The sequence below is a fragment of the Myxocyprinus asiaticus genome, chromosome 42 (genome assembly GCF_019703515.2).
Source record: "Myxocyprinus asiaticus isolate MX2 ecotype Aquarium Trade chromosome 42, UBuf_Myxa_2, whole genome shotgun sequence".
NCBI classification, from domain to species: Eukaryota; Metazoa; Chordata; class Actinopteri; order Cypriniformes; family Catostomidae; genus Myxocyprinus; species Myxocyprinus asiaticus.
Genome location: NC_059385.1, coordinates 27148104 through 27271371, shown reverse-complemented (window position 1 = coordinate 27271371; position 123268 = coordinate 27148104). Strand labels below are relative to the sequence as shown.

The 123268-nt window shown below is 36.8% G+C and overlaps 2 protein-coding genes across 5 annotated transcripts; one reads left to right on the top strand and one right to left on the bottom strand.

Annotated features, from left to right (window-relative positions):
• Positions 1–3430: 3430 nt before the first annotated feature.
• On the bottom strand, positions 3431–16515 carry LOC127432929 (hydroxysteroid dehydrogenase-like protein 2). The gene is made up of 11 exons (XM_051684455.1): positions 16329–16515; positions 15352–15515; positions 15165–15263; positions 14010–14124; positions 12068–12171; positions 11827–11925; positions 11308–11502; positions 10133–10204; positions 9393–9539; positions 6182–6310; positions 3431–3651 (listed from the first exon to the last, which is right to left on the bottom strand). The coding sequence occupies exons 1-11, from the start codon at positions 16343–16345 to the stop codon at positions 3539–3541; spliced, it is 1254 nt and encodes a 417-aa protein (XP_051540415.1). The 5' UTR covers positions 16346–16515; the 3' UTR covers positions 3431–3538.
• A 2836-nt stretch (positions 16516–19351) lies between these two features.
• Positions 19352–113100, top strand: ptbp3 (polypyrimidine tract binding protein 3). Of its 4 annotated transcripts, none has more exons than XM_051683507.1 (14): positions 19352–19502; positions 65797–65872; positions 80126–80295; positions 84307–84453; positions 86160–86327; positions 86662–86772; positions 92328–92502; positions 94657–94731; positions 96734–96873; positions 98896–98929; positions 99339–99431; positions 101774–101990; positions 102274–102351; positions 104345–113100. In XM_051683507.1, the coding sequence occupies exons 2-14, from the start codon at positions 65848–65850 to the stop codon at positions 104475–104477; spliced, it is 1566 nt and encodes a 521-aa protein (XP_051539467.1). In that variant the 5' UTR covers positions 19352–19502; positions 65797–65847; the 3' UTR covers positions 104478–113100. The 4 variants fall into 4 exon arrangements, with proteins under 4 accessions (XP_051539467.1, XP_051539466.1, XP_051539468.1 ...); XM_051683506.1 differs by having other exon boundaries at positions 19352–19506; XM_051683508.1 differs by lacking the exon at positions 65797–65872.
• The last annotated feature ends 10168 nt before the right edge of the window (positions 113101–123268 follow it).

Below are 123268 nucleotides of genomic sequence, written 5' to 3'. Positions count from 1 at the left end.
GAACTATAATTTTATATAGCCCTATGTGTTCATTTATGACCATATATCCCATTCTTGCATTGGAGAGAACACCTTTTAATTGTTAATGGGTCCTATGCAGGACAAATGAGTAGTATTACATTAACACTTTAGTCACCACTATTAACCAACATGGAAACACAATTAACTAATAATTCATAGCAAAATAAAGTTCACTATTAGCTATTCAATACATACTCCAGTATGTTTGCCTCATTGAGAACTATTAAGTAAATATGGCTAAATTAACATAACTGCTAATTACACATCACAATATTAAATATAAAAAATCTCTCCTCATTTACTCACCCTCATTTCATCCCAGATGTGTATGACTTTCTTTCTTCTGCAGAACACAAATGAAGATTTTTAGAAGAATCTTTCAGCTCTGTAGGTCCATACAATGCAAGTGACTGGTGAACATATGGTCCAAAAAGCACAAAAAGTCAGCATAAAATTAATCCATTCGACTCCCATGGTTAAATCCATATGTTCTCAAGTGATATGATAGGTCTGGATGAGAAACCGATCAATATTTAAGTCCTTTTTTTACACTTTCACTTTCACTTTCACATTCTTCTGTTTTTTGCAATTCGCATTCTTTGTGCATATCACCACCTACTGTGCAGGGGGGAGAATTTAGAGTAAAAAAGGACTAAAATAATGATCATATCGCTTCAGAAGACATAGATTAATCCACTGGTGTCGTATGGTTTACTTTTATGCTGACCTTATGTGCTTTTTGAAGCTTCAAAGTTCTCATCACCTTTCACTTGCGTTGTATGAACTACAGAGCTGAAATATTCTTTTAAAAATCTTTGTTTGTGTTCTGCAGAAGAAAGTCATACACATCTGTGATGGCATGAGTAAAATTATGAGATTTTTCATTTTTGTATGAACTTTTCCTTCAACTCCTCAAAATCTTGCAAGCCCTCTAAGCCATCGTTACACTGCAAAGGTGGCACAGAAGCTGCATCTGAAGTGGCATCCATACCAAGAAAGGTATATTTACACACAATATATTTACACAGACTGCTTAATGCTGCTCAGAGGTTACATAAATGCATTTACACAGCAATTACAGTCGCATAAATAAAGTTCCGAGTTCATTGTTTTAAATATAAAATTATGAATATAGAAATGTGAAATGAATGAAAATATATACAATAGGACTCCACTTCTCTTTTTGCTGATTGTCAGAAATCTACTGACCAGTTTTTATTTTTATGGAAAAATAAGAAATGAACTTATGAACTCGTAACACTCTAAATGGATTACACAGCACTTCCCTCCTCTTTGACCAAATTTTATTTTTATTATTAGGAGGTCTATTTTATTATTATTATTATTATTATTATTATTATTTTGCAACTACAACCATGACAAAATACTAGCCATGCTATCCTCTTTTCATAAATAATGTCTTCTAACCTGGTCTTAATTTACAAACATAATTTCTCCCCACATAGTAATAGTTTGTCACAACACAGATTGCACAACATGCTCTATAAAAAATATATTATTTATTTTGGAAATTGGGTTAAGGATAATATTAGGGGGGCCTGGGTAGCTCAGCGAGTATTGACGCTGACTATCACCCCTGGAGTCACGAGCTCGAATCCAGTGCATGCTGAGTGACTCCAGCCAGGTCTCCTAAGCAACCAAATTGGCCCGGTTGCTAGGGAGGGTAGAGTGACATGGGGTAACCTCCTCGTGGTCGCGATTAAGTGGTTCTCGCTCTCAATAGGGTGCGTGGTAAGTTGTGCATGGATCGCGGAGAGTAGCATGAGCCTCCACATGCTGTGAGTCTCTACGGTGTCATGCACAGCGAGCCACATGATAAGATGTGCAGACTGACTGTCTCAGAAGCGGAGGCAACTGAGATTTGTCCTCCGCCACCCGGATTGAGGTGAGTAACCGCGCCACCACGAGGACCTAGTAAGTAGTGGGAATTGGGCATTCCAAATTGGGGAGAAAAAGGGGATTAAAAAAAAAAAGAATAATATTATTTTGACATGTCAATAATTCAATTATTTTTGTCACATTATGGTATCCCAGTCACAGTCTTGTAAATTGATAAATCAGTTACAAGAATGATTATATAATTTAGATTATAACACAGAAGAGTCATACGTTTTTTATTTGATTATTCTTGTTTCACTTTTGCCTAAACATTTTATGCGTAAGTGTAAATTTAATAAGAGCAAGCTTTTTTTTTCTTTTTTTTTTTTTTACCTTTTTAACAAAGATGTCACATTTTACATAAATTTGATATCTTCTTCAAACAAACGATCATTTTATATGTTCTATAATAAGTGAGTGGATTTTACATTGAATTTCTCTGTCACACAACCCATGCATGAAAATACAAAAGATTTCTGTCAAATAAATGCATTTATATTTAGGTCATACTCATGGTGGATAATACGTTGCACGGCATGTCTTAATGCTAACATAACATCTAAGCCTTAAATGCATACCTCGGGTCTTTAGAGACCTGGGAACTCATTGTAACAGTAACAGTGTCAGGTTTTTTTCAAACTTCCATAAATTATATTTTTTATGATTATGTAATATTTAAGTTTACTATAACAGGATATCTATTTTTTTGTTTATTACAAGAGAAATGAGGGCAATATTCATACAAATAAATACTGTATCACGTTGACTTTCTGTGGAACAATGAATTATCAACAATGGTGAATTATCAGTATACCATATGCGTATACACATACAGTACATATTATACATGCTATTTCTTACTCAAGGTGGCGGTAATCCTTCAGTTATTGACATTGCTAGCTGATCTAGAAACAACACTGAAGTAAACTATAGCAAGTGTAACACATCAACAGTATGATATGACTGTTGTCATTTGGGTGTACTACTGAAATTGTGTAAGCTGTGTGTCTATTTAGTCTCAATAAGTGCCCGAGAAAATACATATGTGTAACGTATAGTATGTGTAGCTTATGTGTTATGTGTAGCTCAATATGTGTTTGACACCCAGTTGCACCTCATGAAATTTCAGTGTGAAAATATTGAATCCTGTTCTAGATTTATCTTGATTTGTTGCATTATCTCTTTGATTTATGAAAAAAAAAAAAAAACATCAAAATATTTTATTTTATTATTTTTTAAGTGCAGGGTCTCTAAAAACCCAAATATGTTAGAGCGTTTGGGAAAATTACTGTGCAGTAAATGGTTACACATAAAAGTGCACGTTCAAAACTCTTAAAGAACTAACAATAACTGTAGCAGCTTTGGTATTTTGGTGGAAACTATATGGTCACCATGGTCAATTTTGTCAAAGTACTTGTATTGCTACTTTTTATCTTTACCATTAAACTGGCAGTTGTAATAAAATGGTGTTAAATAGCATGACGTGATAATACAATTAATGAGAAATGAGTAACAGCTGAACGGATGGTTTATTGAAAACAGAGATATAGAAAAAGAGCAAACTGACACACTTGTTGAACCATGTACATAAAGTAAGGCAGGAGACAGAGCTATCATATCACAGTTTAGACTTCATCATGGCCATCATTTTCTCCATTTTGATGGCCAGACCCATGTCGCCCTTAATCTTCAGCTTCCCAGACATGAAGGCCATGGTCGGCTTTAATTTCCCTGTTGATAAAGACACTAGTTTTAATCAATGCTTCAAAGAGTAAAATATGAAGTTTCAGAAACACCACTTGCTGATCTAATGAGCAGGATTATACACTAATCTGAGGATGAATTATGTAAGTAGATCAAGGGTCAGCAATTTATGGGTAATCACTGACACGCCAGCAATGGCGAGAGAGTAGAATATTTTATTTATATAAATTCCACACCTGCTTTCCATTCTGCATCTTGATGTAATCCTTCCTCATGATCAAGCAGTGTGTTTTCATGAGCTTAATGGGAGACTAAACAAAAGTTAAAATGTGACAAGACTGCAGTATACCCAACAGACTCGTGTAGCACGTGCAAACCATTCACGCATCACGAGCCGGCAGCGCTTCGCTTCGCTTTCAATTAATCGCGCGAGTAAATGTGCCCGCTTTGCTTGGGTCAGGCTGCATGGATGACAGCATTTGTTTCTTTTTGCTTTCAGAACAACACGTGATGTAATAAGGAAAACACCACTATTAATCCTTGAGATTTCGCATACAGGTACACCCTCCTTAAACCATGGCCACACTCAAAATTGCACTCAAGGATTAAAAGAAAAAACACAAACCCACAACATAGGAGTCTATTCAAAATATAAATTAAACCTGAAAATAAAGTCCAGGTGCGATTCACCGAAAAGGGCTAAACAGCTGATCGGCCTGTGATGCGCGAATGGCTTGCAGGTGCAGCGTGAGTCTCGTCACACATTAATAGTGTTTAGTCTCCCATTCAGCTGATGAAAACATGCTGCGTGATCATGAGGAAGGATTACATCAAGATGTAGATTGGAATGCAGGTGCGAAAAACATCATACACTGGTGGCCAAAAGTTTGGAATAATGTAGAGATTTTGCTCTTATGGAAAGAAATTGGTACTTTTATTCACCAAAGTGCCATTCAACTGATCACAATGTAAAGTCTGGACATTAATAACATGAAAAATTACTATTACAATTTGAAAACAACGTTCAGAACTTCTTAAACTAGTTCAAATAGTTCTCATCAAAAAATGCAGCAATGACAGCTTTGCAGATCCTTGGCGTTCTAGCTGTCAGTTTGTCCAGATACTCAGGTGACATTTCACCCCACACTTCCTGTAGCACTTGCCATAGATGTGGCTGTCTTGTCGGGCACTTCTCACGCACCTTAAAGTCTAGCGGATCCCACAAAAGCTCAATGGGATTAAGATCCATAACACTCTTTTCCAATTATCTGTTGTCTATTGTCTGTTTCTTTGCCCACTCTTACCTTTTCTTTTTGATCTTCTGTTTCAAAAGTGGCTTTTTCTTTGCAATTCTTCCCATAAGGCCTGCACCCCTGAGTCTTCTCTTTACTGTTGTACATGAAACTGGTGTTGAGTGGGTAGAATTCAATGAAGCTGTCAGCTGAGGACATGTGAGGTGTCTATTTCTCAAACTAGAGACTCTGATGAACTGAACCTCTTGTTTAGTTGCACATCTGTCCTTCCACATCTCTTTCTGTCCTTGTTAGAGCCAGTTGTCCTTTGTCTTTGAAGACTGTAGTGTACACCTTTGTATGAAATCTTCAGTTTTTTTTTGGCAATTTCAAGCATTGTATAGCCTTCATTCCTCAAAACAATGATTGACTGATGAGTTTCTAGAGAAAGCTGTTTCTTTTTTGCCATTTTTGACCTAATATTGACCTTAAGACATGCCAGTCTATTGCTATACTGTGGCAACACAAAGACAATATTAAGCTTCAACTGTGTTTGATATAATGGCAAGTGATTTTCTAGTACCAAATTAGCAATTTAGCATGATTACTCAAGGATAAGGTGTTGGAGTGATGGCTGTTGGAAATAGGGCCTGTCTAGATTTGATCAAAAATGACTTTTTTCAAATAGTGATGGTTTTTTACATCATTAATGTCCTGACTATACTTTGTGATCAGTTGAATGCCCCTTTGGTGAATTAAATTACAATTTCCTTATGAAACAGCAAAATCTGTACATTTTTGCAAACATTTGGCCACCAGTGTATAAATGAAATAGCCTGCTTCTTGATTACAAGATGATTACAATGACATAATAAGAAATATTAAAGATTCCACACTATTTCGTGATCAGTAATAAAATAAGCAAATTTGTGACATTAACTGTGTTAACTCATTTTGCAGAAAAAGGACAGGTTTTCTTTCATTAAAGCACTTTCACAAGATGCTCTGTGAAAATTCACATGCACGATCATGATTATATCATATAATTGGGCTTTGCACAAATTTTTCACTCAAACTGTTATGCTGATAATATAATTTGTAATGAAAAATAAACAATTAAATTAGAAAAATGCAAAATAGAAATATTTTCACAAGTGGACTCAAACTTCAGAAAATCACATAAATGACCATGGTTTTTTTGGGGGGGGGGGGCACAGCCATAGACCAGGAAAATAAAAAATGGCAATACATGTCAAAAAGGTTGCCGACCCCCGCAGTAGAGTGTGATGCGCATTATTCAGCTGATGATGACAGTGCTTTTATACCTGAAAACATCTTGATGAAATCAGCACTGTCCATCGTCATGACGACATCGGCTTTGGCAGGTGGTTCCCCACTGCCGGCACTTCCTGCGTCATTCTTCAGGTCAAGGTACCAGACTCCAGCGTGCTCACCTGTCAATCATACCAATGAACCTCAAAAACTTGATGTCAAATGCACTTGTAAATATAAGATGGATGTAATGTTAAAGACCCCATGAAATTGCTTGATGAGCGCAGTTTTATTTCCTGTGTTAAAACAGGACGTTGGGGTGGGACAAGGGCTGGGGGATATATCGAATATTAACGATATAATCGAGATAATTTTGCTGACAATGTAAAATTGACCAATATCGTGAATATCACGATTTTAATGTGCTTTCATTTGGCCATTAAGTTTCATAAAGAGCGCATCAGTAGACTAATTTCACGATCCTTCAGGGCTGCACAATTAAACAAAATAACATCAAAATGGCAAGTTGGTCATATGTAATTATTAATCCACAAAAGGCTGTGATTTAAAGACAGATAAACATGGTCTGTGTGTGATTCAGAACAAACCAGTGACATCAAAGTAATGCAGGTTCAAGCATTTGCGCACTTCCAAACATTAGTAACCGCTACAAGATATTATACAAATCTACAAACGCGGCACAGAATAACAGAAAAGGAGGAAATTACAGAGTTTCAGGAAATGTGGGACATTGTAAACTGTCAAATACACATTGCTTTTCTGTGTCAAAATAAAAGCTCCTTGTGAAATTGAAGTAAATACTGCAGCACTTTTGGTGTCAAAATAAAAGCCCCCAGGTGAAGATGAAGTAAACAGGACAGAAATATATTACTTTTGTATAACTAATAATCAGAATAATAATGATAATTTATCATTATATTATAATAATAAACGTGATGTGTCCCAGCTAATAATTTAGTATTATGCAATGTTCAACTGGGGTTTGCACAGTAAAAACATTTGAAGGTAAATAATGCTTTTTATTACGCTACTATGTATCATTGTATATGAAATATAAATATGAAGTGCATTACAATGAAAATTATTGAATTTCATTCTCCCTTGTGTTTATTTAATGAAAAACTAATTATAATATTTTAATTTAATGTCTTTAAAATATTGAATCTACTTGGCTACATTGGCTGTTTGGATGAAATGATGGTTCCTCTGATAAAAAAAAACAAAACAAAAAAACACGAGCAATTTTAGAGCAAATACATAATTATCGAGATATATATCGAATATCGTCAATAGGCTGAAAAATATCGAGATATTTATTTTTTTAAGATATGTCGACCAGCCATAGGTGGTATATTTTTTTCTTTAAATAAGCCATAGTTTGAACCTTATATTGTTATTTGCTATTGCTAGACAGAGGCAGGTGGTATTAGGAGGAACGCCTTTCTGATTCTAGAGAGCATTTTATTAGACAAAACATTTCATACACCCACTATAAGTCATCATTATTTATCCATTTCCTGGAAGAGATAGACTGTAAATTTTAAATGAGTATATCTGCTGCAAGTTAAATTTGATAATATTTAGGAGTAAACTAGTATATTGATTAGCGGTAGACCGATATATCGGTTATCTGCAAAAATCTATGCCGATAGTTGCAGATAGTTTTTTATCCCTTCATGCTATATATATATATATATATACACACACACAGTATTGTGCAAAAGTTTTAGGCACTTGTGAAAAATGCTGCATAGTGAGGTTGTCTTCAAAAATAATGTCATAAATAGTTTTCATTAATCAATTAACATGATACAAAGCCCAGTAAAGTCCAGTAAATATATAAAAATGAGCTAAATCAATATTTGGTGTGACAACCCTTGCCTTCAAAACAGCATCAATTCTCCTAAGTACACCTGGACACAGTTCGTCTTGGTTGTTTGACAGATAGGATGTTCCAAGCTTCTTGGAGAACTTGCCATAGTTCTTCTATCGATTTAGGCTGTTGCTTCTGCCTCTTCATGTAATCCCAGACTGAATCAATTAGGTTGAGATCCGGGCTCTGTGGGGGCCATGACATCTGTTGAAGGGCTCCTTGTTCTTCTTCTATTCAATTATAATATATATATATATATATATATATATATACACACACACACACACTACCGGTCAAAAGTTTTGAAACACTTACTCATTCTTTATTATAATTTTTTTTTCACATTTTAGAATAATAGTAAAGTCATCAAAACAATGGAATAACATAAATGGAACTATGGGAATTATGTTATCAAAACTGTGTTATATTTTAGCATCTTCAAAGTAAAGTAGTCACCCTTTGCCTAGAATTTGCGTACATGTACTCTTGACATTTTCTCAACCAACTTCTTGAGGAATCACACTGGGATGCTTTTTAAACAGTATTGAATGAGTTCCCATCTATGTTGGGCACTTATTGGCTGCTTTTCTTTATTATTTGGTCCAAATCATCAATTTCAAAAACTTTTTTTTTAATTACATTTTAGTTTTATAATGAAATAAATTAATATGGTGGCACAATTATATTTTTGTCTACAAAACTAATTGCAGACATTTAAGCTACGCCTTCAGATCAAAAGATTTTTAAGATCATGAGAAACATTTCAGTCAAGTGTTTCAAAATTTTTGACCGGTAATGTACATATACGTATGTATATACAGTTTATACACAAATATATACATATATACACATACACAAATCTTACATTTGGTGAATCTATAGGCTGTAAAAAAAAAAAAACTTAACTTGGTAAATACTTAAATATACAGCATTGTAATGGAATCAAGTCTCCATAATTTCGAAATAAGAGTGCTGAAATAAGTAAGTGTATTCCGGTCGTGTTTATAGTTAAAAGTCCCGTGTTATGCACCAATACTAATTTTTTTCTTGTTATTACTGGGATTTTGGTTGCACAATAAACTGCATCTGTGATTTTATTAATTTTGGACTCTTGTAGCCTCTGTGTCTGTACCTGTCATAGTAAGGAAAGCACTTTTTTTTTTTTTTATATTCTATAAATCTATTTTAAAATTATCGGCCAATTAATCGGTTATCAGCCATTTCCACCACTTTATCGGTATTGGCAAAAATCCACTATTGGTCGACCTCTAATCTAATCTAAAAAACATGGACTAAAAGCCACTAAACTGCAGTTTTAACTTCATGGGGTCTTTAAAGGAATGGTTAAAATGCTATCTCATTGTAGCCACCTGATAAATCAAACCTGTACACTCCTTGTGTACTTTTCACAATTTCTGGATTGAGAATTCCTCTGATGATGTTGAATGTGTCAGCAATAGGTCCAGGTGTGGCTGAATCTGCACTGGTTTTTCCAGTCTTAAAAACTGGAGTAGCACCTGAAGAGAGAATTAAAAACATTTGTATGATTTCACGATTCCATTTATGAGAATGGAAGTCCAACACTATGGGGCCGTTCACAACGAACATGTTTTTGTCTCCGTTACTTTTTAATAGTTTTTTTTTTAAATATATAAACATGCACTAGATGGACGTCTTTGACCGCTGCACCACGTTACTGTTTTTATTTTAGTGTCTCGTGATTGAGCACCACGTTTTTAAGACACAGTGTCAAGTTAAAAGAACTTAAGCTTTTAAAAATGTTTCTTGAGACACCTGCGTTCTGCTCCATTCCACACAGGTTTCTCTTTCTTCGTCTGGGTACTTCTGGGTCTGAACCAGTTTTACAATTTATTCAGAAACAAGCAGCTATGAAAAAGCATTATACTATAATATGTGTTACTGGGAATTAAATTATACATCCTCATTAGCAGCTCACTTAAGCAAGTTAGGAGGGATTGCTTTCATACGAAATATGAACTGTACCCCAGACCACCTTTTCAAGGGGACTCGGGTGCAAACACAAAGCTCTAGTGTGAAAGCACCCCAAGAAGAACAAAAGGATGTGTTGGCTATGCCTCGTATAGCTTACCATGCTCCTCCATTTGCTTGACTAGCTCCTCTGGCTGTTCATCCAAGAAAAAGTCAGGAAGCAACGGATGACCTACAGAAAGAATCAAAGATTCCATTTTCTACTTTATTCAAAATAACTGAATAGTAAGACGTTAAAGGTGCACTCAGTAATTTTTTATGCATGTCGTCTTGAACCTCCTCTAACCCCTAGTGGCATCATTCAAACGCAATAGTTTTCAGTGAGCAATATCATTGTAGATATCCACTATTCGCAGTCAGCCATGATTCATTTAATCCATTAGTGAAAGTGTCCAATAACAGGGCGGTTACTGAGATTAAGGGAGTAGTATACAGCCGGTCATGTGACTGACTGCAACATGGCCACCCCCCCATGAGGAGACCCTCTCCTTGTAGAATAAAACAGCTTTTGTAAGGTTACTCATATGACTAGAGTCCTCTTATCATGTGAGTGCTCATGATTTTATACATGAGAAACAGATCAATATTTAAGTCCTTTTTTACTTTCTATTCTCCTCCCTGCCCAGTATGTGCCACTATGTACGAATAATGCGAAACGGCAAAAAACAAAAGAAGAAGAATGTGGAAGTGAAAGTGGAGATTTATAGTAAAAGGACTTAAATATTGATCTGTTTCTCACCCACAATTATCATATCACTTCAGAAGATATGGATTTAACCACTGGAGTCATATGGATTACTTTTATGCTGCCTTTATACGCTTTTTGGAGCTTCAAAGTTCTGGCCACCATTCACTTGCATTAAATGAACCAACAGAGCTGAAATATTCATCTAAAATCTTAGTTTGTGTTCTGCAGAAGAAAGAAAATCATACACATCTGGGATGGCATGAGGGTGAGTAAATGAGGAGAGTATTTTTTTCTTTTTGGGTGAATTATCCCTTTAAAGATTGCCAAATTTGTTTCCAAAATAGTAAGAAATGGTGTCAGTGAGCGGTGACCATTCTGTGTGAATTGTGAGGCCCAAAAAGTATATTTAATTTTTTATTTATTTGTTGCTCTGATATAGTTCAGAGTGTCAGTTGCTGTGATGTGCAATTTGCCCATATTTAGTGGGAACTTTTTATTTTATTTATTTAGTTTAGCATTTTTGCAAACAGGGGTTCCTTAGGGTTAAAAATATTTGAACATGAAATATGAAATAGCACAGCGCCAACCTGGTTCAACAGCATACACATCAAAGTCTTGAATGCCCTCCTTTTTGAGAATGTCCTCATCAATGGCAAACTGTCCAGTAAAGCTGGTGGGTTTGTTGAAGATGGCATACGCTGCATCAGCCATGATCTCCACCTTCCTGCACTGTTTACCCACTCCGGCTCCACCCAACATGTCCATGGCAGCTGTCTGGATGGCTAAAAGAAGATGATGAGTAAAGAATGCTTAGGCTCACATTTTTGTTTTTAATTAAATAAATTTTTCCCACACTGGTCTGTTACTGTGGTATCAACTATTTCAGATTCATCCACCCCTAAACATCGTGTTAAAACAAAATAAACTATGGCTGGCCGTTTTACATGTCAGTCAAACAGTCTTTTCCTATCTAAGTGGGTGGTTCTTGGACAGAATAAGCTGCGAACTGGAACAGACTTTATTGCTATTGTCAAACATCTGGCTATGTGAGACTAAAGATGCCCTAATTTATTTATTTAACTGAGTTATGCAACTGGTACTATTACCTGTCCTGGGCCACAAGGCATTAACTGCAATAGATCCCTTGAACTCTTCGGCCATTCCCAGTACACACATGGACATGCCGTACTTTGCTATAGTGTACGCTAGATGGACGTGGAAAAGAGAAAGTGATGAGTGTTATCATTTGTCACCAATAACAATTGTTCAGTGGTATTGTTAAACTGAAGGTCTTGAGCACTGAATGAGCACATGCCTGCCATTCAGCCCATTAATTGTTCTTCTCACCTGTGTGGTTTTTGAACCAGATGGGGTTAAGGTTGAGAGGTGGACTGAGGTTGAGAATGTGAGGGTTCTTGCTCTTCAGAAGATGTGGGATGCACAATCTAGACCTGTATTGAAAACAGTGAACAACGTACATGACAACATGTGCTTTAACCAGGCAGAATCACCTATTTGACTGAACAAAATTCAAATGAAATCCACTTGAAAATGCATGGAAATTTGCATTTGTTGTGGTTGGCCTAAGTGCTGGGCAATATTGCCAAACAAAGTTGCATCTTGAATTTTTCACATTTTTATGATTTATCTCTCAATATTTATGCATCTGCTCAGAAATGGCTTACTACTGTGCTTTTTTTTTTAATCAGATTTTTGACCAATTTTGACCAATTGTTGCCAGGCAGATTCAAAACGTTTAAAGTAAGAACCAAAACTCAGTGAAAATCTAGTAAAAATATAATTAAGGCAAGTTTTCCACATAATTTTTTGCTAAATCAACACAAGTTTTTGTGTTAAATTATTAGTTTTTCATCATTTGGTCACATTTTAGCTTTGTAAAAATGATGTTTTTAGAATGTTTTAGCACTTCGCTAAGCGTTTTTAGCATGATGCTAGAATGTTTCTAGCATGTTTTAGCATTTTGCTAGGTGATGCTAACATGTTAGCATGATGCTATAATGTTTTAGAATGTTTTAGCATGTTTTAGCACTTAACGCTAGGTGTTGCTAGCATGAGACTGAGTCAAACATGCCAAACAGGAAGTTTCTACAATGTTCTGGTGCAGAGATATGTATTTTGCTACTTGGTTGCTGGGGTAAGCCCATGTGGTTGCTAGGCAGTTGCCACTGTGTTATCAAGAAGGCTACTTGCTGTTCTGAGTCATACAAGCCAACAGTGTAGTCTCTACGACATTCTGATCCTGAGATACCCATCTAAGCAATTTTAAATGGAAGTCAATGGGGTTTGGTTGCTAGGGTGCTCTAAATGGTTGCTAGGGCGTGGCTAAGTAGTTTCCATGATGATACATGATGATTTAATCAATAAATATGACATTATATTGCATTTATTATATTTTGTTAATTTTGTATTGTTTAATTTCATAATTTGTACTATTTACAGATATTTACATTGATTTGTTGAACACGTGCTAAAAACCGGTACTGTCTCTTTAAGGGAATACTGCATTTCTGTAAACAGCACCTTTAAATGAGCACATGTTAACGAGAGAGACTCGAATGGCTTTAACTCATCTGTGCTATGCCTGATTAGAATTTCTTTTTTTGTTGTTTATGATCAAAAACTGACTGTAAAGAACAGAACGAGTATTAAGAGACATTATTCAGTGACAAATGGGTCGTGTGGATCTCGACTTTGGACAAAAATTAAACGGATTCAGCTTTTACACTCAATCTCGTTGCTGAATATTCCACCACTATGCTACACAATTCATTCACTGGTAATTGAAATCTGAACATTTATAAGCCAGTTGCCAAACATCTACATTTTTAGTCGCATAGCGCAAAATTTGGTTGCAAATGCGAGTGATTTCCTCTCATTCTAGTGGAGAGCTGCGCATAGAGTAAAAGATTGATCTTGGGATTTAAGAATCGATATTGAGATTGTTCAAATGAAGATCTTTACCCACCCCTCTTTGGTTGGTCAATGGTTGGCAGAGGGGGGTTGGGGGGACACGAGCGGGGTCCGACTTGGGGTGGCAAAGCTCATTTTTAGGGTGGCAGCTGCCACCCCGTGCCACCCTTCTGGCCCCACCCCTGAGTAAGAGTAATGACTTTTCTTTTTGTGTGATATACACCAAACAAAAAATACATTCAAATCTAAATTATATTTACAATATTGCTTAATTTTATATAGCTAGAAAAATGATCATGAATATATTCATGAATATTCAAAATATCGCCAAGTCTCAAGATTTAATATTTCTACTCACGTCAGGTATGTTCCCCTGAGATTGATGCCCAGCATAAGGTCCACTTTCTTCATTGGAGTATCCACAGTTCCTGTCAAATTGATGGCACTGGCATTGTTCACCAAGATGTCAATCCCTGCCATCAGAACATGTGAAATTAATTAACTCTTAAATGCATGCGTTTAACCAAACATTATTACATGCTCGGGTATTTGGCGACCCGGCACTTATAACAATCACAAATGGATCTACAAAAAAAAGTGTAAAACTTTCAAAGCATTTTCAAGACAATTAGAAAATAATAGAAAAATATATATTCTGATATATTTTGGCATTTTATTTTTCATATATCAAAGAGATGATGCAACAAATGATAGAACAGGATTCATCACTTCCACACTGTAATTTTATGAGACTCAACTAGCTGTCAAACACATATTGAGCTACACATGAGATACACATAAGCTACACAAATGTATTTTCTCAGGCACTTAGTGAGTCTAAATAGATGCACAACTTACAGAATTTCAGTAGTACACCCAAATGGCAATAGCCAAATAATACTGTTCATGTGTTACACTTGCTATAGTTTACTTCCACGCTGCTGCTTAGACAAATAGCAATGTCAAATGTAAATCAAATAAATCACTGAAACATCAATGCCACCTTGACTAACACATAACATGTATAATATGTAAGAGTAAACACATATGGGATACTGATAATTCACCATTTTCACACAGAAAATGTACATGATAATAGCTATTTGTACGAATGTTGTACTCATTTGTCTTGTAATAAACAAAGAAATAATATCCTGTGATAGTAATCTTATATAGATATGAAATAATCATAAAAATATGATTTATGGAAGTGAAAAAAGCTAAACTATTACATATCTTCGGGTCTTTAATGACCCTATACACTTTTGGAAACTAATATATATATATATATATATATATATATATATATATATATATATATATATATATATATATATATATATATATATTATTTATTTTTTTTTTTTTCACCATTCAGAAGAGAAAGTTTGAGGAATACTAAAGATGTGTGGGCACAACTCCATAAAAATGGATGAGGTTCAGTCTCTTTGTTTGAGCGCTGGAAAATATGCACCATCTAGAAAAAACAGACATTTCAGATGCCATGACCCACCTCCAAATTTCTCAACGGCCTGTTCCACAGCATCACTGATCTGCTTCTCGTCACGGACGTCTACGATACAGGGCAATGCTCTTCCTCCCGCAGCTTCAACTACCAAACAGACATCATCCTGTCATGGTCTCATCACACAAAATACTCTCCATGTACAAGTGTGTCAAGAGAAGCTTGTGTGTCTCACTTTCTGCTGCGGCTGTGTAGATGGTGCCAGGCAGTTTGGGGTGAGGATCGGCAGTTTTGGCCGCAATGACCACATTGGCACCGTCCCTCGCGGCTTTGAGAGCAATGGCCTTGCCAATACCCCGACTTGCCCCAGTGATGAAGAGCGTACATCCCGCAAGCTTCCTAAAATTGATGGGTAATTATACAATCATCTGATCATTTCACAATCAATGCACACTATACAAACACCAATATGTAACATAATTATATATACATAACACTTTTTAATGAATTCGTTTTTATTATGATTATTAAAAAAAACTTTTTGTTAAATAAAAATCATGCATGCATTTGAATTTCTTTACAAAACTAAATATATATCTTTTTATTTATTTATTTTTTTGCAAAAACAGATTTCATTCGCCTGCTAAAGACTACTTCAATAAAGCTAAACATAAGATAAGAGCTAAAGGCTCTTATATTATTATTATTATTATTATTATTATATTCATAAAATAGTACTATTAAACAGTAAGTTGGTAAGATAAAATAATATTTTTTCAAAACTAAGGTTGCTACTGTTTATAGTCTTATCAAGTGACGCACCTGCGCAACACGAATGTAGGGTAAAGGTCATCATATATATATATATATATATATATATATATATATATATATATATAAAATCATCATATTCCACTTAAGAAAACTTACTTAAATATGAAGGGGTAAAGAGGAAATAAGTTTATTTGCAATATGCTGCAATGCCAAATCAACTGATCTGATTAATTTACTTCCGATAGATTGATGTGAACTTTGCTGCAAAGTTTTGACAATCCAGTCCAACCCACTCATGTCATTCCCAACTAAGTTAAAGTCTAAAACAAGCAAATTAATGAATGAGAAACATTGCTATATGCACCCGCTAAATAAAACCAACTGATCTTCAGTTATCCAGCATGATTTGAGTTTGTCTGTGTGTCTGATCGGACTCACCCGGTATTCTGCAGCATTCTGCGGCGTGACGGTGATCTGTGATGGAAAGCGAAAGAAGGACGAACAGCTACTATGAGTGTAACATTAAATTCCTCCTCGACACTGTTGTGTATTTGCCCTTTACTCCAGTAACAGGTTTTCAATGCGAGATCATTCGTTCTGATTACTTCCGGTACAGATTCGTAGCAGGACTTTTATTTGAAAAGGAAACTTACTTTATGAAATATGAATATAAGATATATTAAGCAAATAACAAAAAGAAAGCAAAAGATTTCGAGCATTAATAAATAAATCGCATAAATACTATAAATTCACAAATACTGACATCGTTGTTTTATTCAAAGAGACTTTTACAGTTAATTTACTAAATTAAAAAGTATATAAAACTCAAATAAATTAATTAAATAGCTCATTTTTAGTTGTGACTATTAAATTAAATATTTATGAAAATTAATATTATAGGAAGGGAAGCGCTTCTAATGTAAACCTGTTTTATTCCAATATAATATTCTTTAAATATAATTTGTATATGATCGATAAATAATAAAATATCAAAGCAAATAAATAAATTAGCATATGTACAGTTGGAAATATGACATTTAATATTTGTGAAAGTTAATATTTTAGTACAGGAAGCGCTTCTAATGTGAACCAAAGCACCGGAATTATGGGTTATCTAAAGTGATACTGATATTTTAAAAAAATGTTTAGTTTGTTTGTTTGTTTTTTCATAAAAAAATATGTGGCGATAAAGAAGGAAACACAAACTAAAATGAAAGTTTTATGGGTTTGCCTCTATTTTTACGGAAAAGAATCATTATTATACAATATAAGGTCATTAATACAATATTTAGATTATTAAGAACTTAAATTAAGAAATACAAAAATTGAGATCATTATAAAATATAAGATCTAATAGCAAAACGAAAGAGAATAAAATAAAAAGACTAAAGAAAACTAAAAGATAGATACAAATATATACAGACTATAAACAATACATTTGCATATGTACAGCTGTGAATATTAAATCTTGTTAAGATTACAGTAAGGGACTTCAAATGTTAACCAAAGCATAACGTTATGAGCAGACATTTCAACAATGGGCTATTTAAAGTGATATTGATATTTACAAGTATTTATAAAGTAAAGCTTATATTTATGTCTTTAATGGTTCGTATAAATATGTTAGCGATATACAAACAGTAGGAAGTACAAACGGAGATCTCCATCTGCTTCTCTGCAACTGTAACTTTACTCGCGATATGCTACAGCGCCCTCTACTGTGTTGGAGAACTGTTGAGCGACGCTACGCGTTGCTTGTTGCAATATATGTTTAAGCATTTTTGTGAATTATTTATGTACCTTATGTATGTTTCTTTTCCTCTTTTTTTAAATTCAGTTGGATTGTTTTTTTCTTGTTCCATTTTTATCATGTTGTATATGTTATTTTTCTCTGAATAAAAAAGTACTTTTGCAAAAATTTTAACAAGACGACACGCGTAGCGTTTGTTTCAAGATTCACAAGACTTACACGGTCTCTCAAGAACATACACCAAGTTAAACGGACTAAAGAGACATTTTTAATGCTGATTCAGATTGAATGTGCGGTTACACAACACTTTGTTGTGACATTCACGATTCATGCAAGCACAAGACTGCAGTTTAGCCGGTCCAACAAGTGTTTCAAGTTCTTACATGCCTCAGGATACTGCAGCCAGGATAACATCTTTGCCATCTTGAAATTACAAATATAGTCAGTCACCATTGAAACACAAACACTAGATATGAATTGGCGAAACGAGGAACATTATTCGTTTATTCATAATTAATTGCATCAAGACAGGTCCGTAAGGCTGAATGTTTAATATCCAGGAAGTGTCTGACTTTATTCTAATAAATAAGATGCGATTAATGTGTCAACAGTGTGTTTATTGGAAGGGGCTGGTTCTTTAAAAGCTTTTTCCCCAAGGCCCATTACCTTATTTAAATATATCCCTGGAACAAGATTATCCTGAGCTGCTGATCCCATCAGGGATAGTTCACCCCAAAATAAAAATTCTCATTATTTACTCACCCTCATGCCATCCCAGATGTGTGACTATCTTTCTTCTGCTGAACACAAATTAAGATTTTAGAAGAATATTTCAGCTCTGTAGGTCCATACAATGCAAGTGAATGAATGGTGACCAAAACTTTGAAGCCCCAAAAAGCACATAATAGCAGCATAAAAGTAATCCAAACAACTCCAGTGGTTTAATCCATGTCTTCAGAAGCAATCCAGTCGGTTTTAGATGAGAACAAACCTAAATAGAACTTCTTTTTCGCTATACATCTTGCCATTGCAAGTGCAGGCACTATCATGATTTCATTAAACTTTCTAGTGCTTGACGCATGCACAGAGCGCTAGATGGCGCTTGGTCGTGTAATCGAGCTTGAAATCGCCAAGGAGACCGCTGATGTCAAGATTTATAGTGAAAAGGATTTATATTCTGGCTTGTTCCCACCCAAAATCAATTACGTCACCTCAGAAGGCATGGATTAAACCTCTGGAGATCTATGGATTACTTATATGCTGCTTTTATGTGCTTTTTGGAGCTTCAAAGTTTTGTTCACTATTTACTTGCATTGTATGGACCTACAGAGCTGAAATGTTCTTCCAAAAATCTTCCTTTGTGTTCAGCAGAAGAAAGAAAGCCACACACATCTGGGAAGACATGACGGTGAGTAAATGATGAGAGAATTTTCATTTTTGAGTGAACTATTTCTTTAAATTATACCAAACCCCGTGCTGGCAAACAAGGCTTGAAAATAGTGTATGCGCAGAACTTATAGTTGTCCACCTATGTTGCGCGTAATAACGAACTCTATAATAGTGCTTTAAACAAAGCGTCCAGCAATAAAATATCACGCGTTTTGCCATTCCTCAAAGGTGTGTCTGCTAAAAGGGGAGGCCATTTTGTACAGAGAAGCGTCTGTACATGCCCCTTTGTGTGTATGTGTGTGTGTGTGTGTTCACGTCAGGAGCAGGAAGTGTGTGCGCGCGCCTTTGTGCTTAAGAGAGTGAAATTGTGTCGGGGAGTCGAACTGTAGTAACAGCAGCACCCGTGTCTTCATTTTCCTCTGAGTGCATTGTTATTTCACCTCGCCTCTCGTTTCCCTGTGTGCAATGGATGGGTATGTGAGTTTCCGGTGTTTTATTTACCTATCACGCGCTTGTTGAGTTGTTTACGTGTTGCTGTGTTTCCAATATTGTATGTAATTTTTGATATTTAACAATAATGGCACGTCAGAAAATGGCATGGGAGGGTATAAACGTGCGGTCTGATGGAGATGAGACCCTGGGGTGCTTGTTTTTAATGCAAATGCAATGAAAACGTCATGTGTCACACTGTACTTTGCCTTTACTGGGTTGCAAAAATATTAGAATTCCCAGTTGCTTTTGGGTCCTCGCTGATAATCGCGTCTTGTGTTGAAATGCAAATGACAATGGGCGTATGACAATGTAGCAGTACACATTTAAAGTTAGATTCAAGGAAGTGTGCTTGTTTACAATTAAATGGCGTAACAAAATGGTAGTTTACAGATTTTGTTGTACATTAATCACTTGTTTGCTTTCAAATCTAGATATTATATGTGTACGGTGTGAAGCTGTGGTGAAATATACTTCTGAAGTGGTAAGAATTAAGGAAATAAGCGCTCATGTGTTGCTGCTGCCATTTTAAAGCAATGAAGGGGCGTTTCTGATACAGCGATTCTGCCTAGAAAACAGTTTCCTGGCACGAAACACTCTAGCGACGCGCAAAAGTGGATTTTATAGGAGTACCGTAAAAGAATAGTGCGATTTGTATTTTTATATCGGGATATCACGCGACGTGAGTTTAACAAGCCACCTACAGTGCGAGCGCGTGATTCTACAAAATAGAACGCTCCTGTAATCAGCGATTTCACGCAAAACAGTAAGAGACGCGTTCTGTTTGCGTTCTATTCGCGTCGCGTCAGGTTTTTGTTTTGTGTGTGCCGTGAATATGGGATGTAATATGCCTAAACTGTATCTTTTAACTGTATTGTTTACACTCGTGTGCGTGGGCAGATCGGTGGGCGGGGGGCTGCGTGGCGCACAGATTATATTTTAACTCGCTTATTGTTTCGTTGCGTGCCCTTCAAAAGCGTTTCTTGAACTCAAAGGATTGTTTTTTAATTATCATGTGCAGTAAGTTTCAGCTAAGATGGGCGAAAATGAAATATTGATATAGAAAACAGCATTGTTCCACTTTTTTTCTTATTCTTTTTTTTTCTTTCTTATTCTTTACTGTAATAAGGAAACGCTGCTCGTAAAATATGCATTAATCAAAAGGGTGATTCCGTACATTGAAGTTGGTTATGGCTTCATTTGGTTAATATTGAGGTTTGTGACTCGTTTTCTTGGCTCCTGAAATCCTAGACTTCTGTCACGTTGTCTACAGAACAAAGAACAGCAGCAGTTTCCCATTATAACATGTTACACCTCCATCCCTGTGGAAGATCTTGGCTATCTTTCCCACATTCATTATCAGCTTTTCAGTTGATTTATTAATACAGTATATTTACTAATGCATAGGTGCAGGACTGCAGAATGGAAAGCATTAGATAATTGTGCATTTCACACACTCCCAGGGGATTTCCACCATTAAACAACTCCCACTATTTCCCACTGTGGGCATTACAGTCTGCTTCTGAAAGACTGAGCACAAATGTTTCGCTGTATCGATGAGAAATATCCCAAAATAATATTTTCATTCACCTCTGTGTGTATGTACAGTGGCCCTAGAGTATTTGGATACTTAAGCCACACTTAAACTGCATGAATTACATTGCAGAAATATCAAATATCAAACCAAGGGGCATATGTAAACATGATGTTTGAGCTTTTCTTTGAACAACTCTTTCGTTTTTTTTAAATTACTTTTAAGGGGATAGTTCACCCAAAAATTACAATTCTCTCATCATTTATTCACTCCCATGCCATGTGAATGACTTTCTGTGAACACAAATGTAGATTTTTAGAAGAATATCTCCGCTCTGTAGGTCCATAAAATTGAATGGTGGCCAGAACATTGAAGCTCCAAAAGGCAGCATAAAAGTTATTCATATTACTTCAGTTGTTAAAAGCATGTCTTCTAAAGAGATATGATAAATGTGGGTGAGAAACAGATCAATATTTAAGTCATTTTTCCCCTATCAATCTCCACTTTCACATTCACATTTTTACACTGTTCTTTTGGCAATTTGCATTCTTCGTGCACATCGTCTCCTACTGGCCAGGGAGGAGAATGTATAGTAAAAAAGAACTTCTGAAGCAATCTAATTGATTTTGGGGGAGAACAGACCAAAATATAACTCCTTTTTCACTGTTCATCTTGTCATTGTGGTCTCTAGGCATGATCATGATTTCAAGCTCGATTACACTTCCTAGTGCTTGAGCACTAGATGGTGCTATAAAAAGTGTGATCTAGCTTTAAATAACAATCCCCAAGGAGACTGCAGTGCTGATGTCACGATTTATAGTAAAAAAGGTCTGTTCTCACCCAAAACCGTTTGGATCCCTTCAGAAGACGTTGATTTAACCACTGGAGTCGTATGGATTACATTTCTGCTGCCTTTAGTGATTTTTGGAGCTTCAAAGTTTTGGTCACCATTCACTTGCATTGTATGGACCTGCAGAGCTGAAAAATTCTACTAAAAATCTTAATTTGTGTTCTGTTGAAGAAAGTAAAACACATCTGGGATGGCATGAGGATGAGTAAAGGATGAGAGAATTTACATTTTTGGGTGAACTATCCCTTTAAGCCACACTTAAAATGCATGAAAGCATCTGTAAACAAATGATGGTAGAGTTTTTTGCAGAACAACACTTTTATGAGCTATTTTTAAAATTACTTTTAACCAACCGGTCCCAAGGTGATTTTTGGTGATTTTTATGAAGCCAGTTCCCCTCAAATTTAGAGAGGTTTTATTTTGAACAGTATTTCCAGGGCCAGTACTAGGATGCAATCTATGTTTAGGGGGGAGTAACATTGATCGTTTCACCTTCACTCCAGGCATCAGAAGTTTCTGGGGGGGATCGAGGCAAATCTTGGGGGGCAATGACCCCCCCACCCACCCACCCACCAGACTCGGCCATGAGTGTATCTTGTGCTCATATTACCTTTCTTTTAAATAAACGCCATTTGCTGTAATATTTTGATTAATTAAATGACATTCATACATTTTAAAGTGTTTCTCAAGTGTCCGAATACATTTTGGGTCCTCTGTCTGAAGTCTCTCATTGGCTTTTAATATATGTGAAAGCTGGAGATTACCACCTGGAGGGGTTTGGTTTGTGTTATTTTATATCTTACCATGGGTTTGCAGATGCTTTTGGTAACACTGAGTACTGATATCCACTTTATACAGTGTAACAGTGGGAAAAAAGGAAGTTGCTAAAATTCTGCTTTCGACACTGATTGGTGCTAAAAAGTAAAAACATTAGGTTAAGTGTCACCTTTAAGCTTTGACCTTGTTGAAATGATGTCTGAAGTGTACTTGGGAGATGTTGTCCTCTGGGCTGTAAACAGGCCCAACCGGTCCTCAGCAGAACCAATGCCTTTAGATCAAATGAAGGTGAAGATTATACTTGCTGTGCCACAAACAAATGAATATTTGTTGACTGAGCATGGAAATTTGTTACAGAGAAACTGCATGATAATGACTCTGGCATGCAGGATCACTTATTGTATTAAGTGTTATAAACTACTTACAATAAATGTGAATCTCACAGTGAAATATACAGGTCTCATTTCACATCATAATCACAATATGAAATTCTGTGTTGCATAAATAAAAATGTCAGGTATGCACATTTCTCCCCTATAATTTACATCACTGTATTATAGTAATAAAAAACATATTTTCCTGACACATTGTTTTTTTTTAAATAAAAATTTGCATACATTTCATTCAGTACAACAAAAATACCCTGACGTAGTACTTTACAAATATACAAAAATACACTGATATTATTTTTATGACAATTATGTGCATTTCGCCTCAATATTGTCAATACAATATAAATAAATGTATATACCCAATACTGTATTATAGTAATAAAAACCATATTGACACGTTTTTTTATAAATAAAATCTGCATAAATGTAATTCAGTACGACAATTCAAATACTACCATGATGTATTGTTACAATTGTACTTTACAACTGTACCATATAATATAAATAATACATTTTATATTATTATTTATTAGATTATGAGATTTTGTTTGTATTACAGTAAGCTACTGAGAATATGGGGTGGGGGCGGGACATCCATAATCGTCATTAAATAAAACATAATGCACAAAATCATATTAGTCTTAAAAAAGGCTTCATTTTCTTAATGAAAAAATTGAATTTCTTGATTTTGAGGTGAAATATGGACATTAAACTCGGACATAAATACAGTCCTGACATTTTTTATTAGATTCACCCAAACAGTGCACCAACATTTTTTACCATTGCACAAAAATGATGGTCCATGGGCGTTTGGTGCCTCATGTGCTCACACAGATCATTATAATGCATTGTAACCCAATAACAACAGCTCCAAAATGGAAACTGTGTGATGGGCACTTTGCTGCCTCGTGGGTGATTCATTTAAGAGATTTCACTCTTAGACCAATGCTGTCTTTAAGAGGAAATGTTTCCTCCTGACAGTATCCTCCAGATAAGTCTCAACCATGATAGTTAGGCAGAGTGTGGGTTGGCAGGATAGCTGGCAGCCTGATAGCGAGACTTCCCACTAAACCTGTTCGAGATGTTCAGGAACTTCCCCTATGGAGCTCCCTGCTAGATTTGGCTGGATTACATCATGAGCTTTATTCACACACTTCCTGCATTGTGAGGGTTGGAAACACCCTTTCACCAGTGTATATCTTTCACTCTGTTACTTGAGTGATTTCATTTCAATTGATTAATTTTGAATCTCACTCTTAGGTGAGCTTCTGGTTTAAAATGTCAAGAGTGTCACACCTTCCGATTTAGTAATATAATAGAAAAATGTCATGTGACTATCCTGTTTACAAAACAAGAGGTTTGTTCATGAAGAAAACATAGCTGAGGATGTCAGCTGTGGCACTTCACCACGAAAAGATTAAAAAGAAAAATATTTAATTGGAGGGAATTTCGGGCGAGAATTTTGCAAACTAACAAGATATTTATTTACTGTGTCAAGACAAAGGCCTATGTGATTGCCAATGTTGGGTGTAACATGATTACAAAGTTATGTTACTGTAATCTAATTACTTTCAAGTAAAAAAAGTAGTTTAATATAATATATTAGAATATATTTAAATTCTAGTAATTAGATTACAGTTGCGCACTTTCAGTTAATTACTTTTAAGTATAGCCGCCGACATTACTTAGGTTGCACATTTCTAAAAAAGTATTATTTCCATAGAATTAAAAACATAAATTATGTTCGTAAGTACGTATATTTATGTTTTTCTGACAGCTGAAGGGAGAAATGAGTAGTGCTGAGCATATACTGTAACTTGCATGAGACAATGAACAAGGATGAAATATAGACATTATTTTGAATTCGTTGAGCAAAAAAGTGTTTTAAAAAGTAATTAAATCGTAAAGTAATTACTAATGTGATTACTGTTTCGGTTAAGTAATCATTTGTAATTGCACAATACAAACAATTGTGTCCATATCAATTGGTTTGGTATAGTTGTGCTTTAATTTTTAGAGTATACCCCTTTACAGTAATCAATCACTGAAAAAAAATGCTTGATGCAATGTTGCCTGTGCAAAAGTTGCCACCACATTGCTAGAATGTTGTGTGTTGGTATTGCTTAGAGTTATTAGGGTGTTCTGATTGGATTTTAGCAGGTTGCTATAAGGTGGTTTCTTATTGGCTCAAGTCAAAAGAGCACACCCGTGAGGCTGTACATTTTAAAATCCAACATAATCACAAGAGAAATCGGCATGTTGCTTCCGAAAGTTCAAGTACCCTGAAATCAACCCCATTCAGCCAAATTACTAGCAAGCGGCAGCCCCCATCAGACATTTTTGCAACAATTAAAGCTTGTTTATCGTTCCCTCTAGTGCTACAGTACTGATAGCACGTTGCACGAATAGCCTCAGAGACACGGGTTCTGATCCTGTGGGAACCAGTAAGTAATCGCGTTCACAAAAACAGTAGTTAGCATGATTTGGAGGTTTCATATTCGCTCTAAAATTGCATTTTCACTCCACTGACTTAGAGCTGGGGTTAGGGGTAGAGTTAAAAAAAAAAAATAAGCAGCCTGGTCTCATGAACATAACATGACCGTGGCCAGAGACTATTTAGCAGAGATGGGCCACTTCTATTAAAATGAATGGGAGAAATTAGAACACCCAACCAAGGAGCTCGAGGTCAACGGGTGTAGAAAGGAAGTCCCGCCTTACAGGTAAAAGAGCAATTACCTTTTATATACAGACATCCCCTGTTAATTAACTCGAGAATGTGCATTAGCGTATATGGAATATGATACCAGTGTTGTTTAATTTTACTGCTGATTTGAAATATGTAATTTAAGCATTCAAGTAAATAGGAGCTGCACTGTCATGACTCGCTCTCCTGCTGATCAGCTGATTCAGCGGCAGTCATGCTCCGTCACGGCCCGGCCACGCCCTCCTCCTCCTCACATTCCTCCCCCGCCACGCTGCCCTTGGGGCAGTGGTGGCTCAGCAGTTAAGGCTCTGGGTTACTGATCAGAAGGTTGGGGGTTCAAGCCCCAGCACTGCCAAGATGCCACTGTTGGGCCCTTGAGCAAGGCCCTTGACCCTATCTGCTCCAGGGGTGCCGTATCATGGCTGACCCTGCACTCTGACCCCAGCTTAGCTGGGATATGTGGAAAAAAAAGAATTTCACTGTATATGTGCAAATGTATAACATGTGATAAATAAATACAATTATTTATTATTATTATATTCCGGCTGTTCTGTCAGCCGGTGGTCCATTCCACCTCCTGCGAACCTGGAGGAAAGATGAGGAGAGGCATGGGGAGACACATAGAGAGAGGAGAGAGTGAGAAAGAGAGAGAAGTTGTTCCTTGCCAGCTCCTGGATGCGCTGTCGCCCGGAGAAGTTGTTGCTTGCCGGCTCCTCTGTCCTCTGGCGAACGCCAGCTCGCTCCTCCCCTTCTCAGCAGATGGCCGGCAGCATCCCCTCCGTCCCCAGGCAGACAGCCGCGGCTGCTCCGCTGGCGGATGGCAGCGGCGAGGACTCCGCGACAGCACATCCCTCCTCCCTCCCGGGCTTCGGCACCAGTGTAATGCAGTTCAGGATGGCAAGGAGGCAGGAACCGTCTGAACAGTTGATGTAAAGTTGAATGATATAAATGAACTTAAAACAACATAAAACATAAGGACACACAGATACACATGCAGCGCAGCCGCTTGCGTCTCTCTCTCTCGAAACGGCGTCTCCGGCTGCCCCTTATCTCGCTCTCCCACTGATCAGCTGATCAGCTGACCATGCCCTCCTCCTCGTCACAGTGAGCTACCACAAAAGCTAATCATGATGGAACAAGTGTTAATGTAGGTGAGTCTGTTAAAATTAACAATTTTTCAAATGATGTGTTAGAGTGAAAGTGTTTTGATATCGTAACAAAGCAGTGTGTGAATAATAGAGTGAAAAATAAGTGTTTAAGTCACAATCCATTGCACTTCCAGCTTCGGCCACTGGGGGCAGTGATTTAAATTTTTGTAAGCACAGACCCATTTCAGAAGGCAAAACTTTCGACCTACTGTTGGTGAATTCACAGCACGATCAGTCTGCAAAATGTGTAAGTCTGATTGCTTAGTAAAAGGAATAGTACTGGCTCCTTGATACACTAAGCTGAACATTGAGGTATCATTCAAATCTGTAGCACAGTTTAAGATTTAGGGTTAGGGGTTTGTTTAAATACTTAACCCTAAATGTGAGCAATAGTAAGAGTGATGTTTGCCTCAGCAAATAATATTAATCAGAACTCACATCCATGTGTGTATATTCTGTACAATGACAAATAAGGTCATTCAAAACAGCATCTACACCTGTGAGTCAAAGGCTACAGCACATACAAAGCATGTCAGGAAATGAGTGCTTATCAAGGATCAGCCCTCCCTCGTCAATGTAATCAAACTCTTTTGGACATAGAAGCCACAAACTGATCCTAGATCAGTACTTTTATTCCTAGGATGCTTATATACAGTATGTCAAATGGAAAGAAGTGTTGCTATAGATGTAGGGCAAAAGTATAGAAGGTTAGTGGTGGAGTGTACTGCCAGATCTAAAAAATAATAATGCTCTTTTCTCTACTCAAGTCTTATTTTATTAAGGCCCTGGGCACAACAGAGGAAAACGTGGTCATGTGATGACTGGCCTCATGTGCTGAAAGACCTTTTGAAGATTTATTTGAAAGCAGCTGGGCTATTTTTATTGTAGCAGGCATGATGATGATTGTGTGGGTTTGTGATAGCACTTTTTAGAAGCGTAGTGTAAAATGCACATACTCAAGCTGACCTGTGTTTTTGAATTGTGTTTTTAGTGGTACTTGTTAAGGCAAGCATCACTATTACTCATACTTGGGGTTAGAGATTTGAACAAACCACTTACCCTAAGCATTAAACTTAAGGGCATAACTTCTGTTTGTGCAAATGAACGATACCTCAAATTAGGTGGATTATTGAGCAGTGGTGTGCTATAATTTTTTTTTTTTTTTTTAAATGATCTGACTTCCGATTTTCATCTGGTCGACAATAAAATGCATGAACAAATCACTTAGACTTATATTAAATAAATTACAGATATTTAGAGACCAAAATATCATAGAGACTTGGTCGTGCGGCTCTTTTTGCAACCATCTAGCAACTACAGCATTTGTGGCATAATGTTGATTACCACAAAAAATTATTTTGTGTCATCCCTCATTTATTTAAAAAGAAAAGCAAAAATCATTGTTACAGTGTGGCATTTACAATGGAAGTGAATGGGGCCAGTCCTTAAACATTCAAATACACAATGTTTCATAAGTATAGCCACAAGACGTAAACAGTTTACATATTAAAATGATTATAGTGTAATAAAATCTCTTACTAACCCTATCTGTGTAAAGTTATAGCCAATATTAAAATTTTGTTGCCATGACAATGTACCACTTTAAACCTTTTAATCTGGTAAACGCTGTAAAGCAGGTAAATTCTTGATTTTATTGCACTAAAATCATGTTAACATGCATAATGCTTATGTCTTGTACTATACTTTTGAAACTGTGTATTTTAACCTTTATCGACTGGCCCCATTTTGATTTATCTTAATGTGTATTGAACCTGGAATGTTCCTTTTAAACCTCAGTCATGTTTTCCAGTTTCTTTATAATTTGACAGTAATTATAAGTTTAGGCTTTGGCTTTAAAAAATCTGTTGCAGCTGTTAAATACTAAATGTCATTTATAATTGCCTCCTAATTGTTGCAAAGGGCTACAGTGAATGTTCATTTAAACTTTCACAGATATATTAATAAACAGATAGAAAGAAGGGATGTTTGGTACTTCCAACCTGTTTAGATTCACTTGTACAGTAATAAAGCATCTGCACAGCTGTGCAGAAATGTAAAAATATTCTCGTTTGCTGCATTTCTGCTGGAAGGCTACATGTTTCGCCCACTCGCATGTCTGCCATATGGACACTGTCCTCGACTCAAGACGTGCATGGCTCTTTTCCTTTAAATGGCACTGTTTGATCAGTTAATGTATAAAGCTTATTAGCTGTTATCATCAAGCATTTCAGCAGTAGTTCTTTTCTAATGTTCAGGTAATTATCAGGATTTGATCAAATCCTTTTGAGCTTGTACGTGATAGTGTTTCTAAGAAGTCAGTAGAGTATTTTATGTTTAGCTTGGAAAATTGTAAGGACTGCAATCTTGGCAAAGAGCTTTGAGATTTGAATTTTATGAGGTCTGCAGTCATCAATTTAGAGTTTTGTGCTTGATGCAGGTCTTAAAACCAAGAGGAAACCTAGCAGCATGTTTTCAAGGTTTAATGATAATTAGTTAAGGCAAGCAGCACTATTACTATTGCTCATACTCCAACATTATCACATGGGAAGTCTGTATGTTGTTTCCGAGAGTTCCGGTACCCTTTGATCGACCACATTATGCTGACTCACCGACAAGCGGCATCTCCTATCAGGCATTTGTGCATCGGCTCCAGCATGTTTAACCTTCCCCTGTGGCACAACCGGAACTGAGTTGTGTTAGCAGTGGGGAAGACCCAGGTTCAAATCCTGTGTTGAAACTAGGAAGAAATCGCGTTTGCGTAATCGGTGACTAGTGTGATTCGAAGGTTGCATTTTTCCCTCTCACATTTCATTTTTACTCCACTGATGGTTAGGTTTGGGGTTTGGGTTGGGGAATACAGCTTCTAAAATATGCATTTCTCTTCATTGTATTACAGCCTGTACAGCTGCAACAACTCTCTTCACAACTCGCTTTTTGCACCCCTCTGTGGACATTACACCCACACACCCAATAGAACTCACCTCTTTAGCCACTGGAGGCAGTGTTTTAAATATCAGTAATCACAGACCGATTTTAGCTAAAGAAATGTCAACCTACTGTTCCCAAAATCACTGTGAGAACAGTCTGCATTCTCAGGATAAAGCATTTGAACAAACCTGAATCAATGACACCTCAAATCATGTGGCATGTTTGAGTAGTGGTGTGCTATTACTTTTCTTAAGTGATTTGGTTTGGTAGACAATAAAACAGGTCAAATATGTTTTAGGAGGGTCGAGAGTCATATCTAGGGACCAGAATATCATTGAGACTTGGGGCTGGTCCCTTTTGACTTGGGCCCATTAGTAACCACTCGGAACACCCTAGCAATCGCATTGCAACACCTTTGCAACCACCCACAAAAAACCAGCATTGTGGGTTTAGCACAGCAATCACCACTCGCACAGTAAATATCTTGTCTTTAATATTCCTTCTGATGAGGACCTGCTTCACAGCCAGGTTGAGCAGTCACAGGAAACGGTTGACTACTTCCTTGTTTTCATAAACTGCACTTCCTGCTTTACACTGCAATATCAGGAAAGAAAATGTGAAATGTGTCCAAACAGCAAGCGAGTCATTCTCTGCTTTTAGGGTTTGGGTTTGGGTTAGGAGTATATTAATGGAATTACTGCTCAAAAGTTACTTCTACATCTCATCTTGGTATCAATTAGAGGTCGACTGATAGTGGATTTTGCAGATACTGATAACTAAGGTGGTGGAAAAGGCTTATAACCAATTAATCGGCAGATAGTTTTTAAAAATGAATTTATAGAATGTTAAAAAACTCTTTTAGCCTTTACTTATTAAGACAGACACAGAGGCCACAAGAGTCAAAAATGAATAAAATCCCAGAAGCAGTGCAAACAAAATTCAAAAAATAACCAGAAAAAAATTCAAATTTGGAGCATAACGCAGGACTATGAACAAGCCCAAAATACACTTACTTATTTCAGGGCTCTTATTTTGAAATGTCGGAGACTTGGCCCCATTACAATGCACTATTTTTAAGTAGTTACCAAATTAATCTTTTTATATCCTATATATTCACCAGATTAAGGCTTATTTCACCAGTGGTTTTTTTTTTTTTTTTGCACAAGATATGAAGTTGGAGACACGATGTACAGTTGAAGTCAGAAGTTTACATACACTTAGATTGAAGTAATTAAAAATAATTTTTTTAACCACTCCACAGATTTCATATTAGTAAACTATAGTTTTGGCAAGTCGTTTAGGACAACACAAGTAATTTTTCTAACAGTTGTGTACAGGCAGATTGTTTCACTTTTAATTGACTATATCACAATTCCAGTGGGTCAGAAGTTGATGTCACAATGATATCAAGCCTTTAGACAATTAGCTTCGAATTGGAGGTGTACCTGTGGATGTATTTTAAGGCCTACCTTCAAACTCAGTGCCTCTTTGCTTGACTTCATGGGAAAATCAAAAGAAATCAGCCAAGACCTCGGAAAAAAATTGTGGACCTCCACAAGTCTGGTTCATCCTTGGGAGTAATTTCCAAATGCCTGAAGGTACCACGTTCATCTGTAAAAACAATAGTATGCAAGTATAAACACCATGGGACCATGCAGCCATCATACCGCTTAGGAAGGAGATGCATTTTGTCTCCTAGAGATGAACATAGTTTGGTGCAAAAAGTGCAAATCATCCCAGAACAACAGCAAAGGACCTTGTGAAGATGCTGGAGGAAACAGGTAGACAAGTATCTATATCCACAGTAAAACGAGTCCTATATCGACATAACCTGAAAGGCTGCTCAGCAAGGAAGAAGCCACTGCTCCAAAACTGCCATAAAAAAGCCAGACTACAGTTTGCAAGTGCACATGTGGACAAAGATCTTACTTTTTGGAGAAATTTCTTCTGGTCTAATGAAACAAAAATTGAACTGTTTGGCCATAATGACCATCATTATGTTTCGAGGAAAAAGGGTGAGGCTTGCAAGCCGAAGAACAACATCCCAACCGTGAAGCATGGGGGTGGCAGCATCATGTTGTGGGGGTGCTTCACAAAATAGATGGCATCATGAGGAAGGAAAATTATGTGGATATATTGAAGCAACATCTCAAGACATCAGCCAGGAAGTTAAAGCTCGGTCACAAATTGGTCTTCCAAATGGACAGTGACCCCAAGCATACCTCTAACGTTGTGGCAAAATGGCTGAAGGACAACAAAGTCAAGGTATTGGAGTGGCCATTACAAAGCCTTGACCTCAATCCAATAGAACATTTGTGGGCAGAACTGAAAAAGCATGTGCGAGCAAGGAAGCCTACAAACCTGACTCAGCTACACCAGTTCTGTCTGGAGGAATGGGCTAAAATTCCAGTAACTTACTGTGAGAAGCTTGTGGAAGGCTACCCAAAACATTTGACCCAAGATAAACAATTTAAAGGCAATGCTACCAAATACTAACATGTAAACTTCTTACCCACTGGGAATGTGATGAAAGAAATAAAAGCTGAAATAAATCATTCTCTATTATTCTGACATTTCACATTCTTAAAATAGTGATTCTTACTGACCAAAGACAGGGAATTTTTTTCTATGGTTAAATGTCAGGAATTGTGAGAAACTGAGTTTAAATGTATTTGGCGTATGTAAACTTTTGACTTACACTGACAGGACACATTTCTGTATAGTCAAAAAAAAAAAAAAATTCATGCCCTCACTTAAATTTAAAACACTTCATTTATCTAATCAAAATAACAAAATTTGCATTGAAGTGGGGATAAAACTATGGATTAATATTGTCTGTAAATTATTGTTTTTATTTAATCTCTGGAGGTTGCTGTTGTACTGTAGAACCAAGCTGTTCTAAGATTTTTACGGATAATCGAAAGTTTCAAAAGCAATGTCGCCACAGATTGGGTTAATCGGTAAAAACCGATATATCGGTTTACCTCTAGTATCATTCTCAAAAGATTGCACTCAAAGATTAATGAAGAAAAATAAAAGTGTATGTGATTGTCTGATATTTCAGTCAGGCCAATTTCTTGGATGATATTTTGTTATTTTGAGATTATCGGTGGAGTATCGGTGTTCACTTGGCCGATTAACAGAAGTTTTAGTTTCCCCTTCTGTCAGTTCCAAAATCCAAACACATTGCTGTTATTGGATAATAAACAAAGTTTTTGATTTAAGTTCGAGTAAATTTAGTGTAAAACAAGTGTTCATTGCATTTCAGCAATTTTATGCACATGCCATTTGCAGTCTTTATATTTTGTATGTATATGCGATATATCTGCAATCCAACCCTGCTTTCTAGGTATCGGTATTGCATCGGCTTTTGAAAAACCCATATTGGTAAACCATTATAAAGTGTAGAGTATAAACATTGGCTGTTGTCAGAGAGTTCCTTATGTCGTCACCAGGGGGAAAGACAGCATGCAAAACCTGCCTGTGTGCTTCAGTGTGTTGACATTACAATGCAGTAAACAGACTTTAATTGAATGTGTTTAACATGCTCTTGTAGTGCTTACTTTGTAACTTGGTAATGGTTAACATGCATTTTAAGAAGGTTCTAGTCTTGTCATCACTGTTAGACCATCACATCATGTTTCCTTAGATTGTTATTCAGACTCTGCTCAGGTGAGATGCTAAACCGTATGAGTCAAACCACCAGCCCGTAATGGAAAGTCTTGCTTTCCATAAATCTAGAGGATTAGAGCAAGAGATGCTGTTGAAGTTTAGCAAAATCCCCAGCTTTTGTCATATGTCGTGCAAACGCACACAGTGGGAAATTATTTTTTGTATTTTTTTTTTTTTTTTTGCCCACCAGTTGGCATTACAAGCTTTTTTCAATTTCATTTTATAAAAGCACTCACTATATGTGAAACTGAATGATTTGAGGTGTTAGACTTGCCATGGTATCATAATTTTCACACCGACTTCACATTCAAACCGACTAACACCGGTGTTACCGCTGGTTGGACGCTAGGTGATACTATTGGGTCATTTTCGTTAAGCAATAGTCTACACAATAACGCAAGGCAGCTTGATTTCAAACTTTGAACTTTATTTATTTTAACTAAAATTTCAAATTAAACTTTGTTAAAAAAACTGAAGTGCAATTAAAATGTGTGTTGTTCAACTTTTTGAAAGATGACTTTTCAACAGTTGTGAAGGGCAACATCTCTTTGGCAACAAACCAACTTCATCCGTGCATTCTCTCCATCATGGGCTACCAGTCGGGTATTTCATTGTCCAGGCAAATACATAACTTATTGTGGGTTGTTGTGGGTTTAATGTTGGTGTTTTATTACCTTTCATCCCAGGAACCAGTTTAGCTGCTCGGAAGAGTAATGACTTTTTGAATGTGTGAATAAATTCATTTTGTTCCCTCCTAGGGCTGGGCGATATGCAAGAAATATGTTCACAATATTTTTATTCCAAAAAATAAATATATCACAATTTCTAATTACATCGTCAACCCCAATTGCAAAAGAAAAAGCAATTAAAATAACAAAGTGGTAAAAAAAAACACACACACACACACACACACAAACATATATATATATATATATAACCACCTTTCCATTTACTGTCAGTCAAGTATCCATCTGTGACAACGGTGGAAAATTACTAATACATATTAAGATCTAAAAACAATTCTAAATGTAAACATAATTACAATGATGATAATAATCACTGAAATATAAATCATGGTTCGAGGTGAACGTGTTTTAGTATTATTTTATGATTTAATCACAGATGTATAGGCTATATATAAAGTGACCCTGCAGAGCTGCGCTCACAATGAACTGCTCTGTGGAAAAGCTAACTAAACTCAAAGCATCTCCTGAGCTGAGATGGTCTGAGGTCATTTGCAGTGTTCTCACAGACGATACTATTCTTGCAAAAATTTTCAGGAGACTGAAACAAAGAGAGTGAGAACCCTTTACATAAGTGTGTTCCACGAGACTGCACGCCTCCGAACAAACAGTGTGTCATACATGCACATACTGTAGACGGCTTTCCTGTCATCTGTTCTTAAAAATATAATAAAGTGTGTTTCTTTAAACACGTGTCTGTGTATCTAACAGCATTACTTGTGTCATTCAGAATCCGAGACGTCTTACAGTTATCCACCATGCTCATTATATTCGCTACCCACAATTAAACATCTTATGTCAGTGTGTGTACTTTGCTGCCTGTGTAATTTGATACGTTGGTAAAGAACATCTGGCTTTCAATGCATTATTTAGGTTCATTTATCATGGGTCACAAACTTTTCATTAGGCAACTATTCTTTATTTAAAGGAATAGTTCACCCAAAAATGAAAATTTGCTGATAATTTACTCACCCTCAGGCCATCCAAGATGTATTAAGAGTTTCTTTCTTCATCAAAACAGAATTTAAGACTTTTAGGATTTCATTTCAGGCCGCCTCCTTTAAACAATGCAAGTGAATGTCCTCCATTTTTTTGACAGTCCAAAATGCATATTTAGGGTGCATCAAAATAATCCACAAGACTCCAGTCGACAAATAAAGTTCTTCTGAATGCAAACGATTGATTACTTTTAGAAACAAAACAATACTTTTTAACTACAAATGTTCGCTTCAGTACATCTCTGGGATGTACATCACGCATCACGTGAAGGAGGAGTCAGGAAGCACGTCACTGTTTACATCGCTTTTTTTTTTAATTATTATTATTTGGGAATTATTGTTTTTTTTTTTTATTATTGTTTTGAAATTGTTTTAGACTGTTTTGGTTTGTGAACAGCACAAGTTTCTCTTGTAAACAATGACGCGCTTCCTGACTCCTCCTTCACGTGATGCGTGACCTTACCAACGAGCTTACGTCATCCCTCTCATGAGGGCACGTCCCAGAGATGTACTGAAGCGAACATTTGTAATTAAAAAGTATTGTTTTGTTTCTAAAAATAATCAGTCATAATCAGTGCATTCAGAAGAACTTTATTTGTCGAATGGAGTCGTGTGGATTATTTTGATGCACCCTAAATATGCATTTTAGACCGTCAAATAATGGAGGATATTCACTTGCATTGTTTTGAGAAGGAGGTCTGAAATGAAATCCAAAAAGTCTTAAATTCTGTTTTGATGAAGAAAGAAACTCTTAATACATCTTGGATGGCCTGAGGGTGAGTAAATTATCAGCAAATTTTCATTTTTGGGTGAACTATTCCTTTAAGGCTATTCTTTTCATTAGGCTATTGTATTGATATTGGAAGTTCCATTCATAATGTTTCCACCGGTATAAAATGTCACACCGGTGTTGTCCCTTGTTCCGAGTAAAACCGGTAACACCGTACACCGTGTGGCAACCCTATGAGGTATACAGATGATACTTCTGCCCATTTAAGTGCGTTAATCCTTTTTGTTTAGGAAATTCAACAGCAATCAGGTGACTACGCATTCAGTGCTTGCAGAATCTGGTGAAAGTTGAACCCTTTACATTATCTGAACAGCTGATGTATGTGGATGAGTGTGTTGCCTTTATGAAGCTCAGCTGGCCTGTTTAATATATTATGAGTCAAGTAAATAGCCGTGGAAAGTGCAGGCTCTGTTTTCATTCAGTGTTGGGGTTGAGAACTCATAAAATTAATGTGTTTTCACCTAGTCTAGACTCTAGAGGTCTAGCACTAGTCTTTAAGGCATAGGCCCTCTCTACAGTCTTGAACAGGTTTCCCTCTGTTTTCGGATAACTTGAGAGAAAGGCTATGTTCACAATGGAATACTTGCTTACAATGTATACAGTCAACTATTTTAATGGCGACGCATTTAATTTCAACAATTTCCATTCAACCAATGGGAAATGTATCTCAGACGACAAAATCGCATGGCTGGGTCGAAAGGGGCGGGGGGCATTGCCCCCAAGATGTTCCTCGTGCCAATCACCCACTATCCCCCACCCCCTGGCCCCCCCTTGGACCAATGGCTCAACGATCAAGGAAGACCTACACCCCGGACTAACAGTGATACAATCAATGCTGCAGGCACTAAAATCACAATGCCCCCCCAAACTTTGCATTCTTGTACCAGCCCTGCCAAATGCGACCGAAATCGCACCGTGTGATCCCAGCTTAAAATGAGTTGCAAACGTCATTCATGTTAACTTTAACTTTGGCATCCCAATCAAATAATGAGTCTAGCCAAAGATGAACGAAATAGTACAAGTAGTATGCAAGTATGCTATTCTAAATAACAGCCAAAGCCATCTTTTCTAATGGCAGGAATGCTTGGGAATGCAGCAGGAGTAAAATGTGGTAAACACAAGCTTGGAGTAAATTACAGGCACTGGATTTAGAGGGTCCAACCACGCCTGACACACCCCCTAACCCCCCACCCCCATCTCCCCCTTCACAAATCCCTGTGAGCCTGCCTGACTCGGGTAGAACAGATGACGTTTGGTTAACCAAAGCATCATGTATGAAGCCTCAAACAGATTCACCCAATACACCAAGTTTTCTAAATCATATGTCTCTGCTTTCTCTTATTATGTCAACCTACAATTACTCATGAACCTAATGAAATCTATGAAAAACAAAAGTATGCAATGTATAGTCAAAACATGACTCAGTCTATTTAAAAAAGGAATAGCAGAATGTGACATTGAATGATGGTGGGAAAAATTCCAAACACCTAGTTGTTTCTCCATCTTTGGCAGCACTTTAGAGCAACTGCCCGTTTTTTGTTCTAGCCAAGAGTGAGTGCCATTAAATGCAAGTGATGCTGTCACTGGGAAGTCTTTCAAATCTACGTCCAAAAACACTTTGCTGACATCATTGAATTTTCTTTAAAAGTACAGCAAAGCAATTGACAACAGTGCTGGGTACTTTCCTGAGTGAAAGGGCCTGTATAATGTCAATAATTTTTTTTCACAATCTGAACACTTATTTAGATGCTGTCTCTCATTAGTGGTGTTTGCTAAGTCAAGCATTTCTATACTTTTTCGGATGTCTTGGTTCCGGAACGGTTTATTCCCATTCATTTTTTCCAATGGAATTCATAAAGTTCTTCCTAAAAGAGTTCTAAGCCATGAACCAATCCAACCAGCTTCAAGTTGAATCACACTGCAGACATTGAATTGGAGCAAAACAGTATTTGAAAATCGGACAAAAAGACAGTAGTACAAGACTTTGCGAATGGCGAAATAGAATTAAAATGGTAGAAATTCAAAGCTGTTGATTATGAGTACAGAAATAATATATATAAAGATTATTGCAAAATATTCAGATATATGCAAATATATAAGTCATTTAAGAGTGTTGGAAGACCGACGCATTTACATCATTCACAGTGCGTAATGGAAGTGGACGGTCACTACTGAGCTCTTTTGGCATGCTTTGCCGCAGTTCTCTGATTGGTAGATCTCTCTTCAGGATCATGGGTAGTGTAGTTCTTCACCAGTAATTCTGCAATTAAACACAATTCTGTTTTTAAATGGAGCGTAAATAACATAGACTGATGGCTTTAACAGAATATACAGTACCATCTTATACTATAATATGGTATATATATCATCATACATATACCCCCCCACCCCCATGGAGCCAATAAATGAGCTTCTTACCGGATTGCTATTGCTCATGCATATTTTGAACAAATCCTTAAGTGTTAAACTTTCGTACAATATTTGTATTTTTCTTAGCGATCTGTCCTCTGACCTGTTGAACGTGTCAAAAAACATGTTAAAAATACTAGAGACTTGCTTTGAATGAGGGACCTGAGCCATATCTCGGGACCAGGATATTATAGACACTTGGGTTGGTCTCTTTTGACTTGGGCCAGCAAGAAACCACTAAGCAACCACACAGAACACCATAGCAACCACACAGCAATGCCCTGCCAACCACCCACAACATCCTAGCATCCTTTTTGCATGTGCAAGCACCGCTCGCATTTTCCTTTGAAAATGTAAACATTTTGTTACGTCTCCCAAATGCCACCACACCACCCTCTCCCCTTCTGTCACCCGTTTCTCGTGACCATTTCATTTTGCACTGAGTTAATTCTGTGAAGAATGCCCCAATCATCTGACTATGAAATCCTGTTATTTCTTTTATGCTTCAAGCTCTGTCATAGCTCATAGCAAGTGGGACAAAAGTTGTTTTTTTTACTCTCCAAAAATTTTTCATCGCCTGAGTCCCTCTGTTTGTTTCTTTTGTAAAGCGCTTCATGCATGCATGCCATGCAGACTCAGACTTTGAAGTTATTATGAGCTAATCCTCACTACTACTTCATAATTGATCCTGTTGGGTAAATTTGCCCGCATAAGAGATTCGTTTTTGTCATTTCAGCAGAATGTCATTCTAGATCAGCAGATTTGAGTGCAACAGTAGATTAGCCTTCTGCTGGCCCAGTTATGGATTTCAAAAACAACTTGATTTTTCACATTTTCTGTACAATGTAAGTGGTACTTGCTCAAGGAAAACAGTGCCATGATGCTTGGGTTTTGCAGGTGGTTGTCTGGGCGTTGCTATGTTGCTTGCTGTCCCAAGTTAAAAAGAGATCATCCCCAAGTCTTTATAGCCGCTTTTCCACCATCGGGCTGAATGGTTCTGAGCATGATAAGCAATGTTGGGGAAGCTACTTTGAAACTGTAGCTTCCCAAGCTACAAGCTAGTCATAACTTAAGTACTGAAAGTACTCTAAATGTATTTAAAAGTTACTCTTAAAAAAAGCAACTAGCTACAGCTCAAGATTCTAGCAAAAATTAGCTGACTACATTGAAGCCATTTAAAGAAGAAAATATTTTAGATATATAATAGTCAGATTATATTATTTCATATAAATATATATTAAATTAGAGTGACATTCCTGTATGAGAATTAGCCAAGGTTTTATTACAGTAACCATAGTTTAACCAAGGTATTTTTTTGTAAGACTATAAAAAGAAAAACACACACACACACACACACACAAAATTAACCATGATTACTACAGTTACAACAATATTAGTATAGTAAATCCATAGTTACAATATGGATACTACAACCATGATTAATTGTATCAAATCCAATCCAAAAAAAAGGTTACTACTGTTACTACAATATTACTACAGTAAAACCATGTTTAATTTTTTTAAGGGTTAAGCAAATAGGGTGACAAGAATAAATTGAACAAATTTATACTTAATTTACTAATAAACTAGAAAACACTATTTTATATAATTGAATCGAAATATAGTGATATACAGCAGTAATTAACTAAATATTTTGCTTCAAAAAAGAAGGCAAAGTTCCTTTGAGTCTGCGCATGGCTCAAGTGAATCAGTAAATCATTTATGTGAATTTACATGAACCATCCAAAAGAACTGACTCAATGAGTTCCCAATGTTAAATTGTATATTTAACCAGTTCATTGACATGAACTGACCGAAAGCACAAATTAGCAGTTGCAATTAGCAAATCATGGTTCATAGCTGTGACGTAACTAAAGCCTAGAGCCCTTTGATATTTCGCGCCACAACTTCCTGTTTTAATAGGAAACACTTCAACACAGGAAAGAAAACTGCACTTGTCAAGCCATTTTATGCATGGGGGCTTCAATACTTAGACTAGTACAAGTAATAGTAACAGCGATGCTTGCCATAGAAAACACTACTCATAAAAAGTGTCTCCATTTAATTCAGACACCACACACAACCTGAGATTTTTCCCTTACCCTTACTGAGTGTGTCCATCCATCATGTTGCTCAGTGTTACCGTGAAGCCTGCACTATTTTGACTGCAGAGCATTGTTAGCACTCTGTTGGCATTCTCGTCTCCACTGGCGGGCCGTATTTTGGCTAGCAGGGCCGGAAGACAGGCTGAGAGAACTATTGTTCTACTGTACTCCTGTATTTCACCCAAATATCTCCCCCTTCCTCACCTCACTTCTCATCTGTGAGGAATGAGAACTATGCGGTGGCCCGGATGGACCCGGCTCCCACATTGTTTTGCCCTGTGAGGGGACCACAATCCTTCTGACTTCCACTGTCTTGATTCAATGGAAATGTACTGTGTGATTTAAGGTTTGTACACTAGCACGTTTTGGAGCACTGCAGGTTTGTTTTGGGGTTTTTCTGATAAGTTTTGTTTATTTAGTTAGCAACTGGAAGGCGAAGTATCTTCACCTTTTTGGGGCTGCTCACATAGGATGAGTTATTGCGCTCCATTGCACTATTTGTTTATTGTTTGTCTACAATGATATTGCAATCAGATAAAAAAATTTAATGTAACTATGTAGATTTTTTAATGAAAATGTGAGTGGTGTTTGCCCATGAAATCTCGCCATGTTTTGGGTGGTTGCCAGGGTGGTTGCTACTAGGGTGTTGTGGGTGGTTGCTTACTGGACTGGTAAAAGAGCCCACCCCACTCAAAAAAAAGAAAAGAACTTTTACTTTCGTCAGTTTTACTCAATCCTCGCATGTTCATATATAATATGAACATTATGTGCCTAAGACTTTTGCACATTACTGTATATATATATATATACACACACACACAGTAATGTGCAAAAGTTTTAGGCACATAAGATGTTTCACAAAAACATTTGTCTTAAGATGGTTATTTATATCTTCAGCTTTAGTGTGTCAATAGGAAAAATACATTTTAGACTCCCAAACATTCCTTTTGCAAATAGAAAAGATTAGAATAGAAGAACAGGGAGCCCTGCAAGAGATGGCATTGACCCACAGAGCCCCCCACTGAACATCGTGTCAGTCTGAGATTACATAGAGACAGAAGCAATTGAGACAGCTTAAATAGATAGAAGAACTGTGGCAAATTCTCCAAGAAGCTTGGAACATCCTATCTGCTAACAACCAAGAAAAACTGTGTCCAGGTGTACCTAGGAGAATTGGTGCGGTTTTAAAGGCAAAAGTGGCCACACCAAATATTGATTTATCTTTTTTATATTTACTGGACTTTGTATGACATTAACTGATAAATGAAAACTATTTATGACATTTATTTTTGAAGACATCCTCACTATGCAGCATTTTTCCCAAGTACCTAAAACTTTTGCACAGTACTGTGTGTGTGTGTGTGTGTGTGTGTGTATACACTATATTGCCAAAAGTATTCGCTCACCCATCCAAATAATTGAATTCAGGTGTTCCAATCACTTCCATGGCCACAGGTGTATAAAATGAAGCACCTAGGCATGCAGACTGCTTCTACAAACATTTGTGAAAGAATGGGCCGCTCTCAGGAGCTCAGTGAATTCCAGCATGGTACTGTGATAGGATGCCACCTGTGCAACAAGTCCAGTCGTGAAATTTCCTCGCTACTAAATATTCCACAGTCAACTGTCAGTGGTATTATAACAAAGTGGAAGCGATTGGGAATGACAGCAACTCAGCCACGAAGTGGTAGGCCACGTAAAATGACAGAGCGGGGTCAGCGGATGCTGAGGCGCATAGTGCACAGAGGTCGCCAACTTTCTGCAGAGTCGATCGCTACAGACCTCCAAAGTTCATGTGGCCTTCAGATTAGCTCAAGAACAGTGAGTAGAGAGCTTCATGGAATGGGTTTCCATGGCCGAGCAGCTGCATCCAAGCCATACATCACTGCATCCGACGCTTTGCATTGCACTTGGTGGTGTAAAGCACGCCGCCACTGGACTCTAGAGCAGTGGAGACGCGTTCTCTGGAGTGACGAATCATGCTTCTCCATCTGGCAATCTGATGGACGAGTCTGGGTTTGGCGGTTGCCAGGAGAACGGTACTTGTCTGACTGCATTGTGCCAACTGTGAAGTTTGGTGGAGGGTTGTTTTTCAGGAGCTGGGCTTGGCCCCTTAGTTCCAGTGAAAGGAACTCTGAATGCTTCAGCATACCAAGAGATTTTGGACAATTCCATGCTCCCAACTTTGTGGGAACAGTTTGGGGATGGCCCCTTCCTGTTCCAACATGACTGCGCACCAGTGCACAAAGCAAGGTCCATAAAGACATGGATGAGAGAGTTTGGTGTGGAAGAACTTGACTGGCCTGCACAGAGTCCTGACCTCAACCCAACAGAGCACCTTTGGGATGAATTAGAGCGAAGACTGCGAGCCAGGCCTTCTCGTCCAACATCAGTGTCTGACCTCACAAATGCGCTTCTGGAAGAATGGTCAAAAATTCCCATAAACACACTCCTAAACCTTGTGGAAAGCCTTCCCAGAAGAGTTGAAGCTGTTATAGCTGCAAAGGGTGGGCCGACGTCATATTAAACCCTATGGATTAAGAATGGGATGTCACTTAAGTTCATATGCGTCTAAAGGCAGATGAGCGAATACTTTTGGCAATATAGTGTATATATTTATTGATTTATTTTTTTTTAAATCATGTAACCAAGGGAACTTAAAGGTGCACTCAGTAACTTTTGTCTTTGTGTCATCTTGGACTTACACAGACACCTAGTGGTGTGGATGCAGCATCATTTAAAATCAATAGTTTTCAGTGTCAGATGCCATTTGTAGAAATTTAGTATTCATAGTCAGCCATGATTACTTTAATCAGTGAGTGAAAGTTTCAAATAACAGTACGGTTACTGAGATAAAGCTAGTAGTATTTGACTGGTCATGTGATTCTAACATGGCAGCCCCCATGTCCAGACCCTCTCCATGTAGAATAAAACAGCTTTTATTAGGTTGCTGATATGGCTGGAGTCTTGATTCCAATGTGAGTGGTCGTGATTTCCTACATATAATGCAAAATTACAATTCATGTCTTTAGGAGTTAAACTTTTTTTAATGAGGAAAAAATGACTGAATGCACATTTAAATAAACCGAGTTGATTCAACAACATAAAAGTCTTGTCAGCTTTACTTAAACCATTTGTGTTGGGACAACATGAATATTTTTTGTTTGGTTAACTGAAACTGGGTAAAAGATTTGTACTTCCTAGGATGATTTGCATGGGACTCGACAGGGAGAGTAAATGTTAAAATTAAGTGTCATTTTATGTGTCTTTGTGAATATAAAAGGGGAGAATTGCTAGTGTTTAATGTTTTGTTATGTTGAGATTTAGAAGATTTTCTGTTCTGTTGTAGCTGATAAAGAATGGAAAATGAGCCTACGTTGAGGACAAATACATTTCAAGTATTTTACATGTTGCTTTGTCAATTGAGCAATTGCCGTCCTAACAATAGCTTAGTGACCATGTTGCACTCGGTAGTGCTTTCTACCAGCATGCATTTACTGTGTTATCATTTCCTGTCACTAGCTAGCATATCACTAAAATAGTTTCTATAGTTATTTTGACATGTAAAATTTTGCTGGGTTACTTGATTCCATTATGTTCCCTCTGCTTGAAGTGTTCGTTGAAATTAAATGTTAATTTTAATTTAGGAAAACTAATTTCAAACCTGTTGAACCACTGTCCATGACTGAATCAGGTTCAGCCAAAGAGTTATTTTTTTATATTGTTTTTCAGTGAGTGTACACTCACTTTTTTTAAATGTCTGTAATTTTAATGGTGAAAGAATGTAAAAATGCTACAGTAAAATTTGTTATAATTGATTAACGGGTAGTTACCTTAACATATAAAAAAATGGTAAAAAACGACAATACATTTAATCTTACTGTAAAATATTGTAAAATTCTTTGTTGCTGTTTTTTAATGTATTTATTTATTTGGTGTAAAAAGTATGGTTTTACCGTTTAATGGTAAAAATTTATATATGGTCACCGTATTTTTTAGGGTAATTTTCTGGCAACCTCAGCTGCCAGTATTCTACTGTAAATGTAAATTTATTTATTTATTTATTATTATTATTTTTTTTTTTCAAAATAAACCAACGGGATTTTTTCGCCTGTTTTATCATCTAAAAGGGGAAAATCGTATGTCGGATTACTTAGAAATGTAATAGCAATGAAAAATATTAGTGTTAAGAGTTCAAATCCTTAACCAGTAAGTATTAGTAATAGTCATACCTTAGCAAACACCACAAATTAAGTATTATAAGTGATCGTAGATTTAGTAGTTTAAACATCAAGAAGGTATAGCTATACTAAAGATCAAGGATATGGCAGCTTTAGATGTGTGCATTTTATCATCGTTTACTCAGCAGTATTAGAGGAAATGCAACTTTCAGTTCAGCATTACAGTGGGACAAGAGTTCTGTCCACATGTTGCAGATCTAGTGTGAGTGAATTCACATTGACATGTGCTCTAGCATCAGGGTCGCTGTATAAGGCAGGGCTGTCAGAACACTCTTCTGGTTTGTGCGTTCTCCATCGCAGACACTGCTGCTCAGGTGAAAGGCACACTCGGCTTGATGAGATCATATGGCCGCTTCTATCAGCTGGGCTGGTTTCAGTTCTCCCCTCTTTATTACCTCTCTACAATATTAAAGGGAAACAGACACCGCTCTGGCCCTCTCCACAGTAACATGAGTGTGCAGTTCCTCTTTCTTTTGTGTCATACTGTTATCCATTGTTTTGTGTTTGATAGGGAAAGCAAAGCTTTGTATGAGTGCAACTTTTACAGGTGGGATTTATTTTAGCTACTCATATGTGGGTGAATCTCCCGAAAATGTGTCCATGTCACATCTTGCTGCAAACTCAAAAGAAAGGAAAGAAAGCCTGTTTTTATGACCGTTAAAGGGATAGTTCACCCAAAAAAATTCTGTCATCTTTTACTCACTCTCATGCCATCCCAGATGTGTATGGCTTTCTTTCTTCAGCAGAACATACATGAAGATTTTTAGAAGAATATCTCAGCTCTGTAGGTCCATACAATGCAAGTGAATGGTGATCAAAACTTTTGAGGTCTTTCTGTGTAACAGATCCAACAGACCAAAAATATTGATGGATTATCGCACTCAGGGTATCTTGTATAAAAATGTTTTATAAAAATGCTCTCTAGAATTAGAATACCCCTCCCCCTTATACCACCTGACTACCAATAGCAAGTAGCAAATCATAGTTCAAAGCTGTGACGTTCAACATGATCACACAGGAAGTCGGCATGTTGTTTCCGAGAGTTCCGGTACCCTAGGATCTACCACGTTATGCGGATTTACTGACAAGCGGCATCGCCAGACATTTTTGTAACCGCTCAGGCATGTTTACCTTCCCCTGAAGCGTGTTGGGTCAGCAGTATGAGAAGTAATTACATTTGCATAATCAGTGTTGAGCGCGATTCAGCGGTTATATTTTCCCCTCTAACATTACTCCTTTGGTGGTTAGGTTTAAGTTTGGGGTTTCATTTTAGAAAAAAAATGCATTCCTCTTCACTGTATTACAGCCTGTACAGCTGAAAACAACTCGCGTATGGTGCCCCTCTGTGGACATTACACCCGAAAGCGAGCTCACACATGCCTATAAGCCCAACAACAATTTGGCCACTGGGGGCAGTGTTTTGAATTTCAGTAAGCACAGACCGATTTAACAAAAGAAAAGTAATCCTGCTGTTTCCAATTTCAATGTGAGATCAGTCTGGTTGGCTATCAAAATAAAAGAGCAAGCTCTTTGATTTGTCTCGCCCAACCTTCTTGTTTCAATAGGAATTACATCATCACAGGAAAGAAAAACTCAGTTTGTCAAATCATTTTATGTCTTCAATTGTCATAAATGCAAAATATCTAAATGGTCCTAAAAATAGACTTCTTCTTGGTGAGATTTTGTCGTAAACTGCAAAAATATGAAGAACTGTTGTCTCTGTGCCAATCCACTGAGGTGTGAATATAGACTTGACTGATAACTATCCACACAACAGACAAAACATATCAAGTAGTCTGAATCTCAGGACTCTTTCTTGGTGCGTTACAGCTGTCAACCTGTTTGTGATGTTTGTGTGTGATGAATATAAACACTGGAGCCAGGTCCCTCACTTCCCTGGAAGGTCTTCCACTGCCCCCCTGAGGGCAGCAGCGGGCAGATTTTGGGAGGTGGTGTTTGTGTGGTGTGGTGTTACCAGTGCTTTGGTTAAAAAAAATTCTACAGAAGGTGACATCTGTTGTTTTTGTTATTTTATCTGTTATCTGTTGATTTTTATAATGTAACTACCAGTGTTCAGTGAATTTATTTCAATTAGGCCTAATTGAGATTCAGTTGAAATATATATATATGGACAACATATGTGCATTTATGGTAATTTAGGAGAAAATGCCCTATTAAATGGTAAAAAAATAAAAATAAAATACCCCTGACAAATTAATTCCAGGGGTATATTGCCCCATAATAAAAAAAAGTTAAAGTTTTGCTCATTTCAGACCCTGTAACCAACCTGGTCTCATAGAATCACATTTCTATATCTACATTTTTGCAAAATGATTTTGACGTGGCTTATTGTATGTATCCTGGAGAAATGAACACTAGAGGTCCTACAACAATTAATTTTAATCTCTTTCATACAAATCAAGAGTAAAACGGCAGACTATCAGGTCATAAATGCTTCCCTTTCACTCTTTTCGTCTCACACAATGCTATGTTATGACATCAAAACACTTATAATGCATGACATGTATGGCGATACAATTGAATGCAATTGCGATTTACCGTTTGCAATACTTAACCAGCTACATTCAGAAGCTTGTTTGAAGGTGATCAAATTGTGCGGCAGCTCAACTAATAGAGCATTTGCAAAGGACCAGGGTACGAGTCCTGGAGAGCATGCATGTCGACACGTGACCCAAAAGTGTCATAGAAGCACCATAAATTAACGTGGTTGCATCAGATATTTTTTTTTTATCTCACATTTGCTTTTTCTGACACTATCGGTTAGGTTTAGGGTAGGGTGATTAAAATCTCATATGTTTGGGAGAACATTTAACTTGCTTTTAGTGCCACCCAGTGGACATTTCACCTCGGAATTGCCACAATACATGTAATGAACCATGTAATATCATTTTGCAAAAATGTTGCCACAGTCAAGTTAGGTTGCTGTAACAGCGCTGTTTACGAAGCACCAAAACAAGCCAATCTCACCTGCGTCCTTGAAATACAGAGCAGGCAATGCCTGTGTCAACTTGATTTCTTTTTTTTTTTTTTTGGGGGTGTGGTTTGACAGTAATCAGACAGCAGGCCAGCTGCCTTGCTGCATTTCAGACAGAGAAACTCATGAGCAAAAGAAATGTATTAATGGAATAATTTTGGATGTGGGTGGATTGTCTTAAGAATGTGAAAATTGGCTGTGAGATTATTTTCAACACTAGATATGTTGGACCCAACATGTTGTGGCAAATGCTGACATGTTAGACCTAAATATCTCTGCTGATGTTATTTTTTCTTCTTTTAATTGAGGAAAAACGCTTATCGGCTAATAGTACCTGACCCCTTACAAGAAATGACCATGGTAAAAATAATGTCCGCCTATTACCATAGATATAGTACTGAAAAACCATAATAATACCAGTTACCACAGTTTTACTGTAGTATTTTACAGTATTATGGTGTAGTATTAAATTGGTAACTGTTGTAACCTAGGTACATTAAAGAGATGTCACCTTTGCTTTTCACACTTGGCTATCTTTTGAGTCCATTATTTAATTGAAATAGTTAAAAACACACTAAACTAAGGGTCCCCTTTCTGCAGTCTGTTATAGCTACATGTTATAAACTGCTATACATGTTACCTATTGTAAAACCCTCTTCTTCTTTCATCTACTTTCCCCTATTTATTATGTGTTATTTGTATTATTGTCACAATAATTGAGTGCTGGTGGCTCTGTCAGCAGTGCTAGTTAATTGGAATGTTCTGTTTGCAATGTTTGTCCAGTTGTATCCAGTTACTGATGAGGGGGGCCTCAATAATAGATATCATAGACAATGGAGCTGACGCACACACACACACACACTTCCCCGCCCTTCATCTCACAACCCATATACACCACTAGCAGCGCGACGCAACAAAACAAACTAACGTGTACGCTGCAAGTGACACAACAAACTAGAACCCTTCCAAGTGTAGATGGCCAAAAACATATTCTACAAAAGTTTGCAAATGCAAACATGAATGTTTAGTCAATACATTGACAGCTTTTGGACACATTGTACAATGCCCACAAGCGTTCTTGCGTTGCTGTGATGGTAACAAAACTCAGTCCTCAAGGGGGGCGATAGAGTTACCTTAATAAATCTGCGCCATTAAGCCGGATATGTTATTACTCCGGTGGCTAGCTCTGAACTTTGAAAGATCTTACTTGCGCTGCAAGATTCTTTTTAGAATTTAGCTCTTTCATTTGATTAGAAAGAATAAACTGACAGTAGAAGTATAAGGTGCCATTCAGACCGAGCATTTCCTTGTGTTAAAGCTAGACGTGGTGCAACGAATGGAACGGAATGCAGTTGTCTTGAGAAACATTTTAAAAATGTACGTAAAAACGCTCTTGGTGTGAATGGCCTCTAACACTCATGTAATGAACTGCCCTAAAATATTTCGGAAATGCATTGGGCAACGTTGACCCAAATCATGTGAAAGGGCCTTAAAGTTAACGTGAAAAGCATTTTGCAACCCATTTTACTTCTGTAATGTGACATTTCTGAGTGAAGCTGTTTCAACGTGAAAAAAAGGGCAGGACTTTTCCCAGGATTTTACCCATGAGGCATTGTTTGAATTGTGAAAAGTTGGTCTCCCATATAAGAATATACGGCCTTCCAGTGAAGTCGGAAATATCGTAACTATGAGTTCTAAGCACATGAATGATCAAGCAAAGTCATATGGTGCGTTCAAGTCATGTTTGCATTATCTTATTTACAAGTTAAACACACATAAATGGCACCGCAAAATCGAAATTACGAGTGGGAAACTCAGGATTTTCTTCAAGCCACAACTTTCCTCACCGGGGCGTGTCATTTTAAGAATCATTCCGGAAGCAATTTGTTATTGCTAATAATTCAATTTAACTTAAGGATTTTGACTGTACAGTTTAGTTTGAATGCATTTTTGTACCATGATGAATAATGATAAAACTTGCCAGAAAATAATACATCACATCACATCGTATTTCTGCTTTCAACCATGTAAACACGAACTTCCTAGAAGGACTTGAATGCACCAGTATTTACAAGTGGGAAACTTGGAACATTACGTGACTGTGGCAGCATTTTTGCTAAACGAAATTACGTGCTTCATTACACGTTTCGCTGCAGTTTCAGAGTTAAATGTCCATTCGCTGATGACGAAATTTGCGTCATGCATACTGTGCGCGGAGCGATCAGGAACGCGGACAACTGAAGTATAGGGTTGCTCTGATACCAAAATTTTGGCTTCAGTATGATACCAGCCCTGGTACCTCGGTATCGATACTATAATCAACAAATAAAAAGCCTCAGATTTTTGATGAAATTACACAGATATTGACGATTAAAAGAACTGCATAAAGTCTTACAGATACAAATTATGCGTTTTCCGTTTTAATTTTTCTGGATTCATTTTAATTAAATGATATGATCAAATGGTGTTTAATCAAATTGATACACACAGTTTTAATCAACTATAAATATGATAATATTTTTTACAAACAATTTCAATTTTATTTTTGGTCAAATAAAATGCTGCACAACAGAGCTTCACAGTATTAATGAAAAACTTAATGAAAAAAAATCTTTCTACCTATGGCACAAGGCTGCTTGCGTTTGTGATATTATTTACAGATAATAATAGTAATAATAATACAACCATTTAATATTACATAATTGTTATTATGAGTATAATTGCTACTTTTTGAATATTACATTTTTATACAGTAGTTATATTTTTCTGTCTTCAATTTCACGCATCCATTTGAATAGAGCTTTCATGTTAGCGGGACATTTATTATGACAGACCTTTGAGTTCTTCCTGTTTTTGACGGGTTAGTTATATCAAGCTTCCCATTAATGCTGGGATACTGAAATCTCCGAGCTGCACCCGAGGAGTTCATTTAAATGTTAACAGCTGTTTATAATATCAACACACTGCATGAAAATTAATCACCAGCAGTGTGTGTTGCATTTGTGTGATTTGTGTGCGCCCGTGTGTGTGTGTGTGTGTGTGTGTGTGGGAATCATATGACAGAGCAGAGCATCCTCTTGTTCATTCCGTAGCATGCAGCGCATTTGACTGTATATTATGTAATTAAATTACATCCTTCTGCTGTTTAATGATCACACTTGGCCACATCCAGATGTTTTTAATTTTATTTTCAAACTGTCATTGATTTAATCTCAAATTTGTCACATCACATATCATTTTGCTAATGACAGCAAACTGTAATATGGTACCGAAATTAGCAACAAGATGATATCGTACCGTTTAAGTTTTTTTGCTATCCAATACTTAGTTAGGTAAACCGCGCAACCCTAACTCAGGCCTTAAGTGTGTAAATGTGGATGGGTCTGTAATACAAGCGTTAAAATGTATCAGTTTTCAAATTATGCATTATAGTGAAAGTGTTTCGATATCACAACATAGCAGTGTGTGAGTAATGGTACGAAAATAAGTGTTTATGAAGTCATAATCGGACATTGTAGTTATTAATTGTGTGAAAGTGAATAAAACGCACAGTAGTTGTAACACCTCTAGTGTTCATTTCACCAGGAAACTGTGGCAAAATGTACAACGCGGCACACAAATCTCAGTTTGCAAAAATTTAGTTATAGTAACTTTCATTTAATGAGACAAGGTGGGGAATTCTGGATGGGATTCTAGATGGAAGGGGTGTGTTGACATGGAAACTGATGGAAAGCAATGATTTAGCAAAATTACTTTTGCAAAACTATCTTTGTTGATTTTAACAGGATCATTAATTCTAGTTTGTCTTGTTGTGCGCGCGCAGTGGATTTGGTGTCAGCCAGTAGGGGAACACAAAACCACAGGACAGCTGTTCCCCACACGCACTCTGTTTCTAGGGAGACTGCTCATCAACCTGTTGCTCTCGATTAATTTCTACTTTCTCTTGGTCCTCCATCATAATGCTCTCACCCTCACAGCAGCGGTATGAAGTTACATTTTACGACAAGCGCTTGTTTGCCTTCAGTTAATATGTGCACAGACATCACGTTTTTCTGTTCAATATCCCATTTTACAACTGGGGCCGAGGCGACTGTATGTGTTTGCGTGCATGAACACGCATGTCCTGTCTGACACACTCATTAACCCCCCTTCCTGTTCGCTTCTGTCCCCTTGTCTGAGGAAAGCTCACCGTTCTCTTGAGCTCTGTCTGTTTTCACTCTTCCATCCATCCTACATGAACTTCTCTATCTCGCCTCGTCTTCTACTGTCTCCCTCCCTCTGTCTCTCTAATTCTGTCTGTCTGTTTTCAGTCGCTTATGAACACAGTGGAATAATCTGACATGCTGGAGATGATTTTAAGGTACAGCTTGCTTGTGTGGTTTTTAATTTGATGACAAACTTTAGTTTTGGGCTGACAGTTCATTGAAATAATATGGGTGTTGCTTTTGTAGTTGCGTAAATTGGTTCATTTGAGATGTTGAAATATATGAAAGTGTCGTTCAAATGTCAGAAACAAGTTCTTATATTGTCTTTTGTCAGTTAACTTTGTAGAGTGTTATTTTTGATGTGATATTGACTTGAGTATCAGAAATCTTGGCTCAAATCACTAATATAAACTGTAAATGCTTACATATTTGCAATATGTACTAAAATAAGTGGGTAGTTGCTTACTTTAGAAATACTGTAATTTTGACATGTATTTTATGTGGTGCGAGAGACTAAATGGCATATTTGGACCTTTACAAATGTATTTTTCACCTTTTAAAATGAAGCAGTGAAGGCGAAATTGTTCACAATGTTAAAACACTTGGAAGAAATGTTGACCAGCCACAGCCACTACAATATATACAGTACACATGCCCTTAAACATTCATATACAGTACATGTTTAACCTAAAATCTTGATGTTGATACATAAGCTCATGGACATGCAGAATTCTTAAGCTGGCGATGACGCTTGAATTTATACTCTAAATAAATGAACACAGTTTGCTTTGTTTGAGCTTTTCTGCTTTGTTGCATGATGGACTCCCATCTGTTTTAAAAGTCCCTGTTGACAACTGGCTTACTGTTCCATGTGCGTCTTAAATAAATGACAACCTAGTATCTAAATATGTTTTTAATGAGCAGTAATGCATGGAAAGATTATACGATTGATTTATTCGGAGGTTATTTTTTTCATTTTAACTATTTATATGTTGCAGTTAACATCAGTTTGCCTCATGGGTGTTTAATGAGTGCATGTTTAATGACACTGTAATCTGAACATATTGTTCCTGCATATGTGTAGAGTGGAAAATCCTTTTCATGTTTTGGTATGATTTTGACTTTGTCAGACTTTTCTTAGTAATTTACGCCTTTTATTTATGCTCTAATTTACTATTCAACATATTTAAACTCTAAGTCAGCCATTTGAAGATTGACTTCCCCTAGACGTCTAAACACTCTATCAAGATATTGCTCTGTGTGTTTAAGCACCCTGACCAGCCCTGCATAGCAACACTGGCTCAACCAATGGCGTAAGTTTGGGGCGGAACAATTAATTGTCCGTCCAGTGACAGATGGTGGGAGTGTTTGGGGAAAGCTGTACAAAACCATTATTTTTGGAATTCCGTTTAATGACGATGGTGGCACATATACATAGTTCACTTTCTAACAATATTAATTAAAAAACAGTACAGATTTCAGCTACTTGATTGATTTGACAGTCGCAATGAAAAGTAGGAGAGAGCGGTTATACTCCTCAGCTACTCAGGCAGACTAAATATGTTCACACACTCGACACTCTCAGCGAGGGCCATTGAAGATAAAAAGCAGACGTAGAGAATTAATTCTTCTCCATCACAGTCAGAGAGAGAGTGTCTGAGCAAATAATTAGATATGATGGCAGAACGCTGTTTGTTCAGAGAGATTTGACTCTACTGCCTCCATCCCTTTGAACTTACACTAACACATTATTTTATGACCAACCACCATGCACACTGTGAATGTTACAATGGACTCTGTACCCACTGAACATTGAAACTATCACAGTTGATCAGAAGATGTACAGTTATGTGGAGCAGGATTTTGGACCAATGGTGTTCCAAAATGGGCGAGGCTACCCGGTGCGACGCCACAGAAATTCAATGTTCAATTCAATCAACAAAATGTTCTGTCCAACCTGGTCTCAAAGAATCATGTTTCTTTACCTACATTTTTGCTAAATGATTCTTATGTGGCTTGTTGTACTTATCGCTGCAGTTTCCTGGTGAAATGAACACTATGAGGTGCTACACAATGTTGTGCTAAAACAACAATGGCTTTTATTCACAAATCACGAGTAAAACAGCAGATTCATAAACACTTTTCGCTGACCCACACACAATGCTATTTAAGTGACTTTTAAGGCAATGCATTTTAACGTTTGCATTACATAACCAACTACATTTACAAGCTTATTCAAATGCGAACAAATTGCACGGTAGCTCAACTGATAAAGCTTTGCACTTGCGACGTAAAGGACCGGAGTACGAGTCCTGAAGAGCATTTGCTTTTATGATACTATCGTTTAGGTTTAAGGTTTAGTGTTAGGAGAACATTTAGTTGTCTTATAGCACCACACAGTGGACATTTCACATCAAAACTGTTGCGATACGTGTTATGAACCATGTAATATAATTTAGCAAAAATATCACTACAGCTGCGTGATTTTCATGAGATCAGTCTGGTTGGGACAAAAACTCTGATTAAAGGGCCGCTCACACCGACAGCTATAAAATCCCTAGGGAAACAATACTCTTGAGCACCACCATGTTGTATTTGGGCACTTTCACAATTAGTCTTCGCTGACTGTGAATATAATTTTTTTTACAATGACATAGGAAACTGAGAACCTCTGCTTTTGTGTGATACTGCATCTACGCCTCTAGGTGTCAGCGCAACATAAACAAAAATTTTACTGTGTGCACCTTATATGGAAGCGCTTGTATCCCTTGTCACTTTATCGAGTTGTGCTTGGTTTTTACATGGTGTATCGTACTGTACTAACCAGCTGTAACGTGATAGTGACGAGTAGGGCTGACCGATTTGGACAAAAAAATCTAGGCTAATTGCAATTATTTTGAAAAATATTGCGATTTTAAACTCTGAGATGATTATTCACAAAAAAAGGCTAGTAAGTGTTTTCTTTTGACCAAAATTAAGTCATGGGCAAACATGTTCTACAGCTAACAGAAATACAGTTCAAAAAAGGGTGTTCAAACTTGAGTCCTTCAAAAAGAACCAAACTAATTAAATAAAAATACAGTGAAACATAGACAGAAAAATAATGCGCTTGCAGACTATATATTTAATTTAAACGCAGCCCTTGCGGTTTGATAATTGCACAATGTCATATCGCAATTTCGATTTGATTTCGATTAATCGTTCAGCCCTAATGACGAGCGAGAGGACATTTTATCGATTGCTTGATTTCTATTTATGTTGCGTCACACTGGGTAGCCCCGCCTACAGTAAAATCTAATTTCTCCAAAATGCCACTCCTCAAAACTGTACAATAAACAGCAAATATGTATTGTGGACAGACAAATTGTTGCTGGAAATTTGTTGCATCACGCCTAGTTAGGTCATGATGTTTCATACTGTTTTAAAGACCTTTGTTTTGCTGCACATTCTGTAGTTCTTCAATCACACAGCTATTTGCCTGCCCTGTCAGTAATACCATAAATTCTCTTAGCACCAAGATATTATTGCGCAAATTGTTATACTTGTCCCTGCATGCATGATACGTAATCCCAGTAACTTCAGGATCCTGAAAACAGGAAAGGAAATCAAAGAGACTTTAGATTGCTCTGGCATTATTAACTCATTGCATAATATGTGCAACAGGAAGTACTATAGATGGTCTGTTGTCTGTCTTAACACCTTTTATTTATTTCAAAATTGATCGCTCTGCAGGGCAAGATGACCACTGCTGTATTTCCCTTTAAACGCAAGCAGTGAGGCCAGCCGCTACGGCTAGTTTGTATAGAGTCCACTACATGGGGAGCTTGATAAAACTAAAGATCATTTCACCCTGGCGAACATCCAGACAGCCTGTTAACTGACTTTGAGCTCTCGGCCACAAATTCACTCTTCAATTCCTCAATTTTGTGTGATGGAAAATTTTATTGCCTGGCAGTGCCCGTGGTAACAGGGCAATTTGTCTGTGCAACAGGTTGTTGTCAAACCCAGGGGAAGCAGATGGCTTGAGTCTAGGAGAGATTGATTTCTGTGCTGTCAGTTTTATAATATTTGCGCCTTTCAGGGGAAGAGGTGCTGTTGTTTTCGGCCAAACACGAACTCATGAAAATTCGTACATAATTTACGAGTTGGCTATTTCGTATGGTCTTGTGTGATTAACCAATCAGTAGAGTGTGTAAACATGATAGGAAGCAAGTAATTGTCGTGTAATAGATCGAGCCGGTGTCCAGCGACGTCATTGGCTGTAGTGAAAGTCATAGGAATTCAAGCGAGTGCAGTCGCACGATATCATACGAATTAGCTAAATTTAGAAAAGTCATACGAATCCTGACAATTTCGCCATGAGTGTATTGTTTCGGTCAGTTTATGTAGGTATTTATTGCCTTCCGAAGGATCTCAGGACCTGTTTACACAGTCACCTCTTAAATCTTGATCAGTCGGATTGCTATGTGATTGGATATGCACATTCAATTTACACTTAAATGAGTGCATTTACTTGTGCAATCTTGCACAGTTATGCTTTATAAGCCAACAACTTGTAAAGTCATGTAAAGGTTTTAAACGTTTTTCTTTTATCATGAAGTTCATAAACTGTTTAAACAAAAACCGATTGGAACATAGATTTTTGCACATTCCCCCGATTTCACTCTGAATATCCTTATTGCCATTTTGGTGGCTTATTCATTGTGTACACAAGCCGATCATTTCAAATATCATGTAAATCCAGTTTTCCTGCAGTCATTTTTTTTATATATATATATATTTTTTTTTAGTAGCTGATTTTTCGATCGTTATGAGCCTCTCAATTTGTTTTCTAGGAATGTCATAAAATGTCAATACATCGATTATTGATCGGCACGTTATTTTCTCGATACGTTTTAGAGACCAATATATTAAAATTTGCCAACATTTAAATTAGAAGGCTAATTCGTGTGCTGGACAATCCACTGTCAGTTGTCTTTCTGTTTAATGTAGTCTGGTGTAATATCTTTGGGAGCCCACAAGGGGGTGATATAAAATGTACTGTACTTAATACTAAAAGACGCGTCGATGCGGTGCAGGTGGCGGTACAAAGTATTTAATCTAGTCACCATACACACAAAGGTTACAAAGGGTTTTGTACTTCTTTTTAAGAATGAGCAAAGTGATGTTGATGAGTGTGCAGGTTGGTGTATAAATCTGATGTAAATGTGCAAACTGAACAGTTAGAAATGGCAACGTTTATTATGCAATTTCTCTTTATGTAGCCTTGAATAGGTTTCATTCAAGCTGTCAAAGCACAAAAAGACATACTTGTGGCCAATAATACATTGTGTTGGCTATTTGAAAGATACAGATACACAATATATCATCCATTGATGGCTAGAGTAAATAATCGATGTACTTTGATAATGATTAGGGTCAAATTTAATGAAAAACTATGCAAGTTGTGCTCCATGGAGTTGCAGAATTTTGAGCAGCCTCCGGAGTCGTAGCTGGGTGCCGCCAACAGATGTGAGTGTACCTTCACTGAGAATAATTGTTTTGAGTCAGTTGTGTGTCCCTCTCACTCGCACAAAGTTGTGTTGAGAAATATGTATGAAGAGACAACTTGTGCAACGAGTAGCCCAATTTATATTTGGAAAAAATGCAGATATATCGATAATCATCAGGAACATGTATGCATAAAAAAGGCATCAATCCCAAACCTAGTTTCTTCGCTAAACGGATATAAATGTGTTCTTCATTTCTCGCACTTTGTGCAAATATAAAAAAGTTCACTAAAATGTACGAATGTGGACTGAACAACCAGATGCAGAAACCTGGACATCTTGTATGCGTGTCAAACCGCATACTTAGTGATCGAATTGCTTTACATTTCGAATGCATTTTGGAGGACATTTACACTTACTTAACGCTGTCCAATCAGTAAACACATGTAGTAACCAAGTGTAAATAGCCCTTATGTAAAAGCCGATGCCTGCAATGGGCAGTGTTTTTAGATGGGCTCAGCATTTTATGTTTAGTTACTTGCATTGTAATTTCTCTGTTTGTATTTTGCACGTTAGCACAGTATTTTGGGCCATAACAGTTCAATGAAGGCAGTTTGTTCTAATATCCTCCTCGGTGGCACTGTATTGAATATTACAAGGAGAAATCTCCCTTTTGAAAACAACCCCCGCCTGTTTCCATGGTTATTCTCTTTGCTGCGTTCAACATCTAAAACCAGCATCCGAGCATCCAACGGTGCTCATAGAATCAATAGCTCTGTATAGTTTTGGGTTTTATGCACATTGTTTTGAATTAATTTTTCTGGATTTTTGTTTTTGAGGTACTTTGCCTTATGTAGCCTGTCCGTCATTTTAAGTTTTATAAATACCCTGGTGCTTCATGTGAAAACAATAGCTTTCCAGCCCTTAAAAAAAAAAGTCTGATAGATAACCTCCAGCGATGTGCTCTCCAGATTAATGAACGGTGATAATTGCGCTTTTACATTATTAACTTCTGCATCCCTGACAACCTTATTTCATTTTCTCTGACCCTGTTAATTATTGAATATACCCCAGCCAGACTATGAAATGATCAAACCATTATTAACTATCTTTTATGCCTTGTCGTCTTGTCATTTCAGTTTTAAACAGATCATTTGTAAGTTTTTCTTTACCTAGGAGATTTTTAACAGTACGGCAGCTGTTGCAACTGCAACACTTTTCATAAATGATGTTCAGCAACAGGTAGCAGCAGCTTTTGTGTTTGTTGTTTTGGAAATAATTTCCATTCTCAAGAAAACCTCACACCTCAGTGTATTTGCATTTGAATGCATGCATGTGAGTGATAAACAAGAAAGATGCATTTACTTGAAATTAAATAATGTACACTGGTGGCCAAAAGTTGGCTCTTATGGAAAGAAATTGGTACTTTTATTCACTAAAAGTGGCATTCAACTGATCACAATGTATAGTCAGGACATTCATAACGTGAAAAATTACTATTACAATTTGAAAAAAAAAAAAAAAATGTTCAGAACTTCTTAAACTACTTCAAAGAGTTCTCATCAAAAAATCCTCCATCTGCAGCAATGACAGCTTTGCAGATCCTTGGCATTCTAGCTGTCAGTTTGTCCAGATACTCAGGTGACATTTCACCCCACGCTTCCTGTAGCACTTGCCATAGATGTGGCTGTCTTGTCGGGCACTTCAGGCACCTTAAAGTCTAGCTGATCCCACAAAAGCTCAATGGGATTAAGATCCATAACACTCTTTTCCAATTATCTGTTGTCCAATGTCTGTTTCTTTGCCCACTCTAACCTTTTCTTTTTGTTTTTCTGTTTCACAAGTGGCTTTTTCTTTGCAATTCTTCCCATAAGGCCTGCACCCCTGAGTCTTCTCTTTACTGTTGTACATGAAACTGGTGTTGAGCAGGTAGAATTCAATGAAGCTGTCAGCTGAGGACATGTGAGGGGTCTATTTCTCAAACTAGAGACTCTGATGAACTGAACCTCTTGTTTAGTTGTACATCTGGCCTTCCACATCTCTTTCTGTCCTTGTTAGAGCCAGTTGTCCTTTGTCTTTGAAGACTGTAGTGTACACCTTTGTATGAAATCTTCAGTTTTTTTGGCAATTTCAAGCATTGTATAGCCTTCATTCCTCAAAACAATGATTGACTGATGAGTTTCTAGAGAAAGCTGTTTCTTTTTTGCCATTTTTGACCTAATATTGACCTTAAGACATGCCAGTCTATTGCATTAATTAATTAAGTGAAAATCACTTGCCTATTAATGTGGCAACTCAAAAACAAACACAAAGACATTGTTAAGCTTAATTTAATGAACCAAATAGCTTTCAGCAGTGTTTGATTTAATGGCAAGTGATTTTCTAGTACCAAATTAGCAATTTAGCATGATTACTCAAGGATAAGGTGTTGGAGTGATGGCTGCTGGAAATGGGGCCTGTCTAGATTTGATCAAAAATGACTTTTTTCATATAGTGATGGTGCTGTTTTTTACATCAGTACTGTCCTGAATATACATTGTGATCAGTTGAATGCCACTTTGGTGAATTAAAGTACCAATTTCCTTCTGAAAGAGCAAAATCTGTACATTATTCCAAACTTTTGGCTGCCAGTGTAAGTAAAACACCTGCAGGGAACAAGATGACTTAGAAGTGAGCATGTTTTACACCACTTACAACAAATACAGTCATTACCCATAATTGAATTTGAGAACGTTTTTACAAGCAATTTTTATGTCTTTCATTCAGATTAAGTCAGTTTCATTGAGCCAACATAATTTAGTTGGATTAGGTTAAATCAATGTACTATAGCAGTTTTAACTCCATTTACTATGGTTTCATTCAATTAATTTTCTTATGTTGGTCAATGCCAGGTGAGCACATGTAAGAACAGTGAAACTGTTGCACTGTCAATTTAATTGCAACTGCTTAAAGAGCTAAATGGCACTCGAATCAAACTATCACTTGAAAGTGAAAGTCCATTCTCAACCTAATCACAAATGGTAACCACCAAAACTCCAGCATAACAGACATATCAGAACATTAAACATTAACAAATCTTGCTCAGAAATGCATAAGATAAAACTTTAATTTCAACACTTGTTCTCCTTATCCAGTCCCATGTAAAGCTTGCTGGGAAATGGAAATCCACTGCTCAGCTTTATCAATGCTGCATTAACACCAAAAAAGTAATCATGTAGTCCCAACTCGAATTACTTAAGTAGAATTTTAAAACGAATTTAAATAGATAGAACTCAATAAAATCAAGTTGTGACAAAATGTTCAAGAATTGTGTTGCTTTAGTTCATTTTAATGAAGTAAATTGAACAAGCAGCAAAAATATTTTTTTGAGTGTAACAATTATGCTTAATATGGCAAAAAAATTATGCAGATCATGTGTAAACGCATGACATTTGCCCATTAGCCCGATTTCGTGTTGCATGTAAACACCTTTACCTGTGTTCTTATCAGCTTATCCAATATGCGCAAGTGTTGTGCACATGCATGTTCACGTTTTGACATCAAAAGCAGAAAATAACCTGATTATCAAATCTCATGTAAACACAGGTTTTTTGCATTGGCATGTTTTTTTAATAATCTGATTTTCTGGGTAAATCCCACAAAAACATGTCCAGGTCAAATTACACCCCAAAATAAAAAAACAAACAAACACACAAACATAAAAAAAATTATGTTTTCCATAGAGGAAATGAAGCTAACCTTAGGAGCATTACTATTTTTTTGCAATGTGACTTCATTTTCATGACAATTAAGCACATTTTCCTTCCAAAACCTCTGGATGATTTTTCTTTGTTTTGTAGTCTCTTATTCTTAATAGTGATTCTAATTAGATTTTCATTATTGTAACACACACACACATATATATATTTTGTAACATTCAAATCACAATAAATTAGGCTGTACAATGAGGCAGTAAAGGCAGTACAACACATACTACCATGATGTAAAATTAGTTTACAATTGAAATATTTTTTCCCCCCACATTAATGATAATTGACCATTTTCTTTCGGATTACAGTAATGACAGTTGGGGAAAATGTGCTTAATATTTCTAAAAAATAATGTCAGAATGCAAAAACTCTTAATGATGCTGAAAGCAGGCTCCCAAAACAATTTCTTATTTATTTTTTTCATATTGGGGTGAAATTGCTCTTGGCAGGTTTCGTAAAATTCACCTTGATGTATGGGTTCTATTTATATCATAACATGTATATGTTGCAAATGTTCAATATCTCTACTAACATCTAATGATCAAATATTCTTTTGTTTTTGTTTCCTTTCAAGAGGACATATGCTTTTAAGCTCAGGTAAAGTGGCCTGTCTGCTTCTATAATGAGTAACACTCTGTTTTTCATGCAGAAAGTAAGACTGATGAGATAATTGCAATCAGGTCTCTCTCTCTCTCCCTCTCTCTCTCTCTCTCGCTCTCTCTATCCTCCACTAATTAAAGACACTCAATAATAACTATGGCATAGTGGGAAAATGGCACGGTCGATTTGGCGACTGGTGCTGACGTGTACGGCTGTGAGGATGGGGTCTTGTGACCTGCTCTGGCTCTTTGATGGCGTGTTCAGAGAAATGGCCCTCCAAACCAACACAGCATATTAAATGTCACATTCAACAGAGAAAGGCTTAACTGTAAAGGGTACAGAGATTCTATATTTTTTTGTTCTGTTTTTGCATATTCTGCCTGGGCTCATTTAAATTTCATCTAAAAAAAAGGAAAGATAAGCTTTGTGTTCTTACCTGGTAGGTTGAAGTGACATTAACAGACGAATCAGGAGACGGTCTGACAGTAACCCCGCCTCTGAAATGAGCTCTCCCTTCCAACAACTCCTAGCAAAGATGAATAACACGCACACAGCATGTTTGAATTCACACGATGGTTTATCACGCATGACCTCTCTGAACTCATTATTAATAAGATGAACGGCCTCATCTCATTTAGAACAGCTCCTCTCTTGACTTCATATTAACCCTTGAATGTAGTCTGACTACAGGTTATATGTCTAAATTGATTTGAAAGGGGTTTTTTTTTTTATGCGCTTGACATTTTATTTTGGGTAACCATTGTAAAACTTCGTGTTAGGCCTCCAAATACCTCACTAGATATTTCATTAAAGGGGCCATATTGTACACTAATATAGCGTTTTTTTTTTGTTTTTTTTTTATTTCATTTTTAGGCTATTTGCATACAGGAAAAGTGGGGAACGTGATCAGAAAATGACCCAAGATTCTATCTTGGGTCGCCACATAGAGTATTAGCACCACAGCACTACCTGCTACAGTATGTCACTTCTTTAGCCATTTGCAGTGTTTGAATTTAGCCTGAAGCCCACTTATATCAACAAACAGACTCAACAGAAAAATACTGTCCTTTAATCTGTCCACAATGCATCACAGATAAACCTGTGGACTATGCATAATAATGGGAACATTGATAAGGATTCTAATTGAAATGTATTGCTGAATGCGGTGCATTTGTACACAAACAATGCTTTAAATAATGAGGATAATATAATACAGTACACAACTTCTCAAAGTTTACACACTGAAAGTAACTACATTCAAATGCACAGTGCGCTGTCAGCACACTTAAACATTACAAAAAGTCGCATCTTTTAATTCATCACTTTAAAAGCATCACAGCTAAATATATTAAACTTACTAGTTTGCTGTTGGATGATTTGTGGAAAATCCTGTCCCATTTGTAGGATGTGTATCTTTTGTATGACTTCTTTCAGCATGTTTACATCCATTGTGTTCAGTAATTTTCAGTCATTCAAATGCTCCCAAACAGCTGATTTAAGTCACATTTTTGGTAGATATGGGTCTAATAGATAAAATTCCTCTGTTATATTTTGGAGTTTGCATGTAGCCCCGGTTTCACGTGAATTGAAATTTAGCAACAGCTCCACTACCCACCCAAGCACAAGAGTTTTTTCACATGTAGGCTTACAAAATCTAATGAAAATGTTATACTTATATATATATATATATATATATATATAGATATAGAGATGACATTAGGAAACTTTTCGGTGGTTCGTTACAGCTCGCTAGGGCATACCGGCTCCTAAACACCTTCGGTCTACGTCATTGGTAGGTGTGACCTGAAGCTCCACCTAATTTGGGGCCGACAGCTAATTCCTGTTCAGTCAGTTAAGATCAGTAAACATGAATACACCAACGTACAGTTATTAGCGAGCTGGTGCAAACTTACCTACATCTGTACGATCATTCATGTAGACGCATTCTCCAAGATCATGTCATGCGATTTTTTTTTTTTTTTTTTTTTTTTTTATTAGTCTACAAAAGGAATCAAATCTACTCAAATATTCATAAGTGCCCATTCACACATTTGCCCATAGTGAGATATGCCTATCATCATTCTTTTGTCTGTATTCTGCCTAATAACACTCTTTTATACACCCATTTTTGCAGTAGTATCACTGTCATGATAAATAACAATAACAGAATGTAACTGGCGCACATTATGGGATAGGATGTTGTTGAAGGTATATGAACTTTCATAAGCATCATGTCAATTTCCCATGTATTCATGTGGAAAATCGAGGCAGGACATTGTATTTTGATGAATTGTCTGTAACAAGACCAGGAACATGTATTAAGAAAGTAAAAGTCAAATTTTGAGTTCATTTTGACTTCACAAACAAAACGATTTCTTAATGACCCAGGGGAAGGAAAGTCCTTCCATGAAATGTTCCCTTTAAAAGCTGTGTATTTGATCTAGTGAATGTAGAACGTAGAGATATGCTTGCACTGGCTAAAATCACTCTTAACTAATCTTTTATTAGATTATTATTATTTTAAGTAACCCAAACATACAAAAAATGTGTCTATTTTGCACATTATTCATTGCCTAAACCTTTTTATTTACTGTACTTGTTGCCCAAAAACATCCTCCCCCCAGTCCAAAAAAAGCTCTAAAATAAGAAAGTGATGAGGAAGACAATTAGGTAGGTCTTCCCTGAGCTGGAAGAGGCCTCACTCAGAAAAATCAAACACAAACGGACACATTTCCTCTAGAGTCTGGCTGTCTGAGGAGCAGCATCATGTGACAGCCATCTTGTAGCTGAGTAGATTGTATTCCTGATTCCTCCCACCTCACAAACAATTTGCTGCTAATGGATGCATTTGTGTGCTTGTTAGACTCTTTCCTCAAGGAATCGATGCACTGAAATTTTCCTCCCAGGCTGAAAACAGTGCTTTAAAGTGGCACGGCTTTTGATTGGTTTTGCATACTTAACAGTTGCTAAGGCATTCTTATTGGTTTAAAGTATGTTTTCAAAACTCTGAGCCACAATGCTAGGTTATTTTGGGTGATTGCCAGGGCGTTTCTTTGCAGTTGCTAAGGTGTTCTTATGATTTTTTTCAGAGCGTTTTCAAAACTCTGTGCTCCAGTGCTTGTGTGCTGTGGTTGATTGCCAGGGCATTGCTATGCGGTTGCTAAAGCCCAAAGTATACATCGATTTTGACGCGAACGCTCAGCGTCTGCATACAGTCGTACACGAGCCTGTCAAAGTATACTCCATTTGACTGTGTGCGCATACACAGGCATTGGGGCGCATGCACCCTACGACTGCTATGAGATACTGGATCATTTCTCCTCAGGAGTTTAGACCCATAAAGATGTCTTTATTAGTCCTTCAGGCTCAAGTTATACAAATGCTGGTATCTCCTGACCTCACACACTTGCTTTCGTGATGTGCACATCCACTGTTGTTATTTCCACATTCGTCTCCAGTTGTTTAGCGGCGATTACATCTTCTAGCTCTTCGTTGTGACAATAGCGGCTCAAATGTGAGTGTTTCCACCTTTTAGACCGACTAATTAGTGCAAATAATTCCAGGCGCATGCGCATTCTGCGCATTCAAAGACGCCTCTCCTCAATAATTTAAGATCTTGTTTTCATGCCAAAGTTATACTTTGATAGTTTAATAGTTTTTTCAAATCCCTAACCCCAAGCAATATAGTAATAGTGATATAAGCAAACACCATTAATGAATTGAGGGCATCATCATGCAAATAAGGCCATCTTTCATTGTACAGTTACCTACTTATGGTTCATCTCACTTCCATAACTTTTCTATAAACAGGAAGTCCTGTGGCGTAAAGGTGAAATGAGTGAGGTACATTCACTGCAATATAGCTGATGGAGTGTTAAAAGCCTTTAGAGGGTGTTGTAAAATTCCTACTTGTCATTTTGACTGAGTCTCTTGTGTTTGTGTATTTCAGTGGGCATCTGGAGTGCCTCCTGTTTCCGCCTCTTCGTGTTACCATACTACCATGAGCAGTTCCACTCCATCCACAGGTACTATCTGATCCTCAACACCACTGCTGTTAACAGTTAACAGTTAACAGACCTGACACTTTCACATACTAAGAAATGATTGTGAGGGGGACTTTTGATTTGAAATAAAGTATGCATGTAAGGTGTTACAGTATATCTGATGACAGATTTCAAGCATGAACATGACACTGCATTCGCAGTCCATTTTACTTCCAAAATGTGATGTATCGTCAGATTTGTTTTTCAGTGAATCATTGAACGCTTCACAAATCGATCTGAAATAATCATTAGCCAATCAGTCTGAATCAAAATGATCTCAAATGGGTCATGGAAAGCCATTGGTCTACAAAACCCCTTAAGAGTGCTTGTTGACATCAGCCAAGGAAAATGTTTTTTTTTTTTTTTTTTTTCAGAGATGGAGCAAGATATTACATTTTATGAAAGATTGTGTAGGCAATTTTTTGTTTGGAATAATGTGCATAGATAATTTGTGCACAATAAAAAGTATATTCAGAAAGTCAGTTTTGATTTCATTTACTGTTTTATCTTAAAGGTGGTGCAAGCGATTATGTTTCATGGAAAAGTATGCAAAAAATGTTCCTACTCCCTTAAAGATATTAATGAAATAAGTGTCGTGAGATATTTCACCAGTCTCTGTGACAGCTGTAGACTTTGTAAACCGCAAACAAACATTTATGCTTTTCACCTGTCAGTCATTTTGCTCATTCTCATAGTGTTGTATTTTAAATGGATCATTGAGGCTATGATTCATAATGTTTGCCAGTTGAGGTTGCTATTGTGCTACTGTTACATTTGACAGCCACAGGAACAAACAATGCTGCTATTTTGCTCGGTTTTGGTCTCAAAATTATCTTTGGAGGGTTGGGTTTTGGAATGAGGGGGTGTGGCTAATTCACCGGCTCAGTCAAATGAAAGCTTCAGAATGCTAAAATCACTTACAGCACTTTAAAGTTGTGAACGCCATTTCATGTTGACTTATGGTTTCCATATTTAATACAAGTCAAACAATTAAAAATTTAAAGTTAATGAATTTCATTGAATTTTGATGCTAACTAACTCGTTTTTCGATAATGTTGCATCGACAGTAAAATAAGCTATTTATAAGATCAGTGCCATTATTAACCAAACATTTAACCACACCTTCTCAAAGTAATTTTTCTCGATTTTCTCAAATTGAATCTGTGGACATGACAGTCTTCAAAAAATTACATTATATATATATATATATATATATATATAAAAACTTGTATTGCTTTTTCCATTAACCTTTTTAACACCACTGAAAGTGAAGTATACAGTGATCTGTGTATGATCATGAAATGGTTTGCCGCTGTGTTGTTGTTATTTGAGGGGCTGAATGGACCGTCTGCTGGAGATAAAATGGAGGGCAGAATGAAATGACCCCATCATCTGTTCACCATCTTCTCTTACCCTGCTCTGTCTTTTATTTTCTCTCTTCCTCTTTCTATCTCCCTGGTAAACAGTAATCCTTAATATGTTGTTGTGCTTTTGAAGGGGACACTGTGCCTCTATTTTTTTCAGAGTTTAAAGTGGATTGGCCAGGGATCGCCTCCAGTCAGTTCCAATTTTTAGATATTTTTGCTTTTTGTGAAAGCCCACCAGGGAGATCTTGGCATTTAATTGATTTGGCGAAATAATTGATTTTGGTGCGCTTAACGATCGCTTTTTAATGTGGTGTCATGTTGAACGGCTGGTATGATTTGCAGTTGCATGTTGTGCTGTAACTAATGCGAAAAGATCTGGTAAATTCTAGCCTTGTTCAGTAGATCAAATGTGTTTGCATGCATCTCTGCAAAGTATTGCTTTCCCTGGGATTTCCCATGAATCACTGTTGTCTATCTCGCATTCCCTTGGTACAGGCATGGTACAGTCAATCCTTTATGATTTATTGGTTGATCTTGAGACTGCATCACCAGAGCCAGAGGGGATCATTAGATTGTCAGATAAAAATATAACTTCTGGAGCTGGTTTTTCAGTGCTATTCCATTTTAACCAGTCCTCTGAATCCAGAAGGATTTGTGAGTACTTTTGGTGACAATGTGGAAGCCTAGTGAGCTGCTTACCTAGACAGCATTTTAAGGCATCATGGGCATGCTCGCAATGTGAAGTAGGCAGCATAATTGTGCTACATTTGAAGATACCTGATTTTTTGTATATATCTTTCAAGACTGCAATCTCAGAAGGATACATAAAAATAAAACACACACACACACACACACACACACACACACACACATATATATATATAATACAGTTGAAGTCAGAGGTTTACATACACTTAGGTTGAAGTCATTAAAACTCATTTTTTAACCACTCCACAGATTTAATATTAGAAAACTATAGTTTTGGCAAGTCGTTTAGGACATCTACTTTAGTAATTTTTCCAATAATTGTTTACAGACAAATTAATTCACTTTTAATTGACTATATCACAATTCCAGTGGGTCAGAAGTTTACTGACACTTTAAGCAGCTTGGAACATTCCAGAAAATGATGTCAAGCCTTTAGACAATTAGCCAATTAGCTTCTGATTGGAAGTGTACTGAATTGGAGGTGTACCTGTGGATGTATTTTAAGGCCTACCTTCAAACTCAGTGCCTCTTTGCTTGATATCATGGGAAAATCTAAAGAAATCAGCCAAGACCACAGAAAAAATATTGTGGAGCTCCACAAGTCTGGTTCATCCTTGGGAGCAATTTCCAAATGCTTAAAGTTACCACGTTCATCTGTGCAAACAATAGTACGGAAGTATAATACACAATATGGGACCACGCAGCCATCATACCGCTCAAGGAAGAAGATGCATTCTGTCTCCTAGAGATGAATGTAGTTTGGTGTGAAAAGTGCAGATCAATCCCAGAACAACAGCAAATTACCTTGTGAAGATGCTGGAGGAAACAGGTAGACGAGTATCAATATCCACAGTAAAATGATTCCTGTATCGACATAACCTGAAAGGCTGCTCAGCAAGGAAATAGCCACTGCTCCAAAACCACCATAAAAAAGCCAGACTACAGTTTGCAAATGCACATGGGGACAAAGATCTTACTTTTTGGAGAAATGTCCTCTGGTCTAATGAAACAAAAATTTTACTGTTTGGCCATAATGACCATCATTATGTTTGGAGGAAAAAGGGTGAGGCTTGTAAGCCGAAGATCACCATCCCAACCGTGAAGCATGGGGTGGCAGTATCATGTTGTGGGGGTGCTTTGCTGCAGGAGGGACTGGTGCACTTCACAAAATAGATGGCATCATGTGGAAGGACAGTTATGAGGATATATTGAAGCAACATCTCAAGACATCAGCCAGGAAGTTAAAGCTTGGTTGCAAATGGGTCTTCCAAATGGACAATGACCCCCAACCATACCTCCAAAGTTGTGGCAAAATGGCTGAAGGACAACAAAGTCAAGGTATTGGAGTGACCATCACAAACCCCTGACCTCAAACCGATAGAAAATTTGTGGGCAGAACTGAAAAAGCGTGTGCGAGCAAGGAGGCCTACAAACCTGACTCAGTTGCACCAGTTCTGTCTGGAGGAATGGGCCAAATTTACAGCAACTTATTGTGAGAAGCTTGTGGAAGGCTACCCAAAACATTTGACCCAAGATAAACAATTTAAAGGCAATGCTACCAAATATTAACTTGTAAACTTCTTACCCACTGGGAATGTGATGAAAGAAATAAAAGCTGAAATAAATCATTCTCTCATTCTCTATTATTCTGACATTTCACATTCTTAAAATAAAGTAGTGATCCTAACTGGCAAGGAACGTTTTCTATGGTTAAATGTCAGGAAACATTTTCCGCCAAAACAGTGCCAACCAGCATGATGCGGTGTAGACGGTGTTAGAACTCTTATGAAGGGTTTTATAAAATCCTTGTGTTACAAAATCCCTATTTTAGAAAAGAGCTAATGTCCTCTATATATTCAGTAAGATAGATATTAAGTAAGGTCTCACTTAAGCTGAGACATAAAGTTCACACTAAGGGCTTAGTAACTACTAGTTAGTTTGTAACTAAGTCAGTGCTTAATTTGGTTGCACCACCTGTTCTTAAATCAAGACTTAACTAGTAGGTCGTAAGCTCTCCGTAAAGTAATGCGTAGTCGCGTAATATGTTTATCTGTAATTATCCAATAAGCAGCCTTGAAATTTGTACACAGAAGTGTTAAAAAGCCATGAATTATCTTGTTCAAACCATGTTTGCTCATGTAACTGTCAGCTGTAATAAATTATATCCCCATTGAAATATGTAATAAAACAAGATTTCATTAATTATATACAGTATTTAGCTTATGTAGGCTAAATAACAATATTCAGTAACTGTATCTAAAATGAATAAGGGACAATAAATAAATAAATACTAATACAACAGGCTGGAAAAATAGTCATTTATTTTTTAGTTTTTTACATAATGTTTTCTCCCGTAAATGTAAACGAGTGTAATGCAACATCATCATATATGTCGAAAGGACTGAAGCCTGTCAACCAAAACATGAGCTCATTGATGTCATTAAACAAGTCTGCTTTTTCATTCCATCAGTTGATCCTGGTCGGAGGCTTCCGTAAATATTTAGTTTAATGGTGCAATGCTCAAGCATTTAGTAGTGCATAAATTGTGACTTGGTGCCCATTTACACCACAACTAGGCTAAATTTTAATTTACGTATAGCTGGTGCAACCGGCTGCTGGTGAGCACTAGTCTGAAAAGCCCTGTAATTAGCAATAGCAGTTAGCTTTAGCGCAGAATCTTCTACCTTGAGTTGAATTTGACCTCAGTCATAGAGCAATGTGTATGTAAACTTCTGACCCGCTGGGAATGTGATGAAAGAAATAAAAGCTGAAATAAATCACCCTCTCTACTATTATTCTGACATTTCACATTCTTAAAATAAAGTAGTGATCCTAACTGACCTAAGACGGGCAATGTTTTCTACGATTAAATGTCAGGAATTGTGAAAATGTATTTTCACAGTTTAAATGTATTTGGCTAAGGTGTATGTAAACTTCTGACTTTAAGTGTGTGTGTGTGTGTGTGTGTGTGTCATATATATGTATATATATATATATATATATATATATATATATATATGTATGTATATATATATATATATATATATATGTGTATATATATGTGTATATATATGTGTGTGTGTATATATATATATATATATATATATATATATATATATATATATATATATATATATATATATATATATGACACACACACACACACTACTGGTCAAAAGTTTTGAAACACTTTCTCATTCTTTATTATAATTTTTTTTACATTTTAGAATAATAGTAAAGTCATTAAAACTATGGAATAACATAAATGGAACTATGGGAATTATGTTGTGACTAAACAAAATCCAAAATAAATCAAAACTGTGTTATATTTTAGCATCTTCAAAGTAGTCACCCTTTGTCTAGAATTTGCAGAAATGTACTCTTGACATTTTCTCAACCAACTTCTTGAGGAATCACACTGGGATGCTTTTTAAACAGTATTGGAGGTCCCATCTATGTTGGGCACTTATTGGCTGCTTTTCTTTATTATTTGGTCCAAGTCATCAATTTAAAAAAAAAAAAAATTTTATTATTAAATTTTAGTTTTATAATGAAATAAATTAATATGGTGGCACAATTATATTTTTGTCTACAAAACTAATTTCAAACATTTAAACATACGCCTTCAGATCAAAAGATTTTTAAGATCATGAGAAACATTTCAGTCAAGTGTTTCAAAACTTTTGACCGGTAGTGTATATACACACACCCACAGAACTGCTGTTCACTGGAAGTTTTTTTTTTTTTTTTTTTTGGCACCATTCTGAGTAAATTCTAGAGACTGTTGTGTGTGAAAATCCCAGGAGATCAGCAGTTACAGAAATATTCAACTGGCTGGTTTGAGTATTTCTGTAACTGCTGATCTCCTGAGATTTTTGGACCTACAATAAATATAATAATTCAGATATTCAGATCGAAACATATTGCATTATTGTGGCATTCAAGTAAAGCATTAATTAGACAATACCAAAACTGTCATTAGAACTATAGAATATAGTGTTTGTTTTATTCCTATGTCATTGAATAATCCTATAGTCGACAGCAATCCATTCTGCTTGAGTTTGCTAATCTGTCCTGCTTTTACAGGAAGCGTTGGAGTGTCTTACTGGTTTCATTGTCATCAACGCTGCATTTCTAGGTTGCTGTGTCAAGTTAAAAGTAATTTAAAAACTTTTAAAATCATGTCTCGAGATCCCTGTATTCTGTTGTGTTTTGTCCAGCTGTCGAGAACACGTCTGTGTGACCGGCTCTTATTCTGTAGCTGCGTTGCTTGTGAGGTTTTTTTGAGGTGCGCTCAACTGCCCTCTACTGACGTGGCTCATAAAAACAAATGTACTTCGAGCTTAAATTGCTTAATGTTTGGAAACGACATTTATTTTATAACAAAATGTATGTATGGATCAGGAGGCATGATTAATTGCATGAATTTTTTTTTCCTTGTTATTTTTTATATAATTAATTGCGCTAAATTAACATGTTAAATATATTGTTTCTATACTGTAATCAACAACTTCAAATCAATGGTTTTATATTTCTCCATTGTTTTTAATTCAATGACATCATTCGCAATCCTTCATGGGACTGTAGTTTGTTCCCTCATGAAAGATGACATACAGTGGTCTTGTACCTTTGTCCGATTTTCAAATACTTTTTTGTACTTCAAATCAGAGTTTGTAATGTTGTGATTCACCTTGGAACTAACTGGTTTGGTTTATGGCTGCACCGGGCACGAGCGGCGTGTCACGTCAGAAGTAATAGAACCCCATTATAATCAGTGGTGTTGTCTACACTGGAAGTGTCCGTTGCGGCGACAATAAACGGGTGTCTTGTTCCATTTTGCACTGCTTGCGCTGGTGCTACTACACAAATTAAATGGTTAAGAATGTTCGTGTCGATGTGTCCAGTGTAGACAGCCTCAAGCCATTGCAGCACGTCACATCAACGGACGCGTCCGGTGTAGACAGGATGTTAGAACTCTTTTGAAGGATTTTATGAAATCCCTATGTTCAAAATCCTTATTTTGGAAAAGAGCTAATGTTCTCTAGATATTGGCATCAGGTGAGCACTAGTCTGAAAAGCCCTGTCATTAGCATTAGCATTGAAATTGAGTCATATGCTTCCCTGTTATGGAGTCAGCTGTATTAGTGTTTGGGTTAGCTGACGTAAGATGGCCTTTGGGGTAGTGGCCTCACAGCATAGCATGGTTGCCGTTAGGCAAAGCTAAAGAAGCCATAACACAGCTGACACCGAGACTGTATGCTGATAGCCCAATAAAGTGTATAGCTTTCCTCAAGGTCTATATTTTCCCAAAGTTTCAGATATTAACGGGCGATAATAATTGAATTTGTTCCCTCACCATTGTTTGGTTTTGTTTTTTTCCCACTGTCTCGGTTGTATGTAGTCTAACGTCATTATATGAATGGTGATAATTACACTACAAAACATGTTCACTCTTGCCTGACCACTTTTGCTAGAAACATGTCACATTGTTTAATTAAAGATGGGTAACGTGTGGGCAGTTTTCTGGTGTTATGAACATTGAAGTAGCTAAAATTAACCTCTAGTCCTGTAGTCATTGTTTTTTCTTTATGGCCATAGTTAAAGGGATAGTTCACCCAAAAATGTACATTTTCTCTTCATTTACTCACCCTCATGCAATCCCAGATGTGTATGACTTTTTTCTTTTGCAGAACACAAACGAAGATTTATAGAAGAATATCTCAGCTCCGTAGGTCTATACAATGCAAGTGAATGGATGGCAGAATTTTAACGCTCCAAAAAGCACATAAAGACATCATAAATGTAATCCATACGACTCCAGTGTTTTAATCCATATCTTCAGAAGCTATATAATAGGTGTGGGTGAGAAACAGAACAATATTTAATTCCTTTTTTGCTTGAAATTCTTCTCCCTGCCCAGTAGGGGGCGATATATACATGAAGAATGTGAATCACCAAAAACCCAAGAAGAAGAATGTAAAAGAGATCTGTTTCTCACCCACACCTGTTATATTACTTCTGAAGATGTTGATTTTACCACTGGAGTCTTATGGATTACTTTTATGCTGACTTTTGTGACTTATGGAGCTTCAAAATGTTGGTACACATTCACTTGCATTGTATGGACCAAAAGAGCTGAGAGATTCTGCTAAAAATCTTAATTTTAAGTTCAGCAGATGAAAGAAAGTCATACACATCTGGGATGGCATAAGGGTGAGTAAATGATAAGAGAATTTTTATTTTTGGGTGAACTGTTCCTTTAATTCATGTACATCAGGGCCTGTTATCTGGAAAACATGTTGGACCGATTCCTTTTTCCCATGTGAAGCAAACCTTGTGTTTTAGAACATCAAGCACATGAGAGCCTAAAGACTCCGAGTCGTTGCACCTTGGAAAACATACACACTTCGTTGCTGTCTACTGGGACCACTCTGGCTGAACAATACAAAAGCATTTCTGCCCCAACAAACCTGACATACTCCCTCTAACCCCCGTGCAAAGATGACATCGGAGCCTGTAACCATGAGTTACAGCTAATCAGACATGTTTGATTCTGGGGCGTGCATTTGTTAAGGAACGTTCGCAAGACTAAATTTCCAAGACCGTGTAATTAGACTAGTTTCACAATCCTACCTTATCTCGCAACTCTCGATTATGAGAATGTTACAACAGATGTTTTAATAGTGTTTTATTTAAACTTTAGTGGCATTCGAGTTTGATTCATTTCCATCAGTCATTTCAAGCAGTCTGTTTTAATAAAAACGATTCAGCACTCCGTTTCAACTATTCATTGACGTAATCACAAACATGGTGTTTTACATTATATTAAAACATTTCAGAAAAATATGGGGTAGATAAATATTTCTTATTCTTAAGTTGTATTGAAATTGGAAAAAAAATTTATATCATTCTTTTTCTGTTAATTTAGTTAAAAATTATTTGAATTAAATGTTATTTTATTATTATTAATATTAAAATGATACATTTTACAAAATATATATTATAAAAATATATTAATATATATTAATTTTTTTACATATTATACTGATTTAGTTATTATGATGATGGTTCAACCAATTCCTCAACCTTTTAAGCAATTTCTGAGCAAATATATTAATATTGATGTTTTTATTTATTAATTTATTATGTTTTTAAATATCGTCAAAAGGATGATGAATGCCATGTTTATTTTTTACTATATGATCAAGCCCTACTACAAGAAGGATAATAAATGAACCAAGAGATTACACTGGACATAGTTGTTTGGGACAGGACAGTGAAAAAGCAACAGGAACAATGTGGAGGAGGTAATACTTGCGGTGAAGGATGGCATTCCAGGAATGTGAGATATGGGAATTGTTGATGTGGAGTCACAGAGAGCTCAGTTGTGAACAGGTGTCCTAGCAACAGTTTACTGTAGTTTCACTGCACATCACTGAATTAACTATGTCGGGAAGGAAAAGATTCCTCTCTCGTCTCTCGGGTGATACATAGGTACAGTATATCACGGAAAACTGATGCTTTCCCCCAAACTGATAAGGTTACTTCAGTGGTGCAGAAATCCAACAATTTGCAATGCAACTTCCTCTCACTGTGTTGACTTTGTTTGTGGCTCAAACTTAAGCCTAATATTTGACTGCTTTTTTTTTGGGGGGGGGGTGGTGGTTTATTTGTATTGTCTAATGAGCAATCTTTAGTTAAATATAAGACTAAATTTATCCTTAACCTAACTCTAATCTAGGATTAATCAAAACCCTGAGTAGTTGTTTTTGTTTTTTTGGTTCGGGCAGGTTATCGCAAGTATTTCACAAACACAGAGAAGCTTGAAGTTAAACATGTCATTGGGTTAGCTCGCCCCAAAATTAAAATTTTATCATAATTTACTCACCCTCATGCTGTTTCAAACCTGTATGGCTTTGTTACAAATACAAAGGATGTGTGACAGAATGTCAGCCTCAGTCACTATTCACTTTCCTTGTTTGAAAAAAGATGCAATAACAGTGAATGGTGACTGATGCAAAAATTTTACATAACATCTCCTTTTCTTTTCCACTGAAAATACGTGTTTAAAACATGAGGGTGATCCAGTAATGACAGATTTTAAATTTTTGGGGCAGCTATCACTTTAACATGGTTTCTGTTTGCTAAAATACACTTTATTTTTTTCAAATAGAAGTATTCAAAACCTTGATTTGCTTAATTATTAGTGAATGTTGGAAAACCACCGATTTGTTGGCACAAACCTGTCCATGCTTTGAGTTACGATATGGCCAGTGAATTTCAAAGGTCCTGCTTTACTCATTTCCTCTTGGAAAGCCTGTGGCAGATTTGATGCAGGGATGGTTCCTCTAATCACATTAAACACACAATAAGATTTGTTAACGACACAATGAGATGAATCGCCGTGGCGGAGCCAGATGCCTTGATAGGTAATGTGTATGGTCACCATGGTAACACAGGGTCTTTTGAAAAGTGGGCCAATCATCTTCATGTTCTCACGGCGAGATCCTTGTCTCCAAGACAAGTATGGGTCTCATCCATGCATCATAAAAAAATCACCATTTGCTATCAGTAAAATTTAAGGTTATGCAAATGAGGGCCATTTTTGGGTGTGCTAAGTTTCCATAATTTTGCTTAATGAAACTTGCATAATTTAAATGAAAGACTAAGTGCTATTCAAAATCAGTGATGGGCATTCTTTTCTAAAAAACAAACAACAAACAAACAAACAAAAAACCCTGCTTTGGAAAATAACATGAATCTATACTGTCTTCTCTGTAAAGGGATAATCTAGTTTCTCTTCTCGGCTTGTTAGCTCTCTGCATGTGGCAGTCTACTGCCTCAGTCAGCCTGCATTGAGTTATTCCACTGGAGGATTTGTTCTGCTGCCAATTTAATCAGATTCATGTTCTGTGTGTCAACAAAAGACGTCTCGCAGATACAAGCTTGTTTTTCTTTATCTGTTGGTTTTGACTGAATCTACTATAGATGCCAGGTCTGGATAAAACAGACATCATTATCACTAAATTAAGGGTTGGATCTATTGCAGTCAGACTGAGCAAGAATTGAGGAGGCTTAATCTGAAGCCTGATTATATTTAGGTTTTATCTGCCGGTACAAAATACTGTCTCCAAAAGAGGAAGCATTAGAATGTGTGTGTGTGTGTGTGTGTGTGTGTGTGTGTGTGTGAGTCTGTCAACACAGTTTTAGTGCACACTTGTTTTTGTTTTTTTGGGGTTTTTTTAAGTGCTATGCCCTTTTGTAGTACACTTCTATGATGTCATGGAACAATCCAGGGAGGAAGGGCCTCTTTGTTGATTTGCATGCCTCAAACTTACAATTTTCCTGTTTGCAGATGGACACCTACTGTAAGCATGCTGAACAGTAAGAGAAGGCCTTCAGCCGTTACCCTTCACCCTCAAAGCACTTCATACTGTGGCTTGGTGTCTTTTGCTTTCATAGGCTTCATATCTGTCTTTAAGCCCCTTAAGTGAATTGATCCTCTGTTTACATTTGGCACTGATGATTATTGACTGATAATGCAAAAGCATGCTACTGTCAGTTAACTAATTCTGGTTGTCAAATCGCATGAGTACTACCTTGTCATCATTGCACAATAAATGACAAGGAGGCTGTAAATGCAGACCTATAGTGGAAGAAAAATGAGAGAAGAGTTGTTGAGAGTGAAATTCTGTGAAGGAAAGGACAAGATAACTGAGCTGGGCTATGATGGGGGTATAGGATCACTGCACTGGCTGTGAGGGGAGCAATGGTATCACTGTGCTGGGCTGTAAGGGGAGGGTGGGGATCTTTGTGCTGGGCTAAAAGGTGAGGGCTAGGATCACAGTGCTGGGCTGTAAGGGGAGGGTGGGGAACTTTGTGCTGGGCTAAAAGGTGAGGGATAGGATCACAGTGCTGGGCTGTAAGGGGAGGGTGGGGAACTTTGTGCTGGGCTAAAAGGTGAGGGCTAGGATCACAGTGCTGGGCTGTAAGGGGAGGGTGGGGAACTTTGTGCTGGGCTAAAAGGTGAGGGATAGGATCACAGTGCTGGGCTGTAAGGGGAAGGTGAGGAACTTTGTGCTGGGCTAAAAGGTGAGGGATAAGATCACAGTGCTGGTCTGTGAGAGGAGAAAAGGGAGGGCTGTTCTGAGCTGTAATGTGATCTTTGTACTGGGCTGTGAAAGAAGGAACAAGATCACTGGGCTGTGAGGGAGGGATGGGATCTCTGTACTGGACTCTGAGGGGGAGGATTGGTTGGATTACTGTGCTGGGCTGTGAGTGGAGGAATGTGAACTTTGGGCAGGACTGTGAGGGGAGAGATAGGATAATCATGCTGGGCTGTGAGGGGAGAGATGGGACCTCTGTACTGGGACCTTAGGGGAAGGGTTGCACTACTGTGCTGGGCTGGGAGTGAAGGGATGGGAACTTTTGGCTGGGCTGTGAGGGGAGAGAAAGGATAATCGTGCTGGGCTGTGAGGCGAGAGATGGAATCTCTGTACTGGGCCCTAAAGGGAAGAGTTGGATTACTGTGCTGGGCTGGGAGTGAAGGGAGTGGATCTTAGGGCTGGGCTGTAAAGGGAGGGGCATAATCTATGTGCTGGGTTGAGAGGGGCAGGATGGGATCTCTGTGATGGGCTGTGAGGGGAGGGGTGGGATTTCTGTGCTGGGTTTGGAGTGAAGGGATTGAATCATTGTGTTGGGCTGTGAGGGAAAGTATAATATCTCTGTGCTGGGCTGTGAAGGGAGGTATAGTATCCCTGTGCTGGGCTGTAGGTAAAGGGATGGGATCACTGTACTGGGCTGTGATGAGAGAGATAGTATCTGTATTGAGCTGTTAGAGAAGGGATGCGATGACTGCACTAAGTGTGGCTGGTCTGTTAACTTCACTCAGCTGTGTCTGTGTCCTGCTGATGGAAGCACTTTCTTTTGTGCACTTTTGTTGTGCTCTGCCTCCTCTCATTGGCTGTCAGGCTTAACTCTGGAAAGAGAGTGTGTATCATTGCGTGAGAGAAAGATCACATTTTAGTAGCTTATGCTTGAGCAACGCTGCATTTATAATGGAGAAAGTGGTACCATTTTTACCTCTATGACACACATACGCACATACATTGAGGACCCCATGTTGATATTACTGGAGAAATTTTGTAGTAATGGAGCTTTTAAGGTCATTACTAATGGATAACCCACCAGTGGCTGGACAAATACAGAAGAGCAGACTCTAACCATGCATAAAATGTAGTACTCGTGTTTGACACTCACTGTTCTTTTGTTTAACTCTTAGTTTACGAAAATAACATTTAAGAGTTTACTCTATTTGGTGTAATTTTTTCAAAGTTAAAATAATGTCTCCTATCCCAGTTTAATGTGCAAAGACAACTGTAAGTAAGCTCACTCTACCATCTCTTCATTTTGCACACAACACTGAGATAGATAATGATTGCTTTGATGCCTTTATCTACAATCAGACGAACACTGCCTCTCAACATAGTAAAATTAAAATGTGAAAGCCACAAATGTTGAAAGCAGAGGCAGGCACTCCGCCATGCTCTGTCTCTGTTAAAACCGTCACCAATCTGTGATGTGCCCCTGGACATAGCCAAGTGCCAAATGCCACACAATGGGCACCATTTGGGGTCTGACAAACGACAGAGGGCTGCTTAATTCTGAAAGAGGCTTGTCTTATTGTTTAGGGGGACACGCCAGTGCTGCTGCCCACCGCTGTGGCATAGTTGGTGTTGTGTTTCTGCCCATGTCCATCTGTCTCTTTCAACTTTGTTTAACTCGCTGTCGATCCACTGTGAGATCTAAAACTTTGGTTGTCCTTCAGGGTCCAGATGCATGATTATATGGTTAGATGTATTGTATTAATTGCATTTACCTGTACCATTGTTTTTTCCCTTGATGTGATGCTGTCAGAACAGACCTGAGACCACTTTTTTTGTGTTGTGACCCACCAGTCTAAAATGATACAAAAATATTTATTGACAGTGACCTTTTTGCTGCCTGATAATAATGGTGGTTACTGTCTGATACAGTCAGACTTAATTTTTTTAATATCGATGTGCATCAGTGCCAGTTTTGGCATTTGGAAAACTGGTAAAATAAAAACAAAGATAATCATGGTGTTTTTTTTGTTGTTGTTTTTTTTCTATTTTGACAGCTAATGGCAACGACAGTAAAAATTATAAAGGAGACCGATCCCCCTGTGGCCCCTCCCGCGTCCTCCACGTCCGCAAAGTTCCCATCGAAGTGTCAGAGGCAGAGGTCGTCTCACTAGGTGTCCCTTTCGGCAAAGTCACCAACCTGTTGATGCTCAAAGGGAAAAATCAAGTAGGTGCTACATTAACACAATAAACATTTCTCCACCCTTTATTGTATGATGTTTTTTGAATTTTAACGTCAGAAATAGTTTTGAATTGATTCCTGTCTTTGGAAATTAACAATTTTTAGTTTTGGATTTATTTTATTTTTCAGTAGTAATTTTAGTTTTTATCCCTTTTAACCAGACTGATCTCACAGTGAAATTGGAAACGGGTTGACTTTTCTTTAGCTAAAATCGTTCTGTGCTTACTGAAATGTGAAACACTGCCCCCAATGGCCAAAGCGGTAAGTGTTGTTGGGAGTTTGGGCATGTGTGAGCTCCATTTTTCAGGTGTAATGTCCACGGATGGGCACCACAAACGAGTTGTGAAAGGTGCTGTTTTCAGCTGTACAGGCTGTAATACAGTTAATAGGAATGCATATTTTATAAACTCTAACCCCCAACACAAACCCCAAAACGAAACCTTACCATCAGCAACATGCTCATCACACATTATGCGAACGCAATTACTTTCTGGTTTCAACGTGGGATCCCAACACACAACACGCTTCAAGTCACACCACAGGGGAAGGTAAACCTACTGGAGCTGAAGCAGAAATGTCTGATAGGAGATAGATGCAGTCAGCAAGGAGGCCCCGCCCACTCATGGGGGAAAGCAAAGCGCTGTTATCATAGTTACTCATACATTCCTATGTGGAAAACGGGGAGAAATATACGATAGATTTGGCTATTTTAACAACGAAAAACATGACAAAATGGTGTTGTCGTTTTTTACACTTCTAACAATGCCAAAAAACCTGAAACTGATTTTTGTTGCCTGCCAACTGACAGAAATATAAGCCCAAAAAAAGAGCACTCCATGAAGTAGTTTCTCAGCAGCGCCAGGCCACCCCAAGACAGAAGTTTACTTTTTTGACTGCCACATTAATATTTTGTCATTTGATTGGTATCTTAAAACATTTTTATTTATACCTTTTAATATGAGTGATAGTTAATGAAATAACTGTACACATAAAATAGCTCAAATTTCACATTTCACAGTAACTTTACTAGAAAACCCATTTACTGAACACTTCGCCAAACCGAACTTACCAAGAAATACATCCCCTTAGGAATGTTTGATTGATTAAAGCATGAAAAACAATAAACAGCGCTCCACTCTGATCATGTCAAGTTTTCTCATGTATCTTGTCTTGTTTTGTGGTATTAACTCATCATTATGTATCTGCTGGATCCGCTGTTGTGATGATATGATGATCGATTTAGTCTTGAATCCACTCAAATGTTTCCCAAATACATTAAATCACATATTCAGCATATAATCGACTGCAGCCGCAGTGCTCTTCTTTGGGCTTATATTTCTGTCAGTTTGCAGGCAATAAAAAAAACAGTTTTGTTTGGATTGCAAAAAACGACACAACAGCTTTTCGTCGTTTTGTTAAAATAGCCAAATTTGTTGGATATTTCTCCCCCTTTTTCCTCATAGGAATGTATGAGTAACTATGGTAACAAGGCATTATTTTCCTCCATGCTTAACCACGCCCCTGGGTATGACGTGTTGCCGGCTGTATCTATGGCGCTTGTCGATGAGTCAGCGTAATGTGGCTGATTCTAGAGCACTGGAACTCTTGGGAAAAACATGTCGACTTCCTGTGTGATTATGTTGCTTCTTTACACAGCACCACACAACAAATCGTTCAAACACGAAACAGACATGATAATACAACAAGTGAACTGTGATTGTTGTTTTTTTGTTTTTTTTATGTCAATCAAACAGCCGCTTCTTGCCTAATTGGCTGGTTCTGTTTGACAGAAAACACAGATAGTCAAAAGTCAAGACTTCAGTTGATTGAAAGTTTGCAGAAGATTTTGCCATTAGAGTATTTGCTTTTGAGATCATCAAACCACACCTGATGCTTTCATGTTGGTTTAGCAGGGGAATGTCTGGATTAAACTGCATGAATGAGATCAGAGGTTAGAGTAAAACCAATGTGTATATATTAATCGGTAAAACCTATATATCGGTGACGATAGTTGCTTTTTAGATCTATCGTTATCGGCAAAAATCTATACTGATAGTTGCTTACAGTTTTTTCATCATTACATCATTTCAAAATAAGAGTCCCCTGTGTATTTCAGGATTGTTTATACTTTAAAAAGTCCCATGTAATGCATCAAATCTTTTTTCTGGTGATTTTTTTTGGGGATTTTGTTTGAACAATAGACTGCAACTGGGATTGTATTTATTTAGGACTAATATATAATGTGCCCTTTATAGTAAGGAAAGAATAAGAACTTAAAACTATCAGCCAATTAATCGGCTACCAGCCTTTCCCACCACCGTAGTTATCGGTATCGGCAAAATCCACTATCGGTCGACCTGTAGTGTATATTTTCACTGTTAAGCCTCTGTGTGTTTCATCATGATCACTTGTCTAAAGTAGTCATGTCAGCTTGTGTTACTTGTTACTGTGGACATGATTAACTCTTGACAGGTGCCACATGCCAAACAGAAGTAGTGCAACTTAAGATAAAGAGGATGCGGTTGAGGGTGATTTAGTTTGTTGATGTAGCTAAATATAATGTTCAGAATGTCTTTTAGATGTAGAAGCCTACCCCCTCTACGGTGACATTGGTTTGACAACCCCATTGTCTTTGGGATTGTCTGTGGTATAAAAAAATGAAGCCTATTTTTAAGACCTTTAAGATATTTTTAAGGTTTTTAAAAAGATTTAGAAAAAAAAAATAAAAAAAATGTGTGTTTGTTGTACTGAATTTAATTTGTATTGATAAAAAAACATTGTGTCTGGATAGGATGATATTCATGACAGTAATGAGAATGTTAGTTTAGCATCACTGTAATGATATTTTCTTTAATTACTGTTATGAATTTTTTTTTCTTCACATTATAATAATGAAAATTGATTGGGGTGGATGCTGAGTTGTCATGAAAATTATAGTTTTAAAAATAAGCTTTATCTTTATACATGCTATTCTGAGATGCGGGTTGGCTGTGTTTTGGCGGCACGAGGGGAACCTATACAATATTAGGCAGGTGGTTTTAATGTTGTGGCTGATCGGTGTGTGTGTGTATATATATATATATATAATATATATATATATATATATATATATATATATATATATATATATATATATTCAATATTAAATTCAATATTACTCAGACATTTCTTCTTGAGATTTGTCCCAAAAAAAACAAAAAAAAATCACACTAAAAATACCCCCATCAAAAAATATTTTTCCTGTATTCTTCATTCTAAGGGGTGGTGGTAAAGGAGGGTACAGATTTGCTTTGGCTTCATTAGTGGTGTGAACTGATAGAAACTAAAGTATGAGTCCTTTCAAACACATCAAGGTCCTGGTAACAGAGCAAAAACACAGCACTCACGCTTCTACTCAAGTGCCTTTTCATATTCAAATGGCACTGGCATATTTAGACAAGAAAAGAAAGGCAAATTTGCTGTGTGCTGCTTGGTTTGATTGAGCATCAAAATATCCACTTTATTGAAAGCTTCTGCATCTATAAATCTCTCACACCCTGCATGATGAGGTCAGAATAATTTGTGGTTTTTGCTATGCCAAGCGTTGCTGTTAATATACTAAAATACATCTCTTACACTAAGCATTCAAATTTCAGCGGGTAACTTGTCCTGCACCAAATGGTAAAAATCTAGTTTCTCTTTTTAAAGGATACAGAAAGTAATTCTTCTCAGAATAAAGTGTATCAACTCCCTTTCTGTGTCCTGAGAATGGCTTTTTGTGTAGCATAATGAGATCTATCAATATCTTTCTTTTGCTGTCCATCTCATAAGTGCAGAGGAGCGTTGAAGACGAAGATTTCACTGACAGGCTGATTTTAGACCATTGATACGTTTCATTTGAGTGTTGCTTTAGAAACAGTCTAAGTACAAGTTGGATTAAGCTGCACCACATCTGTGCAATTATCTGAATGATGTTGTTATCAGAGCTAAGCACTGTTCTTTCTCTTTTCTCTCCAGGCTTTTATAGAAATGGCTTCTGAGGAAGCAGCCATCACCATGGTCAACTACTACACCGCAGCCACACCTCACGTTCGCAACCAGCCTGTCTACATCCAGTATTCCAACCACCGTGAGCTCAAGACTGACAACCTGCCCAACCAGGGGGTGAGGATTCATACTGGCACTCAACTTATAATTATTCTTCTTATTATTTTTTTGCATTACAGTAATGAGAATGCTTTTTATTATTATTTAGAGAATTCTTTTTTCACATTACATTAATAAAAATGTGAGTTATTTGTATTACGGTAATGAGATTTTTTTTTCCTATTATAGTCATAAGATTGAGAATGTGAATTTTTCGCATTACATTAACAATATTTTTTATTATAGTTATGAAAATGTTTATTTTTTTTATTTTATTACAGTAATACTTTTTTTGTTTTTTCACATTACAGTAATAAGAATCTTTTTTTTTTCTATGTAGTAATGGGAATAATATTTTTCACATTAATTATTAAATAAAAAAATTCAAAACATTTTTCACTGGACAGTAATGAGAAAGTGATATTTTTGTATTACAGTAACGAGAATGCTTTTAATTATTAAAGAGAATTATTTATTTCACATTACTGTAATAAAAATTAGATTTTTTTTTTCTAATAGTCATATGATTGATTTTATTTTGACTGTACAGTAATGAGAATGTGAATTTTTCGCATTACATTAACAATATTTTTTATTATAGTTATGAAAATGTTTATTTTTTTTATTTTATTACAGTAATACTTTTTTTGTTTTTTCACATTACAGTAATAAGAATCTTTTTTTTTTCTATGTAGTAATGGGAATAATATTTTTCACATTAATTATTAAATAAAAAAATTCAAAACATTTTTCACTGGACAGTAATGAGAAAGTGATATTTTTGTATTACAGTAACGAGAATGCTTTTAATTATTAAAGAGAATTATTTATTTCACATTACTGTAATAAAAATTAGATTTTTTTTTTCTAATAGTCATATGATTGATTTTATTTTGACTGTACAGTAATGAGAATGTGAATTTTTCGCATTACTTTAACAAGAATATGTTTTTATGATAGTAATGAAAATGAATTTTTTCACAATACAGTTATAAAAAACAATTATTTTTTTCACATTATGGTAATAAGAATATATATATATATGTCAAACTATTTGAAGTTTTTTTGCAAGGACTTTTTATTCTTTTTTATGATTTCAACACGGTTACACCACTTTGACATTTTTCACTTTAAGACACAAAAAACATCTAAATTAATTTAAATCTAGAAACATATTCATCATAGAAGAGGTGTTTTCATGTCATTGTTTGAATTGCATTTTTAATGTATCTTTGAATAAATTAATAGATTTAGAGAAAAAAAAAACAAGTGTCACATCAATGACCCAATTACATTCTTGAAACTACAATTGATCCCACCCTTGCACAGTCATCCATCATTTCACCTTGTAACGACTGCCATGTGCTGCTGCATTCTCTTAAGAGATTTTGTCTCCAAAGTGTCACATGATTTTGACAGTATTTGCATGAGAGTATCAGTGAAATACAGTGTAGCTCAATTGATACAGTGCTACTGTATCTGTGTATACATGGAGGTTTATAGAGACTCCTTTATTCTTTTGCTTTAGCCAGAGCTGTTAGTTCCACAGTGTATAAAACTGCAAATTAGAGAGTAATTTGCGGATTAGTGCAGATTTGTGTAGCGCTATGGGAAGCAGGTGAACTGCTGGTAAAGTATTAAGAGTGAGATGTGTTTCTGTATATTCAGTGTGAAGTTTAAGAAGTGTTTTTTTAAATGATTTGCTACAAATGTTATGTTTGCAGAGAGCTCAGGCTGCTCTTCAGGCTGTCAATGCAGTGCATTCTGGGAATATGAGTCTGTCTGGGTCTGCGACGGCCAGTGACGGTGTCATGATGCCTGGACAGAGTGCTGTGCTTCGCATCATAGTAGAGAATCTCTACTACCCAGTGTCTCTAGAAGTGCTACACCAGGTAAGACTGATAATGCTCAATATGATAGCACAGTCTCACGCAGGTGTGATGCGGCAATATTCTAGTTACAAGTAATTTGATTATTCACACAGCCAGTCAAATTTTCATTTCGGCTGAACAATTAATTTCACTGTGGGCAACCCAGTGCAACACAGCAAAAATAAAAACCAAGTGACTGAAAAAATACAGTTGCATATGGTTAGACAAAAACTCAAAATACATGGAAGAGATTGTCTGTTGACAGCTAGCTTTCTGTTTTTTTTTTTGTTTTGTTTTTTAAAAGCATAAAGCACCCTTTATCTTCATGTTCTTGTCATCTCTTCTCTTCACTTAGATCTTCTCAAAATTTGGAACAGTCCTGAAGATCATTACCTTCACCAAGAACAACCAGTTTCAGGCCTTGCTACAGTATGCAGATCCAATGAATGCACATCATGCCAAATTGGTCAGTACTGAAATAGAGCCTATAGTCACTAAATGCTCCTCTTACTGTCTTGTTGTCGGGTGGTTGATAGGATGAATTGAAGGGTGAGGGATTAAAATGTGGCAACCAGCTTCAGTACCCACCAGTGTTTCCTATATATATATATATATTTAATAGTAGTTTATATTAAAAAAAAAATACATGTTACAAATATTTATATAAACATATTCAAAATATTATTTTGGTAGCGTTTTAATGTTTTAAAGATTTACTTTAAAGTGTATTACTATTTAAAAAATGTTTACACCACCACCAAAAAATATCTATCTTTTACTATACTTTTGGTAACACTCTATAAGTCTCTCTACGTTCACATTAGGTATCATGAACTAACAATAAACTTTTTTTAAAGCATTTATTAATTTTGCTAAATGTTAATTATTAAATATACTGTTCATTGTTAAATCATGTTAGTTCATTATATATTAACTAATGTTAATACAAATGTAGTTTTTTTTACGAGTCAGACGTAACTAAAAGTTACAGTTAAGTAAACCCACTGAAGGATTCAATGAGTTAATTCAGTGACCTTTTTGAGTGATTCATCGAGTCATGTTCATGAATCGGACCACGCCAGCCACGTTGTATGTTTGTTTTTGAGTATATATAGTGAAGACTGAAAGACATGTTGTCTTGATGTTATTCCACAGACCACATTTTTGTTATCTCATCACATTCAATTCAGATTACAAGCTCACAATATGGCTAAAATGTCATTTCCAAGTTGTAATGAACAATAGTATAGTAATACTTAACATTTACCAAGAATAGTAAATACTTACATTTTTTTATTTTTTTTTATTGTTAGTTCATTATACCTAATGTGTCTTGGCTGCAAAAGCACATAGTTGTGCATTATACCACTGGTACATGCTGTAGATATGGTTAGTTGGGAATGTTTCTGGTCTGTCCAGATCATCAGGCTGTCTGTGGAGACAGACGGTTTAGCTGTGGTCATCCCTCACTGGCACGCCCTCCTAATCTCTTGCCTGTTCCCTATAATCAGAGCTTCACTATCCATCACTAGGGCGCTCTATTGGCTTATGTACCCGCCAACACCTGCCTGCCATCTCCGCTCCATTTTTGCTGTTCCCCTGTATTTTTTGGTGAGGAGCCAAAAATTTGTCAAAGTGATGTTTTTTTCCTCGTGTATGACAGCGAAACTAGCTCTCAGTAGACGGCACAAATCAAGCGGCCCCTGTAATTAATATGTCACTATTGAGGTTATCTAATGAATGCCAATGCAGCTCACCAGGGATAAAAAGAGCTAGCAAGTAATTACTCCTCTGGTCGGAGGTTGTTATCTATTGTGCGGCTGCCATGTATTCGCACAAAGAGAGTATTTGTTAGTGTTACAGGATGGGAGGGGATGGGGTCCTTTTTTTTGGGGGGGGGGGGTGAGATGAAGATGAAGAATTTTAAAAATTGCTACAAAAAGGAAAAACAATTGTGTGCAAATGTACCCTATTTTCTAAGTGTCTTGCCAGGAGCCACAATTGTCACTTGTAATTCGAAGAAATCCAGAATGGCTATATCCATTTACAAGTTGCACCTAATACAAATGTTAATCGAATGAATTACATGATATGCTGATTTAATAATTAAATGAATCATAATGAATTGCATACATAAATATTTGCTGAAATTGAGTTCAATTGAGTTCATCAATCTGTCCACGGTAGACAGGGCTGTTCTCACAGAACGTGTTATTGTGTTGCAGTTGAGCTGTCATTGGTCCATGTACACATGCATCAGACGGACACTTTTTTGATGCATTTCACTGTGGGTGCGTCATGTTTGACTAGTGTTTTTGGGATGCTGTGTAATGTTTAAATGTAGTTAAAATGTGTTTTAAGACCCCTGCATCATTCTGTTGTGCTCCATCTTGCTGCCTTTGAACAGCTGTTAGTTTGTTGTCTGTACAACTGTGCCTTACGTCAGAGTCCTGACGGGTGAACCGCTAATATTTGATATAACGGTGGAAAAATAATTACATTGTCATTTGCAGTGCGGATGCTGGTCGGGGAATCAATAGGCATGGGCAGACTGCAGGTCAAATAGCCAAGGCTGTTTTTTTAAATGTCAAACAATGTTCATTGTTTACATTATTTTATTAACACCTTTTATGCGTTTCAGATGTATTAAGTCGCCTCTGTCTGTGATTAGGCATAAGGTCTACATGACACATGTAATAGCCACGCTGTGCTGGAGCCCTCCATAAACTCCCTGATATCACATCCGGTGATGCATTGCGAATCGTTACGATGGAACTAGAAGATGTGAAAAGAAAACTCGCCAGTGGATTTTAATGTATGGAGACCTCTAAGCATCTGTATAGACTATGGTGTGATTCATGCACATTTGTTCAAAATAGCCTTTGTGGGCAGATTGTCCACATGATGTAGACAAAAGTTTTATATTGTTTACACTACGGACGCACTTTCTCAAATTTTTTCCTGTTAATTGTCACCACAATATTAGGCTACGTGTCTATTTTTCTTAAATGCTCCAACTCAGAGTTCCTAATGTTAGTTTGGTTGCTTGTGTGACGTGAGCAAATAAACAATTTTTGTCTACCTGGTCTTTATGTTAAACGGTCGGGTCGGGTACAGAATTAAATTAGTGCTGCTTTCGGATAACGGGTCGGGTTTTCTGCTAAGGACAGCAGGTGCTTTCAAAACATGACCCGTGCTGGTACAGCTGGAGCTGTGCTGACTGCTCCTTGATGACTGCGACTCGCAAAAACACGACAGTAGTATTTTAAGTTTGAATTGCTCAGTTGGTAGGAACATTTCGTATTACGGACTTAACGTATGATCAGGGGGCATCACAAATTGTGTAATTTTTTTAATATAATAAAACAAAAATAAAACCAAAGCATTCAATTCTGATGACATTGAGAGAAGTTTTTAAAATTTTCTTGAATATGTGTAGTATTCATGTAATCATTAGCTAAAGCATTTCTAAAAGACTTTGAGGCCGTTCATAACTCGTTCTTGCACTGAAACAACAAGCACTAGACACAGCACAAAAATGCAACAAATAGAGCAGAACGCACGTGCCTCAAGATGCGTTTTGAAATGTTCTTTTAAACTTGACAAAATAACTTTTTTTTTTAAATGTGGTGCGAGATGCTGAAAACACAGTAAGACGCGGTGCAACAGTCAAAAACATCTGTCTAGTGCATACTTACATAGGACAACAATTGAAAAACGCCGTGGATGGACGCATAAACGCATTTGGTGTGAATGGCCCCTTATTCACACAACACAGTACAAGTTAAAGTTTCTCAAAGTTACCTTACAAAAAAGTAGCATTTTGTTTCAAGTGATTGTAGGTAAATAGCCTGATAGCACACATACATCACTCGTCTAATTGATATGTGTGTTTAAATCTGGAAGACGTATTTTTTACATTGTTTGCTCATCTGCAATACGTCTATAAGACGTAGATCAGTAAATATGTATCAGATATCAATAAGACATTAAGCAGATGTCTTTGAGACGTTTATGACTTCATCTTTTTATGATGTTTAGCAGATGCTAATTAGATTGTGAAGCTTTCCAGATGAAAAGATCTAAAACAGACATCTTAGAGATGTACGTGTGCTCTCTGGGTCTCCATTTCGTCCAATGCTCTGTTTGTTCCCTGTGTTCTTAAGTATCCCAATACTGTTTTACTGAGTGAGAACTGCTCCAAATGATTCAGCGAATTGATTCAGACTGGTTTGCTTAGCCTTTTGGCCAATTCACTGAAAAGAACCGACTCAAAAGAATGATTCATTAGCAAATCAGGCATTTCTAGTTATAATTCTGCTCAGCCAACAGAAGTACCGGACACACAATATGATTGCTGAAATATTCGCATGGAAAATGTTTCTCTGGTAAGTTGCAAACAGCACCAGTACTCAAATAACACATAAAATTGACTTAAATTTTTAAGCCTTAATAAATCCAAGCCACCATGATGCTAGGGTGTTGTGAGTGGTTGCTAGGGTTTCTGGGTGGTTGCTAAGAAATTGCTAGGTGGTTGCTAGGTTGTTTCTTACTGGCTCAAGTCAAAAGAGTCCAACCTGAACGTCTTTTATGATAATCTTATCCTTACATTAGATATGAATCGGGTCCTTCCTTCATTACAAGTTTATGAGATTTTTTTCGCCTGTTTTCTCGTCCACCAGATGGAAGTCTGATCACTTAGAAAAGTATTACCACACCTCTCCTCTACAAGTTGCACGACGTTCAAACGATGCAGGATGCGGGACGAGTTTCTTGTAATCCCTAACACGTATGAAAAATAGTAATAGTGATGCTTGGCGTAGCAAAGATCACTAATAAAGCAATAGCCCTTACACAATTTATTCATTCACTCTTCCATTGTTGTAATGGGCGTTCATTACCAGGGTTCAGTTTTATGAATTGGCCCCACGTGAGAAGATATTTCACATTGGCCCCACCTGAACAAACCTGCTCCAGACATATTCCACACAGAATAGACAGTTCAATAGGGAAGATTTCACGCTTGTTTTCTTATACTGAGCAGGTAAGTGGTATGCTATATGTGGTAATTATAGGTTTATATGTCAGTCCACCACACAGAACAGCCCACTATGAAATGGGGATTATTGGTAAACTGAGAAAGCCATTTGTGCCACCATAATTATGCCCAGGGCTTCTACAGGGGATAATGTGGATGATTGGTTTGTGTACGTTTGTATAAGTGAGAATATTTATTAGAATATTTTTTTGTTTTTGCTATTTTATTTTGTATGTATTTTTTTTGTGCTAAAATCTGAAACCACATTAAATCTGCAATTCAAAATCACATTTTTAAAAGTTTTAAAGATTTTAAAACATCTTACACAAAGAAACGATAAATAAGAAAGATTCTGCACTACTTCTTGGTAACTTATCAAATTTGTAGATACCTGTATGTGAGGTTGACCGTGTTAACTCCTTGCTCTTCAATAGAGAGTGTGTGTGTGTGTGTGTGTGTAGTGTATATATATATATATATATATATATATAAAACAAAATATATTTACATAAATAACTAAATATATATTAAGTCAATTTATTTACAAAGCACATTTTAAAACAACAGCAATGCTGTACAGTCTAATAAAACAAAAAATTAAGAGACAAATATAGGAAAATATTAAAAATATTACATAATATAAATAGATATATACTGTAAATCTATAGAATTACAGTAATTAGAATTGGGGGAAATGTGTTTAATTGTCATAAAATGATGTCACAATGCCAAATATCTTCCTAAAAATAGCCTTCATTTTCTTTAAGCAAATTAGAATTTCTTATTTCTTTTGATTTTGATGTGAATGAATATGACAGACATGTTCTTGACAGATTTTGTGATATTCACCCAAAAATAACCATGAAATGGTACATATAAAGGGTTTAGAAAGGGCATTATAAACTTTCTAGTTTCTGCAAACCCCATGAATGTCATAAATTGAGAGAGGTTGACATTATAATGTAGTATCCTTGTCGTGTCAGGCTTTGGATGGGCAGAACATCTACAATGGCTGCTGCACTCTGCGTGTGGAATTCTCCAAGCTGACCAGTCTGAATGTGAAATACAACAACGACAAGAGCAGGGACTTCACACGCCTAGACCTACCCTCAGGAGACGGGCAACCTGCGCTGGACCCCACCATGCAGACTGCTTTTGGTAAACACACCCTTATAGATGAAGAGTACATGGAATGCTGGAGGACTTTTTGTGGATTTTGCATTTGTTAAGTAGGTTGTAACATATTAGGGCAAAGTGGAAACTTGTACCCAGATACAGACATACATACACACACATACATGAACACACACACACACACCATCTGCTTTTACCCGTGCTGTTCCTCTTGCTCTGAGGAAGTGTTTGTCGCATGGATAAGGATGTCAGATTCATTTTTTATAGACTAAGATGCATTATAAATGGCATCTAGATTTTGTGAAGCTGATTAAATATATATTTTGTTGTTTGGCATGAAGTCATTTTGTAGTATTTACATGCAAAACTTCCACTTTGATTCTCAGATCTGATTTATGTATTCCTGTACAAATTTTTATCGCTTCAAGCGTTCAAAAATATTCCTGGTTAAGTACAATTTTAGTTCTGTGCCGTGCAGTCGATTACCACTGAAAACAATTTTGACTTGTATCTCTGTAAAAACAAACAAACAAAATATATTTGACATACTTTAGTAGTACTCTCTTGGTACTACCTTTCATTTTCGAAGATTAGAATTTAAAAAATCATAGAGCATTGTTTACATGGAGCAAACTCCAACCTAAGTTCATCAGCCTAGAAAAGTAGTTCCACCTCAAAAGAGTGATAGATGCTTTACAGATCAAAAAAAGAAATACTTCTTACTGAATAGTTCAAGTAAGTTCTACATACGTGAATGTTCTAGAGATATATCATATATAAGCTTCATATTTCTGCTTTTAAACCTCCAGAATGTCTACTTCCATTGTAAGTACATTACTGTATGTGTAATCAACAGCCTGTCTCAGATGTTGTCTATAGAACTTAAGTTTTAACCCAGAATAGTGTTGGGTTTAATCTGATTACAAAATAATTAGTTAATATAATCTAATTGCTTTTTAGTCAAAACGTAGTGTAACACATTTTATTTTACATTTCTGTAATCAGATTACAGTAACTGAAATTCATTTAAATTACTTTTACAAGTATTTTTTTAAATAATAATATTTATGTAGAATACATTTAAAACATAAATTATGTGCATTGTAAGGTCACTTCCTCTTTATCTGACCCATCTGTGTGTTCACATCTGCATTTTATTGTAGTGTTATCGGTTCATTGTATACACTCTATCAAAGGGCAAGCTTTATCGCACCAGCACACAAAGTAATATGGGCCGGACAGCATTTGCCAAATAGTGGATTTATTATCTGTCTGTACGTGCAAGCATGATTGTTAGAGGGGGTAGGCAGATAACTGCGACTGCACATCCACCCATCTTGTTGTCTCAGATTCTGTAAATCACATGCCCTTTCTAGAGCAAGCGTTCGTGTGGATACTGATAAGCCGAGTGTGTATTGCTGTGTGTGTGTGTGTGTAAATCATGGCTGATGAGTTAGTGCTGGGTGCAGGCAGACATCTCAGGGGCACTCTGTGACATCACCAAATGCCCGCTAAAGCAATAAAAGGTGTTAAAATGGCAGCTTTTATTAGACCACCGCCATTTTCTTTCTGTCTTCTACAACAACACCCATCATGAAAATGTTTACACTGTTGTCAATAAATGAGTTTTTTGATATGTATGTACACTGCTGTGCCTGAGCTCTATAGTAGTTAACATCTCAAATAGGATGAAGAAATATTTTAAACTGTGGCGACACATCAAAGAACATCGCTCCTGGGAATTCGAGATACTGCATGAGCAAAGTGTGAATTACTTAATCTGCTCGAAATCAGCTCATGACAATAAAACAATGATTTAGGGAGTACAAAACAAATGTACGTGCGTCTCTTTTATTAATTGTGCTGTTTTACTGTATAAAAATGATTACTAGTGGTGTTTTTTAAGGTAAGCATCACTGTTACTATTGCTCATACTTTATGTTTAGGGATTTGAACAAACCCCTCATTCTAGAGAGCATTTGATTTGATTAAAAAAATAGTATATGCCCCCGCGGACACGATGAGTCAATATGTCAATATTGTTTTCCCAGAAAATGGAGACTGTAAATTTTAAATGTGAATATCGGCAGGTTATTGGCTCATCCCTTCACTCAGTTTTATAATCTCAGGCCATTTAGTTGTTGGTAGTGACCCTTTTGTGTGTGTATGTGCGTGCAGGGGCTCCTGGGATAATTTCGTCGCCATACCACGGGGCGGCTGGTTTCGCCCCTGCTATCGGCTTTCCTCAGGCAGGTAAGTTATCACACTTACTCACACACACACACACACACACACACACACACACAGTTCAGTATTGGAGGCAGTGTTGTGTGACTCACGCAAGTGTTCACACTGAATAATATGAGGTATTACAGTGTAATCATCTGAAACACTTGCCTGTCACAGCTTTAGACTGACATCAGCCAAGTGAGCCAAATGATGAGAGAATGAGCACATGCACGCACACACACACACACACACACACACACTAACATTGACATTTTTAAACAGATTGAGCAATATTGTGTACTTAAAAAGCTTTGCATTTAAGATTGGCTATGGATTAGTTTACCCACTGTTTTTGATTTGTATGATCAATAAATCCAATTTACAAGATCCTGGTATTGCATTACACTTCAGTTACTTATTTTGTTTTATGAAATTGGGTACAACATTATATAAAACATTTCCTAGCTATTAGCAGCTTTGTAGAAATAGTTTATCTTTTAGCTTAAGAAGTCTACATTTGTCCTTAAAAACATGAAATCAAAATTGACACATTTTATTGTGCACAATTCATCATGTTATTCCATTAAAATATAAAGAAAGAAATATTGCTAAAGACAGGTTTTCATAATCTAATAACTTTTTTGTAATAACTTTCTCTACCTCTGAAACAGCTTTTATAGAGTGCAACAGTCTGGTTCTAGAAGTAAAAATCCCATTAATTTTCTCCATTGGGGAATTGATTTTTAACAATAACTTATAAACCTTTAAAGACAGACCTAGAGTGAGCTTTGAGGTTGATAAACAATGGTCAATGCTTCTGTTGAAACCATCAGTCCACGTTATTTCAACTTCATTGAAAAGAAAATACTGTTTAATTGTGCAGTTCCTGGTGAAGAACTACACTACCCACCATCATGAAGAGAGATCCACCAATCAGAGAATCGCAAACAAGCCTAGTAGTGACCACTCCCATGACGCACTGTGAATGACGCAATCAGGTCTCCCTACACTCTCAAACTAATTATATATTTGGATATATCTGAATATATTGCAGTTTACTGAAAATATATCATACTCATAATCAACAACTTTTATATTTTTCCATAGTTTTTAATTCAATTGTGTCATTCGCAATGCTTCATGGGATTGTAATTCATTCCCTCATGAAAGACTTTAAGTTTACAGTCTTGTACCTTTTGTCTTTTTGTCCGATAAACAAATAATCGTGTTTTAAAGTTTGTAATGTCATGATTCACCTCAAAACTGGTTTGTTTGGTTCATTCCAAATCCCTTTGGAAAAAATAAATGGGAAAAAAACATCCGGAACCAAGATGGCTGAAAAAGTGGGCGGATGCTATTGAGCTCTATTGGGTGTGTCCTAAATCGAATACTAGCTTACTGTGTACTAAATCTTTCATTTGTATTTTTGTTAGAAGTGAAAGAGTATGCATTATTCCATGATAAATGTTCCAAATAGCATAGAATGGAATGAGAGATTATTATTATCACATGACTTAATCACTTTGAATATAAGCATACAGAAAATTTACATACCGAGCACAGTATACATACTATATAGTAAGAGTAATATTTTGGCATGCTATTCTGAACATGGACAGGACCGTGGGGACAGGGAAAAGTCAAATTAACCAATGCTGTCATAACCATAGTAGGATGGATAAAACCCCCCTACATTATTTCCTGTTGAATATTTTGTTTCACTCAGAAACAGAATCATTTATTTTTCAGGCATTAAGAATGTTGTGTTACGAATGCCGTGTCATGTTGTCTTTAATTCCCAATTTAACTGTGCTCCATTTTCACACTCCTGACCTGTTCTGATTTCATTTAAACTATCCCTTTCCCAAACATCCAATCCAATTTTGATTTGAACTCCCAGTATTTATATCCCAGCATGCTTCAACATGTTGATTTAATAAAGTTTGTTTGTTGTTTATCTGATAACAAAAGCAGCAACAGGTAATGTGACCCTCCTCTCCCGTTTTCCCCTCTCCCCACTGGTCAGGTCTGTCTATGCAGACAATGCCTGGTGCTCTGGGGCCCCTCACCATCCCCTCATCAGCAATGACTGGACGGATGGCCATCCACGGCATGGCCCCCACCATCATCCACTCTGTGCTCCTCGTCTCCAACCTCAACCCCGAAGTGAGTTTCTGTCCCCGCATCCAAACACCACCTTCCCTTCAGGGCCGGTTCACCAATTATACAACATCATTGACATACTGGTGTCAACATGAGCGAACAAACCCTTCTCACAGGCATATAACACTTCTTATAAGGCATAAAAATTGAGTGCAAGGGTTTGGAAGAGACTGACCTGGCTGATTTGATATCCTTGACCCATTGAAAGCAATTGAAGCAATATTTCACCCCAAAAAAAAAAAAAAAATTTCATCATTTACTCACCCTCATGCCATCCCAGATGTGTATGACTGTCTTATGCAGAACACAAAAAAGATTTTTAGAAGAATATCTCAGCTCTGTAGGTCGATACAATACAAAGTGAATGGTGACCAAAACTTTTTGAGTTCCAAAAAGCACATAAAGGCAGCATAAAAGTAATCCATACGACCCCAGGGGTTTAATCAATATCTTACTGCATGCGCAGAGCGCTAGATGGGGCTAAGAAGTGTAATTGAGCTTGAAATCATGATCACCAAGGAGACTGCTGATATCAAGATTTATATTGAAAAAGGAGTTATATTTTGGTCTGTTCTCATCCAAAAACAATTGGATCGCTTCAGAAGACATGGATTAAACCACTGGATTCTTATTAATTGCTTTTATGCTGATTGTATGTGCTTTTTGGAGCTTCAGAGTTCTGATCACCATTCACTTGCATTGTATGAACTACAGAGCTGAAATATTCTCCTAGAAATCTTTGTTTGTGTTCAGCAGAAAAAAAGAAAGTTTAACACATCTGAGATGGCATGAGGGTGGGTAAATGATGGGGGGGAGGTTGGTGGACTATCCCTTTAAGAAAGCATTTACATTTGTATTAGTGATATAATATATTTGGTCCTTTTGAGATTATCAGTGTTTCATTTCAGTGTATACGTGTACATCTCATTTACTATAATTAAATTGTCTATATAAAAGCCTATATCACATACAGTATACGTATGTTTGCATTTTATCAGCCGTTGGTCACCCCACTCTAGTTATCCATTTATCTGTTAATCTAGTATCAGTACTGGGTATTGAAAAACACTTAGTGGTCAAGTTGAGCAGATACTTTTATCAAAAGCAACTTAAAAATGAAGAAAAACACAAGTGATTTTGTTTTTTATTTTTCCCCAAGACATTTTAGGGTGTCTCAGGTCACGGTGTGGTTCCTCAGATCCCCAAAGTGGTTTTCAAAATGATGTTTTAGTATTATAATTCACTAAAATCATGTGTGTGTGTGTGTGTGTTTAATTATTTATAATTTATAAATTCATTACATTTGCAGAATTACAGGGTTTCCCCTCATGTAATTTTCTATACATCTTTTTAGGAATGGTCTGCTCTAAAATATTTTCACGATATTTTCTTTGTGTAGAGTAAAACATGCTTGCAAGCCATAGTGATGTCCAGTTTGTGAGTTTCATTTCAGTGAATCAGTTGAACTGGTTTACAAATCTGTCTAAATGACACATTTGTGAATCAGTCTGGATTTGAACGATTTTTAAATATACAGTAAATGTATCCAGTGCTCATAACTGGAAAGGTCATGGAAAAGTTATTGAACTCATTCTGAGAAGTCATTGAACTAATTCACTGATGCTGAAATGTGAATTAAACTCAAGATCTCCATAATGACTTCTATAAGTCTACTAACATACAGTGTACTAGAACAAGAAGTAACACCCATACACATGCACTGACCTGATATTTCAAAGCTGTCTTTACTAGAAAATGATTCCATCCGGTCTTTTTTGTCTCATTACATGAGCTAATCCAAACCTGTTTTCATGTTTGTTTATTTAGTCTCAGCAATTAATGTCACAAGGTGCATTGCTGATTTGATTCTTCTGCATTAGTGGTCAGCGTACGTGTATGCGTGTTTCACAGCAGATCGCCACTTCTATCGTTTCTTTAGACATTTTTGCGCTTTTTCATTTCAAATCTTTCAAATGCTTCTTAAATTTCAATATCAAGACACTGATAATGCTCCATCTCTTGCAGAGTATATCACCACACGGACTCTTCATTTTATTTGGTAAGGACAAATTTATTACTGTTCTACATCAGATGTGCAGCCCGGCTGTTTTTATGAAGGCAGTAGAGGAGAGAAAGAGGATTACCTTACAAATACACAGTCGGGAGATTATTTACAGATAGCATGTTGTATCACCTGCCATATGAATATTAGCTCAGTATGGTGCATGCACAAACACACAAGCATGCGTGCATACACACTCGGGGTGTGCCTTTGTTATTGTCCTCTCAATTTAATAACCGTCAAATTTAGACACAGACCTTAGTGTGACTGATATCCCAAAAATCCGCTGACGCCCTCTGCCTTCAATATTAAAACACCGGGATCTGCAGATAGCGTATGATTTGCTGTAAGTAGTGTTTATGACCTGTTGAGCACAGATAAATATATTTCACTCTTATTCTTGTAGGGGTCTATGGAGATGTCCACAGAGTTAAGATTCTGTTCAACAAGAAAGAGAATGCCTTAATACAGATGGCAGACGCAACACAAGCCCAGCTCGGTGCGTCAAGTATTAAACAGAAAGTCTTTTTATCTCAATATATTCTCCTCGTGCTTTCATCAATCGCTTTTATTGACTGATTTTGTGTCTATATTAGAGTTACAAATCACTCTGCTTGTATTGCTGGTGGATATAGCCAGGATTATAAATACATTATTTATAGCCAGATTATGTTATGTTATGTTTTGCAACTAAATGTCTCTGTAGATATATAAAAGTATGAATTCATTGATGCAGTTCTTGCAGTGATTTGTAAAAGGATGCCTTCAAGTGTGAAAGCCTGCATATACATTGACAATCATATTTAAATGCAGGAGGGAATCCCCTAAAGTATTGTTCAGTCCTTTTCTTTAAAAATAGCAAAACTTGAGGTTCCAGTGAGGCACTTACAATGGAAGTGAATGGGGCCAATTTTTAGAGGGTTTAAAGGCACAAATTTGAAGCTTATAATTTTATAAAAGCACTTACATTAATTCTTCCGTTAAAACTTGTGTATTATTTAAGCTGTGAAGTTGGTTAAATTATAATTTTTGAAGTCATCTTAGGGTTTTAGGGTTGGTTGACATTACATAGTCATGGAAACTAAGTTGTAAAATTGGCTATAACTTTACACACAATAGTTTAGAAAGTGATTTTATCACACTAAAATTATGTTTAGACACATATTGTTTATGTCTTGTGGCTATACTTTAGAAATATTGAGTATTTTAATGTTTACAGATTGGCCCCCATTCACTTCCATTATAAGTGCCTCACTGCACCCCAGATTTTGGCTTTTTTTTTTTTTTAAGAAAGTAAAGGACGAGTCAAAATTAATCTATGTTGTAATCGGTATTATGCAACAAATGCTGTTAATTGAGCATAACTTGAATTGAACCTGGAATATTCCTTTAAGAATGGTTTTATGAACTAATAATACAGGAATTAGCAGTGATTTTGCAGTGTACAATGTACAATTTGACATAAGTAATATTAGCCTCCAGAGTATTTTTTTGTAAATTGCATCTACAGATGCACCAGGTTTTATGCTTTTAAATACTATACTCTCTTTGGACTAGAATATTATGGGTTAGCCTGAGACCGTAGGGCTGTTGGGAGCAGCTACGAATGAGTCAAGATCCGTACCTCGGTTTTTGTGATTTTATAGAGAGGAAGTAGAGTCTCTGTATTAACAACTACTCTTTTCTTTTTTCAGAACAGTTTGGTCCTGTACATACTACACAAATGAAAATCGGTTATCACAACCTGAATTGTTCACAAGTAAAATTGTTTAAAGAAAGCTGTTGTAAAAATCTGAACCTGTAAATAGTGAATAAGGGTCTCATTCATGAAACACAAGCAGAAAATATTTATGTGTGAATCATTTGGAGAATCATTCAAGCATAAATGGTCACGAAAATTACAAGTCGCATTATAAGTCACAGTCAGCGTTGGGTAAGTTACTCAAAAAAGTAATCCACTACAAATTACTTCTCAAAATTTGTAATCGGATTATTTAATTGTAAAAGCCATAGTAAAACACATTACTAATTACTTCACATTTGAGTTACTTTGAAAAACGTTTTACGAACATTTTTGTTCTTCCGCTCGAGGGATTCAAAATAATGTATTTCCTCCTTGTTCACTGTTGCACACCCTTCATCACAGACATACATATGAACATATAAATTCATATTTTAAATGTATTATGCATAAATGAAATTATTTTTAAAAATATGTGTAACCCAGGTATGACGGTAGCTGTAATCTGATTACAAGAATTTAGAATGTAATGTTTCACACATTTTTTTACTTTAAAAGTAATTTGATTACAGTAATTACGTTGTAATCAGATTATACCCGATCACACTGGTCACAATACGTAAACTGTCACATTTTACTAAATGTGATCATTTACGTAAGTCACATTGAATGTCATAATACACAAATTGTCACTTTTACTGTGACAGTTAGAGTAAGTTGCATTTTAAGTCGCAATATATGAATTGTCACACTGAATTGAATGCAACTATATATGTGACTTACAATGCAACTTATGTACATAAATTGCTGCATTATGTAAAATAATGGTTTTACAAACAATTTACACAAATTTGTTTTGCTCGTATTTCTTGAATGAGGCACTCTGTGTGTATAGAATAGGATTAAGCATTCAGGAGAGCAGTGACAACTGTACATTTAACTGCAGTGTGTGCATGGCCAAATGTATTTGTTGAAAAATAAAACTCTTATACCCTTATGCTTTGTTTTCCAAATGTAAGAAAGATCTGTTCAGTGTTGAGTATTACGTGGTGAAAGCATGGCCTAAACACATTTCCTGATGGGTTTTTCATGTTTTTAAGCGATGAGTCATCTGAACGGACAGCGTCTGTATGGTAAGGTGATCCGCGTGACCATCTCGAAGCACCAGACGGTGCAGCTCCCCAGAGAGGGTCAGGAGGACCAGGGCCTGACCAAAGACTTCAGTGGGAGTCCTCTGCACCGCTTCAAGAAGCCCGGCTCCAAGAACTTCCAGAACATCTTCCCCCCCTCCGCCACCCTGCATCTCTCAAATATCCCGTGAGTGTCTCATATGGGGCACCGAAGGTGTATTGCAATAAAGGGGGCCAAATTTTGCCACCTTTACCTAGCTATGCATTTTTATTTATTTTTTTACATTTATGCAGTTTTCAAATAAAGCAATAAGCCACAGCTGTGCATTACAGTGAATTTACCATTTGCACTGTTGGAAGTCTTCCATCAAATCTCATTCTTTGAATTATGGTTGGCATCAGATATGGTGTTATTTTATTTTTTGTCCTCTGTATACATTGTTGTTGTATCTTTCTTCCCCTCCCGCCAGTCCTTCTATCACAGATGACTTTCTGAAAGACCTCTTTGCTGGTTCTGGATACGTGGTCAAGGCCTTCAAGTTTTTCGCGTAAGTTCTCTTCAACCTCTTCAAAGCTGTCTGTTGTTCTCAACCATTATGTGATAGAGGTTAAAAAGATGAACAGTTTGTTCATAGTCTGTGTGTGAATGGTCAGCTTGTACCTTTTCTAACTAGACAAAACTGCCTGATAAGGCAGTTGTTTTGTGAAAATCTGAAAAGGGAACGTTACAAACAATGTCTATACTGCCTCCTGTGGACCAAGAGATGATTTTAGGTTGACAAGGAAGAGAATGCAATAATAGACCTGTACAACAACAAGCTGTAGTGTACTTCCAGTGCCACTAGATGGTGGTAACAGTGTGTTGTAATCCGCTTCAGTTCCCTTTTGCTTTTTCTCCTGATGTGATCAGTTGTCATTTAGGTAATACAGTACACTTAATACAGGTTCAGTACCCCTGGAGTAACCAAAGGTTACCTAAAGGATAGTTCACCCAAAAATGAAAATTCTGTAGTCAATTACTCACCCTCATGTCGTTCCAAATCAGTATGTCTTTTCTCTGTGGAACAAACAAAATAAGTTTTAATAAATATTCCGGTCCATCTCTTTAATACTACGGCAGTGATTCATATTCAAGCTTCAGAAAGGGCACAAAAGTATTATCCAAGTAGTCCATGTGGCTCGTCCGTCATATTCAAAGTGTTTTGAAATCATACGATTTGTTTTGGCGAGAAACAACCCAAAATTAAGTCATTATCTGTTAAAATCTTGAAGTCTGTTGCACATTCATGAGAAGCGCATTCACGGTGGCTTGCGTGTTCAAGCGAGAACTCAAGTTGTTTTTTGCACTAAAATCTGTTCTGATCATTAGCCACTACACCACATGTCTCATAATGGGTTGCCAATCTTTGTAATGAGACAAGGTTATATATTTAATAGTTTCTCGTAGGCAGACTTTTGATTATTGACAAAGTCTGGTACATTTCACACCTTATTCTGGCCACTTAAACAAGAAGAGACATCCGGTACCGTTTGGCCAACGTGTTAAAAAACAAACCACAGTTTACTTTGTTTTAACTTGCCTTTTAGGGGCGGGTTTATCTGAAATAGTTGATACTACAATAAAACACTGCAGAGTAAAAATGTCAAACAATTGCACAAAAGTATCGTTCTGCAACCGACAGTACAGAAAACATAAAAGAAATTGGACGAAATGGACATAGGATGTGTAGAATAGTGTGTAGGCTGTAGAATTTCAGTCCATCCAAAGGTAACAAGAACAAATTGTTTTACAGACTTGACTCAGAAAACAAAAAATATACAGTAAAATTTGTATATAACTAGTTTACTTGTTGAATATTTTCTAAAGATATTTGATTCGATACCTGGCGAACTTTGTCAAATGCCGTTGTTTGTCAAATCCAACAACTGTGGTTTGTTTTTTAACACGTTGGCCAAACGGTACCGGACGTCTCTTCTTGTTTAAGTGGCCAGAATAAGGTGTGAAATGTACCAGACTTTGTCAATAATCAAAAGTCTGCCTACGAGAAACTATTAAATATATAACCTTGTCTCATTACAAAGATTGGCAACCCATTATGAGACATGTGGTGTAGTGGCTAATGATCAGAACAGATTTTAGTGCAAAAAAACAACTTGAGTTCTCGCTTGAACATGCAAGCCACGGTGAATGCGCTTCTCATGAATGTGCAACAGACTTCAAGATTTTAACAGAAAATGACTTAATTTTGGGTTGTTTCTCGCCGAAACAAATCGTATGATTTCAAAACACTGCCGGTTGCAGAACGATACTTTTGTGCAGTTGTTGGATTTGTGCAGGCAGTTGCTAAAAGCCAGTCAATCAGATAAGAGCTTGCCAGATTGATAAAGTGCTTGCCTTTGATGTGAGCAATGTGACCTCTAAGAGAAATTAACAACTGATTCTACATGAGCATTTGAAACTTCATAATTAAGCTGATCTTGAGCTACAGTATTTCAGGATAAACAAGAGCATCATTTTCACTGTCCTTATATGATTGACAGGAAGGACCGCAAGATGGCACTGATCCAACTGGGTTCGGTGGAAGAAGCCATCCAGGCTCTCATCGATCTCCACAACCACGACCTGGGAGAGAACCACCACCTGCGAGTGTCCTTCTCCAAATCCACCATCTAATGTCCCCTTCGCTACAAACCCTTTCCCCATTCTTCCCGATCCAGCCCTTCTACTAGCAGTCTGACTGTTTCCCTTAGAGAAACGAAGACTGACCGATGAACTATTGAAAAAAATTACTGTTATTCATGGGGTAGTTTTAGAGATTTTACAAAAAAGAAAAAAACAAAGAAAAAAAAAGAATTAGAAGACTAATTCTTAACCTTTAGATGGACTTGAGAGTGAATTTGTATTACTCTCAAGCAACCAGGGCTGGAGATACATGGGATATCCATGACAATGTGACTTATCTGGGAGCTTCCACATTGTCGAAGTAGGACTCCCTCTATAGTCTTTTGCAGGTCACCAGGTAAGAATCTTTGTTGGCGTATTACGGAAAACCAACACAAGGAACATTCTCAAAAATCGAAAGTCAAGACTCTGGAAGATTTTCTTTCTTGACATCTCTAAAACATCAGAGACTGACACTCCTGTAGCCCAATGGCCTTGTTAACCCTGACCTAGGTGAGGACGGAGCCTCTTCCTCTGTGCCTCCCCCAAATACCCGACATCTTCACTCTCATTGGCTGTTCCAATGGAGAGCCCCACTTTGCATTTCCAGTGGGATGTGTTGGATGCACGGTAACCGTTTGAATGCCGCTGACGTCATTGCAAGGTGCTGCTGGAATAAAAATAAATCTGTAGCGACAGCCCCCAACCAATGGGCTTGACCAACCAATTTCCTCTGAGTAGCATTAAAATAAGAGTGCTATGGATTCAAGAATGAGTTCGTTTGAAATTCAAGCATAGCTGTTTCAAACTTACGAACCTTTTGTTGTTTCTCGGCACTTTGATTGATTCGAATTGAAGACAGGCACAGCGGGGGAATGTTGTTTTGGATCCTCATATGTTTACTGTGCGAAGATGTATAGCCAGATGGTAGGCGTTTGTGAATAGATAGAGAATGCCGTTTTTTCTTTCTTGTATAAAGGAAATTTTATATTGGACAGACCGGCCTGTTGGCTTTCTGCACCTGCAACGCTGTCAGAGTACATCTGCGCACAACTGGTGTGTGATTCAACCGTGAGTCCAGTCAATCAGGTTCCTCAATGGAGAGACCATATAAACGAACGATCATTCTGGAAAAATTACGGCAAGCTGTCAATCTTACTGGAACACTTCAATCAGCCACACCCAGCCTGATCGGAGGCCTCGCCTCCTCCCGAGTGAAATTCTCTGAATGTGAATGGTGTAAGCCCGTAATCTAGAAGGGAAATTGATTATTCCTCCATTGTCTTGCCCCCTCTTGCCCTTAGTTAATTCTTTTTCTTTAGTTTTTTTTCTTGTTTTTCATCTTTCCACAAGGGGGAAGATGATCTTTTTTGCATTCTGTCATTCCTCGGCTCTGTCCACAGGTGTGAGGTTTTGCAGCAATGGGCTTGGTAGAAACATTCATGGAGCCCATTGAGTCACAGCAAAAAAAAAAAAAAAAAAAAAAAAAAAAAAGGCGGCACTCTCTTTTGCCTTGCAGTCCCATAATGCCTCTACATCTGAGCAAACCAAATATGAAATGAAAGAATAAGACTAAATGACAAAGAGAGACTTGACATCTGTTCAAAAACCTATTGAACTGCTATCCAAGCAAATTCCTCCTAACTGAAATGGAACCTTACGAAGGGCCGTTCATCCAGAACATGTTCTAGCATTTCGTGTGTGGAAATTTTTTAATTGTTTGTCTATGTGTGTCAGATGGAGTTTTTTGCCGTCTCGCTATTTTGTCAGCGTCTTTTACCATGAGTGTCACGTTTTTAACGATGGCGTGTCAAGATAAAAGCCCTGTGTTTTGCTCCATTCTGTTACACTCCGCTTAGCTGTTTTGAGCGGCAATTGAGTTTGATATTAACATGTTGCTAAGCTAACAGTGCGATTATATATAAAAGTATAAGCATAATTGTTAGGGCTGGTGATTTAACACATTTATTTAGAGTGTTTAACTATTTAAAAATGTTACAAAATAATGCAATTAATCATCCCCTCTGACCCGTACACAAATTTAAAATGCAAATTTTCCTACCATCGGAGCAATTCAAATGTTTTTACGAGCTGCGTCAGCAAGGGGCAGTCAGCGCACCTCAACAAACCTCACAAGCAGCGCTACCACAGAATGAAAGCCAAGTTACACAGGATGCGTTCTTGACAGTTGGACCAAGCGCAACAGAATACAGGGATCTCGAGACACTATTTACAAAGTTTCAGCTCATTTTAACCTGACACAGCTTCCTTAAAATGCAGTGTTAATGGCGCTGAAACCAGCGAGACGCTTCAGAAGCGTCCGTCTGATGCATACGTACATAAATGGACAATTAAAAATAGCACAGACTGAGTGCAAGAACGCATTGTGAGAACAGGACAGATTGACGAACTCAAATGCAAAATGGATTGCTATCGTCTGTAGGCTTGTTCAATGATATGGGAATAAAGGCAAAAATATATTGACTAAATATATGTTATTTATATTGAATTATCTTTATTTTGGGGCTTTTCTTCCAAATATTTATTTATTTGATTAATTGCATTTAGTTCGATTAAAAATTTGAATCGATTGACAGCACTAATAAATTTACATAGCGCACACACACACAAATACTGAGTAAAATAGTAGTTTTTAAAATTAAATTGAACCATTTTCTATTGCTACTTTTCATTATTGAATAAAATAAGAAGTGAATTAGAATGAGCTTGCTGTAATGCGATGCGATACACCAATCCATTTAAGTTTGAAAACTCTGTTATAATTTTCCTAATGTCATCATGAAAGAAAATGTGAGAGGTGAAATCTAGTGAAATGAATGCATTTTCAAACCAAAATAAATTAATGTGGATTGTGGACGTGTACTTAGAATTCAGCCAATACTAGGTATCTTAGAAGGCAACTTAAGAGCTGCCTACCTTTTTGAACCTCCTTCATGTCATTGCCGTGCCTGTGATGCCTTAAAATGCTGTTTAGGTAGGCAGCTCACTAGGTTTTAGAACAGAACCATGGTGTGCACACACAGAAGCTAAGGAGTCTTAGCAATTAGATTCTTTGAATATTTCTGCATTTGTTTATGTGAGTGTGCAGTATTATTACATTAGGGGTCTACAGTAAATATGAGTATAGGAGGTCTCCCTATTGTGTGCAAGCAAGGTGCTGTCTCATTTTTGCGAAGATCTGGCTGTAATATTCCAAGGAGGGTCGCCATAGACCCACTGAGTAGCATCCAATGGGAGCAGTTTCTGTGCCTGTGTGCTAAGTCCTCTGTCAATATCCATTTGAAATGTAGTCCTTTATCAAACAAATTATAATGTAAATGCAAGGCAAGGGACAGTGTCAGTTTTTTTGACTGATTTCACCTAAAGCGATTTGAAAATTCGCTTTCACTTCTCAAAAGAAATTTAATTTTGTTGAAGTTTACAGTCTTAAAGCAAAACTATTCAGGTCTAAATATCTTAAGGATTGTCAAGACTTTTTGAAAGAAAAAAAGTTACTTATTTTTGGTAATTTGTTCTTTTTTATGGAAGAGGAAAAAAAATCACATATTAAACCTCACCGGGTTTTTGTACCACTATAATCATTCAAGAAATCATGGTGAAAAAAAAAAAATCATATTTACTGTGTATTTACCTAATTTTCTTATTATGTGCCTTATTATGTGTTCATAATCAAATAGGTTTTAGAAATGTTACCTAAAATATCTTCTGTACTTTTTGTGGGATTGGTGAGAGGGTTTATTTGATCTTAATTTTTTTGTTGTGTAGCTCTTATAGTTGTGTAATTTTGTGGGGACTCAGTACCATGTGGTCTTAATATGATATGAGATGTAAGTTATGATGTATGGTGCTGTGAATGCTCTTATTAGAAAAATGAACGGTGAATTCTACAATGTTCAGAGCATGCTGTGGGTCTCTCCTCTCCCTTGTAGGTGTGTGTGTGTGTGTGTGTGTGTGTGTGTGTGTGTGTGTGTGTGTGTGCGCATACAGTATAGTATGAATCCTTGACCTGCGTACCATTGTTACATACAGCCCTTCTAGGCTGAAAAAGTTGTTTCTCCAACTTTACTGGCATAAATATATCTAGTGATCAGAGAGCATGGAGGTTTGCTGCAGACAATTTTTTATGATAGAATAGTGAATTTATGAAAACGCTGTCTTGAGCACATCAGTGATTTATTTTTATTTTTTATATATTATGGATTATATTATCTATAACTCCCCCTTTGATGCTTCAGCATTGGACTACTTAAATGGATTTTCCAAACTGGCACTGAGAAATCTTTAGTTATTTATGCTATTTTCTGTATGCTTACCAGAAAGTTGCATGTGCTGTTAAAAAAGTATTTGAAATATATTACTATGGAGCTAGATCAATGACTTAAGCATTTCAATCTGAAATTTGTTGATTTGAATTCTAAATGTGACATTTAACAAAACTGAAGATTTTTGTAGCATATTTTATAAATTTTTATTTGTGGTATTTTAAGTGGAAATTCAAGAACTCAATACAAATCTCTCACATTCAGATCAGAAACAAACTAGGCCAAAGGTCAAGCAAAGTTAGGTTATTTACTTGTGCCACCAAGTGGTTAGTGCGGCGCTGACCAAACAGACATGTGCGGCACGAGACAAATTTACATTGTGTTTAAAAGCATTGTATACGTCACTGCATTTGTACATTTAATGCTACATGGAAGCTAAAGTGTTTTCCCTGCTAAACATAGTGTTTTCAGACAGTATGAAGTCATTCATTTTCCTTTGTTTTTTATGTTTCTTTTTACTTTTTGTTATTGCAGATTTTATATTGCCAGAATATGTGGTATCAATTTAAATTAGTTTGTATACATTACCTTCAGTTAACACAATAGCTAACATGAAGTTAAATGGACAAAACTTTTACAGCATTTATTTATCTTGGCCAATGTTATTGATCACTGAATTCAAATGAACAAATTTCATAGTCATGTACTTTAGTCATTGTTTTAGTTCCATACCAGGACCAGCTTTTTAGTATATTGACACACAGACACACACACATACATACAAAGTCCAAATATTTTAATTAATATTTACTTAATAAAATTTAAATTAGCCCCAGAAAGCAAAATGAGTGTAGAAGAGTCAATTGACCATATTCACGCTAGCGCTATCTTTGATTTTTAATGGGAATGACAACGAGGCTGTGAGGGATTGACTTACCATCTCTCCAATGGCATGATAAAGCTGTATAAAGCTCCTAGATCACATCTGATTTTCCACAACTCATGTAGTCTGGAGTTCTTTGTATACTGAATGTTCTTGGACAGATATTTTATCAATGTTTTGTCCACGGAACAATCCAAAAACACTTTAAACTGCAGTACAGCCCATTGAAGAGATGGTAAGTCAATCCCTCACAGCCTCGTTATTCCCATTAAAAATCAAAGATAGTGCTAGCGTGAATAAGGTCAGTGGAGACCCAGAAGCCCACAGCATCCACTCTGAGTGTTCAGGTCTGCCTTCCATTTGACTATGATGAAGCTGTTGTCTGAGACTTGCACCTGTGTGTTTGGAGTTGAATCTTATTTACTGTATCTTATATTTGATTCATTTTAGGGGTTTTCGTTCCTGCTTTGTTGTGTGTTTTTTTTTTTTTTTTTTTTTTTTCTTATTTGGGTTGTTATTCTTTTATTAAGTGTGTTAAAACTGGTTCAAGATTGTTGTCTTTCACTTTGCCTCTTCTCAACAGCAGTTTTGAATCTGTAGTATACAAGTATCCACTGATATATGCGAATGGGAGCGTGAAACGGAGAAATATTCTCCGATCACTAGAGGTCAGGTCCATCAGAAGCATCCGGAGGTTTAAATGTATGCAGCCGTGTAGCAGAACACCAGTTCGAGCGGGCCACAGTCTGCATCCGGCTGAGATGCTTTTTTACTTATAAACAGGAGAAAAGCCAGACTCCATTAACATGTCACAGAAATCACAAGACGCCTCATAACCTTCATTTTCCGAAATATTTTCCAACCATGTCTTGACTCAGGCAACAACGTTTCGCTGTGTTGTAAGACATTTTATTGTTGATAATCGTGGTCATTTAACCGGTTATTCACGTGTATGGTTTTTCCAGGTTTTTTTACTAAAAAAGTCACAAATAATGCAGGACCAAAGTTTATGTGCCTTTCATCTATCTTATTTGTAACTTATTTCCTGGCTGTATATCAGAAACCAACAAACTTGTATTTTCCACTCTTCATCATTGTTACAAGTCTGTTTTTCGCTGAGAAATACGCGTCCCGCCGTCTGTTCTTGGTTTGTTTCCCTCAAAACTCAGAAGGGCAAGCCATATCCTTTCCCCACAAACTAGGCTCATTTACAAAACTGAATGTGTTACCATGCCCTTATCGATTCAGTTGAACAGCCTTACTCAGATTAACAGCTTCTGATAGTTGCGACGATACTCGCTAATTATAGATATCGCTCATCTCGTCACAAAGGGGGGAATTTACTGAATGATTTACGCCCACAGATAGCGAAGTTTATTTGGCAGCCTGATCTCATTAAAATTATGTGACTGTAGCACCATTTTTGTAAAATGGTATTACGTGGTTCATGGCACGTATTGCGGCAGTTCTGAGATGAAATGCCAACTGGGTGGCGCTAAAATAGTTCAATTTACTCCTAAACCTCTATCAGGTTTTAAATCAACAAAACCGACCTCCCTACCCTAAACCTTAAACTTAACCGATAGTGTCAGAAAAAGCAAATACGACATGAAAAACACAATTGCTAAAGCAACCGCGTCATGTTGTGTGTTTATGACAATTTCCACTCAGGTGTCGACTTGCATGCTTGACTGTACTCTGGTTCTTTGCATTGCATTCGCAAGTGCAATGATATCAGTTGAGATACTGTGCATTTAAATGCATTAGAACATGCTTGTAAATGAAGTTTGGGTAATGCAGATGTTCAAATGTATCACCTTACAAGTCATGCGCTATAGTAAAAGTGTTTAGATGTAGTAAGATAGCATTTTGTGAGAAACGGGGGGAAAGTGAACTGATAATCTGCCGTTTTACTCGTGATTGGCGTGAAAGGGAGTAAAAGTCATTGTTATTTTAGAGACTCTAGTGTTCATTTCACCAAGAATTTCACCAGGAAATTGCCGCAACACATACAACGAGACATGTAAAAACCATTTTGCCAAAATGTAGGTAACGTGATTTTATGAGACCGGGTTGTTATTTGCACGCACGGTGTGCATTGTTTTAGCCCCCTAAAGGTTTCACAAAAGGAATTATGCAAGTAACACAGCGAAAGTGCAGCATGCAATTTGCGTGGCACGTTGCCCCATTTTACACTCCGCATCTTGATATGCGCGATTATTCCACTTTTCTCGAAAATTTGATGAAGTACTGCTGCCACAATCCCTAGGAAAAGTTGACAAACATCTGTTTTAAACAAAATTTTGCATACCGTCTGCTTTCTGTGGGCGATTAATAGCGCAACGTTAATTGTTCCAGCCAAATAGCGCAATCTGAAAAGTGCAATTTACATTGAAACGAGCTGTGTTTGCACTGAAAAGACAGTGGCTTAATTTAAATACTCACTTTGCCAGTGAAGACAGTGCAGGATTACCACACGTAAATGTGGTGCAACCATTTAGTGAATTTGCCTCAAAAATGATAACCAGTTACAGTTTTGTCTTTTTTCTTCATAAATTCCATAAAAAAGCTTTATTCTAAAATGCATAAAACCATAACAATAAACCAACCACTGAAACCAAAGGACTTGATTGAATTGGATCTGATGCAGCTCTATTCAGTTGTGACTGAAATATTTTATTGCTTTATTATGATGCAATCAACCCTTATAATCTTCAAATTTCAGCCATATCACATTCTATTTCTCAAAACTAAATTTCATGGGCTACAATTATGCTAATTGAACAGTATAATTTAAGGGGGAGGAGGGGGAGGTGGGTGCTAGACTAAATTAGCGAATTGGGGTGTGGCTCAAGCACAGCGCACATACAGAAGTGCCCGAGTTTACCTCAGGATGCACGACATGCATTGAAATTCCTAATTTATAGTTTTTATGAATGTTTCACTACCAAAAGGAAACAGATGCTGTAAATGTGTGTTCCCTTTTATTTTATTTTTTTATTATTTTTTTTTTTACCTGGCCAAAAATGGTTTTGGGGAACAAGACACCAATATGAACTGGTTTTTATATTTATGGAAATTAACAGAAAAAAACACGATTTGTCTTCTGTATTTTGATATCATACCAGTACCAGCTTTCATTTGTAAAGCAGTTTATGTGACGTGTGGGAATTGAGGAGAGAGACAAGTGTATCCAGTTTGAGTTATGATGTAATAAATGCAAATAGAAGATAAACTATTAAAGAAACATATTTTCTAATTTTTGCAGTGCATGATTGAGTGCAGATTTGATTTGTATTTTTTGTAGAAAGCGTTCCTTTTTCTGTTTATGAATGGCTTATTATTATGCATAATCATTATTAGAGTTACAATTATTCTTATTCTTATTACACACCCAGAGTCTCTGCTGACGTTTTTCTTAATTAACTTTAATTGTAGCATGCCTTGAATAAATGTCATGACATCTGTACTTTCCTTTGTCCTCTGCGTCTTCATGTCTTTCCTTCTGATTTTGTCCTAAAATCAACAGATTTCCTTCCAGTTTCAATACTCTGCAAACACAGTTCCTCTTCTTTAACCCCTTTATTTGAAGAGAGTCTGTGTTTTGTTGGAGTGTTGGAATGGAGGTCTGGTTAAAGTCCTGGCTTTGCCTCCTAACCTCTGCTGCTTATGACTAACTGTTTGTACTATCTCCTGCTCTGTGTCTGAACCTGCTCTGCTTAAAGGGACAGTTCCCCCCAAAATGGAAATTCTGTCATCATTTACTCACCCTTATTTCATTTCTAACCTGTATGACTTTCCTTTTGAGATGTTTAGCCTTTTCCATTCAATGAATGTGGATGGGGACCAGGGGCCACATTCACGAAAATGTTCTTAGAGAGAGAGAGAAAAAAAAGTTCTTAAGATAAATTATTATAAGTTCGTAAGACTGTTCCTAAGTGCACATCTCGCAACATTCCTAAGAAGTTTTAAAATATTTTCTTAAGAACGTTTGAATGTTTTTCTTTATAAAATGACAGACTTTGACATTGTCTGATTATGTTAGCCTGCTCATGAGGTTGCTTTGTCTAATACAACCAATTCAATACTTCACTGGTAAATCGTAACCTTTTTTTTATTTTTTATATATATATATATAAAGTAGCAAGCATCTCGCAATCTTTTTATTTTATTTTTTTATGTAAAGTACATGAGATGTGGTAGTTTAACAAGATGAACTGTCATGTACTATATATGTAGCTAGTATTATAATGTTGTAATGCTAAATATCTGTCCATCTCCATCATTTTGAGTCGCTTTGACCCAGAAACACATTTTGAGTTTTATGCGCTAAAGTAAACCGGACAGTCTCAGCTTTCTAATGATATAATTATTACGTCTCTATGAACTCTAAAGATTGTGGAGAGAGTGCCATATGCAGCGGATCCATTTAAATTGACTTGCGTGATTGGTTATTATGTTTTTTATGAAAATAAAAATAACAAACCACAAAACGGACAATAACGTGGTTGGTCTACAATCACATTTCTACATAAACAACCCACTGTGACCTACGACTCGGCATGATAGCAGGCGTCGCATTTGAAACAACCCAGTAAATTCATTAAACATCTTACCTTTAGGGATTTAAGACAACTGTGAGGTGAACCTAACTTTAAGATGTTATTTGTGACAATTTGTATTTTCTTTATTATTATTATTATTATTATTATTATTATTCTTTAGTTTTTTCTTAAGAACAGTCTTAAGAAAAAGATAGGAACTGTCTTAAGTATTTATTTTTTCGGAAATACAAAATATTCGTAACTTTCTTTTTTCTTATGTTAGAAATTAAGAAGAAAATGGTAGAAGAATTTTCTTAACAATGTTTCGTGAATCCGGCCCCTGGAAGAGCAGTGGTCACCGTTTTATTTTATGGTAAAGAGCAGCTGGGACATTTTGCTAGATATCTCCTTTTGTGGTCCATGCTAGAAAGAAAGTCATACGGGTTTGGAACGACAACTCTGTCTAAACCCAATGTAGAGAAAAGCATAATACCCTGACTTACCCTTCCTTGACCTGTTTGCTTCTTTATAGGAAATGATCTTGCGATCAGGAAGTAATTTGAGTTACAGGCCATTGACAGTACAAGAATGCTTTGATCAATTTGCAAGCAGTTTAATGAGTAAACAAAGACTACAAGTGTGTGTTATGCTAGTTGAATTTTATTAGATATTGGATGATTATGGATAAATGCTAACAGAGATTTTCTGATTATTTTCAGGTTTAAATTAGATTTTTACTCTCAAGATTTTCAATGTAAGCTCAGACTTTTGGACCTTGATGTCTAGATCATAAATTAGAAGTACAAATTTATTCTCATGAATTCTTCATTTTCTTTACACCTGACAGCTGGAATAAAAGTTTAATAAAAGAAGACATGGGTATTTTTGGAGAGTAGACTACTGTAAAAGGTCTGAATTGTTATTCATTCTGTGGTAGTACCCAAGTTTAAGAAATGATTCAATGAATGTAATTTACACAAATTTCAAGCCATAAAGTTCTTTACAGTCATGTTGCAAAATCCTCAAGACACATTAGCTGAACTAAAGACATTCCAAATATTTTCTCATCATTTTCAAGTCCTGCTCTCTCTGAATGAAATAAAATTTTAAAGGAATGTTCGAGGTTCAATACAAGTTCAAGCTCACTCGACAGCACTGATGGCATAGTGTTTATTACCAAAAAAAAAACAATAATAATAATAATTTTGACTCGCCCCTCCTTTTAAGGAAGCAAAAATCTGGGTTACAGTGAAACACTTACAGTGGAAGTCAATGGGGCCAATCCGTAAACATTAAAATATTCACTTTTTCAAAAGTATAACCACAAGACATAAACAATGTGTTAACATGATTTTAGTGCGATAAAATCGCTTACTAACCTTTTCTTCAGGTTATATCCAATATTACAACTTTGTTGCACAGTGAACCCTAAAACCTTAAAATGACCATAAAAACAACTATTTAAGCAACTTAGGTCAAATAATACATGAGTTTTAACAGAAGAATTAATGTAAGTGCTTTTATAAAATTATAAGCTTCACATTTTTGTCTGTAAACCCTCCAATAAATGGCCCCCATTCACTTCCATTGTAAGTGCCTCACATTATTTTTTGTGGTAATCAACATTATGCTACACATGCTGTTGATTGAGCTTAACTTGTATTGAACCTGGAATATTCCTTTAATACAGCGGTTAGTTCCTCTCCACTCATTTGAATGGGCAAGCAGCCTTCCTGGACATCATTCAGTACAACAGCACTTTTTATCGTTTAATATCGATTAAATATAATTCTGTGCATAAAAACTTAATTGCTGACTGTAGTTGTAACCATTTCTGTCAAGCAAGATTCCCTTTTATCGACGGTCAGGTTATAAATAAAATGGTGTTTCATTCGGCCACTAGAGGGCGGAAGCGCACACAAAGTTAATTCAGGCAAATTAGGGAATGTGAATTACGAAATAAGTACATACAAATAAATAAAAACATAAATATTTGTTTTATATAAATCCTTAAATTTAGCATTAACTGTTTTAATAAGGAATGTTAATGTTAAATGTTGCATTGTAACAGAATATGACGCTTTCTGTTTCAGCATACAGTAAATGTCAAATTGACTTGATGAAATATACAACCATTGAGATCAAATCTTGTTTATGGCTTAAAGAGGCTCTTAACCCAAGTGTTTATCTGTTTGCGTCTGGTAGGATTACCAGGACACCCACGACACGCCTACTCCAAGTAACGCCCCCTTGATCATAAAGCCATTCTATTGGCTGAGAGAACTTATAGAGTCATTTTCAATCGCCATATGATTCATGTTATCTTAACTATGTACATATCACAAAGAATCTCTTTTAAATTATATGTCACAATTGATATTTTGTACTCAAAGATATACATGGTCAAATTAAACATTTATCTGTTTTCTCAAGTTAAACTTCAAACTAAGCAGCCAGCCTATTAGCTTAGCTACCCTTAGCTGCTTCTTTTTTATCACGTTTTTTCCTCATAGTCGTCCCCTAGTGTGGAATGATTGTGTCCAATAAAACAGTTTAGTTGCAGAATATTCAATAATTTTATCAACTTTTAATTTTTGTGGTTAGGTTTAGGATAGGGATAGGGATAGGGATAGGTGTAGGTGTACAATTGCAACAGAACTGTAAACGCGACAAACAGTGAATGAATGTGACATCCAACTGTTGCATGGCTTCAGCAAGCGTTTATTAAAAGGGGCGTAATTGTAATGGGCGTGTCTTGTAGTGGGTTGTCTTGTAGTAGTCCTACAGGAGGTAGACTGTGGCTCGTTTGGAAGGCTGCAGTATACCGAGTGTCCTCCTTTAAACAAGTCTCGTTTAAACCAGACGGCCTTCGTAGTACAAACAGAAACGGAACGTAACATGGTTGCTATGACAGCACGCCACTCTTTAACAAGCGCGAGCGCTTTGAGTGAGAAGTCCCTTTAGAAGGGAATGTATGAGGTAAATTTTAGGAGAGTTATAATGATGTAAAGAGAAAAGAAAATAGATTTTACAGGTGTACTTTTAGTCTAATACTTTATTTTAATTATATATTAATATAATTATACATATTATATACTCAGCACCCATCTACTGAGGTACTTCAACTTGGGAATTAACATTACTTACGTTTGAACATCATATTTACGGGCAAATTGGCATCATTTTGGTAGACATTTCCGTTGAAGTAAAGAATTGTGGGTTGTGAGTGCCCACGAAGGATACACCTCATGCATCCTCTGAATTCCCGTGAAAGAATGTCGCATTTGAAGTGTCCTAATCATTTTTATGAAATGAGACAGCCTCGATGACGTATGCGGCCGACAATTGAGACCTCCGGAGGACGCATCCCTCCAAACGAGACGCAGACAGACCGTAATCTCTTAACATGGCTCATCAAATGGCTTACATTTAGATCAATGCTTTTTAACTGGGTCAAATCCATATTGCACTTTATGAAGTGAAAGAGTGAAATATGGCTTCCGTCTTTACTCATGGAAAAGAGCTTCTTTATATTAGTGTATTAGTTTAATATAATTATTATATAAACATAGTAATTTTCTACATCAACAACTGTCAAAACATTAAAGATATTATTAAAAAAGAAAATGATACACTAACGGGGAATTCCAATCGAAAGTATCGAAAGCAAAGCATTTAGGGGGGAAATTACCACAGTTTTCGAAATTAATCGCACGGACGCGCAACAGGATCACGTGATTAAGTAAATTAACGGACAGCTAACAAATTAGTTAATGAAACTGACAGATCAAAATTAACTTTGCTGCTCAAAAAACTGACTGTTGTATGTAGATTCATCTTTTATGATTAATTTTCTTCAAATTGGTCTCGTTTATTTCTGTCAGGTATGTTTTCAGTTCATAGAGCAGCTTTATTGTTAACAACCCCACTAGTGAAGTAGTAAAGATGATTTGTGTTGACTACAGAAAGAAAGTACCATATCGTTTACTTCATGCCAAACCTGTTAGTCACACTGTTGATGTCCCTGATGTTGAACTGTGTTTCCGTTAAACGGAAGGGGGTTCCAGTGCTCTGATACATCCTCATTTATGTGACCGCGAGCTGCAGCATGAGGCACGTGGAAGAGCTTGACATAGATGCTTTTAAGGATGAAGATTATTCACTTCAGGCATGTGACTATGCATGGCACAGCATCATTAGTAATCAAACCACAAAAAATAAAATAAAATAAATAAATACAACTTAAAAGAGTAGTTTAGGGAGAAATTAAGATTCTGTCATCATTCAAACCATTAAAGTAATAAAAAAAATAAATAAAAAAAAAGCAGTGCCGGTCCTCTCTATAAGCAAACTAAGCAAGTTGCTAAGGACCCCCGATCCGCCGGGGCCCCCCATACTGTCAAAGCCATTGTAAGTACTGTTTCGAACATACTGACGGGCCCCCATACAAGTTTTTGCTTAGGGCCCCCAAAAGGCTAGGACCGGCTCTGTATAAAAGTTAAAGTAATAACCATTAAAGTCTTCTGAACCCATGAGGATGACAAAATGTTACTTGCTGAAAATATTTGCATAGCCAACATTACAATATTGGGGGTTGAGCACTGCTGAGGAAATATTAAAATACCCCTAACATTTCATGCTGCAGCACCCCCCAGCACCCCTACTTCCCGCTGCTCTGAGTAACGCGTTGCATTCTCAATGTTGCAACAAGTGGGGCTATCCACAGTATTCCTGAGCAACCACTGGGCGGCACCATGGTGATTCTAATGACCTGTTTTCTGTTTCCGGTCTCAACACACAATGTAAAAACTACCAAAACAAGCAATCCAGATGGAGAACAACAACCATTTAAGTTTTAGTTGGAGTAAAAATTTATTTCAGGCTCAACTTGCACAGTTTTTGTCTGTTAAAACTCAAAAGTAGTAAATGATATCAACGTAACTTACCTCGGACCAATGCTTCATGATGTATACGCACTCAGGTGAGGCACTGTAAAAAAAAAAAAAAGTCATCTCGACTCTGTGAAATATCGGCACAATAGAGCCACAAGTTTTTTGACAATTTTTACAAATGTAATACTTGAAACATCACATTACCTGCTAAGAATATATACGGACGCAAGTAAAAACCGAGTGCAAGGGAGGACTGAGTAAGGGAGGACTGAGTTCTTCTGTTTTTTGGAGATTTGCATTCTCCATGCATATCACAACCTATTGGGCTGTTGTGCAAATATAATGTATTTATTCTTTTCCTTTCCTTTATTCATCTTTCTCCTTCCTGCCTAGTAGGTACCAATATGCATGAAGAATGCAAATTGCCAAAAACGGAAGAAGAACTTGGTCCTCTCTTGAACGCCCATAGAAGGACTGGTCGAAAGTGGAGATTTATAGTTAAAAAAGACTGTTTCTCACCCACACCTATCATATCGCCTCTGAAGACATGGATTTAACCACTGGAGTCGTATGGATTAATTTTATGCTGCTTTTATGTGATTTTTGGAGCTTTGGTCACCATTCACTTGCATTGTATGGACCTTCAGAGCAAAAAATCTTCATTTATGTTCAGCAAAAGAAAGAAAGTCTTACACATCTGGGATGGCATGAGGGTGAGTAAATGAAGAGAGAATTTTAATTTTTGGGTGAACTAATTCTTTAAACATCTACTAAAATGTAAGAAATATTTTGCAATATATACACTGCTTGCAATAAAATTATACAGTACTGTGCAAAAGTTTTACATTTGTGAACAATGTTGCATAATGAGGATGTCTTCAAAAATAATGTCATAAATAGTTTTCATTTATCAGTTATCGCCTTACAAAGTCCAGTAAACAAAAAAAGCTAAATCAATATTCAGTGTGACCACCTTTGCCTTCAAAACTGCACCAATTCTCCTAGGTACACCTGGACACAGTTTTTCTTGGTTGTTGGCAGATAGGATGTTTCAAGCTTCTTGGAGAATTCGCTACAGTTCTTCTATCTATTTAGACTGTCTCAGCTGCTTCTGTCTCTTCATGTAATCTCAGACAGACTCAGTGATGTTAAGATCCGGGTTCTGTGGAGGTCATACCATCTGTTATAGGGCTCCTTGTTCTCCTTCTATTCAATTCTATTTGCAAAGGGAATGTTGAAATCTAAAATGAATATTTCCTACTGATACACTAAAAGCAGAATATATAAAATAACCATCTTAAGACTAATGTTTTGTGAAAAATATAATGCGCCTAAGACTTTTGCACAGTACTGTATATATACAGTGCATTTAGAAAGTATTCAGTCCCCTTAATTTATTTCACATTTTGTTATGTTGCAGCCTAATGCTAATATGCTTTAAATTATTATTTTTTCCTCCAGACATTATGCTTAAAATTGAGACCAAACAGTTCAATCTTTGTTTCATCAGACCAGAGAATCTTGTTTCTCACAGTCTGGGAGTCCTTTAGGTGCTTTTTTATGTGTCTTGCACTGAGGAGAGGTTTCCGTCTGGCCACTCTGCCATAAAGCCCAGATCGGTGGAGTGTTGCAGTGATGATTGTCCTTCTGCACGTATCTCCCATCTCCACACATGATATCTTGAGCTCAACCAGAGTGACCATCGGGTTCTTGTTCACCTCTCTTACCAAGGCCCTTCTCCCCCGATTGCTCAGTTTGGCCTGGCGGCCAGCTCTAGGTAGAGTTGTTCCAAACTTTTTCCATTTAAGAATTATGGAAGCCACTGTGCTCTTGGGAGCCTTCAATGCAGCTGCAATTTTTTGTAGCCTTCTCCAGATCTGTGCCTTGACAAAATCCTGTCTCTGAGCTCTGCAGGCAGTTCCTTTGACCTCGTGGCTTGGTTTTTGCTCTGATATGCATTTACAGCTGTGAGACCTTATATAGACAGGTGTGTACCTTTCCAAATCATTTCCAATCAATTGAATTTGCCACCGGTGGACTCCAATCAAAGTGTAGAAACATCTCAAAGATGATCCAAAGTAATGGGATGCACCTGAGCTAAATTTCAAGTGTCATAGCAAAGGGTCTGAATACTTATGTCAATGTGATATTTAAGTTTTTTCATTTTAATAAATTTTCTAAGAAATCAAAAATCTGGATTTTGCTTTGTCATTGTGGGGTATGAAGTGTAGATTGATTGGGCAAAAAATAAGGCTGCAACATAACAAAAATGTGAAAAAAATTAAGGGGTCTAAATATTTTCCGAATGTACTGTATATATATATATATATATATTAATCTTTTGAATGGCCTTCAATGGGAAAGATGTTTGTTCTCTGCGTAATGATGTAGTTGTGAAATCTACCAGCAGGGATGAACTGCTGAAGTTAACAAGCCAAACTTTGGCCCCATGGAATGCGCCTTATTTGAAAATAAAAGAAGAAAAAAAAACACGAATGAGATTTGAGAGCTACGGCAGAGGGGATGATTTTTAGCAAATAACTTTTTTTAAATTTTGGTCTGTTCTTCACTCTAAGCTATTGTAAGCATTCAGAAGGCTTGGAATGTAGCGCTTAAATCATATTGATTATTTTTAGGAAATTAGAATTTTGTCAGTTTGGAGCTTGGCAACCTCAGTCACCATCCACTTACATTGAATGGAATTGAGCTGCCAGAAATATCTTCTTTTGTGTTCCACAGAAGACAGACAGACATATGGATTTGGAACAACATGAGAGTACATGATGACAATATTTTCATTTTTGAGTGAACTATCCCTTTAATGTGACATGGATCGTATTTGAATGGTGCACTGTAGATAAATTGTGAGTGACTTATTAATATCTACGGATATATATATATATATATATATATATAAATAAATGAGTGGAAATTATGATTCTGTCTTCAATTATACCCTTTAATTCACACGACAGAAGTGGTGGTACGCCCACCAGTTATTGCGATGTTCAGTTCAGAGTGTCTGCAGCTGGAGTCCTGGACAGTAAAGGAGCAGTCTTATCTGACACAAGCCATCCATCCCTAATGTGACACCGTGTAATACAGCAGATGGTTGAGTGGGACTGCTAGTATCCAACACATACACACATACCAGCTCAGATTTCTCATTCCCCACTGGAGACAATCGCGAAATGAGACAAAGATACCTCCTGTGTTTGTGTGTGTGTGTGTGTGTGTGTGTGTGTGTGTGTGTGTGTGTGTGTGTGTAAAATGGAGATTATGTTTTTTTATGATTAACATTTTCATTTATTAAAACACAGGAAAACAAAACATAATTATAAATACACAGAATCAACTTTTAACACCCACTACCACCCCTCCTCCTCCCCAACCCCACCCCAAACCTCAACAAACATCCCTGTGGTCTTAGATGAACACATATAAAAGAATACAAAAACAAAAACTAAACAACTAAAAGAGGAAAAAATGAGAAAAATAATAATAATAAAAAAAGACATATATATACAAAAATAAAAATCACACACACTAACAGTTACCCCTCTCTCTCCACTATTCCACCCGAGAACCCTCCAAGAATGCTAAATATCCACCCCATTTTCCCACAAACAGATCCGGATTCCCCAGTCTTCTATAAGACCCCTCCTCTAAGGCCGCCACTCTCCCCGTCTCCGAGCACCACGCCTGAAACGGGGGTGCTCCAACCGACTTCCAACCCCTCAAAATCACCCGCCTGGTGACCATAACACAGGTCAGGACTCAATCCTCCACATGTTTATTCTCCACATTAATTTCTGCCCCATCTCCCAAAATACAGAGTCTGGGGCAAAATGAAACCCGAGTGCCCAAGACCTCACATACAAAATTCTGAACTCTCAACCAAAACCCCTGGATCTCAACACACCCCCAAAAAACATGGGTTATATATCCATCCTCCGATTGGCATCGCCAGCAGGTAGGTGTGTCTTTAAGACCAAGCCTATACAGTCTAGAGGGGGTCCAATAGAATCTATGTAAAATCTTGAACTGAATAAGGCGAACCCTTGCATCTCTAGATACAGATTTGACATTTTTCAGAATCTTAGTCCACACTCCATCCTCCAATACCAAATTTAAATCTTTCTCCCATAATCTCTTAATAGAAGTTAAAGCTCCATCCCCCATACTCTGAATTAACAGGGAG

Coding starts and splice junctions, on each gene's coding strand:
- LOC127432929 (XM_051684455.1), bottom strand. Junction 15,264..15,351: donor CTACACAGCCGCAGCAGAAA/GTGAGACACACA, acceptor TCTGTTTGGTAG/TTGAAGCTGCGGGAGGAAGA. Junction 9,540..10,132: donor CAAGCAAATGGAGGAGCATG/GTAAGCTATACG, acceptor TTCTCTCTTCAG/GTGCTACTCCAGTTTTTAAG.
- ptbp3 (XM_051683506.1), top strand. Junction 92,503..94,656: donor CACCATGCAGACTGCTTTTG/GTAAACACACCC, acceptor ATGTGCGTGCAG/GGGCTCCTGGGATAATTTCG. Junction 96,874..98,895: donor TCTCCAACCTCAACCCCGAA/GTGAGTTTCTGT, acceptor CATCTCTTGCAG/AGTATATCACCACACGGACT.